Genomic DNA, 131,905 nt, shown 5'->3' with positions numbered 1-131,905 from the left:
AGGGGAAGAATTCAAAGATGAGGAGCTAGTGTAATTAGTCTCAATATCCTCATCACAGAGCGAAGGAAAATCACTGTTGAGGAAGTCGGATAAGAACTTGTCGTCCATTTCGAAATCCACGATGAAATCGGACGGATCGTCCTTCGCGGAAATCATGAACGGTGATATGTCATGGAGCGGATCGAGACCCGCCACCGCTCCGACACAATCAGAGCCATGAAATGTTGGTCCTCCTCCCAGTACTGGCTTGGGGTCAAGCAGCAGTTGCTGATGATGATCATCAGTACTATTCTGTGGCTCTGGTCTGATGAAAACTTTGGTGCACCGCGATGCCTTGGTCCGGACCACACCTGATCCTATCCTCGGTGGAGGTGGCTGTGACTTTTCTTTTGATTGATTGGACGCTTTGCGGTTGGAGGTAGGACTTGGGTGAGGAGCTTGCACGAATTTCTTGCCAATGTTCGTATTCCAATAATTCTTAATTTCATTGTCTGTTCGCCCTGGAAGCCTTCCGGCTATCAGAGACCACCTGCGTACATACATACATACAGTACAGTTACATATATATACGAATATACGAGTAGTGATTATTCGATGCTCCTAGATCGATCGATCGAGCACTAGTTATACAAGACACATACAAGTACCAGTTAACTAAAAATGAATCATACAATTACACATTGGTGTGGGTGGTGGAAAAGGCTCTCGGAACACTTCAGTGCTATATGCATGTAAAAATGTAGTGATTGACAATTCTTATACAAGAAAAGTAATTAACTCAGATGCACTGACTCTTAGAAACTTCGAGTCAGAATGGCGAGTCACATTGTTCTAGATGGAAGAAGGATCCTCCGTGTCGAGAGATTTTTCGGTAGTTGGATTTAAAACATAAAAAAAAAATTACACAATTCAACGGCTAGAAAATCCCTCGGCACATAGGCATGCACTTAGGTTTTCAGGACAGAGGATATCAGACCCCATTCTAGATGAGAACTCTATGAAAATTTTGTTTGTGCGTGCAGCATTGTTGGATAGTATCAAATGTTAGACAAAAACATGTTCGAGGGTAGAATTTTAAGACCAACCAAACACAAATTAATTTTTTTTTCGATTGCCTATTGGAGGTGGTAAGTGAAATTACTCTATTACCCTTTCATGTTAAAAAAAAAATTAACGGAATTACTTAACATACCTATTTCCAAGGAGTTTGTGAAGCCTAATAATGAGGTCTTCCTCATCATTGGTTATGTTTCCTCTTTTGATATCAGGCCTTAGGTAATTCAACCAACGAAGCCTGCAGCTCTTCCCACATCTCTTCAAACCTGCCCAATAAAAATATCAACCATTCAATACATCAAATTTTGCATTTTTTTTTTCTCATTTTCTTCCATGTACGTAACTTAAATATTGAAAAATCCAAACAATTATCTCCAGATGTAATTCAATCAAATTATTCTACCCTCAGTTCCTATGTGTTGGTCGAGCGAGAGCATGATAATGTGTACGGGACCTGCTTCTCTAATCTCCTATGCTCGACTCTTACCGCCAACAAAAAATTCTTGAAGCAACTAAAAGTTTACCCAGTCGTGAAATTCATGTGGCTCCCGGATTAGTAGACGTGCATGCAGATAATTTGAGCAGTACACCCAATTATTAAAAAGATGGTATGATTGAATTATCTCACCTGCTCTCTTGGGGAGGTTTCTCCATTTCCCTTCACCATTAACTCTGATGTACTCTGTAAGAATCTTGTCTTCCATTGCAGTCCAAGCCCCTCTGTTCAACCCTTCCTTTGCACAACATGGACTTCTGCCCATCTCTCTCTCTCTCTCTCTCTCTCTCTCTCTCTCTCTCTTCAGTGTAAGGTTGAGTGATATATATACTTCCAGGCCTCAGGGAAACAATTTCCTTCAGCCTCTCTCTCTCTCTCTCTCTCTCTGAGTGTAAGGTTGAGTGATATACTTCCAGGCCTTGAGGAAACACTTCCTTCAAGGCTGTAAGAGAGAGATTGAGAGAGAGGAGAGAGAGAGAGAGAGACTCAATTTTTGGTTGGGAGTGTGCAAACGATCGACATACATATATAGGAGTATATGACACAAAAGGCAGGCCCCACGTACTCCACAAAACGTGTTAAAAATCAAAACCTATAAAAGAAAATTATTTTGTTTGAATATGTGGGCTTCTTATTAGTCAATCTGCATGCGCACTATTTGCCTTGTGGAGGGGACCAATCTCTCTTTGCCAAACATTTACTACTAGCAAGTCTTTGTACCCGGCCAACAAAAAAAGAGACTTGGCTTTTCAACCTACTCCTACATCTGATGGTCTTCGATTCATTTGATTAATTTGATGATCATGGGTAAATTAATGATCGATGATGATTCATTGGACTTTCACCATTTTTTTTAGTACTCCTGCTATCTTCAAAAAGCTTCTTTTCTTTCCGAACTACTCGTCACTGGTCCCAAAAAAAATTTATATATTTATTTCTTGCTTTTTAAGTTATATATAGTAGAAAGTTTGAATTTAGGTTTTGTATTCATAGTTTTTCTGACATATCTATTTGAATTGAAGTTTTATTACTGTAAAGTTCGGAGTTAAGCTATTTTTCGCCTTATTTTTGTCTTTTTTGAACTTCGTTAAGTTTATGTTGACGAGAGAAATCTAAAAAATACAAATGTACATTAAGAATCAAACTATTCAATGAAAATAAAATTGTAGAAAACAAATAATCTTTTTAGATTATCTTTTCTTTCAATATTGTTAAATTTTGGTCTGTATTTTTTTATTTTCAATCTTTCACGCGGAGAGGATTAATCTGAGATATCGAATATTTAATTTTGACCAAAAGCTTGAAGAGAAATCATTAACAAGACAATATATCATCAACCAAAAAAGTATAACGTAATTAAGTTAGTCAATCTTCTTGATATATATATTCCTTGTGATGTTTCTTTTTTCCCCTCAATTTAAAGAAAAAAAATTGAGAAACCAATTGAAAGGCAAGCACTCAAAACTCACCTGCCCTTCTAAATGCGTCCTTTGGCTGCTCAAATCCGAAGCTAACTTTCTCTCACCCTCTTGAAAGTTCGTTGGAAGATTTGTGGGGGACCCAATGGGCAATGGACATGCAGACAAACCAGTATCAAATTAGATGCTCTCAATTAGTTCAACTAATTATTCAATACAGTCCGGAGAACTTCACATGGTAGCTCCTGATTATTTCAGAATCACATATTTATGCGGGGGTTATACGCCAAATGTATGGCTATGGAGTAGTCAAGAGCACCATATAGCAGTGCTTCCAGAACACTACGTGACGGTACTCTCGAACTATTAATAAATAATTTCACATCAAGTTCAACCGTACCTGGAGAGCTCCCCCACGACAGAGACGGAGCTAGCTTGCGGCGTATGGGAGCCACGGCCCCCGCGTTGTTTCGGTTTTCGATATTGTATTTTATGTTGGGTGTTACTTAGACATTTAAATCCTCTAAAAATGTGCTCATTTTGGGTCTCAAAACCCCATTTCTCTCTCTGTGCTACGATTTCCCATAAATTTTTCCTTCTATTATTAATCTCATTCCTCTTTTTATCTCTCTCCACTTACTACATGAAAAACCTCCCTCAGAACCTCAACCAAATAAATTGTTAGATTTCTTAACCTTGAAATTTCAAAATCTTATTGTTCATAGTTCGGCCCTTACGTTTGCGAAATCCTGGTTCTGTCCCTGCCCCACGATAATGTAAAAAGGAAAATGCTAATAACCGGTTGTAAATAAGGTAATTAAGAAGATGGTCAAAAATCAAATTCCAGTTTTCTATGTATTAAAGTGTCTTGAAAAGTGTATCGAAAATGTGTTTTTGGTCCACTTGTTGCCCATTGACAGCCCACTGCGCTGTCAATAGCATAACCGATATAAAAATATCAATCTAATTAACACAGAGATTACACCAAGAAAAAAGAATAAATAAAAAGATTGCCTTGGTCCTAGTGAAATTAACTTTTTAATGTCTGTCCAAATTCATGTTTGTTGAATTAGATTGGCCGAGATCGCATCGTGATTTCCCTAGTGATTGTTTATGCTAGAAAAACAGAGGAAAGAGGGTAAGAAAAATAAATATTGGCCTTAATTATTCAATTTGGCCTTTAAGAAACATGAAAGAATATTTTGATCTTATTGTACTTTTTGCGCTACTTAATTAGTCTGCATATCTTCAAAATATTCTTCCATGTTATTGGCACACAAAAATCATAAAATATTATTACGTAGAAACTTATTGTATTGTTTGATTTAACATTAACATAACTTGTCATAACTGTCTCAAACTTGTGCAAATTCTTTTTAAAAACTATGCATACAAAATGCTTCATTTTTAAATTTGAAAAAGAAAAATATCTCAACTTTCAATAATAGACTTAAATTTTGAGACGAAAGAAATAATTATTTCTTTAATATCATTGTCGCATCCAGTAATTATTCTGTAACTATAAAGGTACGTACTACAACAATACCTAAAAAAAATTATAAAATTTTGGTGTCGGTGGCTCCTAATGTTCCTTTTAGATCCATCTCTGACTGGGAGCAACGACTAGCACTCTTAGGAGGACGAATAATTTGTAAATGTTTATCGACGAAATATGCAATGAAAGTCCAAAATCATTTTTCCACCATATATTGGTATGGTTTAGCAGGACAGATTGAAAATTCCAAAAGTGCTAGCTAGTTTGTACGTACTAGCTAGCTAGTAATTATATAGCGGCGGCTATGAACAAGGATTTTGGGCACCCAAAAATGCCGAACTCCTACTATTTGTATTATATATATATAAAGGGACGGCCAAAAATAGTGGTTAGCCCTTTCGAGATTAATAAAATGTTTCCTTTGCCGAGCAAAAAAAAAAATAGTGGTTAGCCTTGTTGATTGATGGGTTTACTTCTCGTATAATTGAACATGGTTCGATTTTTAGAGTCAGACTTGAAAAAAAAAATTTGCAAATTCTCTTTAATTTTCGCATGGATGATTTGCCTTTTACCTGACTGCAAAGGTGATTAGTTGAGGTAAGCGTAATCTGGTCCGGACACTCCTGACTGTGGAAAGAAAAGGACGGCCAAGAAAACCATTTCACTATCAAAAGGAAGGGGGCGGGAACCTATCCCGTTGTTACAGCCTAATTGAAATGAAATGATAGTAGCTTTCGGACTCCATACATCTCCAGTGGTCCAATAATGTCCACTTACCAGTCGTGACAAATTGGTCAGATTCAATTTCTTTTCTAGTGACTTGCGTGTTGGCACATGCGATGCGGGTGCAAGTGAGCGGCGGAGAAAATCTGTGGTTGAACCACCTTTTATTAGTGAACAATACAATTACTACCAAAAAAATAAAAATAAAGGAAACAAAACAAAGGATTTTTCTTTTTCTTTTTGGCAGTAAAGGTCTTGAAATGGAACTGATTAGAAATTACAAATTGAAAAGAAAACAAAACTGATCAAAGAGGCCAGTTGTGGAACATGGAGTAATTAATGGAACGTGTAGTCTTTTTTCCTTCGAATGATGGGTTCTCTATTTGCCCTTACCCTTACGGTTGAGTTCAGAAGTCAAATTTTTTTTTTTTTTGGGGTAAATACAATAATTGTTGGAGAACTTTTGTGTCCACTGCAAAAATCCATACAACTAATAGAGTATTTAATAATTCAGGACCACAACCACGTGGTGCTCCGGATCATTCGATCCCCACCGCACGTTTATGTAGGATCTATATACTTGGTCGTGGTTCTCGCGAGAATATGTGGCGCGTTGGAGTGTCCGGGAGCACCAAGTGACCGTACGTGCTTCGGGAGCATTGAATAATTAGAGCAACGTACTAATAATGCAAGAAAGTGAGAGAATTTTTTTGTATGTTATTGCCTTTTGTTGCCTAGTGGCCATAAATGAAAGAGAAGTATTTGTTTTCGATTCTTTCTCATTTCAAATCAATTTTGTTCATATCTAATAATGAGGGGCTATAAGTACAACTTTTCAGTTACTACATGTGAGAAAAATGATTCGTAGTTTCAGACTGATCACAACTTACTTTCACATCTCACATTTTTCTTTTCTTTTCTTTTCTACTCCCTTTTAGGCCCTTATTAAATCACAAAGGAGAGTACTGAGAAACTAAAAACATAGTAGAATTAGTATAAATATCGTTTCCCTCACATTTTCTAATATTCCTATGAAGACTTAAGTAATTACTACTAACTGTCAACCATATATAAGCTTCTACTATTCTCAAGTAAATTTTAAAAATATTTTGAAAACGATGTTATCGATTATTGAAAGATTATTTGTTCCAGTTTCTTGTCATGATAGCTCTTTGTGTTATTCTTCTTATGTTGTTATATCGCCATCACTTTAATTTTTTAACACAAACCGTAGACAATGTAACACCACGTGAAGTATGAGATGGGATATTCAAGGGTAGCTTTACAGACTACATCAAACTTTCACCACCAAGCTAGCTAGATGCAATTTCTATTGTTACCATTTTGAAGCACAATATATAGCTAATCATAGACTAATTAAAACTTAGTATTTAACTCATGCGTGCCAGCTAGAGAACTTTGCAGGTGAAAAAAGAAACATGTCACATGGGATCATGAAGTTTTATATATATCACATAATAAAGGTGAAAAATCAACAAGTGAATTGATACCCAGAGAGAAAGAGAGAGAGAGAGCACTTATGGCAACCAAATACTACCAATATCTGTGGTGTGTGTGGCAATTGATTTTCACATGGGATTTAAATAGTCTTACAGTACTAGCTAGTCTATTATTTGTAGGTTCTCTCATTGGTACTAACTACTGAGACTGCCATATATATACAAGTATATCACCCATTAATTCTGTACTTGTACTCAAAAATCAACGGACATGATTATTAGATCCCCATAGACGTACTACATTGTGTCTGGAAGTTGCAAAAAAAAGAATAGAAAATATCAAAGAGAGCTAGAGAAATGATCATTATAAGTAATTAAGGAAGAGAAAAAGAGGCAAAAAGTAGTTAGTTAAATTTCCACTTGGATTTAATTTGTTTCTTGAATTAATTAATTTTTTCTCCCAGGGAAATAAAAGTCTAGGTAGCTACCTACGTTACCTCTTAGTAAAAAATACAGTAATTTATATATGTTGGTGAAGTGAAAGGGACAGGGAAAGGGAAGGGTGAATTATAATTAATCCATCCGGGCCGGGTCAATATATATATATATATATATATATATATACTACTCCCATTTTCGTGAAGATTGAGGGGTTAAAATTAGTTAATCACATTAATTACGCAATGAGATGGAGCTGTGAGATTAATTTCTTTAACTCTGACTACTTGTGTTAGGGTTAGAAAGTACTTCACTCCATTAGAAAAAAGTGGGTCACTTGAGCAGCAATGGACAGGGACAACTTTGACATTACATAGATGATAGTATTAGATTAGACTTCTCATTCTTTTCTCTTTTTCTTTTTTTTGTTTTAAAAGGAAATTTTGAGGTCCCGTTTCCATTAAACTACAAATTTTTATTTTATTTTGTGTTTATCCAATTTTTTTATTTTGTCATTCAAAAAAATTATGATTTTACACATATTTTTAAAAATATCCGAGAAAAAACGAAAAGTCTACGGTTCCCGACTCCAAAATCCCGATCGGATCCCGATGCCCCACCGGGCGCACTCCGGCCACCGGACGGCTGATCCGAGCCGTCCAAAAATTCTTATAAAAAAAAAACCAAATGGGTTTACGCGAGAATCAACAGTATCCAATGTGTGTAGGTGCTCGATCCAAACACTCCATGACTCGGTCCAAACACTCCATGTGTGTAGGTGCACCTACACACATCGGATGCCGTTGATTCTTGCATAAGCCCACTCGATTTTTTTTTTAGAATTTTTGGACGGCTCGGATCGGCCGTCCGGTGGCCGGAGTGTGCCCAGCAGGGCGTCGAGATCTGATCGGGAACTATAGCACCACTGGAGAAAAAAACCCAAAAAGTAACAAAAGCAGCTAAACCACATCCACCTTTATGTAGACAGCCAGTAGGGCTTGAAAGGCTGGACATACAGTTTTCTTTCCCGTCCAGTATTTTCCATCCAAGCCGAAACAGGAAAAGCCGCAAGCACCACCAAACCCCGATCGTCGGTCGAACGTCATTCGAATCCGATATTCATTTCTTACTCAAATAGGAAGTTGGCAGTCATCCGAAAATAAGAGGACCGTCTCAATTTAGCGGCATGGTCCATAAACAATAACCTTTATTGATCCATGGAGTTTGTGTTTTGGTTACTAAAAGTGTTTCTTTGCTTGCTTGCAGTACCTCAACTCGTATTTCCTCGAAACAAAATTGAATAAGGATAAAGCAAAAAAAATTGTAGTCTACAATTTAAAGTTTAGCACAAACGAAGCCTGAATTAAAAGCAAAGTCCCGAGTACATATTCCGATCGAGGATAAGAAGCACGCTTTTTGTCTTCCAAAAGTTGGGATTTTAGGATCAGGAATACAATTAGGAATAGAAGGATAAAATAGGAAAGGAAAGCAGTGCAATTCCGCATCTATTGCAAGTAGCTATTAGCACACTTGTTTCTTTCCCGCATGAGCCTCGCATAGTTGATGTAGAAGAGACCACCAAGCCTTGGAAGTATAGCCTAGATTAATTGCAGGAGAATCCCTGCAATCCAATTACCTGTCCAATCCTTTGTTGATTCATGCCATTGTAAAACTATCAAATGTTTCGGTAAAAAATCAAAGTGAGTGGGGGGTCACTAGACCCCACTTTTTCCTTAGTGTCTCCGCTCGTGTCTCCAATCCTTTGTTAATATATCCATTGTTTAATTACACTGTTGCATGCCATCAACGTTGAGCTTAAGATGGCCCATATGAAGTGGAGTCTGATCTTTGCTAATGAGTGCCCATATTTTTTAGTATCAGTACTATTATATATTATAAATAGTACTAATATATCCATTTTTTAATTACACTGTTGCATGCCCATCAACGTTGAGCTTAAGATGGAAGTGGAGTCTGATCTTTGCTAATGAGTGCCCATATTTTTTATTATTAGTACTATTGTAGAAACTTTATGTCCATCTCAAAATCAATTGGTAATGAGTGAAGAGGTCCCATATGTTATTAAGTGATCACCCATTCTACTCTCAAGCAATGTGGGATTCATTTCCTCAACATCCCCCCTCACGTGCAGCTGCGTTTGAGGTCTGTCACGTGTGGCCACTTTTGGGTCCTATCATCGTGCAGCCTTTTCGCTGGTCTGTCATCGCGGGATGTGGATTGTGAATTTTATAAAATGTGAGGTGAAACGGGCCTCGCTCAGATACCATATATTATAAATAAATAGTACGATAATTCCTCTTTCTCGAATAAATTCAAATTACCCATCATTGGTTGGTAAAATCCTTAAACCACGCGAAGAAAAGTTATATATTATAAATAAATAGTACGATAATTCCTCTTTCTCGAATAAATTCAAATTACCCATCATTGGTTGGTAAAATCCGTAAACCACACGAAGAAAAGTAGTAGTACTACTAAACTCCAAATGAACTAGCTACTAGTACTATTGTTAATTTGTTGGTATTCATTTTGGAATCATTTGCAATAAAATGTGCATGCCAATATCATGTGTTCAAATATCATGTGTTCGCACTTCCAACCCCCGGCTAGATGGTGTGTTTTTAATTTTTGTGTTTCCTATTTTGTGGTTGAGCAAGTTCGCTCTTCCTTCTTTTCCCCTCGATGTACTCCTTTCGAGATTTATAAAATGTTTCGTTTGCCGAGAAAAAAAAATTTTCATGTGTTCAAATAATTTTTGATAAAATTAGCACAAATAGTTTTTTGTGAAGTGACTTTGAAGTCCTATTTACTACTAAAACAGTCATTTCTTCTTTTTATAAAGAAAGAATAAATAATGACAGCTCTTTATTGGTGCAAAAGTATATTAAAAAAACACTTTTTTAAGGTTAGCACAATAAAATGACATTTACGTAAGAAGCACCGTATTTTTTTAGAAACCACAAAAAGCAAAATCAAATTTTATTTATTTATTGTGTTTAAGTCTGTTGTTTAGAATATTGGACCCAACATTTAAAGGGATTTCACGTGACGGATTCAAAATCTTTTGGGTTAAAGTTTATTTTACTAGCTATTTGGTGGAACATTCCTATAATTACTTGATTCATGAGATAGTTTAATTCCATGGTTATGTTTACGATCTAGTATTTGGCTTTATGTCGTCATTAATGATCGGTTTATCACCATATTTGAATTCTAACTTTTGAAAGACTATATGCCAATTAAATTACTACTTGTTTTTGAAATTTTTTTTACAACATCATTTGCATTTATATTTTATATATAGAGTATAATGTATGTTGCCGTCAAAATTAAATAAAATCAAACAGTTCAATACGAATTTTGTATTCCACTTCTTTTAGAAAATCCACCAGCTAGGTAGCTGCTTACATCACCATATTTGATCACCATATATGTCCTGAGAATCCCTATAATTTTTAAATGACCAGTTGATCATCATATTTGAATTCCAAAGTTTGAATTTAAATATATATATATGGTGATCAACTAGTCATTTTCTCTTTTAAAATAAGAACATTGTTGCGCTTCTGAGTTTCTTTCAGTTATCCTAATTTGGCCCCAAAAACACTTTCTGAAGTTAGTACATAATAATAAAACAACATTTACGTAAGAAGTAGTACAGTATTTTTTTTGTGAAGTACATTACGAAAAATCTTTTTTTGTGTGTGTATGTTTAAGTCTGTTTGTTTAGAATATTGGACCCAACTCTACCAGTGGCGGATGCTTGAAAAAACACAAAAAGTTTATAGAAAAATCCATATGATACCTTAAATGTGGGAAACGACTGTGGCAATAGGTGTACGGAACAGTTTGAAGTAGGTGCGCGCAAACTGACCCGAGTCACCCTTCATTACAAATAAAAAAAGTAGGCTAGATGAATTCGTTATCAACACTTTGACTCCTAGCTCCACAACTGGTCCACTCGATTGAGTTTCCGTGCGTTGGAAGCAACTGTTATTTTAAGAGTAATTTTTATACCAATTTTGCTTCTAGAATTTGCCTATCATTTCAGGAATTTAGGATATTCGATCCTCACAATGGTTCTGGACAGTTAGAACGTGAAACATGTCGCTATAATGGATGTACATTATTATTATTATTTTGGCCTAAAGTTAGGACCAAAACCAAAATATTTTCTGACAAAGACATAAAGCTGAAAAGGCTGTGTAAGCAATTATATAATTAGGATATATATATATATATATACTAGAAAATTGTGAGGCTGAGTGAGTAGTTGGCAAAACTAACTCGTTAGGTGAAATTAAGCTTATGCTTACGAAACATATGTTCTGAGCAAATATTGAACCATCTCGTCAAACAAATCAACCTGATCAAGTAAAATCACTTTTGAGGGTTAGGTTTAACACGACATGATCATGCTGTTTAACAGGACCAATAACTTATGAGATTGAATTCTTTCCACACCAGGTGGAAAATCCATGATTTCTGCCACCCGTTATGGTTTCCACCAGATGTTCATTGCAGTAATATTCTGAACCGTTCACCTTGTAAGATCGGTTCAGATTATTGCAATGAAAGCACGGTGGGGCCCACATATGGCAGTGGTGGAAATGGCCTGTGGAATATAATTGTGTACTAGAGGTCGGGGCACACGCAATATGTGCGCAAGTTGAATTTTGAGTAAATTTGTTAAAATTCGATCAAACAATAAACGGGAAGCAATTATGCATACATATTTTGTCAAAATTTGACCCCCACTTCTAGTTGCTTTAATTGATCATGAGTAGTAAACAAACATTCATTTTTTTTCCTAGAAAAAAATCAAGGGATAGAACAAAATTCTCTAATCGGAAAGCAATTGACCAAACTTAATTTTCTACAGAGTAACATGCAATGTAAGTAATTTAATTTAATAGGTGGAGAGGTAATTCACAAAAAGTGACCCCAACCAAACAAATTAAAGGAAGAAGGAAAAGGGGGAAAACCACTTCCATCTTCCATATTAATTAATGTTCCTCGTCAAGTGTGGTAATCTGCAAGAGAAAGTCAGAAAATTAATTTAGTAGAACGAAAATGCAATTCTTCATACAAAAGTCGTACGTGGGGACATTGGAATACCTTGCTGAAGGAAAATGTCACGCTGGCCGGGGTTTTGTCCACATCGGGTATAGCCCGTATAGCCACGCTAAAGGAATCTGTCAAATGAAAATTGGTACTGGAATTGTGGAGACATATACCTGTTTGTGGAACAGAAAAGAGGAGGAACATTGAACGTGGGTAGGCAGTTTTTTTTTTTTTTTTTTAACGGGGTGGGTTAGACAGTTGTGGCAGAAGTAATTTTACAGTCTCGACCCAGCAGTTAATTTCTCAATGTTTCGTATTGTGTTTTTTTGGAGGGCGCTTCTGAAAAAGGAAAATACATTGTTAAGGAAATTGAATCCCACATTGCTTGGGAGTGGAATGGGTGATCACTTAATAACATCTGGGACCCATCTCCATTCATTTGCCAATTGGCTTGGCTTTGAAATGGATATAAAGTTTCTATATACTTAACAAGGCTTCAAACAAAGGAGACACCAAAGTGGTGTTCTCCCTTTATATATTAGAATAGATAGACGTATTAGATGGAAATGTCAACTTGCACAATTCACGTGGAACTATATAAAAAACGGAACAAAAATTACACAATTGATCGACAAATATGAAAAGGGAACAATCTACACGGAACAGAGGGCTGATAAACTAGTTGAAGCTAGAGTTGAATTTTTTTTAAGGTTGGTATATTAAGAACTTAATTAAAGATTATTTTTTATTTAAAAGAAATTTTAAACGCAGTTTGTTTATGAGGCGAGCCAATATCAAAGGAGCTTTAATCTAGCTGATTAGAACAGCTAATGCAGGGTAGCTTGAATTTTCTCATAATCACAGAGTAATTCATGCTGGAGATCCGCAGAGCTAGTAATTATTATTAATTAAAAGAGGAGATAACATTAACTAGATAAATGCCGTTCAAAAAAAATTCCTAATTAAAACACAAACCAGACCATTGGTAGATCTCACATCGAAGCAATAAAAAGATTGATAAGTTAGATACTCGAGGAGATTTTTTTTTATTTTTTAATTAACCATGCTTTTCAGAGATGGTTTTTTTTACTCCGTAAGTTTTTTCTTGATTAGGATATTGTCAGATCCTAGAACACATCCAACTTTGTGGTTGGACCCATATATAATTAACTGATGATGAGAACTTTTCAGTCAATAAATCCTTTTCTTAATTCTAAATATTTTGGTCTGTATTTTGTGAAGTAAATAATAACAAATTAACAAGATGAGAAGTAGGCACATGATGCATGGTGAAGGCTTGGAACATGTATATTACATATGAAGTTTATTTCCTGGCCTCCAAGGTTAAAATACTCCTCTTACGTACCCGTAACTTTTGCGACCACCGCACCCCTGGAAGTAAGCGTGTGAAATACTTTGAGAGGGACTGTAAAGATTTTCGAGGTACGCACAAGTTGATCCGGAACACCCTTCATTACTCAAAAAGTTGCGAATGACCAACAAAAGCTGTTACCTTCTATTTAATAGGAGTAGTAGCGTGTGATATATATCGTCATGAATTTTTAAATGCCCCTATTTTTTTCTACGTTTTACTTATTTATTGACTTTAATTGATGTTATTAATGTTTGTGTTTAATTTTTTTCTTGTTTCTCTCCTCAAGGCGAACTTGAAAACTAATTCTTTGGACCAGAAGCTGAAACCCAAAAAAAAGAATTGAAAAAATACATAAAAGAACACCTCTAAGTTATTAACTAGATCAATCCGAGGGGCAGAGCCAGACAAGGATTTGGAGAAGGTTTCAAAAGCAATGCAACTAAAGGAACGATTTTGGTTCTCGAATCGTTTGGATCTGTTTAGAGCGCAAAGAAAATATGGGAGTATTCGCATGAAAAAATTGATATTTGGGATGTAGTGATAGACTCGTGTGGAAAATATTATGGGAGAAATTTCTATAGTTTGGTTCCTCGCCAACTAGAGAAATTTTATTTGGGTTGTTTTTTTTCTTTCCATCTCCTTGTAATATTTTTGTTATTATTCATGAAATATTGCTTTCTTCGCTGTTCAGGAAAAAAAAAAATATTGGTTCATGGGCGAGGGGATTCAACTAATTAAATCGTGTGGATTTTGTTGACTGTGATGTGCTACGAAGGGACCTCCCACCTTCTCTTGATCATATTAATTAATTACTTTCATTTACTAGTACGTGTTTTGAATTAATCAAGGAGTAAAATTATGCACTACCAATTAAGTCATGACTTTTGAAAGTTAGTAAATTATGAACTAGTCCATGATAGTAATTGATGGTAAAAGTTAGTAAAACAAGAAATTAATGGCACAAAGAAAACCCAAAATAAATGGACCAAAACACTTTTCCCTGATCTTATTAGAGGAGGAGCTTAGTATGGTAAAGTATACAGTTTTTCGAGAAACCAAGCTAGCTTCGTCGGTTGTCTCATTCCCCCTTTAGTGGAGGCCCGGAGTTTGAGCCCCACGAGGGACAGGTTTGGAGTTTAGGGATATGGACAACCTCTGAACACCTTGCTGACTAAAATACTAACACCCCGCTAACCCCTCTGATGTATACAATATTGGCCAACAAAAAAAAAGTATACATTTTATGACCCAAAAAAAATCGTGCTATTTTTTGTGCATAATTGCATACTGTACTGTTTTATATTATTTTTTGAATAACTTATTATGTGCCTAACTATTTGAGATTCTCATAAATTGAATCTCAATTAGGTCTTTAAGGTGATACCAAAAAAAAGTTAATGCACAAAAGTATTTTATTTTTCTATTCGGAAGTAGCATGACTTCATGTAATGGACTAAAATTATGGAACTGAAAGAGCATGTGTCATAGGAGGGTGGGAATCGCGGGATTAGTAATGAAGTTGTTACATTCATTACGTTTGACGCAAAACTAACAAACGCGATTTTTTTTATGCAAAACAAAAAAAAAGTAAAGTACAACTTTTAGTTTAATAGAAAGAAGGCCTTAAATACAACTAGACAAATTAAAATACCCCATTTTGAAATAGCAAACCTAGATCTTTGGGCTTTAACAATCCGCCCGATTTGGACCTTTCATGGTCCACCTGAACCATCATGTCGGTCCTCTAAGAACCCATGCAATCGAGAGACTATTGAGTGATCTTGAGGCACCATCATGTGTGATCAATTTCAGGCCTCCAAATTTTCTTCCAAGAAACAATTTGATCTTCAGGAAGGTAGAGAACCTTGTCTAAACAGTTAATTTCAGCCCACATCTCACCCTTTATGAAAACAAGTACTAGTATATCAGTTGTAGTGCAAAAATAAAATATAGTAAAATACTGAAAGTTATAGTAATAGAACACACTACAAAAATCTTCATAACCATCCGATGTACAGAATCGGTCCGAGTAATCTAATCATTCAAATGATTTGGTACAAATTGGAAGCCTACAAGAAAAGGAAAAACCAAAAAAAGAAAAGAAAAAGGGGTAATAAACAGAGGTAATAAAAATAATCTGGATTATTTTGGTACCCTAAATTTGCAAACTGGGACCCATCAAATAGTGCATGTGCATCCAGTGTAACTTATATTGTGCTGCTCTGCTCCATGGCACAATGAACTCAATGGGATAATCATACACTCCATCTTCAACTGATATCAATGATCGCTTAGCAGATTGTCATTAGCTGATTCTTCTTCATAGTTCTCTCATAAATCATATGTATACCACTTTAACTACAGCTTGCTCTTTCACCATTCAAACCTGTTGCAAGGAAAATTCGGCAAGACATTACACATTCAGCAGATAGAAGAAGAATCTAGACGGTCTTCTGAGTTTCAAGCATAGCCATGAAAGAGCATCAAATGGCATGGAACTTGGAAGTAAGTTGTAAAGCTAACATAACTGATCAGTCCTCTGTCGGACATTACGTCATTTTAGCATCAGTATCACAGCAATAATGTGATCCAAGAATTATTTTAGTAGAGAAACATAACAGTATTTTTGTCATTAACAATTCAACATGGGAAGAAATCAAGTATGCTTGCGACATTGGAATGACAAGCTCTTTCTTTTAGACCCTTCGTAATCTCCCAATAGGCGGTAACAAGTTCAACAGGAGGTAAGCTCCTAATACAGATTTGGTCAGCAGTGCATTAGTTTATGAGCCCCACCAATCATTTCTCTTATCAAAGCAAAAAGCGGCACATCAGATGATAAACAAATTTGGTGAGCATAGCATTACTATGACCCACACAATATTGGGTAATCCTATTAACAGGTAATTCAAACAGAAAAAGGTCAACATGAAAAATTGTCTGCTGACAGGCAAACTAACCATGCAAGTAATAACATGCCGGTGTTTTGAGTTTAAACAATGATAAAGAACCATATTCTTGTTTGAAAAAAGAAAGAAACAAGTTCTCTCTTTGAAAAGTCAGGATGCTTACCAAGAAGCTCCGTGTACACCACGACGAATCCAAGGCGTTATGTATTTCATCAAAACCGAGTTACTTGTTGCAGCATTTGAGGACCATTTGATTGTGAAACCAACTGATCTGAACTCGGGGAAGGTCTAATCAAGTGGTTCGTGCCAGCTGGATTGATGAGCCCTGGTCTGGCTACCTCTTTACCGTTATTCATATTTGCTTCAGAGTGTGAAGACTCCATCAACGCGCGTATCTAACACCGCAAATTCATATTGAAGGGACAATTCAGTACCGTAGGAAAGACAAAGACAGTCGAATGCACAAACAAATTATTTGGCTCACCATGTCGAGACGCTTCTTGTGGAGATCACTTGATGGCTGCATCCACATTAAAAATTAGATTAAAAATAGCTCTTGCAAACTAGGAATCAATCTTATCATAATCAAGAGTACTTTTACACCTTGAATACTCTACAGGTCCAGTTTGATCACCAAATAAAGCACTCAAGAAAGAGTGGAATTCCCACACAAGCAGCCGAAGTGGATCAAATACATAATAACGAGAAATGTAGGTAGAATACATGACAGAACTCCAAGAAGTGTGCCAGAAAGACAGGTTATGATTTTTTAAGATAAGTTTTTAAATTATTCCTAGTATGGTTTATAAATTTGCATCATCAAGGGTTCATCAGGAATATGATCAAACACTACATCTTTGCTGACCGGATAAATAGTAGACTAGTGGGTCATTCTGAAGCGAAGCTCATTTGGAATCAGTAAGGAAATTGAACGGGCTTTCAAGCTTGAACTCAATTTGTTGGCGATAAAGTCAAACGACTCGAACCTACAAGAAATTACCACTTTCGCCATGAAAGCTTTTCTTCTAATTGTAGGCAGGCATTTCCAAATCGGTCAACAGGGGAGGATAAAATTCAAGACAAATGACATCCAAGTAGCGAGCAAATACTTGTGCCTAAGCGATCCACTGAACCAGTTCAACAAAATCTCGTGACTAACAAAACCTTACATGATTCTGTTGGTATTTTCTCTCTTCGCTTGAGAAACCAGGGATGGTCAAACGCCAGTTTTTCTCTGCAAATGATTCAAACTGATTAGACAAAGGCTCCCATTCTCTAACATGAGCAAAAAGAAAATCCACATGCCATTGGACATGAATACATGATGCATATCGGCAAGAATGGTAAAGTAGTAAGGACATACCTAGGTGTAGCAGCACATCCTTGGATTCTAGAGTTGAAGATTTCCGATGCTTTGCCAAACTGCATGCAAATGTAGTTACCTGCAAATGGGCACAACAGATTACTAAGAATGACCACAACAATCCATGGTAATACATAGTCAACTAAAAATACTAGAATGGAAACAAAACAGAAAGATGGGCTGTAAAGGCAAGCTACTTAATAAACCAAACAACTCGCAAAAATGCCCTTTTTACAATACTTCAATTAGTTCATCTGAGAAAGTAATTCATAAAAATCAATACAACACAACAAAGATGCATGCACACTTTTTACAGAACGTACACACCACAAAACAAAATTTCCCCAACAACATTTAACAATTCAAGGCACAGCCAACACTGATACCCACTCGAGAGAACATTTGAAATTGATACCACCAATTCTGAAATAAACAACCTCTGAGTTTTTTTAACAAACAAGCAGGGATTGCAGAGTGATGTTTTACTCCTTATCTTACATACTGCAACAAAGAAAAGAAACACACCAAAGTTACCCTACTTGATATTATCGGAAAATATCAGCAAAAGTGGAGTGGTAAAAAGCATTTGCCTCAAGCTTAGGAATCCCCAGCCAGATAAAGCATAATCCAGACATGTTTAAACAGGACTCATTAACGACAACACGACATTGAACAAAATGGGAAGCAAAGCTTCACATAAAATGGCAAAGCAAATAAATGAAGCATAAACATGAAAATAGGAAATCATAAAGGAAAAAGATGAAGGTGGTGTTTGATCTATAACATAAAGGTGAACAAACGAATGGTATTAGTAAGTCTTTTTTTTTTTTATCGGCATATTAGTAAGTCTGTTCACTTGGGTTCATACACCACTGCTATTAAAATAAAGGTCAGCAGCTCCACACAAATGTCGCCTGCCAAAACTGTGCAAAACATAAGCATAAGATGCCACTGGATTTCATATCAGATATCAGAAAAAGAAAGAAAACAGAAGACGAGACGTTAGACTATTCCAGAAGTCATACAGGTATTAAACACAAAGTATGAGTTACCAAAGTGATAGTCCTGTAGGACTCATCTAAAGAACATCAAGTAGTGGCAGAGGGAAGCAGGCCCAGTGCCCCCACCGAAATTTGGGGGTTTTCATTTTGGGGGCACTTTGACTCATAAGTTCCCCTTCATAAATTGTCCATTTTCAAAGCTTTTTCCATCTCACTCTTTTGCCTCCATATTGTATCGAACCTTGGAACAAGTCCAATCAGATGCAAAACATAGCCACTAACCAATATCTAAAGCTCTCTAATCCATGACTAAGGGATGTTTAAAACTCAAAAACGGCCATATTTGCTATTATTTTGGCAAACTTCGAAAAATTCGACAATAGACATATTTCTTTCTCTCGTTGTAGGACCCTCCTCGGAAACGAGATCCACAAATACACTTTGAATATTGGTTTTCAATTTAACATTGGAGAAATAATATCTTTCAATTGGAGCATCATTGTTACATTTTCGATATTCTAGTTATTGGGCATTGAAGTTTCTCTTAGGCTCCATCGGCTAAGACAACATGCAATCACAAGCAACGACGAAAACATAAAACCTTGAGGTGGTTTAATACTTTAATAAGATAACTTAAGGAACTTCATAAATAAATATATACTAGATTTGTTAATGTTTGTAGTAAAAAAAAACTCAGTATCTTATGTTGTCTATCAATTAAAATTTTCATTTTAGTGTAATTAATTGTTGCCCCCACTAATCTTAATTCCTGGCAGCTGGCACCGCTACTAACACTATGGAAGAACTTTGACATTGATGACCAAATGAGTTGCTAAGTTCAATCAGTTTTCCAGTTTCTTAGAGCTCAAAAAGAAAAATAGGATGGGAGATTGCTAAATCTACTGCCGTTGAGTCTCCATCCACAACCATGCCTCTCACTGGCAAAGGGTGCCCATGAGCCGTTTAGTCTCCATCTCACCCGCAAAGGGTACTGTCCACAGCACCCACAGTAGCCCTGAAATAGGTTCTGATATCTTGGGTCCTGAAATATGTTCTGATATCTTGGGTTTTTATTCTCAAACAAAACCCTAGTGTTGGCACATATAACACCAAAAGCTTCCATGTTTCTAGTATCTCTTTAGCTATAAAAATCCATTACATCAGCGATAGAGCCCCAGTTTTGCCAATGCCATACGTCAAAGTTACTTGTGTGACCCCCTACTTTTCCAACGTCACAGTACACACATGCATGAGCAGAGAAAGACAGTATGCATGCAAGTTTGAAGATGTTACACTATGTTAGCAAGCCTCACCGAGTCAATGAAGTCATCGGCAAACTCCAAAAGAAGATCTTCAACTTCCAGGTCCAACTTTCCTTGTGAATCCACCTGGAGACCCAAATGAGGATCATCGTGATAATGAGGAAGAATTTAATTTACAACCCTATCTTCAAAAGTGCACAAAATTGTGACTAATCGTGTGTTACGAGGTTGTTCAAAAAAAGATTGCGTGTTACAAGCAAATTTTCCCACTCACTACAAAACACCTCTATCCAACTGGATTTTTGTGCGCACGTATGTGTGGATTTGTTAGAGAGAGAGAGAGAGAGAGAGAGAGAGAGAGAGAGGGGGGGGGGGGGAGGGAAGGGGGTGGAGGACGAACTAAAAATGCATTTGCAAACTCAAATTAAACATTTTTACTCTTACTATTGGTTATTCCTAACAAACTATGACATTCTCTATCGTTAAAAAATTAAAGTTCAATTTATAAGGTTCATTAGTAATCATGTGTACAAATAATTTCATCAAGCTAGATTGGTGAGTGCACTTGTGCGTCTGCACGAGCGCGTGTGAGAGAGAGAGAGAGAGACGCGTAGAGGAGGGCAAATTAATTTGCCTTTACCCTATTAGTCTCGCCAACACCAATTTCAAATTTAACATCTTGACTCTCTGTCGAATTTTACCCTCTAACAACTGCATTCAAATTCGTTCCCTAAACCACTGGAGCCAAAAGAAATCTATTTCAAATCTGGCTATATGTTTCATTCGTTTAAGTGAAATATTACACTTGACATAGGAAAAATAAATAGAGGATGACCTGTGAAACCAAATCTTGTATCTTTCTCTTCCCAAGAAGTTGGTTGCTTGCTTCTGTTCCTAGACTTGAACTCCCCCCCGGAGTAGTTGTTCCTGATGCGGTAGCATCTGGCTGTGATCCTGTCAAACTTAGAGACTTTTGGCCCACTGGCACTGCCATCCTAGGAGACTGCTGCTGCTGTTGATTTAAAAACTGTTGGGGTGGAGGTGATGGTTGTTGTTGCTGTTGCTGCAGCTGCTGGTGTTGTTGTTGCTGCTGCTGCTGCTGCTGCAGTTGTTGTTGATGGAGTTGCGGCTGTATATTTGGTTGCTGTTGCTGAATGAGCTGGGACAACTGTTGTGGATTCAATGCCATTGGAGTTTGCTGCAACTGCGGAGAAGAAGCAAATTGTTGCTGCAAAAGCATTTGTTGCTGCCTCTGTTGTTGAAGACGATATGAAGGGGAATTAGGAGAGGACATAGCTGGCATTTGCTTCATCCATTGTTGCTGCGCCAAAGAGTTCATGGCGGGCTGTCCATTCTGAGCCAACCCAGATAACTGGGGGTTCATAAACGATGTCCTTGGAAGGCTTTGAGATTGCAGTTTCTAAATGGAAGAAAAGAAAGCGGGGGAAGAACATAATATGTCAAAATAGTGCCCCAAAAAGAGAGTAAGAAAACAAAAGAACACATTACTAAATGGAACCAGGTGGCTAGGCAAATACATATACACGCTAAAATAAACGGAATACTCTTCCGTCCATCCCAGATTTTCAGTCTGTGTGTCTGTTGTGGGGTGTAATAAATTCCTATTATAGTTGACCATCTTGAAAGGTCTCTGTGTAAAAAAAATGTAGCTTCCCTCCTATGTTTTTTGAAATCAGTAGCTTTCATGAGTTTCCCAACAAGATGGTAAGCGATCTAAATATCATAGAGGCAGCACTTGAGGACATTACATTTTGTGTTGTCAAATTGCATGCTCTCTTTAACAGTAGAATTTCCTAGGGCAGAAACACAGCTTCCTTCCACAGTACATAAGATATCAACCTGGGATATGCCTGTGTCAGTACACATACCAACGTAACATTCATATGAAGCAGAACATGGAAGGATGAGGAGGGGGAAAAGGGTAGCACAAATGGGCCACATCCGTAACACAAGGCCACAGCCTTAAACTCAATCCTCATTAAGCAAAACTTCCATGATAAGAGTACATCAAAGAAGCTTTTATTTATAGAATTAAAATCCTAACTGAAAAAGAAATTAGAATCCTAGTAAAACTAGAAAACATACTCATAACAAAACAAATCATAATTAAGTACTTATCAACATCTTATCTTATTAGAACTAAATACTTAGCAAGATATTATCCGACTAAATAATGAAGGTGACAATAAGTAAAACTAAAGAAAAGAAACATCATACCAAAACACATCATAACTAACTACTTATCTTATCATAACTACATACTTATCAAGACATTAACGTACGAAATAATAATAGCAACAAAAACTGTATTAATAACAAAAATATTACTTGAACCAAAATCTTCCTCCGGCGACTAGGACATTAGCATTCCGCATCAGCGTATGTAAGAGATCATTAGAGAAAACATAATACAATGGGATGTCATAGAATACAGTATACATTCAATAGTCATCCTTGTTCATAAATGAGATTTCCAATTATTGACACAAATTTTGACAACGAAAACGCTTAAAAGGCCACACAAAAAAAGGCAGTTCAAAATTCATTTCCATAAATAACCACTATTGAACATCCAGCACTGTGGATCTACAAATATGTGAAATACCACTGTGCCCGGTATAAATCTAAAATACTCTTTCCAAACAGAAACTCCAATCATAAAAGAAAACATGTGAAATGCAAAATAATTTCACTCCTTCACTTAGTAGTCAAAAGTCGAAACTACAAAGGTACGCAAACTACAATGTAATAGAAAAGGAGTCAGATTTATTTTGGGACATATCAAGGTCATTCAGATCCACATTAATTGTTTCCATGTTGCTTAGAATGAGCGTTGAAGCAGCAATAATGTAGGAGAGCCAATGAGCTCGTACAATAATCACTAGCATTTGCAAGAAATGTGATATTAAGTATCCATAAAGTAATTGCCACCCAATTAGAACTAGATCAATCACCAAGGCATCGTACACGGAGATCCTACTGCAATTTATTTTGAGCATTTTTGTATCTCATGAGATTGCCTCTAAGTTTATACCCCATAACTCAGGAAATAATGCACAAGATGAACCCGAAAAGAGGATGCCCCACTCTTTTGGATCAGTGCTGCAGATTAGTTTACTTTTCCCATAAGTAAACAAAAGGCAACAACTAATAAGTATTAGTTCTGACATCCTAGATAGCCCAATCTCTTGATGCCTCTATGAGTATGAATCTTGATGGGGTTTTTTGCTCCCATTTCAGGCTCTCTCTTTTTTGTACGCAATGGGCCAGACTTGTATCGTTTAACCAAAAATAGAGCCTTTGATAGAGCAGAAGGCAAGGAACTAAGGAAATCTTTTCTTTGGTGGGAAGTGCAAAAGCAAAACTAATAGTGTATATGTCATTGCCAAGACACCCACTTGCATTGCAAATGTACGGCAGAAAGAGCCCCTGGGCTAAAATGGATACCGGAAAGGTGAAACATGACAGGAAATCCAACAAATAAAACAGTTTCTTCACTTCATCAACATCTTATCTCTTGCGATACGCTGATACCTATTCCTTTGCTCCATAAATCCCGTCAGAAATCCAAAAGAGCAAGTTAAGAACACAACTTTAAATCAATATTGTGTCAATATGTTGCGTTTCTAGACTTTTTGAATCCATAATCCAAACAAAGAGAAAGCGTCCAACTAGTTGAGAATTTGAAAACGTCTAACCAGCGCACAAAACCAAAAAGAAGAAGAAATTAAATGAGAGTAAATTCTACACCTGATTTGAGGCGAGCGCAGTTTGTTGTGACAATTGCTGCCTTATTTGCCCAGGGTTCATCCGCTGTTGGGAATATGCAAGGTTTCCATTTGCTCTAATTTGTGGGCTCAAGTTGAGCGCTCCCATCATTCCCATTGCTTGCATTCCTTGCAAAGGTTGCCCGGGCGAATTTCCCGGATGGAACTGGGATCCTTGTACCAGCCCTGTTTTTTGTCTTGGCTGCACCAAACATGGCACTTGTCAAAAGAGAAATCCACTCAATGGACATTCCAGAAATAATCCAGCCACTACTCAAATCTTGGCTTGCACTCAAATTTGAGGTAAAAAAACTCCCACATTCCTATGCACTCCTTTAGCCCAATTCACATCAAAAGGAGTAAAACTATTTTGCAAGTCAAATCAAGGGGGAACCTTTTGTTTACCCAAATTTTTAAACACTAAATTTTGGCTGCCCATGAGTTCATACAAAAAAATGAAGCCTTTACTGAATCTTTTACCAGAGAACTCCCTCAATGCTCAACAAAACAGTTCAAATTTTTCAACACTACGCTGTGGCTTTCAAATTCATCACTCTGCCACTTAAAACTTAAAAGTAACAATATTAACTCTTACTCATTTTTTGCTTAAATTATAGTTCTTGCCAAGTGGAATGACATGGGTTCATTTAAAAACAATAATGAAGCTTCGATTAAAATCCATAACGCAAACTAAATAAAAGTTTGACTAAAGGGCTATAGGTGATCTGACTAACAATTGCCACTCAAATTTAATCCAACCAATAACCATTTCCCCCTATTTTAGCTTTTGGAAAATGCAAATCACAGCCCTCACGTAAATAACATGTAAAAGGTATATCAATATCCGTGGATGGGTATTACAATTCTAACTTATTTGGCAGTGTAAGCATATTATCCACCGCCTAATTGAGTGGCGGTGCCTAATTGGGTGGCAGTTAGCAAGACCCCAACTTTTTCCTTCTCAATTCTTAAGGAAACAGTTCATACCGATAACAACTGGGATTGCAAATTCAACTGTGCAGCAGCCGCCGCAGCTTGGCCGGGCAACATGGGCAGGTGCCCGGTCTGACCGATCAACGCGGCCGACCGCGCCATCTGTTGCTGCTGATTCTGCTGTTGTTGCTGTTGTCCCCCTCCGAAATTCATCTGCCCGTAAATCCCCGCCTGCTGCCGCATCGCACCGGGCCCCACACCCGCCACACCGTACTGCTGCTGCTGCTGCATCTGATTCAACCTCGCCATCGACGCATTTCTCTGTAGCCCTTGCTGTATTTGAAAATTCGATCCCCCCATCAAATTATTATTACTCTGCTGCTGCTGCTGCTGTTGTTGAAATTGTTGTTGCAACAATTGTTGTTGTTGTTGTTGTTGTGACGTGATTTGCTGTTGTTGTTGTGGGAGGTTGTCAATTGAAGGGGATTGGGAGATATTAGAAGGAGAAGGGATGTTAGGGTTAACGGGGTTTTGAGAAATTGAAGAGTCGATGGGATTGGGGTGTTGGATTGGGATTGGGATTGGGGATGAGGTCGTCGACGGATTCTCCGCCATGTTTTCCCTAGGATGTGTTTGGTTACTGGGAAAATTTGGAGGGTGTAGGTGTTTGCTAGATCATTGGCATTCGCGGGTGAGTTTTTAGCGAGAGAATCTAATACGAGTTTCGGAATCGGGAGAATTTGATCGGGCAGAGAGAGAGATAGAGAGAGAGAGAGGAGGGTGAGCGAGCAGGGAAAGGGTTATATGCGGCCGGGAACTCTTTGCAATCATCACATTCGGGAGAGTCAAACTGTCAACGATCAATGGAAATCTTGTCGATTTTTTTCTTTTCTTTTCTTTTCTGAACAGGCAGAAAATGATCAAAATCCAAAGTCTTGTTTGCCTGGATAGTCATGAAAAATATGTGATTTCACATAACTACTTATGTTCGGTTTGGAAAAAGAGGTTCGGTAGAGTCTATAAAAACAAAACATGAAAGTGTAAATGACGGTCCGAATTCACTTCTAATAAAAGTGAATTCGGACTATCCATTACATTTTTTCGGATTCACTTGTAGTATCTATTATAAGTAAATCTGGACCGCCATTACACTTTCATGTTTTGTTTTCATGGATCTTAACATTTTTCTTTTGAATAAATATGGGAAAAGCAAAGGAAAACGAGAAAAATAATTTGGAAAAAGAAGACTTCTATTTTATTGAAACACACCCATATTACTAACCGCGGAAGAAAAAGATCCGCTGAAACAAACAGGCGGATATTTGGGGGCCGGTTCCTGTCCATTTTTCCCGGATCAGTTCGGTCCATTTGGTGCATCCGAGTCGTGCAAAAGTATTTTGGACGGCTCAAATTTAAAGGGGTGTTTTAAAAAAAATTAAAAAACACTCACTTTAAATCTGAGCCGTCCAAAACACTTTTAAACGGCTCGGATGCATCCAAATAGACTGGACTGGTCCGGGAAAAATGGATCGGATCCGAGTCCGGATATTTGATACCACGGCCGACCTTTTGCCCCACGCTTTCTTGGGATTTCTTTTTGTGGGTAATATGTTTCAAAAGTTGAAGGTAAGCCTGCAGAAAAATGTCTCGTTTTGTCCATTTCTATTTCTCTTGGTCTGAAAATTCCAACAAAAAACATCACATTGTCCATCTAAACACAAACTAAAAACGAACATAAACTTAAACGCACATTTTAAGGTAATGCCAACATCTTATTCTTCAACCATCCTTTACCACAAAAATAAATAAATAACATTCATATGCAACTAAAATCACCACCATTGTAATCAACCATTTCACCTTCAAATTGGCTAACTCAATGTTCTCTTTCATTACCTTTGTTCCTAGCTCTCAAACTCACATTCTTTGCTTCTACCTCTTCCACCTTCACCCTCAATTACCTCGTCCATCTCCAATATAATCCAATCCTCCTTGTTCTTCCGCTCTTCCATCTTCAGTGTACACCGATCTTCCATCTCCTTAAATTTTCTAATCATATAGTTGATCTCCATTACAAGCCACTCCTCCCTCTTCTGCCACTGTTCCATCTTAAGTCCGAACACATTTTCCCTCTCCTTCAACTCTCGGATTTCTGCCTTCAAATCTATTTCTGTCTTCTTCAAATCTAGAAATTGTTTATGCAAGTCTTCAACATTCTTATGCAAATCCATGTTCTTCTTCAATATCCGGTTCCCAAATTCCTTCCCTCTCTCACATGTGGGCAAGTCAACCCAGTCAAAGAACTTGCAAGCATTGTCACCCTAAAAATTAAATATCGAAAAAAGGACTCATTAACTCATAAAATAAGGGTCATAGGATAAAAGATCATAATGGATAAAATTAGTACAGTACCTTGTAATTCACACATCCTAGGAATCTCCTACCCACATTTGCATCAGCTAGGGTTGTTCTTAGTGGAGCCCTTACTCCACACCAACACTAAACATTGAAGTGTTCCGATGTGCTTCATGCATTGCTTGTAGTGGAAAAAGGCATTGGAGTGGGATGGGGAGAAGAAGAAATTGTGGTGTGGGATGGGGAGAAGAAGAAATTGCGGTGTGGGATGGGTTTCGGGGGGAGGGGAGAGGTTGACTTGTGCAGAAATGGAGGAGGGCTGCACGATTTTGGAGGGAAATGGGGAAATCGAGAAGAGGGTTTCACGGTTTTTGGGTAAAATAGGAGAAAGGACGGAGGGAAATGGAGGAAAAAGGGTTAGGGATAAGGGTTTAGCTCCTTGGGGACAATATTGGATAAAAAAACCACTTTTGGGTGAAAAAATTAACACTTCTAGACGGAAGGGGTCTAGGGGAAAAGTAAACTTTAATGAGGGGTCTGGCTGAAGGCAAACTTTGTATAGGGGGTGACTGAAAAATGTGTAAACTTGGAGTTGAAGAGGTGTCTAGATAAACAACCCTTTTTTTATTTTAGCGTAATTAATTGTCGCCCCCAAAAATCTTAATTCCTGGCGTCTGACATCTCTATGAACACTATGGAAGAACTTTGACATTAATGACCAAATGAAAGTTGCAAAGTCCAATCAGTTTTCCAGTTTCTTAGAGCTCAAAAAGAAAAACAGGATAGGAGATTGCTAAATCTACTGACGTTGAGTCTCCATCCACAGCCATTGCTCTCACCGGCAGAGGGTGCCTGTGGGCCGTTTAGTCTCCATCCACAGCCCTCCATCTCACCAGCAAAGGGTACTGTCCACAGCACCCACAGTAGCCCTGAAATAGGTTCTCAGATCTTGGCTTTTAATTCTCAAGCACAACCCTAGTGTTGCTACATATAAACACCAAAAGCTTCTATGTTTCTAAGATCTCTTTAGCCATAAAAAACCATTAAATCAGCGATAGAGCCCCAGTTTTGCCAATGCCATACGTCAAAGTTACTTGTGTGATCCCCTACTTTTCCTACGTCACAGTACACACATGCATGCGCTAAAGCAGAGAAAGACAGTATGCATGCAAGTTTGAAGATGTTACACTATGTTAGCAAGCCTCACCGAGTCAATGAAATCATCAGCAATCTCCAAAAGAAGATCTTCAACATCCGGGTCCAACTTTCCTTGTGAATCCACCTGGAGACCCAAATGAGGATCATCGTGACAGAGGAATTATTTCATTTACAACCCTATTCTTCAAAAGTGCTCAAAATTGTGACTAATTGCGCGTTACGAGGCTGTTCAAAAAAATAGCGTGTTATGAACAAATTTTCACACACACTACAAAACACCTCTATCCAACTGGATTTTTGGGCGCTGGGTGGATGGGTTTGGGGGGGCGGGTTGGGGGGTTGGGGGGTGTGGTAACTAAAAATGCATTTGCAAACTCAAAATTAACATTTTTACTCATTCTATTAGTTATTCCTAACTAACTACGACATTCACAATCCTTAAAAAATTAAATTAAAGTTCAATTTATAAGGTTCACCAGTAATCATGTCCCCTGCCCATACCCCTAATGACTGAGGACTACATGGGTTCTGTTATTGTTGTTGTTGTACTAGTAATCATAGTGTACTAGTAATAATTTCATCCAGCTACATTGGCGTGTGCACTTGTGCGTGCGTGCGTGTGTGTGTGTGTGTGAGAGAGAGAGAGAGAGGGCAAATTAAAATGCCTTTACCCTATTAGTCTCGCCAACACCAATTTCAAATTTAACATCTTTACTCTCACTGCTGATTTTTACCCACTAACAACTGCATTCAAATTTGTTCCCTAAACCACTGGAGCCAAAAGAAATCAGATTTCAAATCTGGCTATATGTTTCATTCGTTTACGTGAAATATTACACTGACATAGGAAAAATAAATAGAGGATGACCTGTGAAACCAAATCCTGTTTCTCCCCAAGAAGTTGGTTGCTTGCTTCTGTTCCTAGACTAGAACTCCCCCCCGGAGGAGTTGTTCCTGTTGCAGTAGAATCTGGCTGTGATCCTGTCAAACTTAGAGATTTTTGGCCTGCTGGCACTGCCATCCTCGGAGACTGCTGCTGCTGTTCATTTAAAACCTGTTGGGGTGGAGGTGATGGTTGCTGCTGCTGCTGCTGCTGCTGTTGTTGTTGTTGCTGCTGCAGTTGTTGTTGATGGAGTTGCGGCTGTATATTTGGTTGCTGTTGCTGAATGAGCTGGCATAACTGTTGTGGATTCAATGCCATTGAAGTTTGCTGCAACTGCAAAGAAGAAGCCAATTGTTGCTGCAAAAGTATTTGTTGCTGCATCTGTTGTTGAAGACGATATGAAGGGGAATTAGGAGAGGACAGAGCTGGCATTTGCTTCAACAATTGTTGCTGCGCCAAAGAGTTCATGGCCTGCTGTTCATTCTGAGCCAACTCAGATAACTGGGGGTTCATAAATGATGTCCTTGGAAGGCTTTGAGATTGCAGTTTCTAAATGAAAGAAAAGAAAGCGAGGGAAGAAGATAATAGGTCAAAATAGTGCCCCAAAAGAGAGTAAGAAAACAAAAGAACACATTACTAAATGGAACCTGGTGGCTAGGCAAATACATATGCACGCTAAAATGAATGGAATACTCTTCTGTCCATCCCAGATTTTCAGTCTGTGTGTCTGTTGTGGGGGTACTAAATTCCGATTATAGTTGACAGTCTTGAAAGGTCAATGTAAAAAAAATGTAGCTTCCCTCCTATGTTTTTTGAAGCAGTAGCTTTCAAGAGTTTCCCAACAAGATGGTAAGCTATCTAAATATCATATAGGCAGCACTTGAGGACGTTACATTTTGTGTTGTCAAATTGCATGCTCTCTTAAACAGTAGAAGTTCCTAGGATAGAAACACAGCTTCCTTCCACAGTACATAAGATATCAACCTGGGATATGCCTGTGTTAGTACACATGCCAACGTAATATTCATATGAAGCAGAACGTGGAAGGATGAGGAGGGGGAAAATGGTAGCACAAATGGGCCACAACCGTAACACAAAGCCACAGCCTTAAACTCAATGCCCATTAATCAAAACTTCCATGATACGAGTACATCAAAGAAGCTCTTATTTATTGAACTAAAATCCTAACAGAAAAATAAATTAGAATCCTAGTAAAACTAGAAAACATACTCATAACAAAACATATCATAATTAAGTACTTATCAACATCTTATCTTATTAGAACTAAATACTTAGCAAGATATTATCCGACTAAATAATGATGGTGACTAAGTAAAACTAAAGAAAAGAAACATCATAGCCGATCAAAAAAAAATCATACCAAAACACATCATAACTAACTACTTATCCTAACATAACTGCATACTTATCAAGATATTAACATACTAAATTATAATACCAACAACTGTAGTAATAACAATAAAATTACTTGAACCAAAATCTTCCTCCAACGACAAGGACATTAGCTTTCCGCATCAGCGTATGTAAGAGATCATTAGAGAAAACATACTATGACAATACAATGGGATGTCTTAGAATATAATATACATACAATAGTCATCCTTGTTCATAAATGAGATTTCCAATTATTGACACAAATTTTGACAAAGAAAACGCTTAAAAGGCCACAAAAAAAGGCAGTTCAAAATTCGTTTCTACAAATAACCACTATCAAATATCCAGCACTGTGGAATTCTCTTTTGACAAGTGCCATGTTTGGTGCAGCCAAGGCAAAAAACAGGGCTGCTCAAAATAAATTGCCGTTGGATCTCTGTGTAGGATGCCTTGGTGATTGATCTAGTTCTAATAAGGTGACAATTACTTTATGGATACTTAATATCACATTTCTTGCAAATGCGAGTGATTATTGTACGAGCTCATTGGCTCTCCTACATTATTGCAATTTCACATGTTCTTTTATGATTGAAGTTTCTGTTTGGAAAGAATATTTGGCGACCTTCAGTATTAGATTTATACAGGGCATGGTGGTACTTCACTTATTTGTAGATCCACATTCCACTCAATGGACATTTCGGAAATAAATCCAGAAAAAAAAAAAAACTGCCGATTTGGGGCATCTCCAGCCACTACTCAAATCTTGGCTTGCACTCAAATTTGAGGTAAAAAACCTCCCACATTCACATGCACTCCTTCCCAATTCACATCAAAAGGAGTAAAATTATTCTGCAAGTCAAATCGAGGGGGACTCTTTTGTTTACCCAAAATTTTCAACACTGCATTTTCGCTGCCCATGAGTTCATACGAACAAAATGAAGCTTTTACTGAATCTTTTACCAGGACTCCCTCAATGCTCAACAAAACAGTTCAAATTTTTCAACACTACTTTGTGGCTTTCAAGTTCACCACTCTGCCACTTAAAAGTAACAATATTAACTCTTACTCATTTTTTGCCTAAATTATGGTTCTTGCCAAGTGGAATGACATGGGTTCATTTACAGACAATAATGAAGCTTCTATTAAAATCCTTAACGCAAACTAAACAAAAGTTTGACGAAAGGGCTATAGGTGATCTGACTAACAATTGCCACTCAATCTTAATCCAACCAATAACCATTTCCCCATATTTTAGCTTTTGGAAAATGCTAATCACAGCCCCCAGGTAGATAACGTGTAAAAGGCATATCGATATTCAGGAACGTGTATTACAATTCTAGCATATTTTTCACTGTTAAGTATATTATCCACTGCCTAATTGGGTGGTGGTTAGCAAGACACTTTTTCCTACTAAATTCTTAACGAAACAGTTCATACCGATAACAACTGGGATTGCAAATTCAACTGTGGGGCAGCAACCGCCGCACCTTGGCCGGACAACATGGGCAGGTGCCCGGTCTGACCGATAAACGCGGCAGACAGTGCCATCTGTTGCTGCTGATTCTGCTCCTGCTGCTGTTGTCCCCCTCCGAAAATCTCCGCCTGCTGCTGCTGCAGATTCAACCTCGCCATCAACGCCGTTCTCTGCTGCTGCTGTTGTTGAAATTTTTGTTGCATCCATTGTAGTTGTTGTGATGTGATTTGCTGTTGTTGTTGCGGGAGGTTATCAATTGAAGGGGATTGGGAGATATTAGAAGGAGAAGGGATGTTAGGGTTAACGGAGTTTTGAGGAATTGAAGAGTCGATGGGATTGGGGTGTTGGATTGGGATTGGGGACGAGATCGTCGACGGATTCTCCGCCATGTTTGAGTATTTGATCGGAGTCGGGGAGAGAGAGAGAAAGCGAGCGAGCGAGCGAGCAGGGAAAGGGTTATACGGAGTATTTATATGCGGCCGGGAACCCTTGTTCGGGGAGGAGTCAAAACTGTCCATGATCATTCAAAATCTTCTTGGATTTTATTTTTTTGAGAAAAATACGGTCAGGACGTGTTTTGATAATTAATACCCGTCAAGGATAAGTTACGAATATTTATTGGGTTAATGCTGAAATTGTCATTGGCGGGTATTAATTATCAAAACACGTTTTTAGCTGTCATTTTTCCTTCTTCTTTGTTTTTTTTTCCAGAACAACAGAAAATGATCAAAATCCAAAGGCTTGTTTGGATTGATAAATATGAAAAATATGGAGAAAGCAAAAAAAAGGAGAAAAATAATTTGAAAAAAAAGAAGACTCTGAACTCTAGTGTTTTATTGAAACAGATCTCCATTACCAACCACCGAGTGAAAACAGATCGTAACCACTTGATTGAAACAATTCCATCATTGAAATACAGTTAGATGTTATTTATACTATATATATTAAACAAAAGTGGGAATTAGTGAGAAGGCCTCATCTATACTATATATTAAACAAAATATTAGTATATATGAGAAGGTTTCACGTTGTAACAAGTGGCGAGATTTGATTAGCTAGTTGATTATTTAGTAAATTATTTTTTGAATGTTTGAAATTATTCTTTGGTGAAATTACACGGACACCCTCTCACCTATCTTGTTTGGACACGGACACCATCTAACCTTTAAAAACGCTCATACACACCCCCCTCATTTACTGAAAAGGAAAAAAAACCTCAACGCCGTTAACGGAATGAACGAAATGTCAAATATACCCTTGGTGAAATTACACGAACACCCCCTCATCTATATGGTTTGGACACGGACACCCTCTAACCTTTAAAAATGCCCATATACACCCCCTCATGTACTGAAAAAGAAAAAAAACCTCAATGCCGTTAATGGAATGAACGAAATGTCAAATATACCCTTTGTTATGAAATGGAGCAACAAGCATACGCCACACTTCACTCGATCAGAAATTTCTCTCCACCCTACTCGATCATGGCGCATCTGTCTCTCTTCCTCTCCCCTTTCAACTTGCACTGTAGATCATGGCTAACCCTAGATCGTGAAGAAAACCTAAGTTTCGAAGAACATCGGATCGTGTAAACTGTAGAAAAACTGTAGATCGTGGCCAACCCTAGATCATGGCAAACCTTACTTTGGAAGGTATGTTTTATATGTAAAAAAATCCTAGATTTTCTTATTAAATGGCGCAAATGTAGATGTATATGTTCATATTATATGATATATGAATACATTAGGGTTTTTATTTGGGAATAGTATGATTTTTTGAAAGGTGTTGTACAGTGGTGACTTCAATAACCTTTAAAAAGTGGGGCTTTTGTTGTTTTGCATTTGCTTGTCATCCATTTTGTATTTGAAGTCCTCAATGGGGCTTTTTCTCCACAACGGTAGTAGAAAATCAACCCAGTTTTGGGTTTGGTTGGAGTTGTAGTTCTAACTGCAGCTATTTGATCTGTTGTTGATGTGGCTATGGTGGCTACTATAGTTATTGTTACCACTTGCCACCTTCCATGGTTACCGTAGGAGAGAGAGAGATCTGATACAGAGCGAGAGAGGTAATCTCTGATATAGAGTGAGAGATGAAATCTCTGATATAATGTGAGAATAAGGTATGAGAGGCAACTAGGTATATGTTGTCGTTAAAGGGCATTTTGTCTAAAATTTGGCAAAAGTATTAACATGTGCCTTGCAACAAATGGTACTCAAAATGGAATGGTGCTCCTTGGGTAACGATAGAAGATGAGGGGTGTGTATGGGCGTTTTTAAAGGTCAGAGGGTATCCGTGTCTAAACCAAATAGATGAGGGGGTGTTCGCGTAATTTCACCTTATTCTTTTAGGTTAGCAAATTCTTAATATGTGGGATAGTTTTTTCAAACAAGGTAACATATAAAAGGTCCTATTAATTTAGGCAAATGAAGCAATTTGAAAAGTGCAGTTATAGCCTATAGGCTGAGCAATTATGGTATGAGCGAGTAATTACGCTATTTATGGTAGAGCAAATAATCGTTGTTTTTCAGCATTGGAAGGAGCTGAGGAAAGCCGATTACTCTTGAGGATTATACCTCGAGAGGTCTGTCTTTCTCTTCAGGTAAAGTGCAAATCTCTACCAATTTCTTTGGTGCCATTAATCAAGAGATCAATTTAGAGGTTAATGGTAGATTTTATCCTATCCGAGCAGTGGAAGAACAATCTGTGGTTAACAATATGATGAGCGGTGTTTGCAAGTATAAATGCAATGGAAGTGTCAGTATTAATTCCAAAAATCTTGTTTCTGACAAGGAAGAAGATGATTGGATTGATGGCGGATGAGGGTCTTGGAGCTGGGATAGAGCAGGAGGATATAATTAGGGAAGAGAGTCGTTCATTTACAAGCCCTATCTTTTAAGTACCGAAATTCAATATAAAGGGTTCGAGGTATTTAACTAAAGAGAGGAGTGAAGAGATTAGCATCCTTGGGGAGAGATCCACCCATGAAGCTATTTTAAAAATGGAAAGGAGGTTAAATAGATCCAAAAGAAAGTTAAAAAAGAATAAACTTATTTCTGAGTTTGGGATTAAGGCGGCCAAAGTTCAAAAAAAGGTAAGGTGGCTCCCTCCTCCTCTCTTTCGACTAGAGACATTCAGAATAGGAATTCTATTTTATTCAAGAATGCTAGTAAGGCTTTGGATTTTGGCGCTCGATTGGGAATTAAAATCGTAGGAAGAAGAAACTATAACTTGAAGAAATGGGTTGAAATGGAAGAGGAGGAAATTGTGGAAAGGGAGAATGCCTTGAAGAAGCTCGCGGAGTTAGAAAAAGGAAACACATCGGATTGGGAGGAAAATGCTTCTTTATCTTTGGAGTTTTAGAGGCATTTGTGAGTTTTGTTGTTTTTGGCGTTGGTCCATCGTTTTGATTTGGAATCTCGCTCCTGTGTGTATGTGCTTTTGTGGAGTTATGGTTGTTGGGGTTAGGTTTGGAGTTTTTCTTTTAGGTTTTGGAGGTTTTTTTTTTTTTTTTTTGCCTTTTGTGGAGTTTTGGGTTTGGGGGTTGGTTTTTTGGATGTTTTAGTTTGGAGTTTCTCAAGTTTTGGCTTCTTTGGTTGGCACCTTGCCGGCCTTTTCGGTGGTCTTGGATGGCTTCTTACCGGTGTGCCCTTGTTCCGTTTAATCTTTGTAATCGTTTATGAAGATTAATAAAATCTTTTTGCTTAGCAAAAAATAATAATAATAATCGTTGTTTTGATTCTTCCTTTAGAAGCCAAAATAACAATGCATATTGTATCGCCATGCTTCACATACCTTTATGCCTCTAACTTGGAAATTTTCCAAAAGAGCCAAAAATAAAAAATAGAAGGAAAAACATTATTGAACTTTGTCCACAACCTACAATAATGTTTTGCTAAATCTAATTTCATATAACCTCCTATACACATCTCCTCCACGATATGTTTATTGCAGTTTTTCTCTTCTATTATACTCTCAATTTTTTTCCCAAAAAAATTGAAAAGTCATAGTTTATATGCTTCTTAGATATCATCCAAAAGATTAATAGTCCCTCTCGATTTATCTTTTTAACTTACTTCGCTGACTCAAATTATTCCTCTGAGTTTTGCATCATGCATTCATAGGCATTTATGTTGTTAAAAATCTAACATAATTGAATATTGTGCAGGAAAAGTATTGGAGAATGAGGTGTTAGAGCAAAACTTCATGGCACGGCAAAAATGTTAGTAGGTTTCTCATATCACAACTCATGCTCCTAGAAATTATAAGCATGCATGGTTGTCTTCAACAATGGTGAATATTCCATAAGTATTTCATAACTTCTAGAGAATTTTTTTCGCTATTTTAATGTCTAATTAGTTAGAAAAATAACTCACATAGTCACAGGAAAATATTAGAGAAGACTAAATTTTCATGTATGTATGATATCAAAATAGATATTTACAAAAAGCAATAAAATGTTATATAAAAAAGCTTAAATAAGAAAAAAGATTTCTTATAAAAATAGAGGCAAAAAGAATAATTTCTCACTTCACACTTGATATTTTGATTATCTTGTGTGTTACAATTCCCGTGCATAGCACAAGTTTTCTGCAAGTTTTTTGTTAAATAAAAGAAGTAAAACTATGGTTGAAAGTATGTATTAAAATTTAATTATTTTGCGTGTGATGATTTATGTGCATAGCTCGGGTTTGCTGCTAGTTTTTTTTTTAAACAAAAATTGTTTGAATAAAGGGTGGTTAAAGGTGTTCCATTAACTTAACTTCTTTATGTGAAGTACAATTCAAAGAGCTCTACAGTATGAACGGGTTCGAAGGATCTGGATGAGCCCGTAATGGGCAAATTGCGCCCTTATCTATCTATTTCTTCTAAAATTAGGTGAAAAGTCCACAGTGTCTTCTCTTTCTTTTGTTGTTCTACCTTTTGACCCCTATGATATGAAATCCTTGACAAAGTAGCTTTTGTTTTGCCATTTTACTAGAAACAAATAGGTCAAAAAAAAAAAAAAAAAACCAAGAGCAATTCTACGTTTTCTCATTGTGGTGTGAGAACGAAGTCAAGAAATTTTGCTAGCTGTTAGAATCGTCACACACGCGCGCGCACGATTTACGAGTATAAAAAAGTAAAGGAATCAACATAGAGATATACGTGGTTTTTTACAAAATCGGGTACGTCCATGGGAGCAAGAGTGGCTACGGTTCTTTTATTATCACAGTACTCTATTCTAACCCTAACCTATTATTTGGTCTAGAACTCCTTATTATCTCTTCATACTTGACATATGAGCTGCCGCAGTTCTAACACTAGCTTCAAAACAAGAGGTTTACATGCGGAAGCTCGAACCTAGCACTTATCAGAATTGGGGGATGGTGTTGTGCAGTGGTGTGCGTAGCAACGTGTTGTGCACTTTCGAGCCGTCGGATCATGCATCTGATTGCTCGGATCTCATCTTGACAATAAATGACTCTCGATCGTTGACCCAAGATGTTCCTGTCCGCCTTTCTATTAATTTATCAACCAATTGGAGCAAATTGCAAATAATCATAAACTTAAGAGCACGGAATTGAGAAAACAATACTTCGAAGGCCAAATGGTAAACATGGAAAACATCAAATAGCCGAGCGTATTTTACCCAAATACTATACAGAAATGCTACTAGTATAGCAGTTGGAACACAGATACCGCGTACAATGCGCGTTTGAGTCGTCTTGAGTCCAACAAAACTAATCGGAGCCATTCAATTTGTTCAATATATTTTGCTTAAAGTTCCTGCAAAAAAATAAGCTCCATCCGACAACGATAAGAGCATTTATGAAGCGTTAAAAATTACTTAAGAAAATTTCTACAGCTATTTTCGACGCTTTGTAAATGCTCTTATTGATGTCAGATAGAGCTAATTTTTATAAGGACCTTAAGCAAAATATATTAAACAAAATGAGCGGCTCCGATTGTCTTTGTTGGATCCAAGACGGGCCCAAACGCGCACTGTATGCGCTGTCTGTGCCCAAGCTATTGTACCAATAGCAGCATCCAATACTATACCACCAAAACGTATGAACGAGGAGAATCCCGTAGGTGAAGTAAACGAGGAGAGAGAAATATCCAGTGAGAGAAACAAACACACACAAGAATTTCAATACACGTGTACCCCTCAAATCTCTACAAATACTGTATAAATACACCATCTCCCTCTCTCTATATCTCTGTTCACAAAAATTTCAGGGCTCTGCTCAAACAAACAGGCGGATATTTGATACCACCGCCGACCTTTTGCCCCCCGCTTTCTTGGGATTTCTTCTTGTGGGTAATATGTTTCCCAAGTTGAAGGTAAGCCTGTAGAAAAATGTTTTCTTTTTGTCCATTTCTATTTCTCTTGGTCTGAAAATTCCAACATAGCCTGATACTTTCAGGAAAAATGAAAAACTTGCTTTGTTTTTTCAAAATTTGAGGGATCTCTAACCTTTTGATTTTTCGGGGTCCAATTTCCCCTTATGTTACTGATGCAAGGTCAATCTTCCAATCCATTAGATTATTTTGCAAGAATATTTTTTACGGATATGTATGTAGGTGAATATTACTAATTTTCGAGACGCTTTTGATCTATTTGTGTGTTTCTTATGAGAATTTTTTTCTCCTGGATGCTTAATCTGTGAACTCATAAGAAAAGTTTAATTTACACCACGAAAAGAAAAAACTTTTCTTCTGAATGTTGCGGGGGTTGACTAGACTTTTTGGGTTTTTTTTTTCCTTTTTTTTTCTGACTTTGAAGATTCAACATTCGTATGAGCATCTCTAACCAAGCTCTAAAACACAAAAATAGAGAATGAATGTGACATATTAATAGAATATTTTATAATTTATTTTCTCTTTTTGGTCTCTATTTTTGGATACCCAATATTCTCTGAGTGGGAATAAATTACAAAATCGCGGATAAAAAAAAAAAAATTACAAAATCTCCCCTCAATATGTCACATCCATTCTCTATTTTTGTGTTTTAGAAGATGGATCGGAGATACTCTAAGAGCTTTGATTTGCAAAGAAGTTTGCTTCATTCATGTACTATCTCAATTCATGCACAAAATTCTTACAATGGGTACCTTTCAGAAATCAAATAGAGTAAAGCTTGTATCTTTTCTTCTGTTGTTTCTTGATTTCTTTGAAGTTTCTAAATTTTATCTGATTTTGTTTAATCTGACCTGAATTTAATGGGTTGATGCAGTATTGGAGTGGGTTTCGCTAGACAGAACTTCAATAGAAATGGAAGGAGATATGTTTTCAGGCATTGCCAATGGAAGCCAGGTAAATAGCAAGGTGTTACAGACATTTCAGAAGAGCTTTGTGCAAGTCCAGAACATTTTGGACCAGAACAGGTTGCTAATCAATGAGATTAACCAGAACCACGAGTCGAGAATCCCGGATAATTTAACAAGAAATGTGGGCCTGATTAAAGAGCTTAACAACAATGTTAGAAGGGTGGTTGATCTCTATGGAGACCTTTCTAGCTCTTGTGCCAAAACCAGAGAAGCTTCCTCTGAAGGGGAATCAGGTGGGACTTTGAAATCTCAGATGGAAAAAGTGGTCAAAAGAGGATTAGGTCTGGGTAATTGATCAAAACCTTGGTATTAAATGACCTAATGCAATCTTTTTCTTGTTGAGAGCAAAAAGATTACTACTTTAGTGAAGTGGTATGTACTCGTTAGATGCTGTATTTATCAATGTTGTAGTTTCAGGTTCATTTCCCTCCTTTTTGGCACATATAATAGATGTGTGGGTACTTTACATGCCATGGTATACTTTATAAGATCTACTGTACTTTACAATATCATTAGCAGTTGTTGGTAATCCCAGTCTTGAATTTTCATAGACCTGATTTGGGCCTTTATTATTTTTGTTGCATCATGCTTCTGTTTTTTGATAACTCGGTCTCCAGCCAAAAGGACTCACAACTTTCACTAGCGGAGGGTTCAATTAAAATTGGGGCAAAATTCCGTATGAGATGACCAATCCAATTATGAGAATTGATAAAATGCGGATGAGAGTTGAGCTCCGAACCAACAATTTCTTGAGGTCCCTAATTACTAAGTAACTACCACTGTGCTAACCTAAGCTTTGCATCATGCTTCTCTGATGAACTTGTTTTTCCCTATGCCTTTGATGGGAACTTTCAACAACCCTCTTTGTTCTTTTCCCATATCTGTCTAAAGATATTCCTTCTATTGTCTGCACTCCCAGTTTAAGGTCTAAAGGAAATGGTCAGCACATACTGCTTTTTGTAACATGTCCCAAAATATCCCAAACAGCTACTTATATATATGTGGGAAAACAATAGCATGAAATTCCTTTGATGACCTTGAGTATTTATTGACTCCTTGAGGTGAAAATGCTTTTGCTAGATAAGGAAAAGCACCACCGCAGGCCTAGAATCCCATAAAGTGAATGGTTATACTTTTGGACTTCTCATAAACTAATTGCAATCCCCTGAAGGGATTATAAGGAAAAAGTAAGTTAGTTTGTTTTGTTTAATGATTACCATTGAACAGCAAGAGAATGCTCATTGGTTAGGTATGAAACTTTGCTGCATTTAGTTGATTGATTAACCTTTCCTCCACTTATTCTTTCTCCAATTTGGTCTCCTTTCTCTTTTACAAATGCAGCAGTAAAATTGCACTTTTCCACATCGCATCTGTGTGATTTCAGCACTTCTTTTGTCTTCTCCAATTTTAATCCTCCTCTTATGTGATTTTTCTTGGAAGCCATTGATAATTCCTTTGAAGTTGAGTGGGAGACCATGTGCAGAATTTCTGGAAATAGCAATTTTTTTTCAGTTTACATATGAACGGCTGGGGTCCGGGATGATGAAGGAAAAGGTTGTTAAAACTGGAAGGGATTAGCCTAGTAGTCAAACCAGATATGTAGTGATTTATTTGTTTTAGGTTTTAGTGTAGATGCATTCTTGAGTAGATTTGATGGTTTTCTAATACCGTAGCTAATTTGCCCCCTTTTCTTTTATGAAGTCTTTTTAAAAGATTGTTGTAAGCCTAATAGCCTATGGACTTCTTATTTGGTTTTTTCTGTTCCTTGTTAATTGTTTGAACTGTTTAGGCCAGTAGTTTGTATATCTAAATCCTAATTTAGTTGTATAAATTGCATTTTCTTCATCCTCAGAAAGTTTAATGAAGGCAGTAACTAGTACTACTACTAGTTGAGAAACTTGGGTTTTGTTTTTTTTAAAACAAATATTATGTACATCAATTGGGGGCTAGAGGATGATTTACATGTTACTCCCTCCGTCTCTTTTTAAGTGTCCTACTTCGTAACTCCAACTTATTAAAAAGACATCATCATTACACCTTTCACGTCAACTTTTTCCTCCACTTTCCCTACTTACCCATCATCATTACACTTTTACTCACTAACTTTTCAAAATAAAATCTACTTTTAGGGACAAAATAGACAATACACCAACTTTTACCCTCCTAACTTTACAAAATGGACACTTATTAAGGGATAGCCCAAAATGGAATACTGGACACAAAAAAAGGAACGGAGGGAGTAACAATTATGCTACTATCATTTACCCCAACAAAAATATTATGCTACTATCACACACACTTGCACACAGAATCACATAAACTCACTCACATCAAGCTTGAGGTCCGTTATAGACTTATTGTATATGTTAAAGAGCTCGACGTCTCTTCATCAACTCAAATTTCAAACCTCTTCTTGAAAATCAAATGCATTATCAGACGTGAATATGAAGCTTGTGGTTGGCTCCCCTCCATATTCATCCCCTATACTCTTTCATACTCTCTCTTTTATGAGTCATAAAAGGCTCACATCAATGTTCCAAACAGTTTTATTTTTTTACTGTCAGACTGCTTTCCACCATATCTTCTAAAACTAATTGGTGGTAAGAAGTGTTTCAATTAAGTCTTTTATGACATTCGACATCGCACCTGCAAGTCTGTTTTTAGAGCGGTCACTAGGAGTGACATTGTATAATCAAATCCATAGGGGCACTCTGGGCCCAACACTTACCTTGCAGAGAAAATAACATTTTCGACGGAATAGAACAAAATCAAATTATTTGGCTAAAAATTAAGTGGAACAATACGTAAGTGTCGATAGTATATGACTAACTAGTATGAAATGAACATTTTGAGTTTAAATTGTGTTAAAAAATTTATATTAAATCAACCTAATTTTTTCAAGGAGGGTTTTTTTTTTACGGAATGTTTCATACACGATTTAAATCATTGTTATGAGTCACTAAAAAATGGGCATGAGTGCGAGGATGAGACGGTGGAGGGGTGCCGTACCCCTGAAGAAGCTTGAGCGTTACTAGTAGATGCCACACTGGTGCCGATAAGTCCAAAACTCACCAAGTCACAACGAAAGCCACGTCACTATATACTAATCCGGACTCCAACCCCGCGATTCAAATCCAGTTAACCAAACAAGTTTCGATTCCGCGACTGCTCCATCGTAAAAACACAGAGCACAGCATAGCGTACTTCAAAAAGCGTCTTCTTCTTCAATCTCTCTCTCTCTCTCCTAAATTATATCCGTATCCGTTCAACTCTCTCTGAGATTTCGATCTCTCTCTTTTCGAACGCTCGCTTTATCGCATTTGTACTCCTCGGCTGATTACGTCAGCGAACAATGTCAATCGCAGAGTCCAAGTAATCGCAATTCATTTTGATATATGGTGAGATTCAATTTGTTCGTTTTTCTTTGTTAAACTCACTGGCATATCTTGATTTGTACTGTACTACTTCTATGATGAATTGGAAATCGGGGTGCTTAGATAGATGTTAGTATTACCAGTAGTATTTCTTAATTTTGTTTGCTAGTTTAAGTTTGTGGATTTTGTAATTGATATATACATGTTGTGCATTCAGTAATTGCTCATAAAAATCAAGAAAGCTTGACCTTTTTATGGGTTTACTTTCATCGTTTCAGTTTCTGCATTTGAGTTGCGTGTGGTGGGTTTTCAATGGAAACAGTGGTTGGAGTTGAAGGAAATGATGAAGCTAATCTTGATCACATGCCAGATGTCAAAACTAGTCCCACACCATCCTCAACAACGGAGATTGCTGATCCTGTCGTATACACGCTCGTTCGGGTATACTGTCAATATATGTATACGCACACTTGTATTTACTATTTACATGTCCAAACATATGTTATTGTTATACACTAGATGTCCGGGCAATGCGATGCATGTGGAAATTGTGTTATGCAAAAGATGAAAAGAGGAAAATCTTCAATTGAGATTAATCGGTAATGAGATATGGGATGTGAAAGTAGAAAAGGGAGGAGTAGAAAATTGGGGGGCCTTCCCAACCCCCCCCCCCCCCCCCCCCTTCTTGACAGTTCTTTAGGTAGTTATAGGGGTGATTTGGGAAATGAAAGAGTGAGCCAGCCTCAAAACTGACTTTCCCACCAAGAGGGGTGTTCGCTTTCTAGTAGTAAGTGATATCTATGTATGTTTTCTAAAGGAAGTTTGTGTCTTTAATACAAAATGGTTGAATGGCAGTTATTCCACATATAGAATCCCTTTTAAGAGCATCATCGGCCCAAATTATGTTGCCATTATGCATGTTTTTAAGCTTTTGTTCTCATTAGGATTATAGGATACATGGGGCTGGAATTGATGTCATAAGATTCTATCCTGATAATTGAAAATGACTTTGCATTTGCTTCCGCGGCATAAAAGATTTTAACAGTACGAGACCGATGAGAAGGGAGTCAGTTACGGATGCATGAAGAAACTTTGATGTAAGTTTTGTTATTCTTATTTTGTCAAGTATTGTTGAAAAAGGTTAAATACCAGAAAGTCGACGTATGGAGTCCTCTTTAAGAACGTGCAACCAAGTTATGTTGCCAGTATATATATTTTTGTAGCCAGTTGTTTTGCATTAGGAAACACGGGGCCCAATTGGTAGATAAGTTAGGTATCCTTTGATCCTGGAAAAGAGTTGCTAGATTCCTGGGCTTGCCAAGAGTTATTGAAAGCCAATAGTATTGATTTTGCATTTGCTTTCGTGGCATTAAAGGTTGTGATGCTATGAAACTGTAACTTTTTGAAGGATAACTTATAGCTGCATGGATCAAATACTGATATATATTTATATATATATATATATATGTGTGTGTGTGTGTGTGTGTGTGTGTGTGTGTGTGTATGTATATATTTTTTTTTATGTCGTTTATCATTTATTTTATAGCTAGACTAGATACGCTAGAAAGTTCTCCTTTTTGGTATTTATCTAGAACTTTTAGTGTCTTTTGCTTGCTATACTTAGTTGATGGTCGGCATGTTAATCAAGAATAGCAATTAAGGAAGTAGTTTAGTTGAACAGGCTTTTGCAGATGTTGTTTTTGGAAACGTATTAGGGTTAAATCTTATAGCTTTGAGGAATCATTATACTGGTAATTAGTTACCACTGTCGTTAAATGTAATCATATTTGCAGAACTTTTGTTCTATTATTTTCCTAGACATCGTATTTTGTTTTTGGGATGATGCCCCATGTTGGTGGTTATGTCCAACTGGGTTGCTAGTTGCTACTTTACTTTTCATATCTCGGTATATGGCTCTATGGACCGTCTAATCCGGAGACCAACCACATCATCCTCCAGGGGGCCCAATTAAAGCCGGGGCAAAGTCCGTATGGTCTGGCTGAACACAGTAATTCATAGCACTGAAGTGGGAGTAGACACCCTGACCAAAGGCTTCCTGAGCTCCCTAGTTGCCAGGTGACTACCACTTCTCTAACGCATGGGTGTTCTGCTGGGTTGGTACCTGACACCTACCAGATTCAGTGTATAGAATGAAAGGTTCTCTATTGATGGGTTTCAGTTGAAAAGTGTAGCTTTTAGTCTTATAGATGGAGCCAACGGTTGTTGCGGGGCATTGTACCATAGATTCAGTGTATATGATGTGTTAGTGTCATGAACAGCCATGCATTGAGTGGTACACCTGATGCTTTAAGATTGGTTGGCTAGCAAGGCCTGGGGACCCTTCCCTTTTTCTGTCACTTTTTTTGGGGGCGGGCCCTGTGCAAGGGAGAGAGAGAAACTGTTTGAATTGATTAGTGGGCGTGTGAAGAGCGAATTAAACCAACTTGGATAATCGGTAACGGCTTTCTAACTAGGACTGTTTATTTGACTAGTTTATTCTCTAATTCCTATTTCTTTATTGCCTTTGCACCTAGAGTAGTTTTTTGAAGTGCCAATTATGGGACTGTGATTGGTTATGTATTGTTTAGGTTGATGGGGACGGAAGATTAGTGCCTGCAACAGATGACGAAGTTATGCAAGTTGAGGACTTGCTCGAAGATGACAAAAGTGAGATACATACTGTTGCAGACACTGGGCAGAATGTGGGATGTGCTTCCAGTGATGGATTTCCTTCTAGCAACTGTCAGTTCGATGGTTCAGAAGGTCAGCCTATGTATTCTATGCGTTTTCATATCTTGTTACATTCTCTGTTTTTTTTTTTTTTTTTGTTGGGGGGTGGGGTGGGGTGGTGGTACCTTATCTTGTTACATTCTCGGCTATCCCCATGCCTGCAACATGAGTTTGAGGAATCATCTGTATTTTCTTATACTGGTGTTCTAAGAGGTTGTCAAACTTTTTCCCAGCGTTGTCGATATCATTTATTTTTCTCCTATTCAACACCCATGTCTGGCTATCCTACCTCTTTGGTTTTAGCTCTTATATTGAGCAAAAAAATATTCCAGGCCAGCCTGAGAAACCGGAAGAAGTTGTTGAAGCAGCAAATGGTCAGCATGACGCAGGAGTTGGATTGGGTGAACTAAATGCTGGACCTGAGGTACATTTTTTTTTAGGCAGACCTGAGGTACTGTTTGGCCTTCCTACAACACATGCTATCATTTTTTTCATCTTCTTCCATCTGTATTGGACTAAAAGAACTTCTTGTCTTCTCGTGTGTTCTACAGTTTAAGTTTTTTTGTTTTGCAAGACATAATAAGTACTGCATGTTTTTCTGCTGGTTTCTTTCCTTCTACAAATTCGTGATAACACCAGGGTACTATATTGTCTTGGATCCTTTGTTTGTCGTACCTATATGTAGCCTATATAAAGGATATGTTCAAAGGGTTAAGCAGGGAGCTGGTTTTGTTTTGCTTGTGAATTTTATAGTTTTTTTACTTTCAATTGCAAAATCCCCAGATAGGGATATTGTATTGCCTCCTAGTTACAAGAAGCTCAATATTTCAAATGTCCTTACAGGAAACCGTTCCTTTGATAGCAAAATCAGATGACGGCCATATTGATCAGCCAGAGAGTGGTGGGGAATGCTCAAACCCTTCGGCCATCGAAAATGGATCACCAGTTTCTGCTGTCTGCACTAATTTAAAGCCAGATTTTTCAAAGCTGAAGGGGGAAATATGCTTGGACAACCTATCTGTTAGAGAACTTCATGAAACTTTTAAAGCAACATTCGGACGGGAAACCTCTGTGAAGGACAAACAGTGGCTGAAAAGGAGGATTGCCATGGGATTGACCAACTCTTGTGATTTTTCAACTACTGCTTTTGTAATTAAAGATAACAAAGTGGTGATGAAGAAAGGCAAAGAAGTCATTGAGAATGTGGATGGTGCCCTTGCTGGTGTCTCGACAGTTGAAGCAGTAAATGAAAATTGTGGAGGTTCACTGTTTGGCTGCAATGGCCAAGTAGAAAATCTTCAAAAATATTCTGGCGAGAGATTGGGAAACTCTAGTTTGGAACATGATATTAGTGTTGAAGATCAGCAAACTGACCAAAGAGCAGCAAAAAGACTTCGGAAGCCGACGAGGCGATATATTGAAGAACTTTCTGAAGTAGAATCCAAAGAATCTGGTGGGAAGTTAATCTCTTCAGTGCAAAGTTCTGAAGATGGCCAATCGCCTCTAATATCTCATGCTAGGCCTATTCGCCATACGCAATCAAATGGTAGACCTGTTGTCACGAGGCAGGATTCTCTGGGAGGTTCAGGTGTTCAGGTTCCATATGTTTGCCGGGTTCGAAGAAGCCGTCCAAGGGAAAACTTCATGTCTCTCATGGTATGTAGTACTTTCCTGGTTGAGCAACATGCATGTGGCTTGGTTGATTTTTGATTTGCATAATTTGTTTTTTCTCTTTAGCTTGAATGCATTCTACTCAATCAAATTTACTGGTTTATTGGGTTAAGACGTTAAGTGACCTTGTCTTCTTGGTCTGGTTGGGGATGCATTTGTGTGCTGTGGAATTTCTATTCTATCTATTAGTAGAACGCTGTTCCAATCCCCACCGCTTCCCTCGCGGTTGTGCTAATGAGAAGAGGCTATCTCTCTTTCATTTCGTTGGTGACACATGTCGATTATGCTTCCATAGAGAGATGCAAACGTGAACAATACTAAGGTAGAGACTGGAACTCAAGACCTCCCCTTCCATATGGCCATGTGCATTTGTAGATCCGTCACTTCTCGTGTTCTCCGCAGATAAAATCAGTATATGGTACTGTAAATTTTTTCTATCAAGCGATGCTTAATGTGCTTTGAACTGCAATTGTAGAAACTTCAACCCAGTAGCATGGGCATGGCAACCAAATTGGTTAAGAAGGCCCTTGGTGCACGTGGTGCTCGACAAGGCAATCAAATAGGGAACAAAGTCTTCAACGCGAGATCAGTCTCTGCATGGATTCAGAAGCCTGTAAGTCAAATTGTGTCAGTATGCTAATCTGCAATTTGATTTGGTGTTATCAGATGCATTCAGCTGAAAAAATGGATGTATGGGCATTATTTCCGTGAGTAACTGATAAGCTGGGGAAGTAGGTGCAAAATTGGTCTTGAATAGAACTTTGAAGTTTAGGGGATGTATTAGTTAAAGCATGACTTAATAATTTAGTATACTGCTATGGGAGGTTATGAGCTGGAAAACTAGGGCTTCATTAGACATTTCCCTCGGTCATTTGTTTTTTGTTTTTCTCATTTATCTGAAGGCCTGTTCCAAAAATGCTTAATGGGCATGTCGTTGGGTAAAATGAGAGATGCTACCGGGGTAATTTTTGGGGTTCGGAAGTGGAATAGATTTTGAATCAATATTGATTATAACATTGATACTGGGTATGGTATAGTTCTGATGTTGTGGCTTTGGCTTGTTGATTCGGTTTCTATTTTCCTTTGTTGTGGTAACCAGAAGTCTATTTCTGGCAGCTTGTTATTGAATCAGAGAAAGAAGAGCATTATCAGGTAAGAAAAGCATCTGAGTTGGAAAACGATGCAGAGCTGAAACACGTGGATTCATCCGGGGATTATTCCGACGATTACGTAGTGTCTGTGCCCACAGAAAAAGGTGGAATGAGAAGAAAGCATCATCGACCTTGGACTCTCTCTGAGGTGGTCAAATTAGTTGAGGGTGTGGCTAGGTATGGTGCTGGCAGGTGGTCTGAGATTAAACGACTTGCTTTTGCATCCTACTCGTACCGAACTTCTGTGGATCTCAAGGTACAAGTGTGTATAACTTATGCAATGGAATAATTATTCTGTGATTATTAGTCCAGTCAAACAATCATGTGCTCATAATATTGTGTTTTTAGCTGGTAAGACTTGGTTTGGCCTTCTGCTTGGCTGAAAACTGTTATCATTTTGCAGGACAAGTGGAGGAATCTTCTGAGAGCTAGTTTTGCACAGTCGCCTGCAGATAAAGGGGTAAGCATTATCAATTGAATGACATTGTGTCTGGCTCTTGTTTGAGAGTTTTTCTTTCGGGTGGACTTGAGTTTTATGTGTGTTCCCGTCCTTCCATTTGGCCCCCCTTTCTTATTTGCTTAAATTTTTTGAATCTCTTCATTGTTGGTAACTTGTTTTCATATTTCGGTCAAAAAATTTACTTTTCCATTATGTTTCAATGATAGGACTGGAAAAGTGAAATTTTATAAGATCAAAATAATGAAAAAGACCATTAAGCAACAACTAAGCAAAATATATGTGCACTATGCGCTCTAACCACAAGCCAAAATGAAAACCAAAACTGCAAACAGAAGGATAACCAGCACAAATCAAAACCATCAAGACCTTAACAAAGTTTTTGGCAGCCCCAAATTCTCAGAAGTCCTTTTTTTCTCCATGGAATGATCAACATTTGTACAAATCACATGCAGACTGTAACATCTTCAACAATCCTCTTAGCTGTACCAGAAGTAGCCATTTCCTTCCTTTGGAATATCCTAGTGTTCCTTTGGAGTATCCGAGTGTACCGTTGGAATATACGAGTGTTCCTTTCTCTCCAAATATGGCATGTTGCTGCAGCAAAAGCAAACTCGTAGATGATGCAACGAAGTTACCTTGGAATTAGCAATACTCCATATGCTATTTCATCCCCAAGTTCATAGGATTCATGTGGAGCCCACATTTTAGCCAAGAGCTGTCTCAAACAATGCTTGAGAATTTGGACTCACAATGGATGTGCTTAATGTCTTCCAATACCCCCATATCATGGGACACAACCCTATCATTTGTGATTCCTCGTTTGGCAAGCCTGTTCCCGGTTGAGAGTCTGCCGTGGACACTATAGCCTTAGGGCCTGACGTGCAGTATTTGCTGTGAATCCCCTCTACTTGTAAGAGTCCTTTTACCCTTATCTTCTGCCTCCAAATTGGGAATTAAGTTGAAGTATGAAAGAAGTTCCCTAAAGCCGACAGGTTCCAAAATAATAAGCGAAGTGAACCCCAGCGGATGTTGTGCTCTGAAAGGGAAATAAATGTGGGAGAACTTCACAAAAGACATTGTGTTACTTCTCATCCTTGATGTCAATCTTTTACGTTATTCCTTTACGCCAAAAATTTCGCTCTTACTTTAGTTTTCTTGTGATAATGGAAATTGCAGATGCAGAGTTCTCGGAAGCATGCTTCAGTGCCAATTCCTGCTGCAATTTTGTTACGAGTAAGAGAGCTTGCTGAAATTCAAGCACAAGTTCCACCCAATATCAGCTCAAGCAAGTTTGCTGCTTATAGCAGCACAAATGTACATGAAACAAGATCCGGATACTTGTAGCACTGTAAATTACTATGTAACGAGAGTTTCCTAACTAGAAATAAGGATTCTAGGTCTCTGTACTGTTTAGAATTGTTCCCTAGTTGTTGGTGGACGGATATACTATTGAAGTGTGCTAGAGAAATGTCAAAGTTTGTATACTTCTCTCGAGATTTCATATGTTGTTTCGGCCTTGTTTATCTTTGCAGTAGTTCTTTAACGGAACAGGCTTCTCGGTTAGTGGGACTGCCCGTGAGGTTGGTACATTTTACGGCCAGTGGGCCTATTCAGATGATCGGAACCATTTATTATTTAGATTATAACTCGCCGAGAATCTCAGTTTGTACTAAAAATCATGTTTATCAAATATCCATTGTTATCCAATCAGAACACATATTTCTTTCAAAGGATGGGCCCAACGGGCCCTAAGGATATAGGGTCTGAATTTCTCAAGTGTTACCCATTAGTAAATAAGTAGAGCTTTTTAATTCTATTATCATATACTAAAAATTTACACTACTATATTGTCATTTAATCCTATCAAGAGTTTATCAACTGTCTCTCCAATGTGGTTTGAGAATACGACTTCTATGTAGGAAAATACGTACTATAATTTTACATGTTGGCCCACCTACGAATCCTAACTCCTGACTCTGTTCCACGAGTCCTTCATGGGGCTGTGGTTTGTATGGTTCTTTAGTCCCTGGACGGTGTTCTACAAGTCCTTCTTGGGGCCGTGATTGTATGGTTCTTTGGTCCCTTCTAAGGCAATTATGAGTCCTTGTTGCTCATCCCCTCCTCCACCCTTTTAACGAAACGAAAAAATAGTGGGAAATAGTTTTCACACTCTTCTTTTACAATTTGCAATGTTTCCACTAGATCTATGAAAAAGTATGTTCAACTGAACAACATAGTGAATTTATGCGGCTAAAGACAAAAATGAGTATATGAATGATAAAAAATAGGGTGTGATCCCTAAATAATGTGAACCAAATGGGTCCTTTATGTGATAACGTCAAACGGGTCCTGTGACCCAATAGTCCAATACTCGAGTTTTTCTCCTTTTGCCCCTAAACTTTTCCATATGACAATAGTAGCCCCCAAACTTCTCGTATTGCCCATTAAAACCCCCACAGGTATATGTATTGTTGGCAATGAGTTGAGACTTGAGCCCTAGCCATTCCACAGTGATTCTGGGCTCCATCGCATGTAGGCTGTACACAAGGAAAATCTTCGTACCATCTCATTTCTCAGACGCCCAATCTATCGAGCTTCGAATCCTCTCTCTCTCTCTCTCTCTCTCTGCTTGGTACAAGTAAGAATTCTCATACTTCGTTAATATAGTAGTTCCATTATTCTTCTTATTCTGTTGATCTCGGTTCCGATTTCTTTTAAGATTTTTGTTAAATTTAGCTTGGAAACATATAGTTCTAGAATCGGTAGTCACTACTAATTGAAATTTTCATCTAGAACTGTCTTGTGCTGTTATCTTTTATGCCACTGGTATCACTTCAAATGTAATATTGCTTCTCTTGAATTATAGAATTCCACGATTGAAATTGTAATATTCCTTGCAAAGTGTCAAATGAAGAAGATTTAAGGGGTTGGGTGGCTTGGGGCTGCAAACAAACCGAGCTGTTCTCGAGCTGCTCGAGGCTTGGCTTGGCCTCGACAGGGCTGCAAACAAATCGAGCTGTTCGTGAGCGGCCGAGGCTCGGCTCGGCTCGGCTCTTGTCGAGGCCGAGCTTGAGTTTTAAGCTTGTTTAGTAAACAAGTTGAGCTTGAGTTAATTGTAACGAGGTTCGATTTATAAAAGCTCGGCAGCCTCGGCTCATATATAGAGGCTTGTGTAGTTAACGAACCGAGCTCGAACACGTCAAAGCTTGGCTCGGCTCCTTTGCAGCCCTAGTTGGGACCGTTGGGGAAACTGGGATTGCACAGCCATGTTGCTACCATTGGATTCTAACACGTCGGTTTGCTGTTACAACCTTATCTTCTGATGCCAGAAACCAGTCGATGTTGCTTTGAATTTTTTTCCTTTTCTTTTTTTGGAATAATAATCTTCTTAGCTGAATGGTACAAGTTGCATTTACTCTTCAATGTAAGGCAGTAACTTGTACTTGTCCATCTCTCTGTATTGATCAGCCTTAGTAAGTATGATTTTAGCTTATTTTCTTCAACTGTCTTCGCAAGGCTTTTCCCCTTATTTTTGACGATGCATATCTATTTATCTATTTATCCATATAGCCGATATGTTTGTAATTACCTACTGAGTTGGTCATCCTGTTACAGCAATGTGAATTTATTAAACTAATCTCTTTGTAGTTCTCTGGTTGACAGCTAAATTGTTCCAAAGATGGGGATCATAGAAAAGATTAAAGAAATCGAAGCCGAGATGGCACGAACTCAGAAAAATAAAGCAACAGGTTCATCTTGAATTTTAATGTAGACCTTTTTCATTAGTCACCTTCCTTGTGCATAATGGTATAGGTATTAATTCTTAACTACCCTAACTGGAGTGTTAACTCCCTCCCGTCAGAAAAGTTCTTAGAAGCTACTGAATGCTTAATATGAATTTCTGTCGCATTAGCAACTTATTGTAGTACTAAAGGCAAATTCTATACTCCATTTCATAGACGTTCTATGCATTTCATCTCCTGTCAAATATCTCTGATCTCTTGTTCTCAGTTATGTTATACCAGGAGATTCATTTTATTTCTTATATGCAGAATATCATCTGGGCCAGCTTAAGGCAAAGATAGCGAAACTAAGGACACAGTTATTGGAGCCTCCAAAAGTATGCAAGTTCTTTCAAAATTTTGATCTGCACATTCATCTAGACCTGTTTGTCTCTAACTAATAGAGTTTTCCCCACCCCCGCCTTCCAATCCCAAATGGGAGCAAAAAAGAGGGAAAAAAAAGAAAAACACAAAACAAGAGAGAATGAAGGCTTTTACTCACGATTAAGTGTTTCTTATGCATGGGCATGTTAAATTTTGGATTTAATTGTTTGTCTCTCTGAATTACTGTTATCCATGAGCTCATATGTAGATTGATGACAGTACTTTTCAAACTGACCCAGGGTTCTAGTGGAGCTGGCGAGGGTTTCGAAGTTACAAAATATGGACATGGACGTGTTGCACTAATAGGATTTCCAAGGTCTGTCATGCCTGTTGCTTTGATTAGTGTACTTGTCTTGAAGAGAAAAAAAAACCCATGACCGAACTTCTAATTGAAATAAAAAATGTAGTCAACTAATGTCCTGCTGTATGGAACTTACCCAGAGGCAGTATGCCCTTTAATCGAAGTTCCCTAGTTTTTGGTCCCTTATTTTTCCTGAGTCAATGGTTGCATCATAGCTCCCTAAAGCTATGAAGTGCTACTTGTCAGCACTTTGAAAACTTGGCAATTATACTTCTCTGTAATTCTGGACTGCAATTGCCTTGGCTTAAGTAAACCTGATTCCATCTAAAGGTGAACAGACATATATTAGTAATAGTGCTGTTGTAATTGGCTCAATTGTGGTGGTAAACTTATCTGCAGTGTGGGGAAGTCAACTCTTCTGACACTCTTGACTGGAACACATTCGGAAGCTGCATCATATGAATTCACAACCCTTACCTGCATCCCTGGGATTATTCACTATAATGGTACAAAAATTCAATTGCTTGATCTTCCTGGAATCATCGAAGGTGCTTCTGAAGGCAAGGGACGCGGTAGGCAGGTAAATGATTTATTTGCTTGATTTCTCTTTTCATATCATGTTTTGTTATGCGGTTAATAGTGCTTAAATTATGTCATTATGGAAACATGTTTAATCATTTCTTCTGTACATCTCCTCGGTTATGCAATAAAAATATGCTCTTAAAATTTAGGTCTTGTTTGTTTTTCTTTTAGTCATTGTGTTGCCTTTTTAGGATAGATATCTGTGCCTAGTGGTAATTATGCAAAACCTGACAATTTCATTTATTTGATTCTCAGGTTATTGCTGTTTCAAAGTCATCAGACATTGTTTTGATGGTTCTTGATGCCTCAAAAGTAAGTGTGTGGTGTTTTGGCTACTGATCCTTCAAAGAAGTTAATCAGATTGGTATTGGATGTCTGATTAGGTGGATTAAGGTCGTGCTGTATCTCTATTTGACAGCATTATTCCATTCTACTATTTCACTCCCGTGAATCATGTCTGAAAGTAACAAAAGATAACCAGAAAAGAAAATAGCATCCTTCTATTTTTCAGCATTCGACTACAAATGCCTGATGAACCTAATTATATCACCTTTTGATAAGGTTTTTGGTCGTCATTGATGATGTTACAATGTCACGAGATGCCGTATAGTGTTTTGTGATTGTTCATGAATAGTGTGATATATTCATATTTGCTGTTTATTAAATTTCAGTAGTTGTCTTTACTTGATTATAGCATTGACTGTGAACATTCCAAATAAGTGTCACATGCATTTTACTCGACCTCTGAGCCTCAGTCTGTTTATACTTGGTCGATTTTGGACTTCTCTTTTCTTTTTCTTGTCTATGTGCATTTATCTTCTTGATTTCTTGTCTGCTTGCTTGTTTTAAATCCTACAGAGTGAGGGACATCGGCAAATATTGACAAAGGAGCTGGAAGCTGTGGGCCTGCGTTTGAACAAGAGACCACCTCAAGTAATGGTTCATGCCAAATGTTACGTTACTGCAACTATTGGAAAACCCTGCAAACCAAAACAATTTCTGTCCTGAAACTTATTGCTCTTCTTCTACTAGAAATACCCACTTCATCCTTTTTTCTGATGTTTATATGGTTATTTTCAAGAATTGTGGATGTCTTCCAATTCTTATGCTCCTATATTAAAATGCTTTGTTAGGGAAATTATGTTTCATTCCCCTTTTGCCTAAATGTGGGTTGGGTTTAAATTTGCCTTAGAAGTCTTTCCATAATTGTTTCCCTGAAATGCTAATACAAGTAGATGTCAATTCTCCTTTCTATTAAGGAATTTTGAAACCTTTCTTTTTGTCTTAAGACTACATTTTTTCCGTAATGCAGATATATTTTAAAAGGAAGAAAACTGGAGGAATCTCTTTCAACAGCACGGGCCCATTAACTCATGTTGATGAGAAGCTTTGTTACCAAATTCTACATGAGTACAAGATTCATAATGCTGAGGTAATCGGTGAAAACTTTTCTGCCATTAATTTGGCCTGAAAGAAAGACTAGAGAAAATCCGTAGAGATTGCTTATTTTCTTCAACCATTTCCCCATGTTTTTCAAATGCATGAACTACTCATCTCATTCTTTGATTTTCTCTCTTCCTTTCATTTTTACGTTTTTTCATTTTTTTCATCTGTGTAACAAGTTAGCAGGCGGAATGCTTACACATAGAGGAGTTTCTGGTCTTAACACAGTGTCTTCTGCTTTATATATGCTCAATAGTAATGCTTTAAGCTGAACATTGTACATTATGTTGACAAATAGGATGCTATAGAACCAAGTTGTGGTGTACATAGGATCCTTTAACATTTCGGCTGATGAAAAAATAGCTTCTCAGAATTTTGATCTGTCAGAACTACTGGTGGGGACTCCACTTTACCTTTTTATGGACTCAACTTAGCGTGTATGGGTTGTGGATATGTCTCCTGGTACATGGTATGAGAGTCTGAACCTGAAAATCAGGAGTGAACATATTCCACCTTGACTTGGATTTAGTAGTTACCTAAGATGCTTTTGTTGCATGGTTATTTAAGAGCGAGAACACACTTCTGCTTAATGCTTTATGACAGATGTACTTGATTACTTACGTAACGATTCTAATTTATGCTAGTTACAGAAAAAAGAATCCTTATGCTGATGTTTTCTGGTTTTACAGCTATTGTTTCGTGAGGATGCTACTGTTGATGATCTCATTGATGTTATTGAGGGGAACCGCAAGTACATGAAGTGTATATACGTCTACAACAAGATAGATGTTATTGGTATTGATGACGTGGACAAATTAGCCCGACAACCAAATTCTGTTGTCATTAGCTGCAATCTGAAGGTAGGTTCTACTCTTTTACCTTCCACTTGATTGGTTGGGAGGAAATAAAGTAAATATTGTTTGAGTATGGAACTGGGCAATCACTTAATCTCTATGTTTGGAGCATATCCAACTCAGAACCCTTGATGCTTTCATTAACGTTGCCAAAGCTTTCACCTGCTATACATTTGGGAGACCCAAGTACAACTCAGGACCAGATTTGGCTGTAATGGAGAATACACGAGGCAGACCTATAGATGTTTTAATAGCCCGTCGATCTGCATATTTGGCATGTGAAGCTAAAAGTAAAGAGTTGATGTGTTTTGCATTCTGAGTAACACGATATTTTTAAGGGAATGTAATTCCCTAGTTGATTTTTTGGTTGAACTGCGAAGTTTGAGACAAATGATTTTTTTGTTTGTCACTCCTTTGTGTGGTCTATGGGATGTCAGGGGTGCTAGAGGGATTTAAGCAGGTCTTTACACGCTCTAATTCAATACAGTGGATGAGATTTAACGTTTCTTGTGTCTGTAAACAGCTAAATCTAGACAGACTGCTTGCAAAGATGTGGGAGGCAATGGGGCTTGTGAGAGTTTACACAAAGCCGCAGGGACAACAACCTGATTTCTCCGATCCTGTGGTTCTCTCCGCTGTATGCTGAAACTATCCTTCTCTTTTTTTTGGGAGCTATTTATGCCTGGAGCCACCTTTTCCTTTTCCCTATCCCATTATAATCTTTCTTTCTTACTATCTAATATTAGGATAGAGGTGGCTGCTCAGTCGAAGACTTCTGTAACCACATACACCGGAGCCTTGTGAAGGAAGTCAAATACGTGTTAGTGTGGGGCATGAGTGCAAGGCACTATCCTCAGCACTGTGGCCTAAGTCATGTTCTTCAGGATGAAGATGTAGTTCAGATAGTCAAAAAGAAGGTAGGATGACCGTTTTATTTTGAGAATGATTTAGTTGGTCCTGCATGAAATACTAGTTTCCACTCCAAATCATTTTGAGCATTTTTTTGATATTGACCTATGAGGTTCCCCTCAAAATCTTCTACTTTCGTTGACCAATCCAATTAAAAAACTCTTTGGATGGAGTAATATGGATGTTGATTTCTAGTGAACTTGGACTGGCACCTTTATGTTCGGGGATGCGGGGAACCATTTGAGGGTTTGGGATATCTTATGGTGTTTGTTTTTCTTGTAAATAATGTCCTTTTTTCAGAATTGTTGAGACCCAAAGCTAAACATCTATTTCTTGCCATTTTTCAGGAGAAGGAAGGTGAAGGGAAAGGTAGATTCAAGTCGCATTCAAATGACCCCGCTCGAATATCTGACAGAGTAAAGAAAGCTCCCCTGAAGAACTAGATTTTTTTTGACATTCTACGGCTTAGAATTTGTTCTTTCAAGAGGTACTTAAGTGATGGTTTATTACCTTTTGGGAAAATTGGTTCTCTGTTTTTGTCCTTGTCCTTGGCCTCAGCCCTCCATAGTCGGCCTGCTCTTAGTCTTGATGTTGTTTCTTAAACTGGGTTCTGTTTTTGTACTTAAAAAACTCTGTTTCTTTCTTGCCAATGGAGTTCTTATATTTGAGCCCCCACACAAAGAAATAAGAAAAAGATTCTGATGGTTGATCAGTTCTAAATCCTTGGACATGGAAGTAAGATTTTGATGAGTCCTCTGGTTTATATGGCTTGCTTAGGTTTATTTATTTGCATATTAGTTTTCCGAGTCTTTTTTTGAAGTTAGCTCAATTTTGTCAGGCATTTTATTTCTTGGGCGTCATTCTTCCTCTTTTTTTCATTAGGCCCATGAGCCCTTCTCTTTATAACATGACAAACAAGATCATTGCTTCCCGAGTGAAAAAAAAGGGACTCGTCATTTGCCTATATGTATTTTTTTTTTTTTTTGATCAGCATCCTTTGCCAATATGGAGAGAGAGAGAGAGAGAGAGAGAGAGAGAGAGAGAGAAACTTAATGCATTAACGGAAAGAAAAAGGGTTTCACATTTTGCATAGAAACGAAAAACTTCTGTAGCGCTAGGCTTAGATCCCCTTACAAGAAAGGGCCCAAAATGGTAATACTTTTCAGAAGTTTGTTGTCCAGTTGAGATGACCCAATTGAGGTTGTTGATAAGCGCCCACTTGGGCCCCAGGCGCAGCCGCTGCCACTCCAACATTCCCTCCCATGGCGGGTCCCAAATGGTGATGAGGATTAGCCATTGCTGCCGGCTGAGGAGGAGGGTGGTATAAACCTCCTGGGAACTGCATGTGAGAAGATTGAGCTGCTGCATTGAAGGAAGCATGACCGGTGTGGGACGGCATATAACCACCGTGAGGCGTTTGTGGTGGCATGTTGTAGTATGAGGCAGATTGCAAATTTGGAAGCTCCCTTGGATTCTGAATCCAAATCTCAGATGTCTCAGCCTGCCATTCGAGATATAAAAATGGCTTAGTGCATATGCAGTCAGAAAACATGACCCAAAAAACAAAAAGAAAAAGAAACTTATGCTTTGGAGCAATGAGGGCTGCTTCTCTTCCATATTCAGTGTCTATATCTATCATATAAATATTTTCCTGAATCAACCAAGAATACAGAGACACGTGTCATTTCTAGTCACTTCTATTTTGATGGGCAATCCCCGGTATGTCCAAGAATACAAAACCAATCAATTCTGTTTCTTACCAAATCTAACCATCTTTGGTGCGAAACAATACTGGTTGAATAGGAGTTTCTTTCCCCCCATTTCCCACGATTTTGCACCTAATTTGTAATCCAAACAGGAGAACTATCTTTCTTAAATGCCCCTTGTAATGTTCCCCAATCAAACTAAGAGCCAGAAAAATGTTTACAATTAAAAACTAATGAATAAGACATTGAAGGAGTATACATACCTGCGGATTAGGAACGTAAAGGTTGCCATCTTTGTACTTGAGCCTAGACGAATCTTCAAGCCCTGCTGCACTGCCAACAACACCTGCAGCATTGATAGCATAACCAGTTGGACTTGCAAAGTTTCCAAACCCTGTGGGACTGCCCGCAGGAACAGGCTTAAACTGCTGGATTCCATACTTGAGGTTATTCGCAGCAAGATGAGAGCTACTTCCGGGCATCAACAAGTAACTGCTGCCATTTGAGGGATGAGGATACGTAGGGTTACTAGAATACCCTGGCATGGGCATTGATGGAACATACACGGGGGGAAGGAATTGACGGTATGGCATGGCATAATGGGAAAGATGAACTTGCGGATACAATTGTGCCATTTGTTGTAGCTGCTGCTGCTGCTGTTGCTGCTGCTGCTGTTGTTGAACCATGGCTATGGTGGATGAAGGCATGTTGTTGGCCGTGTATGAGCTCAAGGCCTGTGACAACAAAGCATCATTAAATGAGCAGCCAACATCCTGTGCAATATTACAGCACCAGAGCATCTACACTGGTTGAGTCATTTTCGTCAAGCCAAAGTTCTTTTTGGGCTTGCTACAGTACTATTGTGGAAAATTTTGGCTGGTGCCAAAGATTTCTTCACCATACCCATTACATCATTTTGGATCATTTCATAAAGATTTCAACCATGAACGTAGCAACACACGGATGCTGGTGTGGCACTTGTGCCAAATTTGACTTAAGAAATGGTAACCCATTTTTTGGCAAGACAATTGACAAGCCATTCAGTTCAAAATATATATATATATATATATATATATATATATATATATATATATATATATATATATATATATATTTTTTTTTTTTTTTTGAGACCTTGCCAAACAACGGTTTCGGAAAGAGAATGCATTATCAATTGCAGATGCTCTTAGAACAAACATGTCCATATAAGTAAATATTCCTTGGTTTGCAATCTCGTAAAAAGCTTGATGAGCAGCTAATGACATGGTGCACAATATCACAGTAACAGATAAGGATGTTTCATACAAAAGAGAAGGGGCGCATGCATGTCTTGACTTATCCGAGAGTTGCACAGTATTCAATTTTACCTCTTGAGGAAATGGTAGACCCTGACCACCCCTGATAGTCTCATCCATTGTTGGTCTGATATACCGGATATCGTAATCAGTATGAGCATCGTACGCCTGCTTCCAAAACAAAAAGAAATCAGGATATCTTATCAGAAGTGAAAGAACAGATATTCCAGAGAGTTGAACTCCCTTCCATTTGGGAGAAACAAGATTTTACTAAATATGAAAAGTCAAACCAAACAACAGCTCCACAGCCATATTCATAAGTGTGATATAGCAACTGTTAATACCTGACTCACCGAAAAATTTGGTAATTCCGGAGTATCTATCTGCTGTTGTGACTCCGAAGGAGGGTAGGAAGGGCTGTCGCTACGAACCAACCCAATTTCGGCATAACTGTCCAAATTCTGGGGACTTGAGGACTCCTTGTTAACAAGAAGCTGATGTTCAGGTACAGCACCCGATGCTGGAGAACTGGAATCAGAATTCCGAACTTGATCATCGGGTAAATCTACATGCTTGCTCGCAGAAGTTTCACCACTGGATGACTCTGGGGCTGAGGTTGACAAACTGCCAAAAACATTATCATTTAGCACGGAAAGTTGAAGTTCAACATGGATCCTCCTCACACTATAAAACTTGAAGGCAATTTGGATTTCCAATGAATTACAAAATATATACGCGATAGGTACACATCTGGAGCAAAAATAACTTTATGTTTGAAGGAAAACCATATAGATTTGAAATAAGTTTTTCCTTTTGCATGTTCAGTCATCGTGCCAAACCATGTCCCTACAGCCTAAACTTTTATCTATTTCCAACATGATAATCATAATGATGACCGTATGGACAACTAATAGGCATGCAAATAATACACAATACCATATAGTAAACAGGAAAACTAGTGGGAACACGAATACCAATCAGATAATTCTGGAGTTGTAGTAATTGCCCGGTCCTAAAGTTCTAACATCATCATACTATAATGAACCTACCTTGCGGAAGGTTCTGCAGAAGAATATTCAGCATTTCCAACTGCATGGGACTCGGATACAAAGTTCCTGAAGGAGTCAAAATTTGTTCCAAAGCTGCCAAAGGTCAGACCAAAGCGGTCAGACTCAGTCACTCGAATATGCTCTGCAATGATCACATTCTGATTCTCAAAACTGTTTTCTTGTGACAGCTTTTCTTGCACCTGAGCTGCATCTATTTCCAAGCCCTTGGAATTATCAGGAGTATTTGAAACAGGTTTTGCTTTTGCAGGTGTTCCAATAACTCCAGGACCGTTGAGGCTTGACGTTTTGCTCGACTTTGGTTTCCACTCCTTATTAGGCTGGGAAGCTGCAAAAAAAATGTTCATTCTAAGTACGTCAAAAAGATTAGAAGCCTAAAAGAAAGGTTAAAAATGTTGCATCTCAATATTTTTAGCACAAACAGTTCGATCAATGATCCAAGTAGCAACAACGGTGGGCTACTATTGCAATTTACAAATGGTTGAAGCATGAATAAGATGGGTTAACTTATTGGTTATGGTGCATTTTCCTAGTCCAGGCAGCCATCCCACCCCAATCACACGAAACATGTAAACAGAGTAGTAGTCATCATGTTAGTTAAAAATCGAGATATATGCATTTCAAAGTAGTGGGACCCATTCTCGATAACGTATATCCCTTTTTGATTTGTTGCCATCTGCCCAAAAGTATCAGTGGGAACTATGAACAAATGTCAAGGAGATAACAATCCCCCAATAAACTTCATAAATATAAGAAACGTACAAAGGTACTTTAAAACTTGTTCACAACTCTTTTTGACTGAAAGTACAACCCTTCACAGAGTATTCGTTTGAAACAACCAGTCTACAATGACATTTCAAGTTCAATGAGTCTACCTTTCTGATGAGCCACAACTTGTTGATGTGGTCTGCTATTATACTGATTGGTTGAGAAAGTTCTCCCAGGACCAACAGATTCAGATAAAGCAGTTTGATTGGAATGATCACTTTTAGAAATAGCAGTAAAAGGTCGAGACAAATCTTTTGAAGAGGTACCACCATCCTTTCCCAGATGTGCAGTGGAGACAGAAGTGCTATGTGCAGATGATGGTTTCACTGAATTTTCAGTATATTGACGCCGAACACCTACTGCCCCAAATCCACGCCTAATGGCACCAACAGTAGCAGCTGATCTAGAGTCAGCAGATGGGACGTGGACAGGATCTGATGAAGATGACACTCCTACCACCAAGTGGTTTGATGCCAGCACATCATTTGGCTTAGATGCTTCCACCTGTGAAACAGTAGTTGGGACTGCTGCCCGCCTTTCCTCCCGTACTTCTTTCCCGATGATTCCACTTGAATTAGTAGATTGCTTTGGGTATGAAACAGCCGACAAAACAGAAGCTTGAGATGAATGGCGCCCACCAGACGACTTTTGATTGTTAGATGTCCCAAGTGAACTGTTGACAAGGCCACGGGTCAAAATGTTTATCCTGTAACTGTTAACATGTGCAGAAGTTCCAAAAGGGGAGATTGGCTTTAAGACATCCTTTGCTAGGAAAAAGGAGCCATAGAATAAGCCAAAGAAGTAAATAAGAAAAAACAGAAATCTGAGGCGTAATCGACAAAAATATAATTCAGTAGTCTTGTTCTACAAAATATAACCCCCCAACTACAGAGTAAAGGACAAGAACCAAGAGAGCCACTTCCTCAATTAGAGACCAGAAAAGATTTTGTAATCCATTCTTTACAAGTGCACTTCAAAGTTTGTCTTCTAGTGCTTTTTTCGTGTGCGTCTGTGTGTAATGTGAAGCACTCAAAGACAACTTTTGGAGTGCATTTATAAAAATATGAAGCGCAAAAATCTTTCCCCACCAGAAAAACTACATAAGGAAAGTTGCAATCTTTCTTGAAATAACAGCAGTGTGTTGATTAAAGGCCACTTTGGTGGCAATAGAGCAATTTAAACTTCTATAACCGCGTACAAATGCAAAACAACTTTAGAGAGAACAGAATATTTTGCATGCAAGGGAAGCAAAGGAAAATACAGTAATCATAGGGACTTCTCTGCTACTAAGAAACTGCAAACTGGACATGGAATAATCCAAAGTTGAGCCTCAGAAAATGTTATTCCAACAAAGGGGAAAATATGCAGTTCACATGAAAGAAGATTTAGGAAGTTGAAGAAAAACTTGCATCCCCCATAAACTGTAAAGCTCATAGGTAAGTATTAGTCATACACCTTGGGGAAGAGGATGGATGACCAAGGTATAATAATGAAACATGTAGTTCGGAAATCTAGAAAGGTCTGATTAAATGGGTCTAAAATCTCAATTCCAACAAAATCAAAGGATTGCGGAAATTGACAAACGGGGAAAGAGAAACAAACAGAATAACAAAATCCTATAACGGTCACACAAACATACCCCTTCTCAGAAACATGCGAGCTCCCTTGCTGACTGGTGGATGTCGAACATTGTGAGGTAGGAGGCTTCATCTCTCTATTGACATTATGATTAACTCTGTTGTCTTTCACAATCCGAAACTCCCGGTTTCCCCCTATAGTAAGTAGAATTCCATAAAATTAAAAATATCGTGATACATAGTTAATCAACATTGAAAGCAATAATAGGTAACCGTTCATCCACCAAAAACAGCAATGAATGGAACAACACAATGTAAAGCACCAATATCTGGAAACTAAAGAGCTGTGGAAAGAGAATAGTAAAAAGCAAGCTGATCATGATTGGGGATGCCGGATACTAACGATGAATGGAACAACAAACTACAAAATTTCTAGCATAAGAATACTAACACCTGGTATCAGTAACTACAGAGATTATCAAATTTTTAGTAGTCAACACTCTCCACATTCCACCACTAAGATTGTTTCTGGTTTCCTCCAGGGAAGAAGGAAGAAAAGAAGAACTACGGGTTGGACAAACAATATGTCTGCTCATGTATCTTATAGTAGACAGCACTTCTACCACTACAAAAACCTAATACCAACGGCCATTAGAAAGTTAGGTAATTAGGTAAAAGGCATAATAATAAAAGGCTTCTAAGGAGGCTTTCATACTTCCGCCAAATCAACTGAACAAGCAACCTAAACCAATGGAAAGGAATAACAATGGCAAAAACAACCCATTTGTAAGTGCTCTGAATATTAAATAAATACGGGGATAAAACAAATAGAAATACCGCGTGATTGTGCATTACCAGAAGCAACATTACGATTGTATCCTCCTCTTTGACCACCACGATCAGGAGTGTAGGGTTTAATTCCTTGACCGTCATGCTCGCCAGAAGCAACATTACCATTATATCCTCCTCTTTGACCACCACGATCAGGAGTGTAGGATTTAATTCCTTGACCTTCATGCTCACCATATTTCCTTGCCTCTGCCAAACCCTTATACCCTGTATTCTGAGACAATATGCAAATCTGATTGTAAACCGACATTTAATTGAAGACAAAATTTCCTCTAAAATACAACTCTTGTAATTTTTTTTCTTAAAAAAAACTTCAAATAGTTCACATAATGAAAAGTAGGATATGCAAAGACCAATGACAGTTCTTCAGTATACTGCACAAGCAATCAGCAAAAAGTACAACGATATACACACCACCATACCTCTTTCTTCCTGTCTTTTTTTCTCCTCACCTCATGAAATGGATCTGGGCAAAAAAAAAAAACAAGAATATGCACAGTGAGTGTTTTGTAAACACATTTAAGCGTAAGAACAGAACCCAAAAGCAACCAAATGTATCAGAAAACAAACAAACAAGACTCCAAGAAGCAAAACCTAATCAAAGAGGAGAGCCTGTGAGAAACGATAGAATTATAACTTAATCACAATGACACGAAGAAAAAACAAGCAAACCATGCAGTTTCTAAAACCAGTCGCACACCTTGGATAAAACTCACTAGATCTATTTAGATACATTAGAATCCACTTTCTAGAACGTATGAACCCAGTTTCTGATCATATTTAAATTCAATGATCATACTAAAACTTGTCCAAACTTGAATTTTGAGAACATTTAGGGCCTTCAAATGAACAAGAGAGCTACAAACAAGAGCAAATAGATAAGAAACCCCTTGGTCACTCATTATAAAGCCACAACAACTAGTTTCCCTATCTCCTGTAATTCGTTGGTCCTAACTTTCACCAACTCCCCATAATTTCAAGCTATGAGTCAGTGCTTGAAGAAGGGGAAGCCCTTGACGTAGAAGAGGTTTTAGTAAATCACATTGTTTGGCCCGTTGAGCCAGTTTCAAGGCTTTCTATACCATTGGATCGAATGGCCAATTCATTCTTGCATGGCATACCACATGAAGGTATCTTATTGGCAATTTATCTAAATCGGACAATTGAGGGCAAATTATTGATAAAATGGAAAAAGAAAAAACCCAACTCCCTCAGCCGAAAGAGGATATTCCATTCCCAAAAGAGGCAAGGACATACTTAGTCCCAACCTACAGGAAAAGAACAAGAGGACAACGCATGACTATGTTTCCAACTTCCCAATACTGGATGGGGGTCCGTGGAAAACCTAACTGTAAGGAAAATATCCATATCTTGTATGTTTTCCACAGTGTTTTCCAATTCCCTTCCACCAACTCTCTCCTTTTTACAGAAATTTACAACATCCCGAACAGCTCTATCTGTCCCCTTCATCTCCTTCCTATTATTTATGGAACTAGTTCGTGTAGTTTGAGCTCTGCCATGGCACCTGCCCAACATTCACAGAAAAATCCAACTCTGACGCCAACCCTAAGCAGAGCCAGTTTACAGTCTGCACAGGCATAAGCATAACACATTCACCAAACCATATACACCAACCCGACCAGTTGGCCATTGATCAAAATCAAGTGCTACCACCTCCGCCCTCTATAATAAAAATGTTAGCTTCAACATCATGTACACAAAACGTAACAAAATCATCTATGTTTCAGTAGAATACATCACATATATGGCAAAATAAGTAGAACTCCAAAGGAGTTGGGCAAATAAGTTCTGTTAGTAAAACTAGCTAGGCATGCCCTCTCCTGACAACTCCAATTAGAGGAGATAAACGAGCTGAGCAGGTGGTTGATCAAGCTTGGTTAGAAAACTTAATTTACTTTCAAAATAAGTTTAAACCTAAGCTTGTTTACGAGACAAGTCAATCTCAAATAAGCTTCAATCGAACCAAACTATCTTGATATTTTTATACATCATAAGCTGAACGAGACGAGTCGTCGAGTACTAACTTGTTCGAACTTGGTTTGAAACTTTAACGAGCTTCAAACAAAACAGCCAAGCTTGATTTTTTACGTAATGAACCAATCCTGAACGAGTTTTTAACAAGCAAACACAAGCTCGAACTCAAGTAGCTTGGTTCTTGTAGCAGCCCTAACTCCAATTGGCTAGGCAGTTGGCTTTGCATTTTGCCTTTTGCCCATTTAGCTGGTACATTTAGTGAGCACTGGGAGTCTAGCTAAACTAACCCATGGAACAATGTCACATAATCCCTCACATCACCAACCATGTTAAGTGCTTTCAATAACTAGCTCTAATCCTACATGAAAAAGAAAAAAAAGTGGGTAGGAAAAATAAAGACTAACAATTTTCTTGCCTACTTTGATTAGGAAATATTCCTAATATAAACAAAAGAAACAAAAAAAAAACCACGTCTTACACTGTGCAAAGCAACCAATTTGGGAAAGAGTTAAAACAAAATAAGTAGAAACGAAGCAAACCCTGGTTCAACAACTTCTGCGTAGTCTCGTTAGGATCCATGTTGGTTTCTTTAAGGGTAGCATAAATCTCAGCATCCGAGTGGTTTCCCACGATTTCTTTGATCGATTGAATGGTTTTCCGTACGCTAGCCGAGAGAATCTGGGTCCCACTATCGATTCTCGAGCCGGCCACCATCTCCAATCAAGAATCGCACGGAGTGTATCGAAGGAATATATAGATACGTACAGAGCGAAAAGGGATGATCAAACCCTAAAAAAGAGTTCTTGTTAGGGTTGGGAGTGGGAGTGAAGCGAATGAGGGACTTCGCATTGGGGTGAGGAGGGAAAGAGGAGAGAGAAGCAGAACGGCCGCGAGAGAGAGGGATTTGGGAGCGAGGGTTTTGAAATCGTATTTAGCCTGTTGGGGGTGGGATTGAAGTAATAATTACGATTTGGGTCTTTTTGGAAAGTCCTTGATTATGGTATTTTGCTTGCTTTTTTCTTTCTATTCTCTATTTGCACCCCCTTTTTGACGTTGGTTGACTTGAGTTGAGTAATTACACTTGTTCCCTTCTAAATATTTGGAGCTTGCAAATGAGTACGCTGTTCTCTCTGCATAACTAAAAGGGTAAAACCCTACAACCATTTTAAGAAACAGGAAAATAAAAGAAATAAAAGAGAAGAGGAAAAATAAAAAACCCCTCGGCAGCTCTCTAGCTAGTTCAAAAAAACTGCAAAAATATCATGCCCTCCCCTTTTTTTTTGCAGTTGGTATCCGCATCGCACATGTTTTGTGATGTTAGATGAGATGTCTGGGAGATAGATATTGAAGGAGTAATAAGACGGATGTAGTCGTGTAGAGTAGGCTGAAGTTGAAAGTGAGGGAAAAAAAATGGAAACGAAGAAGTTGAAAGTGGGGAAAAAAGAGAGTGGAAAGTGGAAACAAAAATGGAAGATAACCAAAAGAAAAAGTTAGCAAAAAGGACGAAATTGAAAGTGGAAACAAAATTGGAAGACAACCAATAATTGGTGGGCAATAGAGAAGTAGGGAGAGATGTTTGAAAATGTTATTCTTTCGAATTTTAGATTTTAGTTGGCAATAGAGAAGTTGGATGTGAAGACAACCAATAATTGGCTAACGTGCCTTTGGTCTTTCTTGTCGTAGTTCTTCAAAAATTACAATTACTAGTGAAAGAGTAACAATCAAAATTGGCTTGCATTTCTTCAAAGTGGCCCAACTGCATGGGAGAAATTGGGCCTAATTGAGGCTTTTTACGCAAGGCAGCAAGGCCGAAACTAGTAGTAAAGCTTAGTATTTTCAGAGCTAAGGTTTCGGGAGATGAGATGGGGAGTTTAGAGGGTGGTGCTGTGAAGAAGATGAACTAGGCTGCTCATTGGTGGGCTTGAGCTTCCAACGGCCTCTCAAGGAACATCTCGTCTAATATGAGGCTTATCCCTGTATGTTAAGCATAGATTGTATAAACTAAAACGGGTTTTGCTCAGCTTCGTATGAGATTGACCCGTTTATAGAGACTCGTTTAATACATAAACTGAGATAAGTTTTTTTTTGTAAGTAATAATCGAGCTAGAGTTTATGATTGAGGTGCAATCCAAACATGAACGTGCTACTTTGTCTTGTGGTGTCCGTTAATCCAATAATGCTATCCGGGAATGTAATCGTTGTAGGGTGGTTTTGTTGCCCCTATTTTGATCTACCGCCAAAGTAAAATGAAAGGGCAACCTGTTCCGGTGGCAAGCGGTTTCCATAAGGAGAATGGCTGGAGTTCGACCTTTTTGAACGTCTTCACAAGTCGCACTTTTGTGAATTTCTTCTAGTTTGGAAATCAGGTTGATCGATGGTCACGATAGATGACTTACTGGAAATTCCTGAGTGCAGCAAGCGCCAAGCAAGCTAAAGTTTAAACAAACCAAGCACGATCACACTGAACACCTTGGTTTGACCGTGGGCTCGTTTGCACCCCAATAAATCCATCCCATTCAATTTTCCTTTTTCTTTTTCTTTTTCTTTTCTTTTCTTTTTTTTTTTTTTCATCAAAACTTTAATCAGACCATTATTGTCAGAGTTTAGAATGACAAAATCCCACCAATTACTTCTACTACAGTTCAATATATACTACCAAAAAATTCCAACCGTCGGTTTACGATAACGTTTCGCGCTCTAACTCGACCAACCGTCCGTTAACGAATCGTTCGTAACGTTTCCAGAGAATCTAGATTCGTCGCCACAGGGAGAGGACCCCCACACAGCTCCCGCATCGCCCAATCCAATCCCAATTTACCCAACTACCCAAGGCTCCTCTCTCTCTCTCTCTCTCTCTCCACATTTCCTCCATTTCTGGCGACAGGAAATGGTGAATTGAAGCCTGGGACGAGCAAGGAGGGATACAGTAATCCAATTTAGAAGTGAGAGATCTGTCGAATTCCACAATTATTTTACGAGTAATTTCCTGTAATACGAGATTTTTTTTGAGAATTTTCGGGTGTGGTAGCCACCGACGCCGCCTTATTAATCCATCAGCGGAAGAAGATGCCTTTATTTCGACGGAAAAAGGCATCAGAAAACGACAACAATCCGACCACCTCAAATCCAACACCAGACGAAAAAGAAGAAGAAGAGGACAAGAACAACACGAAGAAGGTAAATGCGAAGAAGGCGAAAAAGGCCAAGAGCAAGAACAAATGGTCGTGCGTGGACAGCTGCTGCTGGTTCGTCGGGTGCGTGTGCACCGTGTGGTGGTTCCTTTTGTTTCTGTACAACGCCATGCCGGCGTCGTTTCCGCAGTACGTGACCGAGGCGATAACGGGGCCGTTGCCGGACCCACCGGGGGTGAAGTTGCTCAAGGAAGGGTTGAGGGCGAAGCATCCGGTGGTGTTTGTGCCCGGTATTGTCACTGGTGGGCTGGAGCTGTGGGAAGGGCACCAGTGTGCTGAGGGGTTGTTTCGGAAGCGGCTTTGGGGTGGGACTTTTGGGGAAGTTTACAAGAGGTACCGTTTGGATTTTGTTATTGTTTCTGTTATGTTAATGCTTTGTTTGTAACTTGTGGAAAGGAAGGGAAAACTAAAAAAAAATTCTACCCCATTGTTTGGTTTGGAGAGATAGAGGAGAGAAAATAGAAGTATCTAGAATTATGAATAGTAAATTTCCCTCTTATTTTCATCTCATTTTCCCCCCACTTTCCTCAAAATGTTTATATTTGAGCTTGTCACACATGGGTTAGTTATCGGACTCTGAACCCATATTAGCCTGAGTGGTCTTTTCAATGGCAAATTGGTATTGAATTGTATGTTTTAACATGGTATGTTGGATGTTTTCCGACAAGATTCTCATAGGCAGAGTTTGAATAGCATGAATCTTGAGTAGGGTTGAGAATGTAATGTCATATCTCCAACATTCTTATGTTTGGAGTTGGGACATACTGGAATAGTGATGTGATTTCTAATGGAACATGCCCAGAAATCAAAATTTCAAACTAACTGGAAATCTGCCAAAGGCCTTGTAGTGCAATGGTATTTCTTGGTCCTTCCATTGTGAGAGGCCAGGGTTTGATCCCCGTCAGGGGTGTTTGTGGTTCAAGGCTATGGACAACCTTTGACCCCATGTGGAGTAACTTACTATCCCCCTAACCCCCACTAATTTATACCGCTTGGGCAAAAGAAAGAAAAAAACTAACTGGAAATCTTATTCCTCTCCTCTCCCATGGTATGGTTAGATTCTTGATTCAATCCATACAAAATGTTGAAGTTGACTGTAACAAATTTCCAAGACAAATCCAAGACAGTGTTACTGAGCTAATCCAACAATTGGAATGGAATTATTTATGTATTGAGTTTCTAGGAATTTGATTCTTGGTAATTAATTTCTCATTCTTACTTGAGATTACGGGGATCCAAACATAGCCTAAATTGATTATGAATCCCTCTTTGTTTGTTTCGTTCACTTTATTGCTTATCATAATCTGTAGGTTTGTATCCGTTGTTTACTTCTCCACGTGTGAGTTGGGATCACTAGTGTGAAGTGTTTGTGAATTGATTATCTCCTCCGAAAGTTGTAGATGGACTTGGGCAGTCTTTAATTATCTTTCGGTTTTGAGTTAGATGCTTTATTGTAGTTGTTTGATGAAACTACAGGGATCTATTTTACGGGCTTTTGGTACTACATTTGGTTGGTAATATGATCAGTTGGATATTTATTGACTTATCCGGTGAAAAGGTTTAGCTGACAGCGTGTTTGGATATGGAGCTTGTTTTTGTTTTTTCCTTGTAGCAGGTAGGTACTAGAAGAGTTGGTGAAAGCAAATTTATTACATGCACTCACTTCTAGTGAAAGTGAAAAGGTTTTGCGAGCCTGTTTGTGAGGATCTGTACTCACTTCCTTGTTTTTGGTTGCCGCGATTGGCAGTCAGGATAGCAGATACTGTAGGATATATCTTTTCTATTGTCTGTATGTAGTTTTGTGCTTTAGAATCAATTTCTTGTTTGGTGGTTGGAACTAAGTGAAGTAACCTTCTTAGGAAATACCCTCACTAAACAAAGGGCTATAAACACCTGTTTAACTGCAAGGAACCATAATTTTCACTTGTTCATCTTTTGGTAAGTGCTAACCCATCGAGACTCTCAGTTATTGATAACTTTTCTGTTTTAGGAATCAATTAATTTTGCTTTATAAAGGCTTTTTAAAGTTAAGCTCGTGTTTGTTAGACTTATCTTTTTCAGTTTAGGTAAACATGCTTTGCTTGTCTTTTATGTTTATACATGGAAGATATACTCGTAAGCATGTCAACGGTTTTTCCTGATAAATGTTTATCGCACTTATATGGGTTGTTTTCGTTATAGAATCCTTTTAAGGGTTCATATTATTGTGGATTTCTTTGCTGCTTTGAATTGCCATTAAAAGCATATTGATAGACAAATTTTGAGAAGAAACAAAAAAAAAAAATGTCTTCAAGCATTGTTCAGGTGCGTGATTCGCAGTCCTGACTGCATGGTTTTAACAATGAGTTTGTGTCCCATACGTTTTGACTTATAATGAACATTTGTGCTTTCAACTAGTTTGGATGCTTGCTTTGAACGTGCTGAATTTGTTTTTTTTGTCTCCTTTGGCAATCTAGCCTTGGCTTTTGAAAAGTTGCTCGTGGTTGTGGGAACTTAACGAGCTTTCTTGGTTTGATGTTTTACAGGCCTTTATGCTGGGTGGAACACATGTCATTAGACAATGAAACTGGGCTGGACCCTCCTGGTATAAGGGTCAGGCCTGTTAGCGGACTTGTGGCTGCAGATTACTTTGCTCCAGGATACTTTGTTTGGGCAGTTCTGATTGCTAATTTGGCTCGAATTGGATACGAGGAGAAATCGATGTACATGGCTGCATATGACTGGAGAATTTCATTTCAAAACACAGAGGTACTCTTTTTACTTCTTGAGCATCATAATTAATCATGTAGAGTCCTATGTAAAATACCCCTTTCGCGTCATTAATTATTGGTGGACTATGCACGTTGTTTTTTATCGCGGAATCCAATTAATTTGGTCACAATTGATCAGGTGCGGGATCAAACACTAAGCCGCATAAAAAGTAATATTGAGCTGATGGTTGCTACGAATGGCGGGAATAAGGCCGTCATTATTCCGCATTCCATGGGTGTTTTGTACTTTCTCCATTTTATGAAGTGGGTGGAAGCACCAGCTCCTATGGGCGGTGGGGGTGGACCAGATTGGTGCGCTAGACACATAAAGGCAGTAATGAACATTGGTGGACCATTTTTAGGTGTTCCAAAAGCTGTCTCTGGGCTTTTCTCTGCTGAAGCTAGGGATATTGCAGTTGCCAGGTATTTTTTCGGGCGCTTGCGGCTATTCCCTCTTTGCCTTATAGTTTGTTGGGATTCCTGCTCAAATGCACTAGACATGTTCAATTAGTTTACATTTGGGGTTTTGTTGTATAAGCAGCAGCTATCATTCGTTTCAGAAGAAATTTGTCACTGGTATGCAAATAAGTGAAAATTGTTATTTATTAAGTTTATGGTTAGTGCTTTTGGTTGCCCATAACTTCATTCAATTTTATGGAAAAAATTTATTCTCTTCTACCCTAGTTGCAGGTGGACAAATAAGTGCACTAAACTAAAGCAAAAAGAAAGAAAGGGCTACTAAATCAAGTTGTGAAAGTGATGCCTATCTGGATACTTTACGTAGGAATGGGATGCTTTACTTCTGGACTTCTAGTAAATCTAATGGACTGACGACGTTAAACCATGGGTAGTTAGCTCATACTTAACTCCACAGTTAAATTTTGTTGGTCCGCCACTGTTGCAGTAACGTGAATTTTCTCCACCATTCCAAGACGATTGATCTTAACTCTTGAGGTGGTTGTTTGTTTGCTCAAGTAGGTCACATGAACCTAGTGGTCATTGACTGCCTATGTGGAGGACCGTCACTGTGTCATCTATTCCAAGTTGTCCCAGGACGATAGTGAAAACATCTTTGTTGGGTGTTGAAATGTCAACCTACAAGAGTCAGGACGGGATCACAATAAAAGCTGAATTCTGTTTAGCATAGTAGTGCCTAAGGCAGTTTATTGATGGAGAGGAGTGTCCAACTACTCTATCCACTGGCAGCAGCTAGGTTGTCTCTACAAAGTCAGATTTAATTCCTTTCAGTTTTGTTTGTTTTCTCGTGTTATCCCACTGTGTTGCATCTATCTTCTTGTTTGATACAATATTAGAGGAGCATGATATGTTTTTGCCAACCTGTTTATAGATATTGAGTTTGAGTTTTGGCAACATTGTAATCAGTTACCAGCCTCATTAGAATTTTGAAGTAAATATGCTTCACTTGCCTGTGATGAGTCCTAAAAATCTTGTCTATCGTGCAGATCCATTGCACCGAGTGTTTTAGACAACGATTTGTTTGGTGACTTTGGTCTTCAGACATTGCAACATGTAATGAAGATGACCCGCACTTGGGACTCAACCATGTCAATGATACCAAAAGGTGGGGACACTATCTGGGGTGGTCTTGACTGGTCACCAGAGGAAGGCTATGTCCCTAGCAAGAGAAAGCAAAGAAACCAGGGCCCTCCAGTTTCTGGTCAAAATGAGACAGAAACGATGGCTTGTGAAGCAAAAGCTGTCAGCTATGGCAGGATTATTTCTTTCGGGAAAGATGTAGCGGAGGCACACTCATCTGAGATTAAGAGGATTGATTTTAGGGTAATGCATCAGGTTTTCTGCATTACTTAATATTTCATCGCAAACAATTGGCCTGTTGGATTTTCTTGTTGTCCTGCTAATGGTTGTTAAGTAAAAGAACTGTTGTCTTTTATCATTGGTACGTCCTACAGTGCAGTAGAGGTTTCTCCAATTTAAAAGATCTGTTACCTTTTATCATTGGTACGTCGTACAGTGTAGCAAAGGTTTCTGCAATTTAAGGACAAAAATTTATGCTTTAAGGACCTGGTGTCCTAGTCATGAAAAACATTTAGGCATAGATATCATAATGAAGGTATCAACACTGTAAGCTTAAGTTATAGGAAATGGGTCCAACCAGCCACATCAAGTTAGCACATGCTCAATCTACCATGCAACCCTGTCATGCACGTGGAGATGCAAACTTAAAATACATTTAGAGATTGTATGCAAACAAGGCATATGTGCAAATGGAGAAATTTGAACCCAAGGCTGAGCTTTGGTACCATGTCACTTCACCAATGTCCCCAAAACTTCAGTTTTTAGGGAATGGGCCCAACATTGAAAATGAAGCTATCCAACACTTCCCTCAATTCAAATTTTAAATTTTCTGCCCCTTTGCGAACTCAAATGAAATGTGTTCACATTTTCCATTTGTTGATGTATTATATTCATCAAAATCATGTCTGACCTGTCAAGTCCTTAAATTTTTGTTCTTATCTGTTTGTTGGTATGCAGGGTGCCATTAAGGGTAATAATGTTGCAAATAACACCTGTCGAGATGTGTGGACAGAATACCATGACATGGGAGTTGGCGGTATCAAAGCTGTTGCAGAATACAAGGCGTATACTGCTGGAGATATTTTGGATTTGCTTCACTTTGTTGCCCCCAAACTGATGGCCCGTGTTAGCGCTCACTTTTCATATGGGATAGCTGATGATTTGGCTGACCCAAAATACAAACACTACAAATATTGGTCAAACCCATTGGAAACCAAGTGAGCATCTTACTCTTTGTTTCATACTCTTCAGTTATGACTCTTGTAATTCCTTTTTTATTTCCCCTTCGAGTTTTTCTTTTTTTTTTGCTAAGCTTTTCTATCTCAACATTTCATAAAATGGTCATTATGATGCATTTTCACTATACATGTGAGTTCTATGGGGAAAGCTGTTATAAAGGATTAAGTAATGGTTGTATGATTATTGGACTGCATCTTCTTGTTTGAGTAATTAGATTTTGAAGGATTTGTTTTGCTTGTGAAAATACTATACTTCATGGTTGTTGGGATTGTGCATTTAGTGCTTCAAAACGATTGAATACTAGTTCTGGAACACTCTAATTACTATTTTCTGATGTCTTTGACTGAAGATTCACAGACACCTGTTGACGAAATGTCTTTGTTGGTGTTGACAAGCAGGAAAATAGTTTGCTCTCTTATCTTATGTTTTCATCTGTTGCAGTTTTTCTGAAAAATAATATTGGTGCAAATGCCTCGTCCACCATCTAATTCAATATAAACCGCGTTCAAAGTACTCAAAGTACTAACCAGGATGATTAATATCTTTATCCAGTCACAAAACAGCTTGATAAGTTGATATACATGAATACCCCATTCAACTTCCCATCAAGGGTAAAAAATGGTATCCCACATCTTTTGATTCGGTAGATATCTAAAACTCTTGGCTGGTCAGTATTAGTTTTTTCATGTAGTTTAGTGGATACAATGCATGCAAAACTTTTCTAGTGGTTGGTCCGACTTCATTAAAGGGAAGCTAATATATTGCAATTTTCAGATTACCAAATGCTCCAGACATGGAAATTTTCTCAATGTACGGCGTTGGCATCCCGACTGAAAGATCATATGTATATAGGTTGACTCCTTCCTCAGATTGCTACATTCCCTTCCAGATTGATACTTCAGCCAATGGTGGAGATGAAGATAGCTGTCTTAAAGGTGGGGTTTTTACTGTTGAAGGAGATGAGACTGTCCCTGTTCTAAGTGCTGGCTACATGTGCGCAAAAGGTTGGCGTGGGAAAACCAGGTTCAATCCTTCTGGAATTCGAACTTTCATAAGAGAATATGATCATGCTCCTCCAGCCAATCTGCTTGAGGGCCGTGGGACCCAGAGTGGGGCACATGTGGATATAATGGGAAACTTTGCTTTGATCGAGGACGTCATAAAAGTTGCTGCAGGGGCTACAGGGGAAGATTTAGGTGGTGATCAAGTCTACACTGACATCTTTAAATGGTCTGAGAAGATCAACTTACCACTGTAAATTTAGAAGGGTGAGCACTTTCATAATCTTAAGCTCTAAGATGCATGGGAAAAACAAGTTTAATTTTCATATTTTCGTGCCATTTTGAGCTCATAACAGAATTTGCTTTCCACTTGGTTTTTCCTGTAGAAATAAAATTTTCATTGGGTGATGTCATGACCAGTAGGCCCCTTTTCTAGGAAAAAAACTTCTTTTTATAGGCTGGCTTTTCAGTCCAAAAAAAACTTAGACCAAACAATTATTGGTCATCCGGCCACCCCCACCAATTGATTTTGTTAATAAGTTGCTCATACCCGTTAATTACTACTAAAATGAACTTAAGTACATTTTTTGGCATTCCAGGCTGGCTTGAGGATCACATAATTATGTATTCAAAATTTCAAATTCATATAAAAGACATTGATTCAAACAAAGAATTTGATCTTTATTTGTGATTCGCTTGCAATTGGTTTTGGAACGTAGGTGCCATGATTTACTTCACACAGTTGAGGTCTCTGGTTCAAGTCCAAAATATTTTTCACGGCAACATATTTTGAAGACAAGATCAAGAAGTGAGAGTCGATGTTACTTCTATTGCTTTCCTTGTGGAGGATTCACTGAAACTGTGTCATATAGCTGCCCAGGAGCAAGTCGAACTTTCGTTTCGTGTTGCGAAGCTCGTTGTTGGGATGCGCGCTCGTTTTCACAAAGGTGCCGTGTGTAACAACAGTATGTTCTTGAAGTTAGTCATAGCTTGATTGGTCATGAGGAAGTCAATTGGATGACTGGAGTGGCATTTCTTGGCGTACTTTGAAGCTGCTTTGGCTCATCCTGCTGTCAAATTTTGGAGTTCAACTGTAGTAGTTTCTACAAAATTGTTTGTATTGTTTGGTATTAGCCCCAACCACGTAGTATCTATTACTCTGTAAACTTGGGCTTATGCCACTTGCCAAGTTATCCACATTCACATCTTTTACTCAGTAGTGATGTGATGAGGTTATTACTTTGTAAAATGTGGTAGTTGATTAGTTGGCCTTGTCCTTGTACTTTACATTTGTCTATTATTCATTATTATCAGAAAAAAGAAGTAAACAAAGAATCTATTGCATAAATGGCAAAAAATTAAAAGTCTATTGCATTGCATGTATAAGAAAAAGAAGTTTTAGGACGCATAATTTCAAGTCTCCTAGGTGGGTTCTATACTAAGGGTGGGGTCTATACTAAGGCTAAGGGAAGATGATCATTTCTTGTAAACCTGTTTTTGGAATAAATAGTACTCCATATGATTATATGAGTTTTGATGAGTGTTTGAAGCACTAGTCACTGTGTTTGGTTGACAATTTTGGAGTGAAAATTTTGAGTTAAAATGAAAAAACATGTGATTGGATGCAAGATCTCAAAGATGAGTGGGAATTTGAGTGGGTCCCCTTGACTCTCTCATTAGAAGGAAAAAAAAAACTCACTCCAATTACTTACGGTTGTTCTAAGTTTTCAAAAGTCTGTTCAATTACTCACGGGTTGCCCTAAGTTTCTAATAGAATGGGTTACCCCAAGTTTCCAAAAGTTTATTCTGATCTCCCATTCTCACTTTTTTAAAGCAAAAAGCTTCGGACCAATTTCAGAGGAGAGAGAGAGTCTTACCAATTTCGGAAGAGAGAGAAGAGAGAGACAGACCCCTTGCTTTTCAAGGGACCCACTACTTTTTGGTTTCATTGCTTTACGAAAAATTTGCATTTAAAATTAACTTTCTAAAATAATAAAAGTTTAAAAAGATGAACCAAACACCGTGTTTAATTTATCGGTCTTGCTATTGTCAGCCCACTGGGCTGACGATAAACACATTAGAAAACAAGAAAAACACATTTCTGTGTATTTTTTATACCATTTAATACACATTCACATACTCATTATTTTCAGTCTATTGGGCTGATTTTAAAATTTTCCTTAATTTGTTTTCCAAAATAACTAGTTGTACACAAAGTTATGATAACACACACCTCTTTAAGTAACTTTATTAACATCTTACTACTTGAAGGCAGCATCCGCCTCAACTCTTTTCATCCACTTGTTTAATTACCGAGCACATATGTGTGTGAACTAAATCAAATTTTTAGAACTTCGATGAATTTGCTCGGAGTAAAAATAAAAATTATGACAAAAAATATATTGGAAAAAATTCGAAAACAACAAATGTTGAGAGTCTAATATTTTTGGATTTTTCAAATTTGTTTCATGTTCTTACAAGTCAATTGTTTTAACTAAGTAAAGAATAATTTTCCACTTTCTCTTCTTAAAAAAATAAGTATTTATTTTTAATTTTTAAAATTTAAATATAATGTATTTATGAAAATAATTTTTTACACGTTCAAAAGATCTTGTCGAGATTTATCAAAACAGATCCATATTGCATATCTTTTGATTTCAATAAACTCATTATTTTTAAACTTGAAAATAAAATACTTTTAAAAAATATTGTAAGTACTTATTTTGGAAACCGAAACGGGCCTAAGTAATGAACATTACGAAATTACCGCAACGGAAATACTTCAATTAAAATAAGGTAATTTTGGTTCAAACTTCACAAAGCTTGTTTGTTAGGGACAATTCCCCGTTTGATAACCCTCCTTTTACCATCAATCAATGAAATAAGCATTCAACCAAACGGGTCCTTAAATTGATTCTCCGGGTCTGTGCTAGGCTGTTTTTGGCGTGGCGGTACCCCCAGAGACCACCACAGACTCCACCTCTCTCTTCCTTTCTTTATTTTGCGTGGCGTCTCCGATCACTCTCTCTCTCTCTCTCTCTCTCTCTCTCTCTCTCTCCGCAGATCCGATTCTCTCTCTCTCTCTCTCTCTCTCTCTCTCTCTCTCTCTCCCCGTTTTCCAGGTAAGCACCCTCTCTCTCTCTCTCTCTCTCTCTCTCTCTCTCTCTCTACATACTTACACGCATGCATAGTCAGATCATGGTTTTTCAAACCCAAATTGATGTACAGATACGCGTGTTTATATACGATTGGGGTACATAGATACACAACTTTACTGAACTGTTGATGAGTTTCACATACACCGAGGTCATCACGTAGCCCTAATAGTTTGTAGAATGCGTGCAAGTTTTGTTCTCTATTAAGACCCAGTAATTTAGGTTTCCGTTATGGAAAGAAGACTGCTTTGATTCTACTTTATTAACTCAGATGATTGGGTTTTTTAGTTCTCGTTGCAAATATCTCTCGTTAGGTAATTTGGTTGTTTGAGCGCTGTTTTTGCTGCCATTGTATGTAAAGCTTCAGTCTTTCTTTCATAAGATGCTACTTTGTGCCTCTTTCTTTTGTAATGCAACAGTGTTTGTTGCTCACAAACTGATGCAACCGATGGGTTTCATACTTGGATTTTTGACCGAGGTTGTTATTAAGAAGTCATTAGGGCTTGTAGTAGCACTTGTTCGGGGGAATTTAGGGTTGTGCTTACTGGAAAATACCAGTAGGGGAGCAAAGCTTTTGAAGACAACTTACGACTTGAAGACAAGCTTAACCAAAAATAGGATGAAAATTTTCTACATCTACCCTTTGACGTCCTGCTTGTACATTTTGATTGTAATCACTGGAACCTATGGTGAAGAACACTCTTCAATTTTAAAGTGGGAGTAAAAGAGCTAATAACGAGAATATGTAACTTAACAATGTCCGCCTGACTGATTATAAAAGAGATAGTCGTAGTGTTCGTAGGTGTTTGCCTCACATGGTTCAGGAGGTACCCGGGCACCATTCTTTTAGGTGTCCTAAAAATCTGTTTTTTGGCCAACTCCAAAGCACGTCCTATGCTAACAATATGTTGTGCTTTGGTCGTAAATATGAAATGTCACTTTTGTAGATATAGAGAGTGAGATTTGTTGTGCTGGTTCTACGATATTGCTACATTTTGAAGCCCTGATGGCATTACCAACTTGTAGGTTTTCAACTTTTCTCCTTTCCGAAACTTTTGAAGAATCATTTTTTAAAGTTGCTCTGCTACCCAACACACTCTTTGTTAGTATTGATGGTAAATCACACTCAACTTCTCATGGGTAATTGGCTTGGAGAATGTTGTGAAAGCTAAAAGTTATGGCTCTCTAGCGTATAGAAAATAACAAGATAATACGCATGGTTCTTCAAATTCTTTGGATGGATTCCTCTATTATTGTTCAAGGCTCAAGGGGTTGTGGATTCATATGCAATCAATATGTGAACTTTTAAGTATTGGTGCTGCTTAGGTTGAGCTTGAATTTACTGCTGAAAGTAAGTAGGCTTTTTACATAGTTGGATTTTCTACCTTAATATTCTTGGTTGTAGGTTACCTTCTCTGTTTTTTGGCTTCCTTGGCTCATTGTACGATCTAAGGCTGTGTGGGACTTGCTTGTTGCCTGTTGGGTGCTTTTAGAGAAGGTTGTAGTTTGCAAATGACACTCTTTGTTTAAGGGTGTGACATTATGTTGATCAAAAAACAATGAGTCCAGTCCTTGTTTTCCTTCTTCATGTGTCCTGTATATTAGAGAAGTTAATGAGGCACTTTTTATGGGCGGGCACTTGTGTGAGTTTAGCTCTTGATTTACTGGACAAACTTGTGCCTTGAATAGTAAACAACTCATCTTGTTGCTTTAAATCAACTATATTTGGCAATTGTCTTTGGAAGTTTACTGTTGACAGTTCAGTCTATGGAGGTGCATAATTGCTTCCATTTTGAGGAATGAGATGAGGATGCATCAAGTACTCATTATGCTTGTTCTATAGGGTCTAGTGGGGTTTGGATAGTTTCTCGATATTTGGAGCCCATGATATAGTGATAGGCTGTGTTCTTTGATGGAGTTAGTTTGAGAGGGGTGGAGGATGTAGTGAGATTGAGAATGATCCAAGCTGGGAGATTGCCGTGAGTCCGCGACCCTTGGATAGGTCTATGTGGTGCTATGGTTCCTTCCCGTGTAGATTCTTACTGCAGACAATGGTTTTAGGAAATATTCTTATGGTAAACTCAGTCCTCATCTTATCCCGATCCTTATATAGCAACTTTTGGTCGAACGCTTCATGTTGTACTCAATAGGTGTTGCATATGTAAGAAGGTTGAGAGGTCTGTTAACCTCCTTTTTGTTGGAGGGCTAGTTGACATACGTGAATGCCCCTTGGGTTTGTTTTGGTTGCATTGCTGAAGAAATATGGTTCTAAATATCGGTTGCTATGGATGTTATCAGCCGATATATAATGGGATTGTGAATCTCCGAAACCGATATTTACGTACTGTGCATTATGTCTAAGGTTGGCTGATACATAAGCCGTATCACCAACACCGATACATGTCTCCATACCACGATTTAGAACCCTTGTAAGAAATTTATGCTTTGTATATGTTGGAAAGGTGTAGGATGTATGAGAGGAGGAAGAAGTATGGAGTGCTGTATTGTGCTCCGCTAGGTGTATTTATTTGCTCTCTGTGTGCACGTGCGTGCATGCTTGTTCATGAATAATCTTTGTTCTGAAAGACCTGCTTATATTCATCCCTCCTTGAACCTTTTTTTGTATTTTGTCGGGAATACACCTTTATGTGATTCATTTGTATAATTTACTTGATTTTGCTTAAATTGCTCCTTTTTGGGCTTGCACCAGTAATTTAGTTCTTCTTTAAAGGACAAAGGAAAACAGAAAAAAGTTGATTCATGTAACAGGGCAAATTCATTTTTTATGTCCTAAATTCAAACTTGTGTGGTGTCTGATGTCCAATTGTTGAATACAATTCCATCATCTTGTTTTTGTTTGCTTTATATATCCCTTCAATCTTGCACTCGAGTAAATAACTTAAAATGCCTTCCCATTTAATTGTGTGTGTGTGTGTGTTTTTTTTTTTCTTTTTTCTGGTCAATTCAAATGTTATAAAGCTCAAACCAATCAAGAACAAAAGGACCAAGTTCAAGTACAGTTTCTACAAACAAGAAAGCTAAAAGAACCCAAAATCCTAAACATCCCAAAACAACTAGGGGAGAAAAATTTTCCTACTAATTTTCCAGCTAGCAGCAATGTCATGGTTTTGGGGAGAAGCTTTGACCCCTCTCCAGGAGCTGATACAAGCATGAACATCATCAATTATAACACCTTGTAAAGAAGAACAATCCTGGCTTTGGTTATGAAAGACTCTACTATTACGCTCCCTCCAAAGCCAATAGATTGTAGCAGCCAAAGACAATTTTAAAATCGTATGCACCATAGCATTCCCCTTGTGAAATTGCTTAGCCCAGCTCAGCACATTCTGCAACACTAGTGACCCATTGATAATCCCATTACGAAACAAAATAGTAGACCAAACTTGAGTAGAATAAGCACAAGTGAATTCGTGTGCTTATTTGTGGTTGGATTCATGAATTCGTTTCTTCCATAGTTTCCTTCATATGGTTCTACTAAAAGCAGTATGTTATAGCCTGGTTTAAATTCTAAGGTTCTCCTCCTTGATCTCTCCTCAATTACTCCCGATTAACTATTGGATTTCAACTCCAGATGAACAGGATCCTTTTTAATTTTCATGCTTTCGGAAAGGCTGATTAGTTCGATTAGTCAGTTAGCTAGCGATGATGGATCACCACTCAAGGCTGAGTCATCACTTTACGAGTTCCTCGCTATTTGTAGGAGTCAATCTCTTCCTCTCGCCTTAGCGTGTGATAAAGTGTATAAGCGTCTGTCTTTTATTATATGAATTTCATATGGATCTCTTCTTTTTTTTTGATATGCAAATAGAGACTCTCATTGAATTCTCTGATCGTCTACTAAATTTTCATGCTTTCGGAAAGGCTGATTAGTTAGATTTTACTTCTCCTATGTTTAAGACTGACTAAACTGATCTCAAGGGTATTTTCAGTTGACTTGAGCTCAATTTCTGGAATGAATCTGCAACAAGTTCCACAACCCAGATCTTCATCTAATGGATATGGCCGTCGGAGGACTGAAAGAGAAAGTGGGAGTAGGCTGGAACATAAGTTGCAATCTGGGAGAACGAACCTGCGCAGACCAACAAATGCTGGTAAGACTATTTGAGCTTAATTGGTTATATCCTCATCTTACATCATTCTCCATTCTAACATTATTAGAGCAGGTGTACAGGCTGGTAATAAAGGATCAGGATATGGAAGTCTTTCACGTGAGCGGCTAGTATATTTGACAACATGTCTTATTGGTCATAACGTGGAAGTCCAAGTGAAAGATGGATCCTTAATCTCTGGAATATTTCATGCAACAAATGCTGAAAAGGACTTTGGTATGTCCTGAAAGTTCAGACTTGTTCAAGGATGATGGCAAACAATTCAATGCAGTTTAGTATCTAGTCAATAGCCGCTTGCTTCTCAATTATCGACACTAACTTGATTGTCACACGTAGGAATTATTTTGAAGATGGCCAGTGAAATAAGATCCGGTCCTTCCCGAGGGAAAAAGTCTATTTCCAATTTTGTCAGCAAGGCTCCTTCGAAGACTTTGATTATACCAGCTGAAGAACTTGTACAAATTACTGCTAAGGTTTTGTTGCATTTTCTCATCATAAATTAAGTACCTTGCTTCAGTGCTGGATTTGACTTGGTAAAATTATTCCCGAGTATTGGAGATAGGGCTATAAACGAACCAAATCGAGCCGAACCCTGTTAAGTTCGGCTCGGGTTCGTTAAGGTACTAGTCTGACTCGAGTTTGATTCGAGCCTGAACAACTTGGCTCGAGTTCGGCTCGTTAAAATTTTTCAAAGCTTGGGTTCGGCTCGGTTGGGTTCGTTAAGGTACTAGTCTGGTTTGAGTTCGACTCGAACCTAAATGTCTTGGCTCGAGTTCGGCTCGTTAAACTCAAACGAACTGAGCCGAGCCCAATCTAAGCTCGAATTGAGCTCGTCAAGACGCAGGTTTGGTTCGGCTCGGCTCATTAAACTCAAGAGAACCCAAACTCTCTCATTGATCGTATAGAATCTGGGAGAAAAATAAGTATTGAATTGTATATACAACCTTAAAATTTTTTAATTTTACAACTAGGCCCCTGTTGAATTATTAATTAAATTTAATTATAGGTTCGCGAGCCTAACTGAGCCGAATACCGTTAGGCTTTGGTTCAGCTCATTGACGGAACGGCTCATTTACGGAACGAGCCTAGAATTGAGGTTCAGGTTCAGTTCGTTTAGTAGACGAATCGAACTCGAACGAGCTCTTGCCGAACCGAGCCTCAAACAGTTCACGAACGGCTCAGTTCATTTACAGCTCTAATTGGAGACAAATGGTTGTATGAAGACTTTTACTTGTTAGAGATTGGTAAAGGATGTATGCTGATATTTGCAGCAATTTTTCTTAATCGTGGGTTTGTTGTATGAAGTCTCTATATCTAATACTCCATTGTGTTAATCACTTGGACCAGGATGTCTCTGTAACCAGGAACGGTGTGACAAATGATCTCCAACTTGTAAAACAGCAGGACATCCTGATAGACTCCTCTATATCGCAGTCTCGTCATGTAGACGGGGAGAGGGCGTTAGAGCGTTGGGTCCCTAATGAAGATGATCCAGAGTGTCCTGAATTGGAGAGTATATTTGATGGTCATTGGAACAGGTTATTACCTTTTTCTGTCTTTTTCTACTTTTCCATATCCATCATTATTGTAGTGGATTCTGAACATTTGCCAGATTGCTATTTGTACATTAATTATCTTTTATAGCTTCAGTGGAATGCCGTTGAGTCTGAAATCCATTTAGTACTCAATCTCTCAATAATTCGAAACTTCTTAGACGTTTGACAAAATTAGTTCATCAGAAATCTCTTTTGATGGGTAGCCATTAGAAAATTTATTCTGCTTGAAGCCTGTTAACTTTTATCTGATTGTGATAGTCAAATCCATATTGGTGCAAGGAGGCTTCATGTTGTATTGTTACATAGGATTTTTGTTCCAGAAATATTTTGATTTCACGTATGTTTAATGGAGAATGCAATTGCTAGGTCAATCTTCTTTGTTTGTGATGCTTTGTCTGATTCAATTACATTTTATGCTCCTATGCAGAGGATGGGATCAGTTTGAAGTAAATGAAACATTATTTGGAGTAAAAAGCACCTTCGATGAGGAACTTTATACAACAAAACTTGATAGAGGTCCACAGATGAGAGACTTGGAAAGGGAAGCTTCTAGATTAGCTAGAGAAATTGAGGGTGAGGATACTCTAGATCTACATTTAGCCGAGGTGATGACTTCCCCAATTTATGTCATGTATCAGTTCTTGTATTCCTCATCTGCCTTTTAAAAACGGAAATATTCTTAATCACCTATTTCTTGTATTCTCTATGATAGGAACGGGGCATTCAGCTTCATGGTAGCTTAGATATTGATGAGGAAACCAGGTTCTCATCAGTACTTAGAGGGGTTGACGACAGCGGATATGATGAAAACGAAGATGTTTGGTTGAAATCATGCGATGAAACCTTTGGCAGTGCCCCTGGTTCTGTTGTTTGCAGGTCTTTTGCTGACTTGGCCAGTGGGAAAAATAATGAAGGAGCTCAAGTGTCATATGGCTCTGCATCTATGGTAATCTCTTGACTTTCTAATCTCTTTTTAAGCAGTTCTTACTGTCATGCTTAGCTGTGGGATTTGTGGTATCATGCGATAAGTTGTTAGATATACAGATAAATTATCTCTCTATTAACCAGGGTTGGAGAAGTAATACCTTGATCCTCCAACTAAGGTTTTGATAGGTACTAGGACACTGATAAAACAAGTACAAGTGAAATAATGGCTGTAAAAATATTTGCTAAAAGCATGTGGCCCGGAATAATGGCTGTACAAATCTTGATCATATGTTCACTACACATTTTTTGGGATGCAGGACGAAGTACAATCTTCTCTGTCAAGCACTGCAAGGGACTTACAGCCTCCTAGTTCTAGTGATTATTCTGGACAGCCGTCATCTGAATTTCTTCCTCAATCCTGCGTGTTGGATAGTGAAAGCAGGTTACTTGTTATTTTTGTTGACTAAATGCCATATACCAGTTCTATTTGTTATTTTTGTTGACTAAATGCCATTAGTTCTATTATTTTTCAGCTGGGTTTAATTCATCGTCATTGATTTTAGGATCCAGGAACATCGATTCAGTGGACAGCATGCTGGAAGTACTTACGTTAAGGACTTTGTAGATAAGCAAATGGCAAGTGAAGCTTTGACCTCTATTACATAATCCCTGTGCAAAAGTGGATTATCTAGTTTAATTGCCTTTTGTTTTGTTGCTTATGAGGCTTCATTACAGTCTAATTTCTCTCTTACTAATGCAGTTATCTGAGGAGTCACAGATGTTAAAATACGGGGGTGAGTGAACTTTTTCATCCTTGGTGTCTGCCAAGCTGCCCGACACCAAGTTGAATTGTTGAAGTGTCCTACTTGTTGAATTTGCTAAAATATGAGTTTCTCATATGTCACGTACTCTTTGTTTTATGAATGCTGTCCCTGAAAATAATTATTTGACTGGGGAGGTGTTGATCTATGCAGATTCACAGTCATCTCTGAGGGCAAAGAAAGATGACCACAATGTAGGGAAATTATCACCCGATGCTACCTCATATGCTCCTACATCTATCGGAACATCCAGCGAGGAAAATAAGAGTTCTCATAAAGAGGTGCCAGAGGATTCGGCACCTGTGAAAACGCAAGGGGCAAAACAGTCTACCACATCTAGGGGACGACCTGGTAGTTCCACATCCTCCACTTCTGATTGTGGAGGCGTTGCCTCTGCTTCTAGTGGTCCTGTCTTATCACCAAGCTCATCAGTGGTTTCTTTGTCTTCGGAAAAATCAACCTTGAATCCCTATGCTAAGGTAGGACGGGATTTTTTTTAAATCGTTGACTTATCTTTATGAAATACCCCCTTGGCCTCAACTATTCCAAATCAGATGTGAATACAGATGCATGTCCTATCAACTTTTTACCATAGCCTTCCATTTAGTTCAATTGGCTACTGATTCCTTGCTGATTAATCTTCCTGTGAATTCTTGTTCAGGAATTCAAACTCAATCCGAATGCAAAGAGTTTTGTACCATCTCAAAGTCCTTTAAGGCCTGCTTCTCCGGTGTCTGATGGCTCTTTCTATTTTCCATCCGTTCCTCATATGCACAACATGCCTGTAGGAATGGGGGTAAGTAGTTCAATATAACGTGTAGCTTACCCAGTTTCCCTTAGCTCAAGTGTACAGGTTGATAGCTAGCATATTGTTAAGAAGTTTGTATTCCGGGTTGCGGCCTCTTGTAATTTTGGCCTGACTAATGTTATCTGTTCTGTTGACTTGATGCCTTAGTCCCTTACGGTGACAGCATGAGATGCACAGCCTATATATATTTGTCCACTTTTTGGTTTTATGCATCGTTGACTAGCAAATGTGTCTGTGATGTGGAGTGATTTAGCTTGTGTGGAGAGTGGTAAGAAAATAGTGGACGGGCAAGGAGAACTTATGTTGAGCCTAATTATGGATCATATTGAACACTGCCACTCTTCGGACACCCTTTACAATTTCTCAGTCCCTTGTTCAAATTCTCATCATGTCAGACACTTAATCGAAACTTTGTGCCCCCTTTGACAAGACTTTTTTGAACCCTCCAAGCACGTGATGTGATGGATTTGCTTCGTAATAGCAATGTTTTGTATTCTTTTTACTGACAATACAAGGACGTTAGTGTATCTTCTGTGGATCATTAAAAGTAATAAGAATGCTTCATCCACAAGTGGTAGAAATGGTAAAAGAACATATTTGGATGCATGAAAGAAGATGTATTTGTATATGTTTTTCTGATGTATAGAAACATACAGATGACTCCATAACTAGCGAGCAGTGGGGTGATGATGTTTGAAGAGTTGGTTTGTGATTGCAGTGAATTCTATTGGTTTATGATTTGTGGCTAATTGAATATTTAAATGGTGATGGTAGATTGGACCCTCGTTTGCACACCAGCCTGTCATGTTCAATCCGCCAGTTGCACCGATGCAATCACCCCAGGCTTATTTTCATCCACATGGACCGCAGGTATGCCATTGCTTTGTGGATCTTCCCAAGTATCAGCAGGTATTGTCCAGTGCGTGATTTAAGTATTTGCACAATCTTATTGCAGTTTGGGCAGCAGATGATTCTTGGTCACCCGCGACAAGTCCTTTACATGCCGACATATCCCCCTGTAAGAACATTGGATTCCCTCTGATCTTTTCATAGGCTTAGTTTCGGTGGGTTGATTTCATTTCTGGTCAGTGTGTGCGGAAATTTCTCTCATTCGGTTCAAAATCTGAAGATTCAGTCTTTTTGTATTTGAGCGTTACTTTCGACAGTTCTCTTCATTGATTGGAAAATAAGATATGTGGGCCAAATAACTGACTGGCAACAAGATGTATATGCATGCATCCTTAAACCACCTGGGTTTTTAAGGACCCAACGCATCAAACATATGGCTTGGGTTTTTATTGTGCAGACTTTCGTTTTATTAAACTTCGATATAATCACAAACTAAAAGAGTAAACACTGCTTTGACTAACAATGAAATGGCAATATTGATTGCTCAATATGCTCCTATGCAGTTTACTTGTGTTCATATTTTTTAATGCAATTTGCATACTTTTTGTTTACAGGGAAGAGATTTCTAGTAAGATGGTTTGGACTGCATTTGTCTGACTCTGAAGTGCTTTTAGTGAATAAACTTCCGGTCCTAGATTCTCGGAACAATTTTCCGAGTTGAAATCCCTGGCAAATGATGGGACCTGATACTTTACAGGCACGACATTTTTGCTCGGATCCGGGATATATCTTCACAACATTGTTACCTTTGCCCTGGAGTTTGATGCCCATAACAGAATGTTTTTTCGAATTCTTACAGTTGGAGTACCTTCCTATTTGTTTTATTTTTATTTCGATAAGTTTAGTTCAGATCAACTTAAGGAGCATACACAAGTTTTTATGGTTTGACACTGTGGTGTATATGTTCAAAAATGAAAAAGAAAAAAAGAGACACTTCGGTGTATACAGATTTAGCTCTTTCTTTGTTCTGTTCTGCTTTTTTAAAATTTAGAAATGCATTCTCTAATATAATTTAGAATAATATTGTGGATGAATTGAATTAGGGTCCTAGATTAAAGACTTGTAGATAAATACTAGCCTACATTAATGTGGATTAAAGACTTTTGATCCAATAATTGAATTAAAGTTGATTTAAGGTTGCATCTATGATTTTAGAATTTACCTAATTTTTCCTTTCTCTCGGTAATTACCAAATTTATCCTTCACATCTGTGCATTTTATCCTTTAATTGAACCTATCAATTTGTCAAATCGTTTCACGTTGGTTTTTAAGATTGATTGGGAAAAGATTTTAAAGACTCAGAAAGATTTGTAAGTAATAATGAGACATGAACTCAAATTACAAACTGAGACATAATAGGAATTAAAATTTACCATGTATGGAGAATATGTTTAAATTTATTGACTTCCCATGATTCAATAAAAACTTCACCGAAATTTTCACCAAATTTATCATGTTTATGTAACATAGGCCCACAATCCCTTCCTAATCCTTTTCAGGTCCAAACTCCTCCTCTACCCCCCACCCCCCCACCTTTTAAATAGAAATAAGAGAGTTAGAAAAATGTCCAAAAATAATGGGCTTACGCTTTTTGTCATGGAGGAGCAATCAAGAACGGAGCTCGGAGGTCGTTGTGCCAAACGACGATTGGGAAGGGTTTGCATTCGAGCTGCTAGATTTATCAAGATTCAACACGATCAATATTTGGATTTCACGTCGGAAATCAAGTTAGGATTTTGGAATAACGTAATCGGGGAGAGAGAGAGAGAGAGAGAGAGAGAGAGAGAGAGAGCATGACATACAAGGGTACTAAAAAATTAGAGGACCAAATAAGAATTTCAACTTTTAAATGAGATTTATCTGCAAAATATATATAGCATGGGTTTCCTAGTTACGAACTCCTTCCGCCTGTGGTCTCATGAAATGATTATAGTTTTTTTTTTTTTTTTTTAAATTTAGAAATGCAAAATCTCTTTTCGTATTTTTGTGGCCCCATAAGATGAATCTTTCCAAGCAATCTAGCCATTCTAGCCATTACTGCCTCACTTTCACTACTAGTATTAAAATGCAAGTCCTCCGTCACACACACACACACACACACACACACTGAACCTCGTACCTCTCTCTCTCTCTCTCTCTCTACTGATGCCAAACCCGAATAACAAACATCTCCATTACCTTTTTATTATTTCTTAATTTAGTGATCCTTGATTTGATGTAATTTTTTATTTGAAAAGAATATATGAAGCACCTAATGTTGTGCCGAAGTGGCAATCAAATTCCAAAATAGAAGCGATTTATGTGTTGCTGACAAGAAACTGAATCAAACCATGTATTAAAATATGGAGAGAATATCAAACACACAAGAGGGAGACACAAATTTATATATATGATTAGTTTTACTTGAGGTTGTAAACATACTCCACGAGCAGTCAACAATCACAGGATTTAGGGTTTCACAGTTTCACTAATCAACAAACGAATGCTCCAAGGAGTTATAGACTGGCCTCTTGCTTAGCTCTCTCCAATTAATACTTATCCAAAACCAAATGTATATACAAAAATCCTGAAAAACGTCTTCAATAGAGTCCATCAGTTGCGTTGATCGTCCGGACGGACTTTTCTGCGCTTGATGAAAAGAAAATCAAAGCCATGCATGCATGCATATAAAGACTGCTACTCCTTGGCTCTTAAAAATAACAAACTTATCTACACCTATTACAACACCAAGCATTAACTACTGCAAATTCAATCGCTTCCCATCACCACAAATCACATTATATATCTTTGTATAATTAACTCTGTCCAATCCAGTTAATATATTCTCCATTCATATTACTTAATTCGAACGCTGGTTTCTCTTTGTTACCTCAAACTTCAAAGCGGAGACTCAAAGAGTGTAACTAGCAAAGGTTCATCAAGGGGATCGAGAAATAACACTATATATCATTTTGCAAGTACAAATATGATTCTAGCGGCTGCAGATGGCTAAAAGTTAATTACCAATACAAAACAAACATGAAATAATATAAGTAAGTGGGGTGGCGCTAATGCCGCGAGGGTATTTGTTAGGCACACGACAAATTGTGTGGAGTAATTAACCATTATACTCCTTTGCAAACAAACTGACGGAGAAATCAATGCCTCTCCTCTCTTCACACAATTGTTTTAGCAACTCACCCTTCCTTTTCCCTTATCCTTCAAAGGCACACCACTCCAATTCCTCTTCTAGCTCTCCGCACCACTCCAATTCCTCAACTCTCCTTCCTGACTTCTTTCAACCCTTTGTAATTGTCAACACCATGAAACCCAGTTTGCCTTCTCTTTCTCACTAGAAATCAACCACGGCGCCCCATCCATCCCTCTTTTCAATTTATCTTTTTTCCTCTTCATGCTTGATACAAAGTTTAATGTTATGCCTTGAGTAATATGTCTAGATAAAAAGAGGAAGAAACTGAGTGATGCTCGATTTAGGAGCCAACGGCGTTGCGGCAGTGACGACGTCATCGGTGAAAAGTGGTTGGCAATAATATGGTCTTGTGCACATGGGGCAAGTTGCAAGAATAGGGTCGGTTCTTATTAGGGATTCGAAAGAAATTTCTGATTTGTGAACTCACAATTTCTGCATCCCGAATTTGTTTCCTCAGATGTTATTTTTTATTTTTGGTTTCCTCGGGATAACAATCCACAAAATAAAGAGAACTGGGATTAAAGACGAGAAATATGAGGAAACAATTGAGAGGGAGAGGGAAGTAGAGCAGAGGAGTTCGGAGAGCGGAGAGGGAATGGCAGAAATGGTTGTATTGATGTGAGAGAAAATGGGTTAGTGGAAGAGTCAAGAAACAGTTGACTAGTTGAGGGTAAAACTGTCAGACTAAATACACAGTTGTGCCATTAACAAATACCCTCGTGGCATTAGCGCCGTAATATGGTCTAGATTCAAATGTGTGTGTGTACAATGAATCGTCACACTCAATATTAATACGGATCTTATTCTATTATTTTATGTACCTTTTGTTACTTAGTTTTGGAATCAATACTTAATTGCTTTATTCATGATCTTTCTCATAGAAATATGAACAAATTAACAATCCAGGCGTTTACGGCTTGTTTTGTAGTCATTGCTTGTTAGTTTACTTAATTCTTGTCCGAATCTATATAAATAATATAAGTAAACTTCAGAGACAAAAAAAAACAAATAAGTACATAAGCTACTACACATGCATACACAAGGAAAACAAAAGGTTCATAGAAGAAATAAAAATTATAATCAAAATCTTAAAAAAATTCACTACTGAAAATATTAATCTAAAACAGACAGTTTTTATTTATTATTTTTGTCTTTATTGACAAAAATTAGATTGATTCATACTCCTTCCGTCCCGAAATGATATTCGCCTACGAAACAATTTTGAATAAAAAAAAAGTATTCTTGTATATGATTTTTCGAGTTTTTCTCACAATTCTTTAAATTGCTGAGAAAAAATTCAAAAACTAGAAATGAAAGTACATACTTTATTTTTTATCCGAAAATTACACGTATTTTCATAGGGTACTACATATCAAAATGGAACGGAGGGAGTAGTTTTTTTTTTCTTTCTCATTTTCTTTGTCTAGACGAACCAATAATTTACAAAAAATTAACATAAAACTAACAAAAAAAATTAAATAAAGACAAAATAATAATCTGGCTCAATTATTAAGCCAAAAAACCCAACTTGACAAGGAGAAAGAGGGTCAAGATTACTGAGCTTTGGTAAGGCCTCCATTGGCATAACTTTTTTCTCATGACTTTTTGGCACGGTATTTTTGGTTGTTTTTTTTCCTAATTCTTACTCTCGTGGGCAAAAGGATAATGCGGCCGCTGGAATGAAGGCTTGGCTGCGGCTTCTCTTTGCTCTCAGTGTACTTTCTACGAAGATCTTAAGGGCCCAGAGCAGGCTCACTTCCTAACACCTAAGATCATCCCTTGTCGTCATGCCGTAGTTTTGCCAAATACCTCGTCTTGCAAGCTTCATCATCGGGTTCGCCCAAGGTAGGCTTAGTCAATTTTTGTAGCCAAATTGGAATGTCTACATTTATCCTCTTTGATACGCATAAAAGTTAATGTAAAAGCCAAAGAGACGGACTCCAATGTGGCGTAGGTAAACCACCTAAGCAAACCAAAAATCATAACCCGCGAGAGCGGGGAAAGCAAACGATTTGAAAAAGGTTTGAATCCTTCTGCAGTTGTCCATCTAGACCAATTTTTTGGGGTTTTTTTTTCGTTGTCTTATATGAAATATTTTCAACTTTGATTTATATTTTATACTTTTTCGATTTCTTTCATCGAAATGAACAATACGATATAAAATTACGAGAAAATAGCCAAAGAGATCGTGTCAAAAAATAGACAAAAAGTTAGGCCAAACAATGCCTAGCTATGACCGGGGCTACTTGACGTAGTCATGCATGACAATTATATATATAGCATGAACATGTCAGATTGATCTTTATTTCAGTGAAATTTTAGATGTCACCTCAACTCAAACTATATAAGATGATCTGATGATGTTAGTTAAGAGATTAATTGCTTGATTAACAGATTAATAAATTACGAAATCAGAATATTAATATAGATTCTCGTGGGTATATTGAAATTTTGCCTTTTTTTAGTTGCTGTTTCCTTTACAGAGACGTGCTCTTACTTTAAGGATCTTCAAGGATTTGCATGCGATAAGTAGATAGAGAATTTAAGACATATTTCATTTTCACCCTCTTGTTAACCTAAGCTTAATATTAATTTCTGATAATACAGTATTTGATTAACGAATTGGATTATCAAAATTGGATTAATTCATGATTTTCTTCGATACTCACAGTAGTTTTAGTTGTTTTGTTCCCCTAAGAGTATCCACAGTAGAATAACCAAAAATCAATAATCAAAAATTGCCACATCATCTTTTGATTATGCATTTAAAGGGTTGTTAAAGTTAGTAATGTAGAGGTTCACAATGGTACAATCAAATTTGAATAATCAAAACTTGTCACATCACCATTTCAATTTATAAAAATCTAAAAATTGTGAACATAGAAAACAATTTTTTTAAAATAGGTTTCAAACTAATAAAAATAGGTTATTAGAAAAAGAGAAAATATTTTTTTGAAAACTTTGATTTAAAAAAAACAGTTTTCAGGAAAAAGTTAAAAAAAAAAACAGTTTTCGAATAAAAAAATAGTTTTTGAATTTTTTTTTAAAAGAACAGTTTTTGAAAAAAAAAATTTAATAAAAAATTGTTTTTGCAAAAAAATACTAAATAAATAACAGTTTTTGCAAAAAAATAGAAACTTTTTTTAAAAGTACTTTTCTTAGAAATATGTTGAAAATGGAAGAGAGAGAAGGTTTTTGTGTTATGATAGTGTACTTGATTGAGGAAATGTGGGGACAACTAAATTTGATTATTGGCAAAAAGTTGCTAGTTTTGATTATCCAAGGATCAAAATTTGATGAGTTGCTAAGAGGTTGCTAAGTTTGATTATTCCACTACGAGCTCTTTTTTGAGCAAATATTGGTAACTTTAACAACATTTTAATTTTGATTATACCACTGTGGATGCTTTACGAAAGACATGCATGTTCTTATTTTAAGGAGAAAACTAGAAGCAATTAATTAATGAAAAGGTTTAGGCTTTTAATTAGATGTCACTTCGATCAAGAACCTAGCTATATAATGTGATGTTTGATGATCTTTGATGTAAGAGTTTATTTGATTAAACACATTCGATCGTAAGCGGATATTGCAGAATCTTTTATTATATATTGACGGGTCTTTTTTACTACGTTGATATTTCCAAATACATAATCTGATTTTTAGATTCCGTTTTGTTAAAGTTCTTATTTTTAAAGTACTTATTTTCTGCTTTACGAGACCAGTCATTTTCTTATAATATATTACTTTTAATTCAACAATATTTAAGTACTTATTTTTAAAAATAAATATTTATTTTCCTTAGCGGAACGGGGCACTTAGATGCAACAAAGAGTTATGAACTTTTAGATTATAGAAATGTCCGGTCTGTACCCGAATTATAAATCCATTTTAGACTAATTTTGAATCTTACAAAGATGATCGGAGCTGCTCATTTTGTTTAAAACATTCACAAATGAATTATGGAAAAAAGTTGGATGTTTCGTAAATGGCGCCCATACCAATATCAGAGATTGAAATGATTTTTCACAAGAACCCTAAACAAAAATACAAATGAATTATGGGATAAAGGTGAATTAATGTTTCGAAAATGGCACTCATACCAATATCAGAATGAGATGGTTTTTCACAAGAACCCTAAGCAAAAATACAAATGAATTATGAGACAAAGTTAGAGATTTTGTAAACGGCGCTCATACCACTATCAGATTGAAATGATTTTTCTCAATAATCTTAAACAAAATAAGCAGCGCTGATCGATCATCTTTAGAATATCTTCCGAATGTCCGAAATGAATCTATACCCGTAGCAGCGCTGTATTTTTTTTATTGTTCCAAGAGCTCGTTTAAGTATTGAATTTGGTTATAAGATTAGATTATTCCATATGGGTATTGATCGACACTCTAAATTAAATAAATGTTGTACATCTAGATGCGACATATCGATCTTGATTATAATATTAGATGAAAGATTTTCTTGCGTATTGACAACCTTTTCTAATTATTATTATTATTCTTCATCTTCTAATGACAGTCTTGTTCAAAGGATTTGGATATGGAACAAATTATAGCTAGCGAAAAACTTTTGTATTTGTAAAATAACGAATCTCTCTTACAAAATGAGAAATGTACAATACCTCTATATTGTATTGATGATCTCCTCACCATAAATATACGTCATTCATTACCAGCGTAACTAAAGATGCGAATAAATTTGTTGTTGAATGTCTCCCACAAAATATGTGAACAATTTTGTTGTTGATTGTGCCCCATAAAATATGCAAATAATTTTGTTGCAGAATGCGCTTTCCGATGATTTTTAGCTGACTCATACTTTAGCGAAGCAAGCCTTAGTTTCTTTTGTCCCGGTTACAAGAGACATACACTCTTTTGTTAATGGTCTTAGGGATGGGACACACACTGTACCAAGGATTTCTCATCGTCAACTAAGGTATGACATAAGTTGCTTTATGACCTTTAGATTTTCTTTAAATTATTTTTTTATGAAGTTCACGTCTGTTGCCAACAAAAAAAGAAAGAAAGAAAGGGAAGAAATAAACTCGGGCAAGCTCCAAGAGGATCATTGCCGAAAATCTCTAAGGGGTTGCTCAGGGGAGCTAGCATGACTTACCCCCGAACTTGCAGGTTCAGCTACCATCAATCATAAAAAAAATCTTTTGGGATTATCGGAGATTTGTTCAGTCGTTGACTTTGAAGCTCTTAAAATTTAGTCAGAGCATGTAAAGGACCATGACACCCGATAAAAACAAAAAGAAAAAAGAAACAAACTAGAAGTTGAATTTTTCTCATTTGTCTGGTGGGATTTGGAGGGAACTGAACAAAAATACGTAATTACAGATGGGTAAACAAAAGATTGTGAGGTAATGCACGTCTGAACAATAATTCATCACACATTGCTCAACACAATCGCACAACTGACAGTCTAGAGATGGGAAAGAGTCCAAGAGAATCCTGAAACTTGTAATTAAAATTGTACCCCAAACGAAACCCGACGGATTTCCTTACACATAGCCTTTAACCATACTTGATAGGAATCGATTCAGTCCGGTTTTTCTCCGCACCATGTGTTCGTGTATATATGAGGGCATTTTTTTATATATTAGTGTTTGGTTCTGGTGTGAACGTAAAATTGAACTCGAACTGAAAATCGGGTAAAAATTGCCCTGATAGGTACAGATCGGGTCGGGTCGGTACCCATCGATTTGGGTGAGTTTGCTATATTTTGATTGGTTTAGTATCTATCGTTTTAGGTGTGATTGATAATCCGTACAAAATGCAAAAAAAAAAAAGAAAAAAAAAAGCGACAAAAGCACAAGAAACGATCAACTACTCAAAAGATTTAGTCGAGTTCGGCAATGATAAAGCATGGAAATTAAATATTAAGCACAAGAAACATATGATTTTTATTCAGTGTAGCAATTGATTTTTAAAAGAAGACTCAAGATTTTATTCTCTTGCTATACATGTAGGATCAAATGTCAAAATCTAATAAAATAGGAGTAATAGTTTATTCTAAATGATTTTCTTGAACTTAATGAGATTAAGGCTCTGTTTGGAACCCATGGAGAGGAAAAGAAAAAAAAGAAAAATTAAAAAAAATTTCCTTAAGAGAAAGACTGAAAAAAATAAGAATTTTAAGTATAATAAATAGTAAATTTTTTCTCACATTTTTCTTTTATTTTTCTTCTCTTTTATTTATTTATTTATTTTTATTTTCTATAGATTCCAAACAGAGCCTAACTGACCCCGCTTTGATATCCTTTCCCTCCGCCCTTGGGTGGGGCGGTGAGAGACGGGCTCCCGTTTCTTAAACATTTCTTTATTTTTCTTGGTTAGCTAGAACAAGTAAACATTTCTCAGATATTAAAACCAATAAACAATTAATAACAGGGCTGGATTGCTATTCGTTAGGAGTACTTCGAGTTTTTTCCGTTTATAAAGTGGGAGATGAAGAAGAAGAATAGCAGCAGCAAAGCCAAGACGATAAGGGAGAGAGACATATATATAGATGTAGAGAGAGAGAGTGAGGGACAGAGAGAGGAAGCGAGATTGTGGGGTTTGAACAAAAGAGACATGCCCAACTCCGACCCAACATTTCCACTCTTTTACCCAAATCCCAAAGGTCTCTCTCTCCCTCTCTCTCTGCCCTTTACTTGTATAGTTGTTTGGGTTTGTTCTGCCTTTGATTGTCCCATTTGACAGGACTCATACCCACACACATATTTAGATATGGTGTGTTAAACTCTGTTTGAATGTTTGTCTCGATTTAACTTGTTATTTCTTGAAAACAAGGGTGCATGGTAATTGGAAAGGTGCTCCCTTTACCAAAATGATGTCCTGAGTTTGATTCTTATAGTAGGGTCCCATTTCCTATCCCTCAGGTTAGGCTAATGTAGGTTTCTTGCATGTATACAAAAAAAGCTTGTAATTTCTTGAATAGAATTTGAAACTTAATAGGGTAGATGGTTGATTCGATTGGTTTTTGTTGTTCACAAGATGGGTTACACTTAAATATTTGCATGTGTTGATTTTTTTTTTTTTGGAGTTTTAGCCCTTTTGGGTCTATATATATTTTGCCTTTTGTTAGTTATGATTTTGGTTTTTCATGTCGTGTTGTTTGTTTCGATTGGTTGTCGTGTTCAAAAAAATGGGTAATGGTTGCATCTTGCATGTGGGGATTTTGAATGTTTAGCTCGGCAGTGATATTTATTTCCTTTTCAAAGTTGTACTGTTGGTTTTGCATTAATCAAACACAACCCATTTGGAAGATTCTGGGATTGTTCGTTTTGATTTTCAAATTTTCTTTCAAAAAAGCGTTTAATTTTTTTTTTTCTTCTAAACGTTGTCGTAGGAAAAAGCATTTTCAGTGCCTACCTGTAAACCAGCTAAACAAGCACTCATTTGGGATTTATACTTTTGATAAAAACCAGTTCAGAACCAAATAAAATATGATTTTGATGCACCATTTGCAATTTTGGCCTGAACTATCCTGATTTATTAGTTGCCGAAGAATGCAGGACTTTTGTATGCAAGATTCTGATTTGAGCTCAGCCCAATCAATGGCTACATATGTTGCTAAAGGTGCATCTTGGTGGACGTCAAGTGGATCGCAAATTGAACAATCGTTTGTCTCAAAGAATTTAAGCTTGAATATGTTTACTCCAAATCAACTTGGCCAGAATGTCAAGCAAATGGTTTTTCAGTTTCAAGACCAGGACTCGTCGTCTACTCAATCCACCAGCCAATCTTACCATGAAGCAGCTAGTGTAGGGAGCATAATTTCATTGCAGTCGGGTAATCATGGACATTCTCTATATTTACGAATTTTCGGGTTGTGGAAGTCATAGTTATTTACTTGTTATCTAAAAGTTGATAAAAGCTGGGGAAAAGAGTGGGTGCTCTAGTTCAGATACTTATTTGTATGTGCTGGGTAGATCTGGTTGAGTTGTTTTGATTGCTTAAGGGGACAGAATTGCCTGGGATATTGAATTTGTAGATGGCTTTGAACTGCCTCCACTTGCACTAAGTTGAACAAGATCTTTTATTTGCATTTAGGGGATTTATATTCAATTTTAATGTGTCTCACAATGGAAAAGAATTCAGGGCGGTCAAACTTTAGAATGAAAAAAGAAAAGAAATGAATAAACTAGTTGCCCTGAAGAGAGTCTCTAGCCTGGCGCTACACAAATAGAATCCATGCAGATATATCATGTATGTGGGGACATATTGCGTATCAAGAACAAAAAAATGCGGATATGGTTGAATGGTAAATTTCTCTTTGCCAAGGAGAAGATGCGGGTTTGATTCCCGCTATCCGCCCCAGAGTGAAGTAATTTGTTGTATTTGTAAGGCTATAGTTTGAATTGTGCCAGTCGAAGACATCCAGTTGATAGTTGTATCATTACGTCACTTCAATGGGAAGTGAACAAAACTGCGCAAGCTGAGTTTTTTCAAACCAGTTTTTTCTTTTTTTCTGGGATTGCACCTTCTTTTTGTCGTGTTGCGATGCCTATATCCCTTTAGTGTATGTGGTGTTTGTCTTTGGTTGAAAGCTAGCAAGTGAAACAGACTTACAGAAGTATTTGAAGACTTGCATGAAACAATTTCTATTTATATGGTGTTTATCTCAGGATTAATGGCCTCCGAAATAGTAATAAGATGAGCTATGCTATGTGCTTTTTGTCATTTTTGCCCTCCGTTTCTCATTGGTCTTGGTATCTATTGTTTTGGCCTTTATTTTGCTTCTAGGATATAGTGGAACTCTTGGGAAGCCTACTGTGGGTCGAACTAAGGCAGCTGTATTGATGGGAACTCAGGATTGTCTTCTGCCTCCTTCAGAACTTAATTACGGGCAATCCTTTGTGAGTAGAATACCGGCAGGCAGCCATTAAAAGTTGGTTCTCACTTGTTCTTTACATCATTTTGAAGACAGTCCTGTCTTTCTTTCCAGGCTTGTGTTCCTCTTTCTTACGGAGATTCGTACTATAGTGGGCTAGTGGCTGCTTATGGGGCACAGGCTATGGTAAGTACATATGAAGCACAATCTTGTTTGTTTTCTCAATACATTCGAATTGTTCTTTAGTGACATTGAAGGAGATTTTAATTCAAAGAAGATAAATTACTTACTGATAAACGATTTTCATTGACCAGGAGGTCAAATTTACCTTGTAGACCTGAACAGAAAACCTGAGGAAAGTTTTTTCCTGTGGGTATAAAGGAATTAGTTTATTAGTTGGATCCTCTGTAGAGCTTTTGGCGAATTTTTTGGTTGTAGATCGGCCTTAGAGTTAATGCAGACTTATTTCTTTGGCCTTTATTAGTAATATTCACACCATTGTTTCCATTTAATCTCTCCTAATACCAAATGCAATGAAACTATAATCCCTGACTACACCAGAGTCGTTATACCCCATTTGTTTGACCTATTTGATGCACTTCCAGGTCAAATTCAAAGCTCAGGCTAGCTGTCCTTTCACCCCCCCCCCCCGTAATAGGGTCATCTAGAGGAGTGATCTATTGTCCGTCTATTCAAAGTGCTTTCCTAAGAATTATTCAATTTTCTTTTTGCGGCGTATAGTTCTATACAATGGGTTTTTTTTTTATCCGAAATACTTCCTAATGCAAAACTCTGGCTTTGCTGTTGTGGTGGTTTTCTGCCTTCAAGTGCTGGTTCGTAATTCCATATCTGTATTTGCTCCTAAGAATGGATTGAAAATTTATGATTTCCAAATTCAAGGTACTTATAATCGTTCTTGTAGTGTCTGTTGTCTTGCACTTTCATGCATCTACTACCATCATCTGACTTTTCTACATTGATTTTGTCTGCCTCGTACACTTGTTTTCACAAAGTAGAAAAGGAGGAGATGGGATCCATTTATGCTATTGCTGATTAAATACTTGCTGATGGTCCACCACAAAAAAATACTTGCTCCTTTGGCAGTATGATGTGAATGTTATGCATCTTCTTGAGTGTCTGGGAGAAGGGTGGGGTCGTTTACCTATTCTGAGCAATTTTTTTGGGTGAGCGGGCGAACTCTACACGCTAGACGTCCTTTTCACCTTGTAGTATCTTCTTTAGCATTCATGCATAATCAATTTCATCAAACTAATATTATGCTGACTGAGATTCTTCAGAGTTAACAAAGGAGGTCTATAAAAGAACTTTGCCATCCTAAATATGTATTTTTCCTGACTTCTTTTTTATTTTGCATCTCCTTTGTTCTTATTCTCCTATGCTTTTCTTCTTCCACTTCTTTTTTTTTTTCTTACACATAACTTTCTGGTCTTATCTTTGGTTATTTTTTTACGAAGGAAGAAGGATAACCCTACGCTATTAAGGTATAGATGCTAGTTAAAAGTAGGAAAGAAGACGATGCCTGACTTAAATTTTGGGAAAATTCCCATGTGGATGGATTCCTCAAAATCCAGAGGTTGTACGGATGCTAATATTCTTGTCCTTGATTCTATCTATGGTCTGCTCGTTATTTAGATTGCACCACATATGGTGTTTAATTCACCACCCCATATGTGTTTTATCTGCAACCATTATATGAGGTACTTACCACTGAAGTGTCACCAGATTCATCATCCCCAAATGGCGGGGATGCCATCTGCTCGAGTGCCGCTGCCTCTTGATCTTCCCCAAGACGAGCCCATATATGTTAATCCAAAACAGTATCGCGCAATTCTCAGGCGGAGACAATACCGTGCCAAGCTTGAGGCTCAAAACAAGCTCGCAAAATCTCGCAAGGTATGAGCCCATTTTTGGGGTCAATTTCTGCTTCCTCCTTTGTGTACTCCCTCCAATCAGTCTAGAGTGGACTGAGTGGTGCTGTGTTTGTTTGGCCCCAAAGGGCTAAAAGCCATGTTTGAGTTGCCGGACTAATCCTGAACTGAAGGGATGAATAGTAGAATCATAGCCCGTGTTTATTTGTCAGGACCAAAGCGAATCTGGATGGGATCCACGGGGACCACATATCCAGTCGTGGTTAAATCTCCACTAGATATTGCTTCCTACAACACATTAGATGTACAATACCATGGGAGTGTGACATTATTAATCCTTCACTACTGCTGCGATAGGTTTATTTATCAGACAGGAGTCATGGTACTATGCATCCCTCCAATTGTAGTCCAGTCAAACAAACGCTCCAGAAAGGATGAGTAATTCAATCAGACTAATAGTGGGGTAATAACCATGTCACATCTCCCGAAATATTTTATATCCCATGCTTTGTAGGATTAGTTGTTCAAGGAATAAGAAAAATTCTCCATTTGTTGTTGCATGCACATGTCAGAAATAATTTCACCTGGGATCTGTATCACGTCTAATCTGACTGATCAAACTGACCCAACAAGCATTATTCCCTGATTAGTCTCTTTTCGAAATCGCAGCCTTATCTCCACGAATCCCGTCATCTACATGCTTTAAAGAGGGCTAGAGGATCCGGCGGACGATTTCTGAATACAAAGGAGGTCCAAGAACCAAAACCAACATCCGCTGCTAATGCAAAAGATAACTCTGGCCCAACACAGCTCCACTTGAACACTAACATGGCAGAATCCACTGTTGACTCATCGGAATATTTCAAAGAGGGTGCTTCGAAAACCTCTTGTTCGTCAACCTCTTGTTCTAACATTACAAGTGCCTCCAGCAGTGAAAATTTCTTCCAGCAACAAGATTTCAGGTTCTCCGGTTACCCTTCTTGCTTCGGTAGGGTGGTGCAAGGTGGTGGGAACCAGCACCATCTCTCAGTCCAGCAGTGAGAGTTATGTCCGAAAACAACTGAATCTTTATTCTGTGATTGGTTGTTGATCCAAGAATGTGGATGCTGATGGAAGGGGAAGTCATCCTTGGCTCTGTTTGTTTACTTTGTTATGTTGTATTACTTTTCAACTTCGGCGTACCAGTAACAAAATCCTTGCATTTCGGATATCTGTAATGATTTAAGTTAGCTTATAGGGTTGGATTGGAAATTCCTGTGGCGATTTGCTTCGATCATGAAGACCTGTAATTTGGTCTAGCGAATAGATCCCTAGAATATTCTGCAATAAATCGAAGTTTAGTTGAGAATTACGTGCCATTGCAATGTGGAAGCTAGTGGTATCTTATTTCGAATTGTTGGATTTCGCTTTGTAATCTTGGTTGCCCATCTATGTTTATAAAGGTTTAGATTTGTTGAAATATTCTTACCAGTCAGGGTCTTGGTCTTTTTTACAGTTTCCATTGGGGCTTTTGTTGGGGTTGGATTTTGCCAACTGACTATTGTACACACATTTTTTTTGGAGCCCTTGTCTGCTGTTGTTTATCATGGACGGATATAGCTCTGGGTGCTTCAAGTAATCGTAGTTTTCTATTTAGGTACAGAAGCTTTTTCCAAATTTCTGAATTAACCAAATAAAATAGAAGAAAGAGAAGCTTTTCCACAAAAACACATTCGGTTTTCTGATAAGTATTATTTCCATTTTATTTGATTTTTTACAGATTTTTTATTATGTTTCAGTCTTATTATGCTCTTCTATTGTTTTGTTCGATATAGGGTTCTTCAACTCACGCGCAAAATCCAAACCCTAAGTTTGTGGCCCCATCGCTTTGGGTATGTTTTAACTCGATCAGGTGTGGTGTCCTCTCCCTAGCTCTCTCTTGGAAAAGATATTTAGAAGAGTGAAATTCCCACCGTTAATATGTTTTAAGATTAATCAATTTATGTTCGATTTTAGTGAAAAGATCTTTTACATGGTGTTCTTCTATCTTTCTAGCTTTTTGTCCTTTTGTGTTGAAGTAAAATTTGGATTGGGAGGATGATTGTGTTTTTCATTTCCCTTGAACTTAGGACCAATAAGGTTTGTGATTTCATAATTTTGATTAATGTGCAAGAGTACAGACTTGGTACAAATTACATAGATGTGCTCTATTTATATGTTCTTCCATTCGTTTACTGATCTTGTATTTCCATCTCTGATTTTTGTGTATGTGTTAGTTAAAACTATATTGTTTATGCCATGGACTAGAAGAGCTATATGTGTTGCTTTTACGCTTTTAGGTTTATTGTGGTCATACTTGATTTCTTTAGCTATGAGTTATATTTTACACCTTGTTTTTGTATGTGACCTATTTTATTTGAACTATTGAGAGAATAATTGAGTTTAGGGAAAGAAGACTGAAGTTTTGGAGATCGAAAGAAAGCTTTTTGTCAAACCAATTTAATGACTTTGCAGAGATTTCTAATTCGTAATTAACTTAATATAGAACTTTGGACAAATGTATCGTGTTTGAACTTTTGCATAATTTCTCTTACATGTGCCTGGTGGAAGACCAAATTGGCATGCCAGCACAAATGTATCATGTCCTTGGTGCCGTTGGTCTTCCCCAACTTAGGACAGAACTTGGACATATTTTATTTTTCGGAAAGTAATTATAGAACATAGTTCATTCAGTGAACCTCCTTTATGATTCATTATGTCTCTCTCTATTCTTGAAATCACTGCTACTCTTTGGTTTTGTCCAAAAAAATATCCATGATCTCTCGGTTTTCAAAGATTTTGATTTTTCTATTGCTAAACATGGTTTATTATTTCAAATGCTCAAGAACTAGTGGATGAAAGTCAGGATGATATGATTCCCATGAGCATCTCCATTATTATGTGCCCTTCTCTAACCGGTAGTAATCTTTGACAATCCTGGACCATTGAGATGGGCGGCTGATATGCAGTAACTGAGATGTGACTGCTCTCAGCCGGCTGAGATGTTACGGCTCAATGACTGAGATGTGACTGCTCTCTGCCGGCTGAGATGTAGCGGCTGAGATGTGATTTGTTCTCTGCCGTTCAAAAGAGAGGCCGGTCCAAGATTGTTCTCTCCTTTCTTTGGATAGACATGAGGCTTGTGGTATAGTTAATTAGTAATTACTCCGTAAATTGGATATAGGGATGGGATTTGGGGGTACAAAGATCCTCTTGTAGGATGATTTCTCTGTATGATTCTTGATGTGATATAAAATCCTGTGTGATTCTTGAAGCAAGTTTCATTTGACAATCTAAATTGTACATTTTGTAGATCTTGATGTGTTAAATTTGATGCTCCAAATCAACTTAATTGGAATTGGTAAAAGCTTGTTTGAATCACATTAATTTTAAGCGGTCAAGCACAAGTTGTCGTTTTTAAGACAAATATGGTTCATTCCATTGGATACCGAAGTCAAACAAAACACTTTTTTTTTTGGCATAATGGACGTATACATCGAGGTCTACAATATGAACAGTTTGAATCGCTAAATGAGACCGTAATTGATTTCATTTTGACATCACCAAAGCACGAGAGATCACATGACCGTAATTGATTTCATTTTGCATCACAAGAGCAAGAGAGATCACTTGAGATACCGTCACACAATAGGACGACGCTACCCGTTGAGTTGTGGGGTCGCCCGTCTCCATGGGTATTTGTGTTCATTCCTTAACTACTGCCTAAAGTTTTGGTTGGCCAACTAGTCAGGAAAAAAGCACAGAACCAAACACATGCATTGGTCTGGTTAGCTTCAACAAGTTAGCTAGTAGTACTTACGTACTGCAAAAACTCATGCATTTGCATACTACTCCATTTATTTTCAGAAAATAATAGCAGCAGGATATACTGCTTTGTTTGGTTGGGAGTTTAGTTTAGTTTAGTTTTGGTACTAGGTGGAAAGAGAAATAGGGTAATGATTGAAGAGAAGGGTAATGATTGGAGAGAGATGAGAAAGTAATAATCGGAAAAATAGAGTAATGATTGAAAAACAAAACAAAAACAAAACAAAACTAGGAACCGAACAAAGCGAAAGTGTTTAATTCTACGTCATGTATGAATATTCACAAGTAGTTGTCATTGTATAAGATAACAGTTGTGAGTCCATAACTGAACAATCTCTATGTACGTAGGGCTCATGAAAGGTGCCGTCATTTGAGGAGATCTCGATTCACAATTGAGGATCCAATCTTTGGAATTGCATTAAGACAGCGTGATCTTACAAGTCGACATAATTCGGATTCTTCTCTTCATTTATTTATTTTTGCCGGATTGAATACGTACGTAAAGTAGTACTATAGTTTTGAAACTCAAAATTCAAATGCTTATTTATGTTCTCTTTTTTCCAGTATATTTAGTTTAAGGCCTATATCGCGACGGTTTTGTGCTTAGTATATGTAAAAAGATTTGGTGATGCTAAAGGTTGTTTTGTTTGATTGACTCATTGACCGGTAAAATATGCTCTTTTAGATTTGTAATTAAAATTCTGCTTTTGTAGTAAAAATTTTGTGTACCTTCAGCAATTATTTATCCGGGCATTTTTCATTTTTTAAACAGGAAAAGGAAGATTGAATGAGACTTTCAGATCGGATATCTGTATGATCTCGTATATAAAAATTGGAAACAAATCAAATTTACGTTTCTGAAAATTTGATAATCAGATCAGATTTTAATCAGACTCGATTCAGTTACAAACTAAAATGATTTGCTGACCAATATTCATAGTACAGTATATGTTTTCATCCCCGATGTCATTTATGGTTTGGTTTGAGTTTTTATCTTATAATTATATGAACATCATATTTATCTTTATCATTAAATTTATACGTAGGATGATGGACTGATTATGAAATTCGACTTTTGGAGGGTTTAAGATTTTTGTAATTACTAGCGGTACTATGAGGATACAAATATCAAAATTACATCAAATTGAAAATAAGCCCACAATCACTATTAGCCTAACTCAACTAATAACCCCATTAAGAGGAGAAATAATCTCAAGAAATACAAGGAGAATAATACCTACATGCACGTGGGGAGATATGAACTCATGACCTAGTAAGATGCAGGAGTCCTGACCAACTGAGCTAGCTCTAGTTGGTTCCCTGAAAGCCTTTCAAGATGCAGGGTTTTAGATTTCGAGATACATTGTTTCTGTCCGCTAGGATAGACACCTAAATAAGTCTTGTAAATAGGATGTCTATTTAATTTCTTCAACATTTAAGCTGTATGTATTATTAAATTTTTTTTTTGAAGAGAAAGAAGTAGCATATAAGTCTCAAATCTCAATATTTCTGTCACCCTAAACTAAGTGCATGGAATACAATCGAGTTAGCACAAATTGCACAATAGGCAAAGAGTATAGAGTTTTCTTTTCCATTAAAAAAACAAACATTATTTTTGTAAGAATTAACAAAAGAGTGGATATATAAAGAATGTTTGCTCAAAAATCACCACTAAGGCACAAAGTATCGACGTAGGAGTTAGGACACTAATTATATTAGGCAATTTTCTACATCAATACTTAAAAGTTTGGACTTTGAACACTAGAGTTTAATTGGGTTTTGGATAGAAAACATTATTATCATTTATCTAGTTTTGACAGATTAATGTATGAACTACAGACATATTACTCGTGACGGGTTTGGATCGGGCTTTCACGGACTAAAATTTTGCGTAAATGACGGCCTAAGTCGTGTTTTGATAATTAATACCCGCTAAGGACACGTTGAAAATATTTTTTAATACTGAAAATATTTTTGACGGATATTAATTATTAAAACACGTCTTTAGCTGTCATTTTCCCTAAAATTTTTAAACTTAGGACTAGGGCGGTCAGGTAACCCACGGGCTGGGCTTCAATACCTCTAGCCCAAACCCCTGCCCATTGGACTAGGGGCTAATACTGGACTCAAAATCGGGCCCGGGTTGGGCAAAGTTTCAACGGGCTTGGCGTGCTTTGGGCCACTAGGCTAAATTTACACCCCTAACCTGGTTCTATCCACCAGTCTGTGGGATCTATTTCATTATGGCATCACTATACTCGTCGGTTTCATACTAAGGTCAAAACATTTTCTTCCTCTAAGAATCTCTCTAAATTTACCTTAGTTATATTTATCCGAGTAATGATTAGGTTGTGGCAATAGAGGCTAGATATCATCGGGATTTTTGACTTCGAATCTTCACTAAGAGTGAATCATTTTGGTCGTTAAGGAACAAACATTTTACCCAATTCGTTTGAATCCCGATATGTTTTTCCCACTAACCAACTATCTATGTTTTCTATAACTTTAGAACCATGCAATAATGATATGATCTCTTACAATCTCTCTTCTTCTTTTTTTTTTTTGCAGGTTATGTTATGTGATCAACAAGCCTTGTTTGGACAGACTTTCTCTGCAGCTTGGTCTCTTTCGTTTGCCCTGATAGATCAAAGCATGCACCATGAGAACTTTTAACCTTCATCGTTCTTATTCATATCCTAGTGAATTCCTGCAACTAATAATCGGTGTAGGTATTCTGTATGATATTTCAACCATGGATAGGACAAAATGCCCATACTAGTGGGGCCTATTTGATTGGTTAAATTAGTCAAACTATTTATGGTGCTCAAATTCTGTCACTGGGCAAGGGCAAGGGCAAGGGCAAGGGCAAGGGCAAGAGCAAGTGGAGTGTTACTTTAGTGGTAGCGGCAGTTTAGAGGTAGCTGTTTGAACTCAACCTAACCCCATCCTTTTCCATTTCATTGATCTTGTTATCGTGAACTCCTAAACCACCAATTACTTTTCAAGACGGGAAAAAAAAAATTCTGCGAGGGGTTGTTTCTAGAGTGTTAATGAATCGATATTACTTAAATTATACAACCATGCAAGTTCATAAAGCATCATTCATTTAGTACTTGCAGTTTTACCAATTCTTTCACTGTCAATCTGATGGAAAATCATTCATCCTGTAGAGTTGTACATCCCACCGTTGTCAATTTGGATGTGTATCCCATCACGATCAATATTCCTTTGAAACTTCTTCTAACCCACCAATGTTAGACTAAAATTGGGTATGACAATTAGGGGTGTGCAAAAAACCCGTAACCCGACCCGAAGGGTCTCGGATAGGGCTGAACATGTGGTTCGGTAGGGTACGGGTTCATTTTTTGTAAAAAATCACTGTTTGGTTCGGGTCTCGGGGTACTGTGTTTCTTACCTGACCCGACCAAAACCGACCAATTCACAAAGATTACTTCGGTTTTGGTCGGACCCGACCCGACCAAAAAAATTGGGCACGCGGACTGTTATTCCCACTTGTTCGGTTTGGGTTCGGAGCCAAAAAAATTGATACCCCGACATGTCGGGTTCGGGTCCGAACCCGACCCGTCTGATCCGTGCACACCCCTAATGACAATTTCCCCTACTTTTATGCGCAATGTCGTCGTTGGTCATGACATAGCCTTACCCCTTCAAGTAGATAGGCCTTTTCTCAGTATAGAACTTGTGACCTTTAGGCAACAATTCGGCAGTTTTACCACTACACGAGAGTACCGTTAAATGGTTAATCCCGAATTATTTGATAGGTAGAGGTGGTTCATCCCTTATATTCTATTACTTCTTGTAATCCCTCACTATGGGAAAAAGATAGGGAAATTCCACACAATGAGATTCCCAAAGTGGATTAGGGAATGCTGTTGCACCTCCTTGCAATGCAAAAGATGCGCTACAACATCCTCATTAATCCTCTAACGAGGATAAGAGAATGAGAGCGAAAATTTTGTGAAGAAAAGAATGAGTTGGTAATATCATGGCAGCAATTAGGACAAATAGCATTTATCATATTAATTAATTAATTAATTGATGCTTTGTCTGTATCCAACTCTGAGTTGAGTGCTTGTATAATTATATCAGTCTTAAACGATATTCCACGTCCATGATTATACCAACCCAAGTGGTGGGTTCCAATTAAGAAGAGTAATAAACACAAACACCAAAATTTCAAAAGTGGTGAATTACCTAACCCTTTTTTCTTCAAAAAGGGAAAAACCTTTACCGATGATGAATAAACAATCTACAGAACAGCAGAACTGCCAAAATACTGAAATAGTTGAGGACTAAAAATCACTATATACCGATAATGTAGTGCCAAAATACCGATAATGTAGTGCTACTGTGTTTTGCGAGTTCTTTTTTTGTCGAATGGAAAGTGTGTTTGCTAGTTCTGCGTACTCATTCCTAAAGTTTGTAACAAAATCAAAACGTTGTGTGTTCCCCAGAGTACGGATCCTATAGTTTTGAGGGCCCAAGGCGAACTTTCATATGGGGCTTTCCGTTTGGCTGAGAACATGAGCTGGCCGAATTAGGAAACTTTTAAGAGATCCAACCAAAAACCATTTGTGAAGTATTCTCCCAAGAGCTTATCTAACGGAAAACCATCCGCAAAGTTGGCTGTAAAGTCTAAACTTTTCTCTTATGCAGATAATGATGCATTCAGACTAAAATATAGGTAGTGAAATTGTGCTTAGAAGCCCACTTAGTCTTTTTCATCTCGATGAGAGGTATCGAATAAGTATAAACACGTAGACCAAAATTGATTATCTCGATGTATAGTTCAGATTTGGAATATTTCTTCCGGTCCAAAACTTGGACCCGGGAGGATTCGATCCAAAACATTAAACATGGAAAATTTGTGTTATTTTTCTCCTGTCCACATTTCTTTTCTGCTCTTTTGCTGAAATCTTTTGAGATGCATATAATAACCCGAGTGAGTTGACCTCGTGCATAGAAGACTACTATCCAACTTAGACGGGCCCTATTGTCTCATCTATATGGACCTCGTTTCGAGTTCGGAAATGTGATTTCCACCGTTCACTTTGAAGATCTGGACGTCTAAAGTCACTTTGCAGAAATTTAAGCCCATCGGACAAGGGTAACACAATGAGCAAATCTCGTTTGTATTAAAAAACACACAAAAAGCATAATTTCATTCAATCTCAAAGCTTTCCACGTATGATCAACTTAATTTTTGGTAAGACTATTCTATAGTTCTAACAAAGTTTTTTGTAAAACCTATTTGAACTGCAACATGCCAACATGCTTTTTTCTCTCCTATACTAATTTCGTACCCGGGTAACCGACAAGGATCCAAATTAAAACCTTAAACTTGGTTGTGGATAACACACTTCAGCATAATCACAAGTCGAGGATAGTGTAGAAAATGAATATAAGAAAAATATATACCATAGTTTTTTAGTATATGAACAAAATGTGCAAGCACTTACATTCATCATCTGCCAAGCAGGCTTACAAGAAGGAAGGAAAGAGAAAAAAAAAAAGAAAAGAAAGAAGGAAAGGTAAAGGTAAACAAAAAAGTACAGTGACATTGAGAGAAAAATTAAAGAAGGGTTCAAACAGAGACTAATGAGCAAAAGAAAAAAAAACCCTTCCTCTTTCCTCCCCCAATTTTCATGTCTGTGTTTCATGGTGTTAAATGCTCTTGATTCTTGGCCGAGAGCCGTTTCAGAAACTCATAGGTAGTGATCATCGTGGTCGCGGACATGGACATGGACGCCCACCGCGGTCCCAACCCTCGGTAACAAGCCGTCCACCCTCCTTCCCTAACCAAATTCCTCACGGTTTGCCCGACGGTTGGTCCCCTCCGCCCATTCTCATCCCCATCCAAAACCTGTAGCCTCGTCTTGATTGTGTCGAGTGGCATCGTTATCAAAGCCGAAACGCCCCCTGCCAGTGCAGCACTCACCCCCTGAACCGCCATTATGGTCTTCGAATCCGGTCTGAAAGTACTGACACCATTGTCATTGTTGTTGCCAGCAACCTCTTTCTTGCAACAATAGCATCCAATTCCGCCCCAAACGAGCCTTTGGGCAACCGAGTAGGATGCCCACCAAACCGCATTGGAAGGGGCATATGTCAATATCGAAATTCCAAATCCCCTGTAAAGACCCCTAGGTCCATCCGTGTTGAGAATCTTCCTAAACGCATCGATTCCACCGAGATATTTACAATTGACCGCAGTTTTTTTGTTGTTGTGGTGGTTAAAACCGCCTTGAACCATAAGTCTTTGGCTAACAACATCGATAGGTGTCCAAACTAGCTGTGCAGCCATAGCTGCGCTCAACCCAGCTGCAGCATTGGCGATTGCAGCTGCGGTTGGCTCTGGAATCCCTAACCTAATCGTCGCGGTCCCTACTTTGCTCTTCGTAACCTCTAGTGCTGCCATGTACAGGGCGCGAGCCGGAATCGTTCCCATCAAAGAGGTACCAAACCCTCGATACAAGCCGCGAAAGCCCTCGTGCCTGACGATGGAAAACGCGGTTTTGATACACGAGACCTGAGATTGAGCCGCCACCTGTTGCCGCGTTTTCAACACGACAACGGGGTACAGAGTGGCTGAAACCCCCGAAAACAGGGCCGCGCCGAGGAAGAAGAATTTCGATTTATCCAGCGTCTCCCAATCGATCTCGGCCGGGATATGGATTTCCTGTGCCGAAGATTCTTCCTCGGCCGTTCTCAAACTCATCTTCGCCACTTTCAGAGGCCGCCTTCAACTAAACCAGTAGCAATTAAACCAGTTCCTAACCCTAATTCTATATCCCTAACTGTACAAAACTGGAAAACCCAAACATAATAGTCAAAAGAACTGTACAATCGACGCGATCATTCTATGCATCATACGAATCGAAGAAAGAACGAGAGTAGTTTTCGAGAGTTAGAAAAATTTACAGATTAGTAAAAAACTAAGGGAAGGAACTAGGATTGGGTTTTTTTTCCTCTTGCGAAGCCAGATCTTGGATCGAACGCGGATTACAGCAAATGGATCTAGCATTTCCGGATCAACAGCCTTACCGGAGAGTTATAGTTAAAAGCAATCATCGTCTTTGTCGTCGACCGTCGGATGTCGGAGCGACGACCGGGAAAAAAAGAGTCGGATCTAGCCCGGATAATAACAACAGAATCAACAATTTCCTGACAACATGAAACGATTCGATATGTATTGCAGAGAGAGGGAGAGGGGAGGTTGTTTTGTGGGGGTGGAGGGGAGAGATAGGCGGGGGCGAGGTTCGTGTGGTGTTGGCGGCGGGCATCGAGCGAAGGGTTTTTTCTCATAGGATAAAAAAGAGAGGGGAGAGAGAGGGGGGAGAAACGGGCACGTGGCGGTTACGGGTTAGGGAAATCTTGTTAGGTTGGTGTGTTGGTGTTGTACAGGACGGGTGGTCCGATCGTAATAGACTGACACGTCAGGTGACGTTGGAGTCTTATCCACAAGCTGGGATTGGGTGTGGGTGTGATTACACTAGGCGGGTGTGGATTGATGAACTAGAAAATACAGTTGCCACGTCGGGTAAAGATGAATCTAGTAGTAGAATTTTACTTTGGGTCCGGATGCTCTCCGGTCCAATGACTTGGATGATCTCAATTTGGCAACGGCACCTGGAACCACACTGCTGCTGCCCTTCAGCCACGCTTCCTATGCTTATCACTCACCTATGCTCTGACCGGACGAGGCATTTCAGATCGAGACCCTTCATTGTTATAATCAATGGTTCGAATTTGTGTCTCGATTGTTATTGGTAAGAATTACGCATCTCTTACCAGAAGGTAAGGGTTAAAAATGCATCCAAATCATTTATTGTATCAAATCAATGATACCGATCATCTCCTCCGATCCAAAACAGGAGAGGATCCATTTCCTTTTACTTTCCTCCTTGTTACAGTGGTCTTTTTCTTTCTTTTCCCCCCTCCATTTTACAATCATATAAACTCACTTATTTTATTTTATTTTTGATTTCAAGATTGCATGTAACCAGATATAGGGTGCCGAAAATGTACAACAGCATGTGGGCTACTTTTGGACCCTACACTAATAATTCAAATCGTTCATTAATTTTAAAATAATTTTTTGAGTGGTCTTGCAAAAAATCACCTCAATTGAATATATTTAAGTGGTTGATCCAAACTTTCAATTTTTTATTCAAAATTCAGGATCGTAAATTCTGAATGAAAATTGGAAGATTAGATCAACTACTTACATATATCCAATTGAGCTAATTTTTTACAGAGCAGCTCGAAACAATATTTTATAATTATTAATAAACGTTTGTATTATTCGTGGGAGACCCAAAAATAGGTACCACATGACGTTGTATATTTCGCACCTATAGTTCGCTACCCATTTAGTCTGAGTTCTTCCGATTTTGCTGATAGGAGGATTTTACTTGAACGAATTGGGTGGGGTAGGGGGTTGTTTGAAACAACCACTAAACCTATTCTATTTATGACCTCATTCCACTAACATTTTTAGGACTTTTAGAAAAAGTTTATGTTTTGTTATTATTCAAAATATATCGTGTTTGTTAGTTTTGCGCCAAATTTTTGTGGATAATTGATTTGTCTCGACGAGACGAATCGAAAAAGTTTTTTATTTTATTTTACTTTTACCGAAATATTTGAAAAATAACCACTTTTAAATAGAAAAAAAATTCAACGGGCTCCGAGTGGCTCGTATGGAATTGGTGATCAAGGAGTTTGGATCGTACTGGACCTACTGATAATGGAATTTTCTCGGTTAAATCAGCATATCACCTGGCTCGTATGAGTATTATTCCAAACCACTCACGCGAATGAGGTGAACCGAGTTCCGGTACTCCATCTGATTCTTTCTAGAAGTCTAGCTTTATGGTCCTTGTCGATTCCTAATACAATTAAGATGTTCATGTGGCGATGCTCCCATAATGCTATTGCAGTTCTTGCTAACTTACATCGGAAGAACATTGATGTTTCTGTCCAAGGTGTCATCCCAAAATTGAGACCTTGGAGCATATGCTCTTCCAATGTAAATTATCGAGAGACATACGTGTGGTGTAAATCCCCCTTTGCTCATTCTGCTGCTGGTGATATCGATATGGATGCTCTTTTTGCATCGATCTGCTGGTTTTTGTGGAAGGCCCGAAATGAAAACCATTTTGAAGGCCAAGGTTGGGATAGCATCAGGATTTTGGAAAAGGCCGGCCTCTGTTATTTGCTCTGAATTCAAGGAAGCACAGGTTTCTTCTCGTTCCTCCTCTGGAATTTCTCACACGGCTTCTCCCCCTATTTGATACTTGCCACCTGCTGGAGTTATCAAGTTTAATGTTGATGGTGCTGTTGGAAGAAAAAATGGTTTTGTTGGTGTAGGGATTGTGGCCCGAAATCATTCGGGGTCATATTTTGGGCACGGTATCTATTCCATATCTTGGTATTTTCTCTCTGAGAGTTGTTGAAGTTTTGGGTTTTTGTGAAGCTCTGGTTATTGCTGCGAACAAAGGTTTTTCTAGTATTGTTATTGAAGGTGACTCTCTCCAGGTTGTTCAAGCCCTTACTCAAGCAGGGAAATCATTCTCCGATTGTAGCTCTATTCTTTTGGATTGTTTAGAGCTTCTCCGATTATTTTCCTCGTCTCTTTAAATATGTTAAACGATTTTTCAATTGGGTAGCTCATTCATTGGCTAGGCAATCCCCAACATTTAGCTAATCTTGCCCTTTCTGATGTTAGGTCTTTGGACCATTCTTCATTTTAATGATATCCCCAGATTTTTCGTGGGGAAAAAAAAAAAATTTATCATATAGGCTAATTGCAACAAAATGGTTCATGAATTCCCAATCCTTGGACCAGGGACCAGCAACGATCGGCTAGCTAATATTATCTAGCGAATTGATAGTGCCTAGCATTTTAACTCATGCCTCACAATTATCATCTAGGCTAAGACTACAACAAATTAAAAGATATATTCATCAATATTCTTTGGTACAAAGCTAATAGTATTATCTAGCAAATCATAAGTGGCCGCCAACTGAAACATTTGAATCATAATCTAATCCCCAGTTCAATCAAACTTGCATATGCACTAATATTCTTTAATTGGACTTACGATCGATAAATTTAAACGAGGCAGATCAAAGAAAAATAAAAAGTTTCTTACCCTTTTCAGTTTTCACTTCCACTTCCACAATTACTGTCGTCTAGGCTTATAATTACGAGAAAAATATATGAAATTCAATTCCTAATCCTTAGGCTAAAAATGATTGGCTAAACCTAATCGCATTTAATACTCCATCCGTTCTATATTCAGAGCCCACTACGAAAAGTCGTGCCATTTTTCAAATTAAAAAATCAACTACTTCCTTGTGTAATTTTTTAAATTTTTTTTGCACCAAATTAAAGTACGAATCGAGATCTTTAATACGGTGCGGAAAAATTCAAAAAATTATACATGGAAGTTGATTTTTTGATTTGAAAAATGGCGAGAGAGAGAGTATGAGATTTTCAATATGAAACGGAGGAAGTACCAACCAAATCTTTCAAGTCATAATTGACCCACAACTAAACCAACCACCCGTCTCGCACAAATTTCAAATCTGCAAGTAGTTCATAAAGCCTTCCTCTTATATATATATATATATATATATATATATATATATATATATATACATATATATATATATATATATATATATATATATATTTATATTTATATATACGGTATGGTTTAAGGGACACCCAAAAAAACACCTAAAAAAACACCCCAAATTTCAATCTCATAGTTCCCAATCAAATTTTGATGATCCGAACAGTTCAATGTGTGCAGAATGTGATTTTAAGGGTGCCCGCGAGAAATTAGCAAAAAAAATGACTGGGAAAGGCTTAATTTGAGCAGTTTTTATTTGAACTGTTCAATAAAAAACCGTTCAGATGAAGCCCTTCTCGGTCTTTTTTTTTTTGCTGATTTCTCGCGAGTACCCTTAAAATCACGTTCTGATTATATTGAGCGACTCAGATCATCAAAATTCGATCAGAAACTTGGGGGGTGGTTTAGAGGTTTTTTAAAGGGTCCCCAGAACAGCTTATATATATATATTAAGATAAGATAAAGAGAAAATATTTGTATTAATCAAAAGCAAAACCGTCAAATTGGATTCACTCAGGTGGAATCCATGATAGACAAATCCTATACCTATACGTAATGCCTTAAAATAAAAATAAAAACAGAATTAGTTTCATGACGACCCGTTTCTTATTTTTGCTACCGGAGTAATTAGGAAAGCTCACAGAAATTGTAAATTTATTTTAAACTATCCTAACTCAACATTGGAAATAGAGAAAACAATAAGTCTACAACACACAATTGGGCCACAAATGTGTTCAACAATAAGTCTACATCACACACACTCCGGTGTGAGGAGGCCACATTTGTTTGTGTGGGTCGTGTGTGTTCGGGTAAGGTTGCAGCATTTTTTTATGTATTCAATGTCGTCGTTTTTGTGCACATGTATCTTGGATCTCATGCATTATACAGCTCCCGTGATGTGTCAATAACATTGATAAGAAAATGGACGTGATTTTGATACTCCACTCTTTAATAATTACACTATAAAATTTGTCTTTTATAACTTTTGCTTTCAAAATTGTGCTGTGTATTTTTAACGTTGAAAGAAAAGCATTGGAGTACGTGTGTTTATCAAAATGTGAGGTGCCAAAATCATTTCAATTTAGCAATGATATGGTGATCATGTTTGAGTACCATATTTTAGGTATCATGTGATGTACCATATTTTAGGTATCATGTGATGTGTTACCGAAGCATAGATAGAAAGTGCTTTACTATATGACAAATGAAGCGTATTCTATAAATACATTTGTGAGATATCACATGGTACTCAAAACATAGTACTCAAAGATGGTCCGAAAGTATTATTGAATCATTTCTCATATGATAGCAAATGATAAGATACAATATTCCGAAGTACAAAAATAAAATAAAATGACAAGATACAAACTTTTTCTTTTTCGGTGAAAGCCACGTACACAAACAAGTGGTTAATATAAAGTGTCTCATACACAAGCACAAACCCTCGACTTGGAATAGAAGCCCAAAGTAGTCCAAAGACTAGCTAGCAGAAGTTTCCTATGCACTTATGGCTGCCAGCTGCTGGATTAACCTGATCATGAGTAGTAATATTGTGGGCAGCTCTTGGAGTTGGTCCGCAACAATGATAACATGCTTTAACAAGTTTTACCAACTTCTTCCACTGCCATACCAAGAAGCGGCATGACTGAAGCACCAAAAAAAATACGCATAGAATCCCCAAAACAGAAATTATAATCAAAAAGTAAAATTTGGACCATATGTTGGGGGATACTAAAGCCATTGCCGACTGATAAGACACAGCCATACAGTAAATTGTGATGAACACAGTGATCACCATCAGCCATGTTAAATGCTTGTTGAGCGTCGACGGGAATCCAGTCATGGCCAGCATGATAGTGCCCAATGATGCTATTAACATTACGGTGTTACTAACCATGTATGTAGTATATAAAGTGCCATCGTTGTCCATAATGGCTTGTCCCGCAATGCATATGTGGTCATCCGAAATAAGATCTGAATAGCCTGAGGAAGGAGGAAGGGCGAGCGAAGCGGCGTTTTGGCATCTCTTTGTTTCTTGCCATAAACCACCAGGCGGACTTAAAATAGATTGATAAGCCATCGTTGCAGTTAGGGTGGCTGCCGTTATTAAATGGCCGCGTACCTGCCAACAACATGGAAGATGTATTTACATATATTGTGGGTCATAATAACTTAAAAAAGTGGGTTTCCATAACTCGTTATCCGACCCATGCACCATCTAATTCGGATTCAATTCCACTATCCACCAATGGAGTGTCCAATTAAAACTAAGGGCTAAACCCATATAGAATTGGTCACCCAAAAAATAAAATGATAGTCCATAGTTGGGAGTTATATATCAGACCAAAGCTTTTGAAAGGCCCCCTAGTTGCGTTGTCACTTCATGACTGTGTCTCAAGCACAATACTGCTCATCATATAGACCCATTTGGGCCCAAAAAGGATCAGAACCGTTCTATTTGTTTGTCTCATCGTGTTTCTCATGCACATAAACATGAATTTTTTTTTTTGAACACAATCAATTCATTCCAATACCAAAGCCCGAAGGCAATACAGATTTTATCAAAAGATACAAGAATGAGTCAAAACTACCTAGACTTCGACATAGGCACCCCTATAGAAACAAGACCGACGAAATCGCCAGATGAGAACCAATCTAGGTATAGATAGTAGAGAATCCCAAACGGACCGGACCCCAACTCAAACTCGAGAAGCGCATATGAAATCTGGACGGCAAGAGCTGTTCACCGGAGCAGAAGTCGTTCACCGTAAACAAAGTCGTTCACCGTAGTTGGACCTCAACCCACCAACACCCACAGCAACAAGGAACCAACACCCACAGAGACAAGGGCAAAGCCCAGGGCCTTATTCTCCCACCACCGCACCCCACCGGATCTGGGGGAAACCCAGACTGGTAAACAGACCGGACTAGGCCGGTAAACAAGCCGGACTAAAACCAGCCGGAAAAGAACGAAACAAACCAAAAAAACTAGAGCCCCAAGCCCAACCGCACACCTTATTAACTCACCGAAGGCCCAAGAAGACCAGATCTGAAGACGTCGGGCAGGAGGCAAGCCAAGGGAGCCACCAAAAGCCGGCCATGCCGGCTCGGGGTCCTCGCTGTGCTACTAGACCGCCGCCCCAAAGCTGGGGCTTGGAGGCACAGACGGTGAGAGGAGAGAGAGGCGAGGAGGGACGAGGGAGAAGAGGAGAAGGGCGGAGGAGGCGAGGAGGCGGCGGCCTCCCCCCCAAACGGCAGATCTGGAAAGGGATTCTAGAGAGAGGTGGGAGTTTCTCTCACTAGGTAGGAAGAGTTCCCTATACATAAACATGATTTAAACATGTTCATCCTGAAGTTTATTCTCAGAAATCATGCTAGCAGTATTTTTTTAAGGAAGCTGTTAATGCCACGGGGCAATTTGTTCGTGCCACGGACATTAATTACATTGAATGATAAAAAGGCTCAATTGCCCTCTCAGCAATCAAAATTGTACACCTTTTATTGCATTAATTAGTGTTCAATCCTTTTAGTGCCTAGGCTAGTAGCATGGGAGGAGTTAAAAATGAAGAAACCATTATACTTAGTTAAAGATTTCAGAAGTTATTGGTAATTCAGTTTTTTTTTTTTAATCGTATCACCTTGGTTTTATAGAAGAAAAATTTTGTTCGGAGTCCTACTATTGGTACCGAAGTTTGGGGTATTGAAAATGTACAACGGTTTGCGGGCCAATTTTGGATCACACACAAATAATTCCAACCATTCATTAATTAAAATAATTTTTCGAGTGGTCTTTCAAAAAATCTTCTCAATTGAATATGCATAAGTGGTTGATCTAAACTTCAAGTTGTCATTCGGAATTGTAAACTCTAAATGATAAATTGAAAGATTAGATCAACCACTATTGGAAATCCAATTGAGCTGATTTTTTGCAGGGGCCACTCAAAAAATTATATTTCAAATTAATGAACGGTTTGAATTATTCGTGTGGGACCAAAAAGTAGGCCCCACATGCCAGGATGCTGGGAGCGTGCTGCACAGCTACGTGCTGTGCAGCGTGCTGCGCGGCCGCTGGTGCCGCCTTGCCGGCATCGGCCCGATGATCGGAGACGTCCACTGCACAGAGCTCGTCGAGTACTACAAGTGTACCAAAAATCAACCCGATCAAATATCGTTAAGTGCCTCATCGGAACACATATAACTTGGAAAAAAATGAATCCTAATGGATACGAAACACTGGATCAAAATCACTGAATCCATTCTTTTCGAATTATATGTGTTCCGATGAGGCACTTAACAATATTCGATCGGGTTGATTTTTGGTACACTTGTAATACTCGACGAGCTCTACGCAGTGGACGTCTGCGATCATCGGGCCGATGCCGGCAAGGCGGCACCGGCAACCGCACAGCACGCTGCACAGCACGTAGCTGTGCAGCACGCTCCCTGCATCCCACATGCCATTGTACATTTTCGGTACCCCAAGATTCGGTACCGATAGCATTTTCGTTTTGGTTGGGTCTTGTTATAGTGGGAGTATCAAATTAGATCAGGAATAAGATCAAAAAAAGAAGAAGGATTAGGAGCGGAAAATATATGAAGAGGATTTGTAGACTGTACACGGAAAGTCACCAAGAGACATTTTTGAAAAGCTAAATGAGAAAAGACAAGCCAAAACAATTTTGCTTGCTTGGGAAGGCAATTGAGCTTTTTTAACAATTCTGTCTAATTAATGTCCGTGGCAGGAACAAAACACCCGTGGCATTAACAGCTTTCTTTTTTTAATGATATAGTATATGGGTCATGTTTATACCGATGCCCGACGGTGTGATTTTCTATGTACCCACGACAAACTCGATGAGCCAAAAAAAATAAATGATTAGAATGACTTTTCGGAGATTGAGATTTTGGGCCCATATGAGTGGCACAGCATAACAAATTTGGTGATTACTCCTGGAGTAGTTCGCGAACTCTGAAGTTTGCTTGAAAACATTAGTTTTTTATTTGATGGATAGAATGTGTAGCTGTGACTTTGAGCATCTCCTGCATGCACTTACTAGGCGAAATGCCTTCCCAAAACACCAAATTTTATTTTTGGCTAGGCACAAAATACATCCCCACCCCAGCAGCCTAAGCAAAATGGCTATTCAAATTGAAAAATCTCATTTTGACCCAAAAAATTAAATAAATAAACTCATTCCCTCTCTGTTTGAAATACTTTTGCACCTCCTCTGTCGCACCCTCACCATCTATCATACCCAACTCTCTCTCTCTCTCTCTCTCTCTAGAGAGAGAATGGGGCGAGTGCTTCAGTGACTTGCTCGGTGCGGCAAGTTAATTACCATAGCAAATGCGAATTTGTTGAGGAGCCTGAGGAGGCAACTGGGAGTCGGTTTTTGAATGTTTGGCTCCGCAAAACTTCCAAAGGGAGGAGTTGCGAGGTTGGTGGAGCTATGATTTATAGTTATGCATGTGTATGAGTGTATTTCTATGAGTGAGAGAGAGAGAGAGAGAGAGAGAGAGAGAGAGAGAGAGAGAGAGAGAGAGAGAGAGAGAGAATCATCCAAATGTACCTCTTGGAGCCATTCGTTGTCGACCTTGATATACTTATTCCAAAACCAATTACAACAACGTTGAGGATGAGGATTATTGGGAGGTGATTCAGCATTGGGCTCCGGCTCACTGCAAACGGATCTCCGAACACCAATTTGTAAAAGAAACTCTCGAATTTCCATGGTTTTTAGGTCTCTGTTAGGACAATGCTCTATAACATCCAAAGCTGTAGAACCATTCTTGTTCTTGACGTTGGTGTGGTCTTTGACACTCTTTATTCCCAACAAGTATTCTATGTTCTACACATACAAAGTGCCATTAATGTTGAAAATATTCTATGTTCTGCACATACAAAGTGTCATTAATGTTGAAAATAATGCCACAAAAATAAGAACAAAAAATTAGAAGCATTTAGAGCTTGAGAAATTCCTTTTCAGTTGTTTTCAAGCCGAGCAAGATAAAGATAAACAACTAATTCCCAGCAAACTTCCAACAACTCAGGGGGTCAGCCTATGGCACATGAAAGGAGGACAGTCAAAGATGCCAGAAAAACACGTTTTCTTATGTGCGTTTCTTGTTTCAAGTATATCCAGCTCAATATTCACTGGCAGGATTCAAACACAAGAACTGATATATAGCCCGTGGGTAGAAGTCAAACCCTAGACCAAAAGGCTTTTATTGCACCTGGGTTTATATTATCAGATGCCACTGCACCAAGTCTAAGAGATCAGTTTCTCTTGTTCTTGTGTTTTTGGGTACAAATGTTAAAATGGGGACAAAGGGATGAAAAATAACAGTTTGCAGTGGTGCAATAGGAGTCAATTTGTTTAAGAACATTCAACTTATTTTAGGCATAGTTGTTGGTCTCGATGAGATTTAAAATATGAACTTTTCCGTTACCAAAGAAGACCCGAGAAGGACTCACAAATGGACAAACTTAAAGAGTCTGGTCCTTCTTCGTAGGCATAGTAGAGAGAGTAACTAGCTACGTGTATACAAAAAAACTCACATCCTTTTGTTTGAGAGCTGCAGCAAGATGCAAGATGGTGTTGCCATTATCGTCTCCAGCATTGAGGAGAAACTCCATGTGGTTGCTGTGCAAATATTGCACCAGTGTCTTGAAGGCCTCTTGCCTGTTATATTTGACACATAAGTGCAGAACAGTCTCCCCTCTGCTTAGTTTCTCATGAATCGACTCCGGTTCAGCTCGAAGTAGTTCTAATATGACCTCAACTCGCCCTTTCATGACTGCCAAGTGGAGAGGGATTCTACCTGTTGGAATATATGTTTTCAGAACTCTCATATTTGATCAATTCAAGAGTATTTTATTTTGGGCTACAGGTAGAGTGGTAGTGCATTAGTAAGTTAAATCACTATTAGGATATCGAGCTACGTACACAATCAGTTTGAACCCAAAACCTGCACGACCTTCAGCTACATGTTCTGGTGTTAATTACAAAAGCTTGATGATATATTTGTTGTAACTACTAATAGTTAGATGATGTCTACAACAATTGAATCTTTACAAATTTCGGGTGCTTATTCATTTACGACCATCCAGTAATGGTTATTACTACTATGTGTTTGAGAGTTAGTAGCCTTATTTGGCCTTAATTGCTGATGATGAGACAAGTGATAAAAGTTACTATACAATTACTATGTTATGTACACTCTCTTGTTTTTATGGAGATGACAATTGAGACGTACAGTTTCTTTTTCACTGATAGACTCAGACACTAGAGGAGAGTTGCTATAAGCTAGCAGCAGGTTAATTAGATTTGGGAGTCGCTATTGTCTGCTAGAATCTTCACGTGGGAAGGAACAACGAATTTCAAATTCTTTTCTTTTTTCTTAAAAAAAGAGATATAAACTGTAAACAATTCTAAAGCAAAAAAGCAGTATACCATCCTGATCACGAGCAATGCAGACGTCGGTGTTCACCCGTAACAACTCTCGTACAATCTCAACGTGGCCCTCAGCGGAAGCTAAGTGGAGGGGCGAACACCGTAGCGAGTCTAACTCAGTAGCAAGTTTTGGTTTCCGAGCTAGAAGGGCTTTCGTGAAGTCCAAATGACCGCGCAATGCTGCTACGTGCAAGGGGGTGTCATCGGAGAAGCATGTTAGCGAGCTAACTCGGTCGAGAATGAGTTGATCTTCTTCAATCAAGGCGTCTAATGCTGGGACACTCCCACTCAAACAAGCTTGATAGAGCCTTCTCCCCATGTCTTCTCTCTCCATATCGAAATATTTATGCTTTCTTCTTTAATGAGAGAAAAAAGGAGAATTTTACTAACTCGAAGAACAATAATGAATGCAAGAAGTAGTAGTTAATCATGTGGAGTAAGGGAAAAACTGCATCAAAATGGAAAAGGCTACTACAAGCCAAGGATGCATTTCTGGAAGATTCCGATTGCATGTCAACCACGAAAAGGGGACACCTATAAGTCTGAACCAATTGACTGGTGGGCCAGGGTTTTCGGATGGATTTTTGGTTACCTTTTCATTTAATAAATTTCACGTTTTCACTTTGTTTCAAAGTTCAATGGGTGTGAGTATCCAATAATGTGCGGGAGGTACAAGTTAAAAATGATGAAATTATAAGGAGTGTAAGTTAAAAATCGAAGGGTAAACTGGGCATCTTTGGCATTCTAATCCCTTCACAAAATGATTTCACACTTTAACTAGTTTTAAGTAGTGGTGCTTGCCAAAAAAGAAAAAAAATGTTTTTTTTTTTTCCTGTTTTCAACACACTAGGATGGCAACGGAGAGGGGCAGGGTAGATATAACTGTCCCCTTCCCCGATTCCCAAATATTTGAAGCAAACAAAAAAAATCAGATAAGAGAAATATTATACAAAAATTAATCAGTTGTAAATTTAGTCCAAACTCCCCTAACTCTGGCTATTGCAAATAGAGAGAGAAAAAGAAAAAGTGTATGGATTGGGACACAACATTAAAAAAAAAAATGATTGGGGCATGAATACATCCAATGTTGTCGTTTGTGTGCAAGCCACATGTATCTCATGTGGTCTCATGCATCATACTGATTTGAAATAGGTTTCAATTGCATTAATTAAAAAAAAAAAAAAACTACCATCGTCCCAAAATTATATGTACCATTCAAAAAATAAGGACTTGAAAATGGAGTACATTTTTTCAAGAAAAAATTCAAAACATTTTCATGAATTAAAAAAAAACTCATTGACAATCTAGTAAGTTGGTTAAATATTGAGTACCAGAAAATAGTAGAGTAATTAATTTCGCCTACATGTATTCCACCTCCGCTATCAAATCCATGGACATCCACACTACAAGGAAACAAATCAGACTCCATAATAGAGATTATGCCCAAAATAAACCTCCGAAAGGCGTCTACAAAATGAAGTGATTCTCAAAATCCATTACCTACTGGGGTATTTGACTAAAAAAAAAAAACACGACTGCCTTCAAAACAAATATCTAATGAATTTTGGCCGGGGTATTTATAAGTTATAACTTCATGCTTCCATCAAATACCTCGGCAGCAAACAAAGTTCATGGTTCCTCCCTCATACTAATAGGTTACATTACATGATATCGTTCTTAAGATTTGGAAACTCGGGAGTTAGCTGCCATACCTGGTCCGTCAAAGCACCAAAAATTTCATTGATGAACAACACAAGCAAATTGGCTGAATGCAGCTCGTATCCATCGCCTAATAGTAATATAGTATAGGTCGTGATCCAAAAAAACAAGAGGCATCCATTAGAGAATCATATGTAAAACGCAGCAGTTATGACATTTTTCAAACGAAAAAAAAAAGAAAAATCGACACCCATGCTTTGTCAGGAATCATTTAAAGGTTATGAAAGATATGAATAATAAACATTGTATATTTATTTGATTTGACGTTGACAAAATTCTTCAGCTAAAGAGTATGTTCTTTCGCATCCATCCTATTAAATCATTGATCAAGTTACCATGGTTTTTAGGGAAGAAAAATTCATTTGCCAATATGTTTTCGCTGTCGTTTGGTAACATTCATTGAGTTCCAACTATCAGAGGTCACAGGCGCAGTAATGGAACATTGATAAGTCAAACATGTCCATCAAAATTTATCAACTTCCCTGTGCATGTACAAAATGTTTACAACCAGAATACGTCCACAAGGTTAACACGATAAAGGAAAAACTTGAATGCAAGCCAATTTGCTTAAATAAAAACTGATCAGAACTCACCGAGACATGGTTATGTTCTGAGAACGATTCTGAATCTGTCTGCTGTATATAACCATATCTACAATGGTGATGCCAGCACCTCCAAACAAGGTTGACAAAAATTCTTCAGAGAAGTAAAAAGCGCTCTGAAGTGTAAACGGTCAACTGTCAAACCAGCAATACAAATTATTCAAGAAGAACAACAATGCCTTTTGGATATGGAGTACTTACAGTACCATCTCCTCGAATATTTCTCACTAATCATCTGATTCCTCTTATCCAACTCTACCTACAAGTTTGGTCAGAAGATTTACACAACAAGAGAACAAGGAAGCCAAATCAAGATAACGCAATAAAGAAGTAAATCAAGGACAAGAACTGCCATAAGTGAAAAGAAAAAAGAAAACAGTGATATCAACAGAATCTATGTAGCAAGCTTAGTAGCACGAAGCGGGGGCGGGAGCGGGTGCGGAAGCGGGAGCGGGTGCGGGGGAGCGGAGGCACCTAGAAGCTCTTAAGGTTGGGAGTGCCTAAGGAGTGTATATAGATTATATAAAAATATGTATATAAAATACCTTTAAATACTTGACCATTAAAGGAAAAGTAAAACTTACTGAAATTTTTTCGATCTTAAAGTGTAATTATTGGAAGTTATATATTCTCAATTTGTAAAACTTCTTGACTAATATGATTTTCATATTCTTATTTCCCCAATGGCATAACTCCCTTAAAAGTAAGAGAATAATTGTCTTAACGGTCCGATAAGCTCCCATCTTAATTAGGAGCAAGCTCCCGCCTTGGGAGTGCCGATTCGAGCTCCCATCTAGGGAGCGCACCCATTTTAGAAGGATCCTGCTATAGCAAGGTTATGCCCCAGTGTTGATGCAGCTTCTTGCTCTATTGATTAGTACAAGTTATTTTTTCTTCTTTTGTTTTTAGAGGCATCAGTAAAGACACCATGAACAAACTGTAACACCCAAGGTACACAAGGAAAAAATGCCCACAAAATGCTACAACAAACACTGGGCCTGATTCTATCATTTGATTTCAGATGTCGAATACAAAAGTGGCTCTAAATTTTATTGCCCATGATTAGACATAGCCACAGGTATCTGAAGTCCAACTTATCCAGCAGAAAAAAATAAAAATTAAGTGTAGTAGTGGAAAAGAATTTGTGAGTGCAACAATTCTATCACTATCTGGTAGTGTCCAGGAAAAGTGTGGGAGACAAGTATAAATAAGCCCAAATACTGTAATAGGTATAGATTTTGGACACTTACTTGAGCATAATCTCCTATTGCATAATCTCGCATTGCATAATCTCGCAAAAGAATGTGACCATCTGGCTGCAAATTGAGAACACTATAATATGTCATTGTAGCAATTTTCAAAAAAAAGAAAGAAAGAAAGAGCATGAAAAATATGGCTATGTCAAGCAACACAAAGCGATTGCTATCTTTAATACTTTCTTGACATTCAGTAGTATCAAGTGCATCATCTTTGGACAAACTGCAGACAACATAAAAATCTGCTTAACATGTTAGGTGTTTCATAAAAGCAGTGATGGCGTACTCTATGAAACAAGGACAAAACAAGAACTCCCCAACACAACGAAAAACTATGTTTGGACCAGAAGTATAGAAACAACCATAAACAAGAAGAAGATGATCATGTAATGATGTACTTCCCCCTTATCTGTTTCCCGACCGCAAGTAAGCAATTACTTAAAGCCCACACTTACCAAGGTAACGACATCAATAGAAGAAGGCATCATTACGTCACAGAGATCATCAGTCACAACATCACAAAGAAAAGCATTGACTTGGGCTTCATTGAAATCCAAATGTGACTGCAATCGGCGGAACAACAGAAGTAATTTAAACAATGATCATTGAGTTCGTAGAGAAGGGGATTTCTTTGAAGTGGAATACTGATCATGAACATGATTAAAGGATTGTTGGCAATAGCAATAAGTGGGACAAAAATAAATTACTGAGATACTAGGGATGTTGTGGCTACTCGATGAAGATCTAAGCTGAATTGGCAATGTTGAGAAGATAGATCTAAGGTCCCTGAAATTTAGATCTTCAAAAACAACTCAGACAGAGGACAAACAGGGGAAAAGGGCAGTAATCAGAACTAAATGTAACACAGGGAGACGCATGTTTCTATCCCTACGGACGGTATATGGAAGTTATACTTCAGATTAATCTGCATAACCATGAGTTAACTCACAAGCATCATTACAGAAAGTTCACTTCAAAAAGTAGTATGAAAATAAGCATTTAAAGAGCAAAACATAAACAATATACACTTTCCTGAACAAAAAGACACAGTTTTACAGTAAAAAATAAGCCTCTTGTAGATTTTAAGAGAAAAAAAAAAGAAAGGAGCTACACAATTCCGCATACGCAGAACGCGTGCACAATCACAAACACACCCCTGAATTCACTCACACGAGAGAGACAAAGAGAGACCTTAACAAGGACAATCGCGTGGGGCGAGAAGTCACAGGCGTGAACAAATAGTTTAGGATATTTAGCAATATTGAAATCGATACGGCATACAATACCTTATTATAGATAGGCAAAGCCAACCACAAGAAAACATTGATAGTAGAAAGTGTAGAGGTCGTGATCACTCATTCCACTTCCAAACAATGTGGGAGACTCTATTTCCTTAACAAAAAGTACTAGTCAAGCATTTCTGTAAAGAAGATTCCAGTTGTCTACCACAAGGGGACCGGAGATAGGGAAATATCCGTCCAAAAACATAGTACTGTGATGAGCAACAAATGAGTAAGCTCAATTATGCACACCTCTGAGAACTTTTTTTGTACATTGTGAAGGTGGTGAAATGACATCATTATAACAACGAGGAAGCTACTCATTAAATATTTTGACGAAAAACTGAAAAAAAAAATAAAAATCATGACACTGAGTACGTACACAACCTTTCTAATCCAAACTGTTTCTTACTAAGAAGCTACTTTAGGTTATACTTTTTTTGTTTTTGTTTTTTTGTTTTTGTTTTTTTTTTTTTTTGGGGGGGGGGGGGGGGGGGGGGGGGGGTTGTTTGTTTGTGTGTTAATTTGTTTGTTAAGACTCAAAGCTACTCTATATTACCATGTTATTCACATTCTTTGAAATAAGGTTTTTAAGATGATTAAACAGAAAGTCATCAACATCTATTCTGCTAATCAATTAGTCCAAACTCCACAATCTCGCCATTGCAAAAAGAGAGACGAAAAAGAAAAGAAAAAGTGTAATATTGGGGCACAAATGTATTCAATGTTGTCAGTTGTGTGTGTCTGTATCTTATGAATTTGGGTTCCCGTAGTGCCCCACAGCACTACACCTTTGCAATGCCTTCGATTGTGGGCTATTTGTAATATACGTATTTGTCATGTAAATCATTTGATGTAGGCCGATATTTTAATTATTTAAGAAATATAGAAATTTTAGTTTATTATTTTGCAATTAGTATATTTTTAGGAATCTTTCCATTTTAGCATAAATTGCCTAGGATATCGGGTTTTCTTAATTAGGTTGATTCTATTTCCTCTTTATTGTTTTCTTGTTCTCTAAGACGTAGATTTAGTTTTCCCTTATAATAGGTTTTCTTTTTAGTATTTCTAGTTTATTATAAATTGAGTTGTAAGCCTTAGGGCTAAAGTTAGTTGTTATTGATTCAAGAAAAAATATGACATTTGTCTCATTATTGTGTGTTCGTAGAGGGAGTACCTCTAGTTCATACTTATTCATGATTGTCCTTGTTGCGCATTCTTTTATTTCAACACGCCTCTCTGCATCACCATTCATTTTGCTGAGAACGTAGAGTAGACCATTCGTGCGAAAGAAAGAAAGAAATTTAAACGATGACCTATTTATAGGAGAAAAAAATCAGTTGATTAATCAATGGGAACGCGCGTATTCTACCGTCATAAAGATTCTGTTTGGTTTAGATTTTGAGAGTAATGAGTGGGAAGAGATAGATAAAAAAAAATTATTGAAAACTGTACGCATGGATTTTGAGTCCCAAACGAACTAGCCGATCCTTCTTGTTTCTTTCTTTCTTTCTTTTTTTTTTCCCCCCTCTCTTTCACACATGTAAGTCTTGACCAATTCTTTTGTTTTACATGGAAGCCTTAGTCATTACTTTTGGTCTCGTTCACTTATTTTTCTTTATGTTTTGCTAATCAGGTTCACTTTCGTGCATGTGAAATTTTCTGATGGGATTGCAGGTGGGTCTGCCTTGAACAAAATAAGTTGTATTTTTATTCGTCTTTTTTCCAGTTTTTTCTTACTTTCACGTTGAATTTTTAGAAATCGGTTATTCATCTTGAGAGAGGTATTGGAAAACTAAAAATTAAAACCAAAAACTAAGAATAATTGACTAAAAGTGGATAAAAAAATTGAGTCTTGTTTACGGTTGGTTCAACTCGATTCATATTTTTACCCCTTTTCAATTTTACTTGTCGAGCCCAATTTTTAATCCTAACTACTTTGACAATCTTTAAGAATAATACTCAAAGTTACTCTGTGAATCTAATTACCATAGTATTCGTATTCTTTGAACTGGAATTTTTAACATGAATAAACAAAAAGTTAATCTATATGACGAGACGAGAATATTTGGTATTTTTCCCAAATTTTTTTATTTGTTTGCAAAATATATGAAGCAAAACAAAAAAATTATACATAGGAGAAATATTAGAAAAAAAAAACTAATCAATTAAATTTATTTCAAACTCTCCTAACTCAACAATATTGGAAATAGAGAAAAAAAAAAGTGTAATGATTGGGGCACAAATGTGTTCAACAATAAGGTTGTGTTCTCTTAAACTTAACTTAAATCTGAAAATTGTCATTATTTGAATTTTTTTTGCATTTGTTAGTTTTGCGCCAAACTTTTGTGGATTATTGATTCTTCTTGATGAGAGGAATCGAAAAAGTAAATTTTTTTTTACTTTTGCCCAATTATTTTAAGAATTAATCAATTTTTAGTGCAAAAATAACACACTTTGGTGTGAGGAGCCCACACACTTATTTGTGTGGGCGTGTGTTTGGGTGTGGTTGTAACATTTTGATGTATTCAGTGTCATTGTTTTATGTGTACATGTATCTTATGGGGTCTCGTGCATTTTTTCAACTCCCGAAATTTGTCAATAGAATCGATTAAAAAAGGAAGAAAATAATTTTGATACTCTAGTTTTTAATAATTACACTCTAAAATCTTTTTTATAACTTGTGCTTCCAAAATTGTGCGGTGTGTATTTTTTAACACTGAAAGACAAATATTGGAGTATGTTTATCAAAATGAGAGATGTCCAAATCATTTTGAGCAATGTTATGGTCACCATATTTGAGTACCATATTTCGGGTATCACGTGATATGTCATC

The 131,905-nt window shown here is 37.8% G+C and overlaps 10 protein-coding genes and 1 pseudogene across 35 annotated transcripts in view; 6 read left to right on the top strand and 5 right to left on the bottom strand.

Annotated features, from left to right (window-relative positions):
• LOC131311540 (transcription factor MYB1-like) overlaps positions 1-2,056 on the bottom strand; it is a 2,440-nt gene extending 384 nt beyond the window's left edge. Inside the window, exons 1-3 of the mRNA XM_058339037.1 lie at positions 1,685-2,056; positions 1,193-1,322; positions 1-529 (exon numbers count right to left, since the gene is read on the bottom strand). The exon at positions 1-529 is cut by the window's left edge and continues 384 nt beyond it. Of these exons, the coding sequence (XP_058195020.1) occupies positions 1-529; positions 1,193-1,322; positions 1,685-1,817 (792 nt within the window). The 5' untranslated portion in view covers positions 1,818-2,056. The remainder of the gene's footprint in view (positions 530-1,192; positions 1,323-1,684) is intronic.
• Positions 2,057-15,484: 13,428 nt separating this feature from the next.
• Positions 15,485-32,511, bottom strand: LOC131309718 (transcription initiation factor TFIID subunit 12b). The gene is made up of 14 exons (XM_058336315.1): positions 32,031-32,511; positions 29,184-29,747; positions 28,365-28,439; positions 26,710-27,123; positions 26,359-26,513; positions 24,857-25,475; positions 23,853-24,071; positions 20,917-21,501; positions 20,133-20,207; positions 17,819-17,897; positions 17,625-17,689; positions 16,940-16,975; positions 16,619-16,850; positions 15,485-15,932 (listed from the first exon to the last, which is right to left on the bottom strand). The coding sequence occupies exons 1-13, from the start codon at positions 32,454-32,456 to the stop codon at positions 16,668-16,670; spliced, it is 3,495 nt and encodes a 1,164-aa protein (XP_058192298.1). The 5' UTR covers positions 32,457-32,511; the 3' UTR covers positions 15,485-15,932; positions 16,619-16,667.
• A 5,719-nt stretch (positions 32,512-38,230) lies between these two features.
• Positions 38,231-39,927, top strand: LOC131311670 (protein ELF4-LIKE 4-like; annotated as a pseudogene).
• A 2,636-nt stretch (positions 39,928-42,563) lies between these two features.
• Positions 42,564-50,257, top strand: LOC131310826 (uncharacterized). Of its 3 annotated transcripts, none has more exons than XM_058338041.1 (9): positions 42,564-42,775; positions 43,030-43,192; positions 45,340-45,514; positions 45,814-45,905; positions 46,325-47,137; positions 47,628-47,765; positions 48,269-48,559; positions 48,707-48,763; positions 49,946-50,257. In XM_058338041.1, the coding sequence occupies exons 2-9, from the start codon at positions 43,064-43,066 to the stop codon at positions 50,105-50,107; spliced, it is 1,857 nt and encodes a 618-aa protein (XP_058194024.1). In that variant the 5' UTR covers positions 42,564-42,775; positions 43,030-43,063; the 3' UTR covers positions 50,108-50,257. The 3 variants fall into 3 exon arrangements, with proteins under 3 accessions (XP_058194024.1, XP_058194025.1, XP_058194023.1); XM_058338040.1 differs by having other exon boundaries at positions 42,566-42,775; positions 49,940-50,257; XM_058338042.1 differs by lacking the exon at positions 43,030-43,192 and having other exon boundaries at positions 42,565-42,775; positions 49,940-50,257.
• Positions 50,258-51,233: 976 nt separating this feature from the next.
• LOC131309914 (developmentally-regulated G-protein 2) lies at positions 51,234-57,765 on the top strand. 2 transcript variants are annotated; one of them, XM_058336627.1, is made up of 12 exons: positions 51,234-51,401; positions 52,427-52,512; positions 52,816-52,883; positions 53,169-53,245; positions 53,630-53,810; positions 54,068-54,124; positions 54,671-54,745; positions 55,125-55,244; positions 55,945-56,115; positions 56,633-56,746; positions 56,856-57,026; positions 57,366-57,765. In XM_058336627.1, the coding sequence occupies exons 2-12, from the start codon at positions 52,443-52,445 to the stop codon at positions 57,459-57,461; spliced, it is 1,200 nt and encodes a 399-aa protein (XP_058192610.1). In that variant the 5' UTR covers positions 51,234-51,401; positions 52,427-52,442; the 3' UTR covers positions 57,462-57,765. The 2 variants fall into 2 exon arrangements, with proteins under 2 accessions (XP_058192610.1, XP_058192609.1); XM_058336626.1 differs by having other exon boundaries at positions 52,412-52,512.
• Positions 57,766-58,058: 293 nt separating this feature from the next.
• On the bottom strand, positions 58,059-67,277 carry LOC131309912 (GBF-interacting protein 1-like). 6 transcript variants are annotated; one of them, XM_058336624.1, is made up of 10 exons: positions 66,815-67,277; positions 64,703-64,746; positions 64,287-64,494; positions 63,494-63,626; positions 61,962-62,527; positions 61,069-61,414; positions 60,364-60,643; positions 60,092-60,187; positions 58,988-59,458; positions 58,059-58,519 (listed from the first exon to the last, which is right to left on the bottom strand). In XM_058336624.1, exons 1-10 carry the CDS (start codon positions 66,987-66,989, stop codon positions 58,181-58,183), a joined length of 2,658 nt encoding a protein of 885 aa, XP_058192607.1. In that variant the 5' UTR covers positions 66,990-67,277; the 3' UTR covers positions 58,059-58,180. The 6 variants fall into 6 exon arrangements, with proteins under 6 accessions (XP_058192607.1, XP_058192608.1, XP_058192603.1 ...); XM_058336625.1 differs by having other exon boundaries at positions 60,373-60,643; positions 66,815-67,267; XM_058336620.1 differs by having other exon boundaries at positions 61,962-62,566; positions 64,269-64,494; positions 66,815-67,265.
• Positions 67,278-68,959: 1,682 nt separating this feature from the next.
• Positions 68,960-77,229, top strand: LOC131310725 (phospholipid:diacylglycerol acyltransferase 1-like). 4 transcript variants are annotated; one of them, XM_058337903.1, is made up of 8 exons: positions 69,059-69,201; positions 69,286-69,799; positions 71,992-72,214; positions 72,356-72,639; positions 73,680-74,028; positions 74,731-74,990; positions 75,787-76,280; positions 76,733-77,229. In XM_058337903.1, exons 2-7 carry the CDS (start codon positions 69,342-69,344, stop codon positions 76,268-76,270), a joined length of 2,058 nt encoding a protein of 685 aa, XP_058193886.1. In that variant the 5' UTR covers positions 69,059-69,201; positions 69,286-69,341; the 3' UTR covers positions 76,271-76,280; positions 76,733-77,229. The 4 variants fall into 4 exon arrangements, with proteins under 4 accessions (XP_058193888.1, XP_058193884.1, XP_058193887.1 ...); XM_058337905.1 differs by having other exon boundaries at positions 68,960-69,799; positions 73,680-74,016; XM_058337901.1 differs by having other exon boundaries at positions 68,960-69,799.
• Positions 77,230-79,082: 1,853 nt separating this feature from the next.
• LOC131311210 (polyadenylate-binding protein-interacting protein 4-like) lies at positions 79,083-89,283 on the top strand. 6 transcript variants are annotated; one of them, XM_058338560.1, is made up of 15 exons: positions 79,083-79,135; positions 83,119-83,280; positions 83,353-83,514; positions 83,635-83,771; positions 84,646-84,836; positions 85,282-85,459; positions 85,567-85,800; positions 86,099-86,223; positions 86,345-86,417; positions 86,542-86,575; positions 86,756-87,081; positions 87,264-87,398; positions 88,185-88,280; positions 88,366-88,428; positions 88,874-89,283. In XM_058338560.1, exons 2-15 carry the CDS (start codon positions 83,142-83,144, stop codon positions 88,886-88,888), a joined length of 1,908 nt encoding a protein of 635 aa, XP_058194543.1. In that variant the 5' UTR covers positions 79,083-79,135; positions 83,119-83,141; the 3' UTR covers positions 88,889-89,283. The 6 variants fall into 6 exon arrangements, with proteins under 6 accessions (XP_058194543.1, XP_058194542.1, XP_058194541.1 ...); XM_058338557.1 differs by lacking the exon at positions 79,083-79,135 and adding an exon at positions 80,160-80,283; XM_058338559.1 differs by having other exon boundaries at positions 88,366-89,283.
• Positions 89,284-97,907: 8,624 nt separating this feature from the next.
• On the top strand, positions 97,908-103,602 carry LOC131310854 (nuclear transcription factor Y subunit A-3-like). 2 transcript variants are annotated; one of them, XM_058338095.1, is made up of 6 exons: positions 97,908-98,148; positions 99,044-99,320; positions 100,275-100,387; positions 100,477-100,548; positions 102,106-102,276; positions 102,921-103,602. In XM_058338095.1, the coding sequence occupies exons 2-6, from the start codon at positions 99,053-99,055 to the stop codon at positions 103,290-103,292; spliced, it is 996 nt and encodes a 331-aa protein (XP_058194078.1). In that variant the 5' UTR covers positions 97,908-98,148; positions 99,044-99,052; the 3' UTR covers positions 103,293-103,602. The 2 variants fall into 2 exon arrangements, with proteins under 2 accessions (XP_058194078.1, XP_058194076.1); XM_058338093.1 differs by having other exon boundaries at positions 99,037-99,320.
• A 7,915-nt stretch (positions 103,603-111,517) lies between these two features.
• Positions 111,518-113,462, bottom strand: LOC131310853 (uncharacterized). The gene has a single exon (XM_058338092.1). It carries the CDS (start codon positions 112,831-112,833, stop codon positions 111,772-111,774), a length of 1,062 nt encoding a protein of 353 aa, XP_058194075.1. The 5' UTR covers positions 112,834-113,462; the 3' UTR covers positions 111,518-111,771.
• A 4,553-nt stretch (positions 113,463-118,015) lies between these two features.
• LOC131310164 (ankyrin repeat-containing protein BDA1-like) lies at positions 118,016-129,068 on the bottom strand. 9 transcript variants are annotated; one of them, XM_058337028.1, is made up of 10 exons: positions 128,981-129,049; positions 128,245-128,352; positions 127,784-127,849; positions 126,735-126,792; positions 126,525-126,649; positions 125,925-126,001; positions 124,213-124,568; positions 123,318-123,580; positions 122,329-122,607; positions 118,016-118,880 (listed from the first exon to the last, which is right to left on the bottom strand). In XM_058337028.1, exons 7-10 carry the CDS (start codon positions 124,544-124,546, stop codon positions 118,242-118,244), a joined length of 1,515 nt encoding a protein of 504 aa, XP_058193011.1. In that variant the 5' UTR covers positions 124,547-124,568; positions 125,925-126,001; positions 126,525-126,649; positions 126,735-126,792; positions 127,784-127,849; positions 128,245-128,352; positions 128,981-129,049; the 3' UTR covers positions 118,016-118,241. The 9 variants fall into 9 exon arrangements, with proteins under 9 accessions (XP_058193011.1, XP_058193015.1, XP_058193016.1 ...); XM_058337032.1 differs by lacking the exon at positions 128,981-129,049 and adding an exon at positions 128,497-128,945; XM_058337033.1 differs by lacking the exon at positions 128,981-129,049 and adding an exon at positions 128,523-128,618.
• Positions 129,069-131,905: the final 2,837 nt, after the last annotated feature.

This window comes from Rhododendron vialii, chromosome 12a (assembly GCF_030253575.1).
Source record: "Rhododendron vialii isolate Sample 1 chromosome 12a, ASM3025357v1".
Taxonomy (NCBI): domain Eukaryota; kingdom Viridiplantae; phylum Streptophyta; class Magnoliopsida; order Ericales; family Ericaceae; genus Rhododendron; species Rhododendron vialii.
This window is presented reverse-complemented; position numbering and strand designations above follow the sequence as displayed.

Excerpts from the sequence above, each read along its gene's own strand:
- LOC131310853 (XM_058338092.1), bottom strand. The coding sequence starts at position 112,833 with ATGAGTTTGAGAACGGCCGAGGAAGAATCTTCGGCACAGGAAATCCAT.
- LOC131310725 (XM_058337901.1), top strand. The coding sequence starts at position 69,342 with ATGCCTTTATTTCGACGGAAAAAGGCATCAGAAAACGACAACAATCCG. Across the intron at positions 72,640-73,679 it reads AGGGATATTGCAGTTGCCAG|ATCCATTGCACCGAGTGTTT; the intron begins GTATTTTTTCGG and ends TCTATCGTGCAG. Across the intron at positions 74,991-75,786 it reads TCAAACCCATTGGAAACCAA|ATTACCAAATGCTCCAGACA; the intron begins GTGAGCATCTTA and ends TGCAATTTTCAG.
- LOC131310826 (XM_058338040.1), top strand. The coding sequence starts at position 43,064 with ATGGAAACAGTGGTTGGAGTTGAAGGAAATGATGAAGCTAATCTTGAT. Across the intron at positions 45,515-45,813 it reads TCAGTTCGATGGTTCAGAAG|GCCAGCCTGAGAAACCGGAA; the intron begins GTCAGCCTATGT and ends AAAATATTCCAG. Across the intron at positions 45,906-46,324 it reads AACTAAATGCTGGACCTGAG|GAAACCGTTCCTTTGATAGC; the intron begins GTACATTTTTTT and ends ATGTCCTTACAG.
- LOC131309912 (XM_058336620.1), bottom strand. The coding sequence starts at position 66,989 with ATGGTGGCCGGCTCGAGAATCGATAGTGGGACCCAGATTCTCTCGGCT. Across the intron at positions 61,415-61,961 it reads AGTTGTGGCTCATCAGAAAG|CTTCCCAGCCTAATAAGGAG; the intron begins GTAGACTCATTG and ends TTTTTTTTGCAG. Across the intron at positions 60,188-60,363 it reads CAAATTTTTCGGTGAGTCAG|GCGTACGATGCTCATACTGA; the intron begins GTATTAACAGTT and ends TTTTGGAAGCAG.
- LOC131310164 (XM_058337030.1), bottom strand. The coding sequence starts at position 124,546 with ATGGAGAGAGAAGACATGGGGAGAAGGCTCTATCAAGCTTGTTTGAGT. Across the intron at positions 123,581-124,212 it reads CATTGCTCGTGATCAGGATG|GTAGAATCCCTCTCCACTTG; the intron begins GTATACTGCTTT and ends ATATTCCAACAG. Across the intron at positions 122,608-123,317 it reads CAGCTCTCAAACAAAAGGAT|AACATAGAATACTTGTTGGG; the intron begins GTGAGTTTTTTT and ends TTGTATGTGTAG.
- LOC131309914 (XM_058336627.1), top strand. The coding sequence starts at position 52,443 with ATGGGGATCATAGAAAAGATTAAAGAAATCGAAGCCGAGATGGCACGA. Across the intron at positions 52,884-53,168 it reads AGTTATTGGAGCCTCCAAAA|GGTTCTAGTGGAGCTGGCGA; the intron begins GTATGCAAGTTC and ends AAACTGACCCAG. Across the intron at positions 54,746-55,124 it reads TGAACAAGAGACCACCTCAA|ATATATTTTAAAAGGAAGAA; the intron begins GTAATGGTTCAT and ends TCCGTAATGCAG.
- LOC131311210 (XM_058338556.1), top strand. The coding sequence starts at position 80,175 with ATGGCATTACCAACTTGTAGGTTTTCAACTTTTCTCCTTTCCGAAACT. Across the intron at positions 83,281-83,352 it reads GCGCAGACCAACAAATGCTG|GTGTACAGGCTGGTAATAAA; the intron begins GTAAGACTATTT and ends TTATTAGAGCAG. Across the intron at positions 86,418-86,541 it reads ACTTTGTAGATAAGCAAATG|TTATCTGAGGAGTCACAGAT; the intron begins GCAAGTGAAGCT and ends TTACTAATGCAG.
- LOC131309718 (XM_058336315.1), bottom strand. The coding sequence starts at position 32,456 with ATGGCGGAGAATCCGTCGACGATCTCGTCCCCAATCCCAATCCAACAC. Across the intron at positions 25,476-26,358 it reads GGGGCAAAAGGTCGGCCGTG|TAGCAAACACCTACACCCTC; the intron begins GTATCAAATATC and ends ATGCCAATGATC. Across the intron at positions 24,072-24,856 it reads TGCAATCCCAGTTGTTATCG|CCAAGACAAAAAACAGGGCT; the intron begins GTATGAACTGTT and ends TGTTTGGTGCAG.
- LOC131310854 (XM_058338093.1), top strand. The coding sequence starts at position 99,038 with ATGCAGGACTTTTGTATGCAAGATTCTGATTTGAGCTCAGCCCAATCA. Across the intron at positions 100,388-100,476 it reads TTAATTACGGGCAATCCTTT|GCTTGTGTTCCTCTTTCTTA; the intron begins GTGAGTAGAATA and ends CTTTCTTTCCAG. Across the intron at positions 100,549-102,105 it reads CTTATGGGGCACAGGCTATG|ATTCATCATCCCCAAATGGC; the intron begins GTAAGTACATAT and ends AAGTGTCACCAG.